Source organism: Bufo bufo, chromosome 1, assembly GCF_905171765.1.
Source record: "Bufo bufo chromosome 1, aBufBuf1.1, whole genome shotgun sequence".
Classification (NCBI taxonomy): domain Eukaryota; kingdom Metazoa; phylum Chordata; class Amphibia; order Anura; family Bufonidae; genus Bufo; species Bufo bufo.
In genome coordinates, this window is record NC_053389.1 from 646,922,690 (window position 1) to 647,066,868 (window position 144,179).

The 144,179-nt window shown below is 45.2% G+C and overlaps 2 protein-coding genes across 5 annotated transcripts; both read left to right on the top strand.

The window, feature by feature from the left end:
• The first annotated feature begins 1,877 nt into the window (after positions 1 to 1,877).
• Positions 1,878 to 88,868, top strand: RAB27A (RAB27A, member RAS oncogene family). 4 transcript variants are annotated; one of them, XM_040413928.1, is made up of 7 exons: positions 1,878 to 1,978; positions 46,568 to 46,740; positions 60,383 to 60,468; positions 62,850 to 62,953; positions 73,577 to 73,700; positions 86,185 to 86,277; positions 86,743 to 88,868. In XM_040413928.1, exons 2-7 carry the CDS (start codon positions 46,588 to 46,590, stop codon positions 86,798 to 86,800), a joined length of 618 nt encoding a protein of 205 aa, XP_040269862.1. In that variant the 5' UTR covers positions 1,878 to 1,978; positions 46,568 to 46,587; the 3' UTR covers positions 86,801 to 88,868. The 4 variants fall into 4 exon arrangements, with proteins under 4 accessions (XP_040269862.1, XP_040269858.1, XP_040269860.1 ...); XM_040413924.1 differs by having other exon boundaries at positions 86,185 to 88,868; XM_040413926.1 differs by lacking the exon at positions 1,878 to 1,978 and adding an exon at positions 23,702 to 23,812 and having other exon boundaries at positions 86,185 to 88,868.
• Positions 88,869 to 94,172: 5,304 nt separating this feature from the next.
• Positions 94,173 to 103,188, top strand: RSL24D1 (ribosomal L24 domain containing 1). The gene is made up of 6 exons (XM_040413929.1): positions 94,173 to 94,323; positions 95,664 to 95,777; positions 99,721 to 99,793; positions 100,512 to 100,575; positions 100,660 to 100,745; positions 102,944 to 103,188. The coding sequence occupies exons 1-6, from the start codon at positions 94,243 to 94,245 to the stop codon at positions 103,015 to 103,017; spliced, it is 492 nt and encodes a 163-aa protein (XP_040269863.1). The 5' UTR covers positions 94,173 to 94,242; the 3' UTR covers positions 103,018 to 103,188.
• Positions 103,189 to 144,179: the final 40,991 nt, after the last annotated feature.

The following is a 144,179-nucleotide window of genomic DNA, read 5'->3' on the forward strand; positions in this document are numbered from 1 at the left end:
CAAAAAAAACTTAACAAAATGGAACGGAAGGCATACTGGTCAGTTTTGTCCTCATTCTTTGTCAATGGGGACAATACAGAACCGTTTTGGCCCAGTTTTGAGATCCTCTGCCGGATCTGATGACCGGAATGCCAGAACGCAAGTGTGAAACAGGCCTAAGCGGCAGAAAATCTGCAAGAAATCTGCACTAAAATTGCACATAGGGCCTCTTGCACACGAACGTTGTGCATCTGTTCCATGCATTGGGGACCGCAATTTGCGGTCCCCCCCCGGGATGGATCAAGACCTATTCAACTTGAATGGGACTGTGATCCATCCACACCGCAAAAAATAGAACAAGTTCTATTTTTTTTTGCGGTGCAGAGGCACCGACAGAAACGCCACTGAAACACTCCGTAATGCTTCTGTGGGGTTCCGATCTGTGCTTTCGTTCCGCATCTCCGCGATTGCGGACCCGTTCAAGTGAATGGGTCTGCATTAGGGTGACCACGTGTCCCACCGGCTGCCAGACGCCAGTGCCTCCTCGAGTCCTGACTGGAAGAACACCGGCGCAAGACTGCCCTGCCCTGCTCCACCACCACCAGTGACCAAACGAGGAGACAGTCACTCCATCTCCATTATATGACTCCAAAAGGTGAGCAAATAGGGGCAATTGACACTGGGTGGCAGCATCTGATGGGGCACAGTAGCGACAATCTATGGGCACACTGGCATTTGATGGCGCACAGTAGCGACAATTTATGGGCACACTGGCATTTGATGGGGCACAATAGCGACAATTCATGGGCACACTGGCAGCATCTGATGGGGGCACAGTAGCGACAATTCATGGGCACACTGGCATTTGATGGGGCACAATAGCGACAATTCATGGGCACACTGGCAGCATCTGATGGGGGCACAGTAGCGACAATTCATGGGCACACTGGCATTTGATGGACTGTGCCCCATCAAATGCCAGTGTGCCCATGAATTGTCGCTACTGTGCCCCCCATCAGATGCTGCCAGTGTGCTAATGAATTGTCGCTACTGTGCCCCCATCAGATGCTGCCAGTGTTCCCATGAATTGTCGCTACTGTGCCCCATCAAATGCCAGTGTGCACGTAAATTGTCACTACTGTGCCCCATCAAATGCCAGTGTGCCCATGAATTGTTGCTACTGTGCCTAGCAACAATTTATGGGCACACTGGCATTTGATGGGTCACAGTAGCGACAATTCATGGGCACACTGGCAGCATCTGATGGGGGCACAGTAGCGACAATTCATTAGCACACTGGCAGCATTTGATGGGGCACAGTAGTGACAATTAATTGACACACTAGCAGCATCTGATCTGATGGGCACAGTAGCGGCAATTGATAGGCACACTGGCAGCATCTGATGAGGCACAGTTTGCGACAATTCATGGGCACACTGGCAGCATCTGATGGGGCACAGTAGCATCAATTGATCGGCACACTGGCAGCATCTGATGGGGCACAGTAGCATCAACTGATTGGCACACTGGCAGCATCTGATGGGGCACAGTAGCATCAACTGATCACTAAGTGACTTAATTTTTTTTAAAAAGTATCAAAAATCATATTTTTTGGGGAGTGGACATGGGTGCGGGGGGGCCGGGGCGGGTGTCCCTGAATGGCAGTTTGGAAATGTGGTCACCCTATTTGTAAGTGGTGTCCACCTTATTTGTGGCCACAGTCTCAAAAACAGTTATATTGGGCAGGACACCGGTGACATCAAACTAATGTATCTTACAGAGAAATCTATACTTATAGTACAGTGAAGTGCAGTCAGGTAGCCGCCAGGTAGGTCGCCATGCTCCTCCATACAATACCTATGGGCAGCGCCTCTGGGGGCGTGGCCTGGCGGCGGCTCGGGAAGTGATGTGCTCAATGCAAAATGCGCTCTGCAGCAGCCGGCCAAATAAGGCAAGAGCGGGGACCGGCATCTGGACGGCGCTGACCTGGGCTCTGGAGGTGAGAGGCACTACAACTCCCAGCGTGTCTGTACGGGCGGCTCTGGGGGCAGGCACCATATGCAGCTCTTCTACACAAGTCACTGTCTAGATCCCATGGCTATGCTGTAACAATGAGTGGGGGTCTGACCTCAAGGACCCCCTCTGACCCTGAGAATGGGGGTGTCCGGTCCCTGTGTCCACAGGTGTATCACCTGTGTTTCTCCAGGCTCCACTCCAGGTTTTGCCTTTGCTGGCTTTGTGGTTTATGGAATGAAAGACTATGCTATATTGGATCCATCCTGTTGCTTTTGTGTCTCTATAGGCGGTCGTGCCCATTTTGCGGATCCAAAAAACACAGACCCCAGCCGTGTGCACCCCGCATCTCGGTGCAGACCCTTTGACTTCAACAGGTCTGCGATCCACAAGATGCGGGAAAGTATAGGGCCCGGAAGCATATGGAAGCCGTTTTGTGTGCCTGCGCTAAAAATGATAAGCCACGTCTAGTGTTGAGCGAACTTGTGTTTTAAGTTCGGCGTCTAAAGTTCAGGTTTTGGGTTATTGAAGAATCGCATTATGGATTCTAAATTCCGTTATGGTCCGTGGTAGCGGAATCCATAACGAGATTCTTCGATAACCCGAACTTTAGACACAAGTTCGCTCAACACTAGACGTGTCCTATTTATTGCCGTATCTTGTGGATCATGGACCCGTTGAAGTCAATGGGTCCGCACAGCGATGCAGCTGGTGTCTGTCTTTTGTAGATCCGCAGTTTGCAGTCCGCAAAACGGACACAGTCGTGTGAATGGACCCTTATTATGTGTTACACAGGGTAGGGGGTGAGAGTCTGATTGGGGGGGGGGGGAGGGGGTCTGACCGCTGGGCCCTGCTGATCACTCTGTTTCCCCTATTTGAATGTCCAGTCCATTGGGGATGAATGGAGTGACCGCGCACAGGGGCGACCTGCCGCACCATTTATACGCGGGAACAGAATCCCCGTTCATGTGATCAGTGGGGTCCCCAGTGGTCGACCCACTGCCTGTCAGACACACATCCTGCAGATAAGGGTAACTGTGTTTTGTGAGACAGCCTCTTGGACACTATTCACACACAGCATTTTTGTGGCTTTTTCTTTCTTTTTTTACAGCCTTTTGTTTTAGCTCAGAAACTCCACAACCAGATGTTACTTTACATGCACTACATACACAGCGGCATTTCATACCCCCGTCGTGGTCAAAAGTCCATTCAAGTAAGACGTGACAAACTAGGCAGACGCCTAAAGGGTCCGGTTTTGTAATATTGATGACTTATCCTCAGGATAGGTCATCAATATCAAATCAGCGGGGGTCCGACTCATGGGATTAGGAGCTGTAGTTACAATGTAGACAGCGTGCAGATGAAGAATGAAGACTAGTGCCATGACCCCTTCACACAGCTGATCAGCACCGACCTGATATTGATGACCTATAGAGGAGAGTTCATCAATTCCATGAAACCCTTTAATAAACTTGGCCAGCTATGAGCTGACGTAGATTTCTGCTATCACATCTGCCAATGTCTTGGCGTAAATTCATATAAAGCTGTTGTGCTGAGGAGGACACGCCCCTTCTGCTAGGTGGAAAATAAAAGTAGCAAAAAAGTAGCACATTTTAGCAGAAAAATGGCTTGTGCCAAAATTTGAAAAAAATTATTATTTTTTTCAAACACAGTTTGCTCTGGGTATGTTATTTTTCATACGCCTTTTTTTTTCTCCTATAGGAGTAGGAAAAAGTAAAAAAAATTGGATGTTTAAAAGATCATAAAATAAAAACCATAAAACCATCTTAAAAAATACTATGGAAAACGGCTGAAATGTAAATTTTTTAAATTTTTTTTTAATACAAGTGCAGACAAAATAGAAAGATAGCAGATCTGCTGATTCTGTGAATGGCATAAATTTGGGTTGTTGGGACACGTACCTAATTTCTCACAGTGGCTCAGGCAAGTAGACCACGAGACTGCTATGGGGCTCATTTACAAGGGGGGGGACGTGTCAATATGTATTACTAATATGAAATCGTTATTTTCATTATGCATGATGCTATTGCATTATAATTTATGTTTGCTAATTTTGTAGTAATTTCAAAAACGAATCCTCGCAGGCTCGGACTGGCCCACAGGGGTACAGGTGAATCCCCCAGTGGGCCCCTGAGCAAGGTGAGCCCCTAAGTCCCCCCCCCCCGCACAAGTGGCACATAATACAGTAGACTTGCTGCACTACATACATAGATTTAATGTACAGCCTCTTAACCAGCCTATGTTCATATAAAAAAACTTGTTATATTATTTATCATATTTGAATGTATCCGTACGGTGGGCCCCCAAAATAAATTTTACTGGTTGCCCCTAGGCACCCCAGTCCGACACTGGATCCCCGTGTTGCAAGTTGATATCTAGTTATTTGTCTTGCATAGGGGTTGTTTCTTTAGAATGATGACGCTGATGATGAAGTGAGGTAAATGAAGCTTCAAGTTCATCGTAGTCCTTGTGATGATTGAGGATAGTGAAGAGGTTGTGTTGCCATAGATCCCTGATTCGTAAGGAACTTGTAGCATTTCATTTGAATTGTAAATTTTGTATTTGTATTCACTGTATGTACCTTTTATTCAGTGGCGTTAGCACTATCATTAAAGGGAGTCTGTCACCAAAATATGATGTTATACACCACTTACATGGCTCTCTAGAACACCCATCCATGATTCTAATGGTACCTTTGTAATTTTCTTCTGAGTTTCACCCGCAGGAAAAACGCTGTTTAATCCATATGCAAATGAGGGCTCGCAAGTGCCCGGGGTGGCGTTCTGTGTGTAGGAGCCCAGGCTGCTCTGCCTTCTTTTTACATTACTCCTCCCCAGCCTCTTCCTTGGCCTGCCCTGCAAGTCCCTTGCGTCATCCACAGGACCGGCCGATATCCCGCGCGTGCGCAGTGCACCGCCGGTGCAAGCATGCGCACTGTGATGCCAATTGTGGGCACGGCATCGCTACATGTAGTGCGCATGCGCCGGCCTCCAGTCCTCCTGTTTGCTTCTGGTCCGCCCCTAGTCACTGGTTTCATGCCTGTGCTGGCGCATGCGCACTACATGTAGCGATGCCGTGCCCACAATTGGCATCACAGTGCGCATGCTTGCACCGGCGGTGCACTGCGCACGCGCGGGATATCGGCCGGTCCTGTGGATGACGCAAGGGACTTGCAGGGCAGGCCAAGGAAGAGCCTGGGGAGGAGTAATGTAAAAAGAAGGCAGAGCAGCCTGGGCACCTACACACAGAACGCTGCCCCGGGCACTTGCGAGCCCTCATTTGCATATGGATTAAACAGCGTTTTTCCTGCGGGTGAAACTCAGAAGAAAATTACAAAGGTACCATTAGAATCATGGATAGGTGTTCTAGAGAGCCATGTAAGTGGTGTATAACATCATATTTTGGTGACAGACTCCCTTTAAAATGATTAAAGGGGTTATTTGGGAAATTATATTGATGACCTATAATAATAATAATAATAATAATTCATTATTATCCAGGAAAAGATATTGATGACCTATAATAATAATATTATTATTATAGGTCATCAATTATTATTATTAATAATTTTGTATATTATTATTATCCAGGAGAAGATATTGATTAACTATCCTGAGGATAGGTCATCAATATCAGATCTGCAGGGGTGCGACACCCGGGACAGCAGGCCAGTGACTTCACCGTACATCCGTCACCTTGCCTAGCTGCAGCTCAGCTGCTTTCAAGTCCCTGAAACAGGTGATCTTCGGGGGTCTGGGATTCAAACCCCCACCGATGTGATAATGATGACCTATCCTGAGGAGCCGTCACCTGCCACATATGGAACGGGCTCACCGAAGCAGCCCACTCTATACGTTTGCATTTAGGGGTTAATTATTTTCATTGGTGGTGCAGTGGCCATGGCCACCGGCCCCCCCCCTTCCCCCTCAGTATTTTCATTGGTGCCAGTGACCGCTTCTGATCGGAGCCCGAGCAGTGAAATCACGGGGCGACGATCGGTTACCATGGCAGCCGGGACACTACTGAAGCCATCCATGGCTGCCATAGTAAGCTCCCTGCTGCTGCAGGGCAGCAGGGACAGTAAAATCCTATTCACCCTAATAGAGCTCTATAAGGGTGAATAGGACAAGGGATCAAATGATCCCAGGTTCTAGCCTTCTAAGGGAGCTAATAGTCACTGCTCAAAAAAATAAAGGGAACACTTAAACAACACAATGTAACTCCAAGTCAATCACACTTCTGCGAAATCAAACTGTCCACTTAGGAAGCAACACTGAGTGACAATCAATTTCACATGCTGTTGTGCAAATGGGATAGACAACAGGTGGAAATTATAGGCAATTAGCAAGACACCCCCAATAAAGGAGTGGTTCTGCAGGTGGTGACCTGACCACTTCTCAGTTCCTATGCTTCCTGGCTGATGTTTTGGTCACTTTTGAATGCTGGCGGTGCTTTCACTCTAGTGGTAGCATGAGACGGAGTCTACAACCCACAAGTGGCTCAGGTAGTGCAGCTTATCCAGGATGGCACATCAATGCGAGCTGTGGCAAGAAGGTTTGCTGTGTCTGTCAGCGTAGTGTCCAGAGCATGGAGGCGCTACCAGGAGACAGGCCAGTACATCAGGAGACGTGGAGGAGGCCGTAGGAGGGCAACAACCCAGCAGCAGGACCGCTACCTCCGCCTTTGTGCAAGTAGGAACAGGAGGAGCACTGCCAGAGCCCTGCAAAATGACCTCCAGCAGGCCACAAATGTTCATGTGTCTGTTCAAATGGTCAGAAACAGACTCCATGAGGGTGATATGAGGGCCCGACGTCCACAGGTGGGGGTTGTGCTTACAGCCCAACACCGTGCAGGACGTTTGGCATTTGCCAGAGAACACCAAGATTGGCAGATTCGCCACTGGCCCCCTTTGCTCTTCACAGATGAAAGCAGGTTCACACTGAGCACATGTGACAGACGTGACAGAGTCTGGAGACGCCGTGGAGAACGTTATGCTGCCTGCAAAATCCTCCAGCATGACCGGTTTGGCATTGGGTCAGTAATGGTGTGGGGTGGCATTTCTTTGGAGGGACGCACAGCCCTCCATGTGCTCGCCAGAGGTAGCCTGACTGCCATTAGGTACCGAGATGAGATCCTCAGACCCCTTGTGAGACCATATGCTGGTGCGGTTGGCCCTGGGTTCCTCCTAATGCAAGACAATGCTAGACCTCATGTGGCTGGAATGTGTCAGCAGTTCCTGCAAGACGAAGGCATTGATGCTATGGACTGGCCCGCCCGTTCCCCAGACCTGAATCCAATTGAGCACATCTGGGACATCATGTCTCGCTCTATCCACCAACGTCACGTTGCACCACAGACTGTCCAGGAGTTGGCAGATGCTTTAGTCCAGGTCTGGGAAGAGATCCCTCAGGAGACCGTCCGCCACCTCATCAGGAGCATGCATAGGCGTTGTAGGGAGGTCATACAGGCACGTGGAGGCCACACACACTACTGAGCCTCATTTTGACTTGTTTTAAGGACATTACATCAAAGTTGGATCAGCCTGTAGTGTGTTTTTCCACTTTAATTTTGAGGGTGACTCCAAATTCAGACCTCCATGGGTTGAAAAATTTGATTTCCATTTTTTTATTTTTGTGTGATTTTGTTGTCAGCACATTCAACTATGTAAAGAACAAAGTATTTCAGAAGAATATTTAATTAATTCAGATCTAGGATGTGTTATTTTTGTGTTCCCTTTATTTTTTTGAGCAGTGGTATATCTATGTGTGTGTGTGTGTGTGTGTGTGTGTGTGTGTGTATATATATATATATATATATATATATATATATATATATATATATATATATATATACACACTGCTCAAAAAAATAAAGGGAACACTTAAACAACACAATGTAACTCCAAGTCAATCACACTTCTGTGAAATCAAACTGTCCACTTAAGAAGCAACACTGAGTGACAATCAATTTCACATGCTGTTGTGCAAATGGGATAGACAACAGGTGGAAATTATAGGCAATTAGCAAGACACCCCCAATAAAGGAGTGGTTCTGCAGGTGGTCACCACAGACCACTTCTCAGTTCCTATGCTTCCTGGCTGAGGTTTTGGTCACTTTTGAATGCTGGCGGTGCTTTCACTCTAGTGGTAGCATGAGACGGAGTCTACAACCCACACAAGTGGTTCAGGTAGTGCAGCTTATCCAGGATGGCACATCAATGCGAGCTGTGGCAAGAAGGTTTGCTGTGTCTGTCAGCGTAGTGTCCAGAGCATGGAGGCGCTACTAGGAGACAGGCCAGTACATCAGGAGACATGGAGGAGGCCGTAGGAGGGCAACAACCCAGCAGCAGGACCGCTACCTCTGCCTTTGTGCAAGGAGGAACAGGAGGAGCACTGCCAGAGCCCTGCAAAATGACCTCCAGCAGGCCACAAATGTGCATGTGTCTGCTCAAACGGTCAGAAACAGACTCCATGAGTGTGATATGAGGGCCCGACATCCACAGGTGGGGGTTGTGCTTACAGCCCAACACCGTGCAGGACGTTTGGCATTTGCCAGAGAACACCAAGATTGGCAAATTCGCCACTGGCGCCCTGTGCTCTTCACAGATGAAAGCAGGTTCACACTGAGCACATGTGACAGACGTGACAGAGTCTGGAGACGCCATGGAGAACGTTCTGCTGCCTGCAACATCCTCCAGCATGACCGGTTTGGCATTGGGTCAGTAATGGTGTGGGGTGGCATTTCTTTGGAGGGCCGCACAGCCCTCCATGTGCTTGCCAGAGGTAGCCTGACTGCCATTAGGTACCGAGATGAGATCCTCAGACCCCTTGTGAGACCATATGCTTGTGCGGTTGGCCCTGGGTTCCTTCTAATGCAAGACAATGCTAGACCTCATGTGTGTCAGCAGTTCCTGCAAGACGAAGGCATTGATGCTATGGACTGGCCCGCCCGTTCCCCAGACCTGAATCCAATTGAGCACATCTGGGCTTGACAAAGGCTCTTGTATGAGCTGAAACGTTGCCATCCACATGGGTGAATAAACACCACTAACTTTTACCTGGAGTGCTGTCCGTTTTTTCATCTTCCATTGACGGGGTAAGCTGCTACATCCCTGGACATAGCACCCTCCTTGTGTTATTCTTCTGGTGCCGCCATTATTTTCTTATATATATATATATATATATATATATATATATATATATATATATATATATATAGGTATAGGTATTGCCACGTCTGAAAGAGTCCGAACTAGTAAAATGGTGGTGAACGCCGTAACTGAAAAAAAATATTAAAAACACGCGATTCGACATTTTTTTTGTCACATTGTCCCCTAAAAAAAAGGATAGGACTGTTCTAGTATGTGCCGGACATTCTGAAAAATGTGGCTTGCACGCGGCTTTTTTGGTGTTTTTCTTTTTCTTTCGTGTGGTATCGAGTATCGCAATACTTTTTTATGGTATAAAAAATCGAATCAAGATTTTGGTATTGTGACAACCCTAGGGAATATGATGATGTGACATCCATGGCCTGTATGGGGTTTAGATTTCAGCCTAAAACTGGCCATACACCTTCAGTAGCCATCGGCCAACAGCTATTCCCCTGGTATCCCCGTACACCTGCATGCCCAGTTCAGCCAAGCGTGCATGTGTTTGCAAAATGGAAAAGGGGAGAAACCCACCACCATGCCTGCATTCCTGCCTAGTGGGTAGGTTTTAGTAGCATCCAATATAACATTGTGGCTGTGTGCTTGGGGTAGGTTAAGGTCTGCACCACAAACTCTGGCAGTCTGTACTGGCAGAGCAACAGACTCCCTGCTTTACAGTAGCTGGATACCACCGCACACCAATGGATTCTGATTCGCTATTATGGGATCCTGTGGCTTTCTGGCATAAATGTCGGCTTTTGGCCTGACAAATATTGCAGCATGAAGCGCTATTTGGCTGAAAGCTGGAATTTATGCTGGAAACTCATTGGATACTGTTAGTCAATGGGGATCTGGCGGTGCCCGGCTATTCCGTATACGTTAAACTCCGCTAGTCTGTTCCTCTGCCAGAATAGACTACCAGAGATGTGAACATAACCTTATACAAGATGGCTTCCCCTGGGGTGGCAATAGACATGACATCTGTCCACGATGACGGGAAGTTCCTAGATGTAGGAAATTTTGTATTATAATATGTTAAAAAATATATATTTACGTTGACTTTACCAAACTCAAATCTTATTTCCTATAAAATGTCATTTTGTGCATTGACAGGCAGGATTGTTCAACTAATCCTCTTCTTTTTAAAATCTTTTTTTTTTTTCCTTTAAACAGAAAAGATAAGAGTCAATTGTAATAAATTACATCAAATGGATATCTTTTATCAGTTGAGCTACTATTGAACACAGGGTAGGACCAGACGTGGCAGGCAGTCAAGACACAATTGCAACGCACCCGAAAACCAAGCAGCCACGCATGCCCAGTTGTTTTCTATAGCTCATAAAGGTAGATTGTCAGTCGTATGTCTTTAGTTAATAACCACGGCCAACAGCAATAATAAAGAGAATTACAATTAATTTTCATAGAAGACTGCTGGACTTGCGGCTTCCTCTTGACTGGCCACCCCTTCTGGTCCTACCTTCAAAGGACGTTGCATTACACAGGTAGAGCAATTCAAGTATTTGCTGTGGCAGTGATGCTTGGGGTAAGGATTTGGAACACACCAACAATTGAGTTTTGCATCAAAATGTCAAAGGTCAACAAATAAGAGCGTATAAGCCATCTATAAGGGGCTGTTCACATGGTGGCTTTTGACAGAGGAATTTGGTGTGGATTCTGCTCCAGAAAGCCACTGGTGGATGAGCAGAATTCGCCTCCCACTGTTTTCACTGCCGTGTTGTTTATGGCTGCGACTGCACCAAACCGTGGATTCCAAAGGGATATGCCACAAGATATGACATAAATGTCCCATAGGTGCAGGTCTCGCTTCCGGGACCCGGGGCTCCATGGTGTTGCTGGGAATGGAGAGGAGCCCCATTCTTGAGGTCCTAGAGGTGGGGCAACCCCTTTTGGTGGGCAATAATCTTGTATGTATGGGGAGCTCACAACGCTTCTCCCCTTCCTTCCCCAACGGATGATATCGAGGAAGAGAAGGATGCGGTGTGTTGTATTTCAATGATCTTTTTTGTTCTCCAGGAAAGTAAGTGTCTGCCAGTTGTCCTTTGATGCTAGTGTTTGTTTCCCTTGTGCCCTTATTTCAAGCTCTGTGGTCTTATGACCATGGGAAAATATACCTGTAGCTTAAGTAGCTGCTGTAAATGTGTTCTGATTTCATAATATATCATTTGTCAGGAGCAGGAAGCTAAGAGATTCTACCACAGATGTGAGGTAAGTCCTTATGGCAAAAAGCAGCACATGAAATCAGCCGAAGACATAAGTAGATCGGCAGTGATGCCCACATTCTTGCCCCTGCATATTTCTTTCTTTCTTTATTTTTTACTTAATTTTTCTTTTTACTTTGTTTATGAATATAATATTAGAAGACGTTCTGATCTAGTCACAAGCAAACAATTCGTCTACACGTCTAGTTCATACTTCTATATGCGCACGTTTCCAGAAGACCAACTGAGGCCACACAAGCGGCTATTGTGATGCTGATTATTGCAATATGGCGCCAGCTCTTTGCTAATAGGCTTATTCTGTTCTCTCATTTGCAGCAACAAAGCTTTTCACTGTCAGTTGCTCAAAAATGAACAAATCAGATGTTCCAATCAGCTCTGCGAGGTGGCGTACAGCCTCGTATTTTATCACTTCAAACCGCCTGTGGTGTAACAGGAAACTGTGACACTGAAGGGACCATCCTGTGACTGAATGTGACAAAGTGGCAGCAGCAAATGATCTGCTAAACTTGTCACTGGTGACAGACTTCCTTATGTCTACAAGAGGGAGGGTCAGGGCCCACTTGTAGAATTTCTTGAGAACTGAAAGGCATGTATTTTAGTGTATTAGTTCACATTTAGTTATGTATAATCTTTGTAAGGCAATGATTCTCATACATACACCTGATTGCAAGAGTGTGGGAAGAGTATACGACTAAGTAACTTGCTATGTTGGTGAGTGCATTGATGATGTTATGGTCTCCAAGCATAACCATTTGTCCTAACCAGAAACTGGATGACCATGGAAGTGCATGGATGATGACGTCCCGCATTCAAATCAGGTGACAAGGTAGGTTTGTGAATAGCGAGGGCTAAATTGTCCTGCACAATCAGACTCAAAGCGGGCGCCAAGTCAAAATATCCACAGCCACATTCGGAACCGGCATATGGATTTTGTGGCAGGGTATACAAGCTATCTCCAGCTACAAGACTGCACCACTTGTCTGTGACAAGAATGTCTCCCTTCCGGATGTGCTAGGCAACTATTTTGTATGGTTTAAGGTGTATACAGACCCGACAGCGGGGAAGATCACCCCCTCCTCCTTCTGTAGATCAGGTGTTTTGTGTCACCATGACTTATGTAAAAAAGACCTTATGGAGAGTCAACCCACGTAAGGCTGCTAGCCAGACAACATCCCTAACAGATTGCTTAGAGAAAGTGCAGACCAACTTCTGGAGGTTCTCACGGACATATGGAACATCTCTCTGAGCAGCACTATTGTGTCAATGTGCCTCGAGGCGACCACCATTGTGCACATTCTGAAGAAAACTCCAGTGTATCGTCTACCGTCATGAAGTCCTTCAAGAGGCTCGTCATGAGGCACATAAAGTCCCTGCTGCCACCTTGGTAGGACCCCCTGCAATTCATATACTGACCAAACTGCTCTACAGATGAAACCGTTGCCACTACTCTCACACATACAGTACAGACCAAAAGTTTGGACACACCTTCTCATTCAAAGGGTTTTCTTTATTTTCATGACTATGAAGGCATCAAAACTATGAATTAACACATGTGGAATTACAGTACAGACCAAAAGTTTGGACACACCTTCTCATTCAAAGAGTTTTCTTTATTTTCATGACTATGAAAATTGTAGATTCCCAGAGATGCTTAGCACTTGTTGGCCCTTTCACTCTCCTTCATGGTCAAATAGCCCTTACTTTCAAAGTTTTCCCAATTTTTCGGCTGACTGACGGACCTTCATTTCTTAAAGTAATGATGGCCACTCGTTTTTCTTTACTTAGCTGCTTTTTTCTTGCCATAATACAAATTCTAACAGTCTATTCAGTAGGACTATCAGCTGTGTATCCACCTGACTTCTCCTCAACGCAACTGATGGTCCCAAACCCATTTATAAGGCGAGAAATCCCACTTATTAAACCTGACAGGGCACACCTGTGAAGTGAAAACCATTTCAGGGGACTACCTCTTGAAGCACATCAAGAGAATGCCAAGAGTGTGCAAAGCAGTAATCAAAGCAAAAGGTGGCTACTTTGAAGAACCTAGAATATGACATATTTTCAGTTGTTTCACACTTGTTTGTTATGTATATAATTCCACATGTGTTAATTCATAGTTTTGATGACTTCATAGTCATGAAAAGAAAGAAAACTCTTTGAATGAGAAGGTGTGTCCAAACTTTTGGTCTGTACTGTATGTCAGAATGTTGTTCATAGACTTCAGTTTTGATGTCAATACCATTGTTCCACAAAACCTGATCGAGAAGTTGAGCTGACTGGGATTGAATACCACCCTCTGCAACTGGATCCTGAACTTTCTAACTGGGAGACTCCAGGCTGTCGGAATTGGAAAAAACATCTCCAGATCCATGACGCTGGGTAAGGGAGCTCCCAGGGCTGTGTGCTTTGCCCACTACTGTTCACTCTAACTCATGACTGCACAGTAAAACACAACTCAAACCACACTGTCAAGTTCACAGACTACATGACCGTGGTGATTCTCATCTTCAATAACGACGAGTCAGAGTACAGAGAAGAGGTGGAATGGAATGTTGCAGATCGGACAAAGGAGTGCCATGCGGCACTTTTATGGAGATCGCGAAGAGCACAAAATCCCTGGATGTCAATCTACTGGAAAATCCTACTTGGTCCCTCAATACAAACTATGCAAGAAAGCACAGCAGCGCCTAGACTTTCTGAGTAGGCTGAAGAAAGCCCATCTCCAACCCCCCATCCTTACTATCTACTACAGAGGGTCCATCGAGAACCTCCACATCACTGCCTGGTTTGGGAACGGCACCTCCTTGGACTGCAAGAATCTACAGCGGGTAGAGAAGACAGCTGAGAAGATCATTGGTGCCTCTCTTCCTTCCAGAGCAGATATCTACACCACACACTGCACCTGCAAAGCCTGTAAAAGTACCGAAGCATTTGGACCTCCACAACCAGACTACATAATTGCTTTTTCCTGCAAGCCATCAGACTGCTCAACAAACGAGTGCTAGAATTGGAATTACTGTATGGGACTGCTCAAGTCTCTATATTGAAAGTGTACCCATGTATTCCACTTTTCCCTCTAGTATGTGTATCACTTGTAGCATCACAGGTCCGGACGTTGTATTGTTTTTACTCTGTACGTAAATACTGCATATGTTTGAATTGATGATAAAATCTTGCATAGTAACATAGTTTAAAAGGCTGAAAAAAGACACCCGTCCATCCAGTTCAGCCTGTTATCCTGCAAGTTGATCCAGAGGAAGGCAAAAAAAAAAAACCTGTGAGGTAGAAGCCAATTTTCCTCATTTTAGGGAGAAAAAATTCCTTCCTGGCTCCAATTAGGCAGTCAGGATAGCTCACTGGATCAACGACCCTTCTCCAGAAATCTAGTAACTATAATCTGTAATATATATATATATATATATATATATATATATATATATAAGCTGCAGGTGGCACCGCTCTGTACTTTCTCCACTCAGACTGCGTCTTCCGATACCTTGTACAACACAGTGTGCGTGGTGCACTACCCCAAAGAAGGTACAGCTTCAACAATTGATTGTAGAGCTAGAATAAACAGGTGGCACTCGCCACTGATATCATCAATCTTCTTTATTCATCAATATAGATGGAGATAAAAACAGGGCTGGGACGGACTACTTAGCGTTCTGTGAGAAACGAGTCCGCCCCAGCCCTGTTTTTATCTCCATCTATATTGATGAATAAAGAAGATTGTTGAGTGCCGCCTGTTTATTCTGCAATCAGTAATCTGTATTATTATTACACTCCAGAAATATATCCAGGCCCCTCTTGAACTCTTTTAGTGAACTCACCATCACCACCTCCTCAGGCAGAGAGTTCCATAGTCTCACTGCTCTTACCGTAAAGAATCCTCTTCTATGTTTGTGTACAAACCTTCTTTCCTCCAGACGCAGAGGATTTTCCCTTGTCACAGTCACAATCCTGGGGATAAATAGATGATGGGAGAGATGTACTGTAGTTGCCCCATTCCAGTTATTACTTTAGTTGCCTTCCTCTGGACCCTCTCCAGGTCTGCCTTGTTCACAGGAGCCCAGAACTGTACACAGTACTCTGTGTGGTCTGACTAGTGATTTGGAAAGTGGCAGGACTATGTTCTCATCATGGGCATCTATGCCCCTTTTTGATGCAACCCATTATCTTATTGGCCTTGGCAGCAGCTGCCTGACACTGGTTTCTACAGCTTAGTTTGCTGTTCACTAAAATTCCCAGGTCCTTTTCCATGTCAGTGTTACCCAGTGTTTTACCATTTAGTATGTACTGGTGACTTGCATTATTCCTTCCCATGTGCATAACCTTACATTTGTCAGTGTTAAACCTCATCTGCCACTTCTCTGCCCAAGCCTCTAATCTATCCAGATCCCTCTGTAGTAGTATACTGTTCTCTTCCGTGTTAAAGGGAACCTGTCACCGGGATTTTGTGTATAGAGCTGAGGACATGGGTTGCTAGATGGTCGCTAGCACATCCGCAATACCCAGTCCCCATAGCTCTGTGTGCTTTTATTGTGTAAAAAAAACAAACATTTGATACATATGCAAATTAACCTGAGATGAGTCCTGTCCCTGACTCATCTGAGGGACAGGACTTATCTCTGGCTAATTTGCATATGTATCAAATCGTTTTTGTTTTTTTACAAAATAAAAGCACACAGAGCTATGGGGACTGGATATTGCGGATGTGCTAGCGGCCATCTAGCAACCCATGTCCTCAGCTCTATACACAAAATCCCGGTGACCGGTTCCCTTTAATTACTTTACACAGTTTAGTGTCATCTGCAAAAATTGATATTTTACTGTGCAAGCCTTCTACAAGATCATTAATAAATATATTGAAGAGAATAGGGCCCAATACTGACCCCTGAGGTACTCCACTAGTGACAGTGACCCAATCTGAGTATGTACCGTTAATAACCACCCTCTGTTTTCTATCACTCAGCCAGTTACTTACACACAGGCCTCTTTCACACTACCGTTTTTTTTTTTTTTCGTTTTGCAGGTCATTTTTTGCGTTCCGTAAGAGGTCCGTATACGGAACCATTCATTTCAATGGTTCCGCAAAAAAAATGGAATGTACTGCGTATGCGTTCCGTTTTCGTTTTTCCGTTCCGTTGAAAGATAGAACATGTCCTATTATTGCCCGCAAATCACGTTCTGTGGCTCCATTCAAGTCAATGGGTCCGCAAAAAAACCTGAACACATACGGAAATACATCCCTATGTCTCCCGTATCCGTTCCGTTTTTGCAGAACCATCTATTGAAAATGTTATGCCCAGCCCAATTTTTTTCTATGTAATTACTGTATACTGTATATGCCATACGGAAAAACGGAACTAAAACAGAAACACAACGGAAACAAAAAAACGGAACAACGGATCCGTGAAAAACGGACCGCAAAACACTGAAATAGCCATATGGTAGTGTGAAAGAGGCCACATACAGACGTTTTCTCCCAGTCCGAGCATTCTCATTTTATATACTAACCTTTTATGTGGTACAGTGTCAAATGCTTTGGAGAAGTCCAGATATACGACATCCATTGATTCGCCGCTGTCAAGTCTAGAACTTACCTCCTCATAGAAACTGATTAAATTAGTTTGACATGACCAATCATGAAGTCATGCTAATATGGCGTTATATGCTTATTTCCGTTGAGGTACTCCAAGATAGCATCTCTTAGAAAACCTTCAAACCCTTTACCCATGACAGATGGTAAACTTACCGGCCTATAGTTTCCAGGCTCTGTTTTTGGACCCTTTTTGAATATTGGCACTATATTTGCTACGCTCCAATCCTGTGGAACTCTCCTTGTCAGTATAGAGTTCTTAAATTTAAGAAAGAAGTGTCTGGCTATGACATTACTTAAGTCTCTTAATTCCGATGTGATTGGACAGCATCACAGCCATGGAGAAGGAGACGCTCGATGAGAAAAGCTGATGTCTCCTCCTACCTGTACCGATGCTCTGCATTAACATATATGGCGCCAAAACTTTGGTGGTTCACAACGAGGCAACTGAGGGTTGTTTAAAAAAAAAAATCTGCTGGATCAGTGGAGGGTAATCAGTTAAAAAAAAAACACAAAAAAAAAACCTGTGACAGGTCCTCTTTAATCCATCCACTACACAAATGGACAGAGCTGTGCATTTATGGTACCAGAGCTAAACAGCTGTTCTGCGTTGGTCAGGACAGGTTATCGGTATCAAAATCCTGGAGAACACCTTTAAAGGGGTATTCCAGTACAAACTGCATTAAGGCTGCAAGCTGTGACCCAACCAGAACCTGTACCCATACATATAACCAGAGCTTCAATTTACCTTGCAATCCATTTGTCTAGCTCCAGTGTGAGCCTGCAACACAGAGTATCATGGCGCCTGATCTTCCCTCACAAAACCACAATCCCTAGCTTTCCTGCTGGGAGTTTATCCTTGTTCATGAGTGCTGATGGTTATTGATATACAGTGCAGTCACGCCCCCCTCTACTCAGTAATCACCAGCACACTAAGGGTCCATTCACACGTCCGCAACATGGGTTCGGAACGGGTGCGGACCCATTCATTTTCAATGGGTCCGTTCCCGAAAAAAATAAAAATAGAACATGTCCTATTCTTGTCTGCAACTGCGGACAAGAAAAGGCATTTTCTATTCTAGTGCCAGCGATGTGCGGTCCGCGAAATGCGCAACGCACATTGCCGGTGTCTGTGTTTTGCGTATACGCAATTTACGGACCGCAAAACACCTACGGACGTCTGAATGGACCCTTACACGCCCTTTGTTTCACAAGACATTTAGTTAGAGATTGATGGTAACCCACTGAGCATGCTCGACCTAACAAAGGCTCAGAACTACAGGTCGATGCCATGGTGATTTATGAGGAAACACAGTGGGTAGCAGCGGGAAAAAAACTACTTTTAGAACTATTGAACGGTAAATATTTGGGTAATTATTGATGATGAATTAGTCTAAAACATAAGTTATATTTTTGGTACCTGGAATGCCCCTTTAAGAGATGTTAGATGGAGTGGTTCTAGTTGGAGCATTTGTATAATTGTATGATTTTGAGCAATTATTGTCACATGCGATAACATGCATTAATCGACGACAAGTGATAAATGTATTTGTTTTCTATGGATCGGACAAATCTCCCTGGCTGAAAGCTGATCAGTAGCCGTTACCACATCCCCTCATCAGAAGATGCAGTAGGGGCGAGCGAGCAATGATCACAATAACAAGCAAGCGGAAGAATATTTAGCTGTTAGCTGTTTTTCACACTATCACACCCGTCACACAGGTGTTAAAAAACAAAACATTGCAATCTATGGCTCTTCACACAGCCTTTTTTCCCTTCAATGGGCTGTGAATAACTGCTCCCAAATAATTGGACATGTCCTATTTTGTCCACTTTCACGACCTGACCAATTGAAAGGGACAATTTTTAAAGGCAGTTTTTCTGAAAGAAATTGACCTTTTGCCATTTTTTAAAGAGGTTTTGCGATTCTTATATACTGATGACCTTTCCTCTGGATAGGTCATCCGTATCTGATCAGTTGGGGTCTGACACCCAGGACGCACACGATCGGCTGTTTGTGAGGGCAGCGGCACACGCCTCTGCCTCCCTAGGCCAAGTGACGTCACATTCATTGGTCACATTACCTAGCCGAAGCTCGGCCCCATAGAAGGGCTGCAATCCCAATCACAGAGGGCATACAGTATACCATGCTGTGTCTACCCCTGATATGCCACTTTCCTCCTTGTCCAATGTTGTGAAAGCCTCACATTGAAGAGCTAGTGTGTGTCTACCTGTGATATGGAATGAAAATTGTGGTCACTGGTGGGTTATGTCCTTTTCATGACGAAAAGTTCCCCTTTTTCCCCTTATGTTATTTAAAGGAACTGTCTTATTTCCTCCAGGCAGTAGGCAGCACTGGCCTAAGGATTCTAGGGGTTTTCTCAAGATGTAAACTCATCATGTAGCGTGTTGATAAGGTATAAGTATCTGATCATTGAGGTCTGATCCTCACCAAACACAAGAATGGGGTTCCCCAGTTCCCAAATGAATGGAGTGGTGGTAGAGCATGCTGACTATGAATCCCCGTCAGTTCTCTGAAAGAGCCCTTGCAGACGAGCGTTGGTCACGCTGCGAGTCCACATCGCCGCTCCCAGCCTGAACTCCCAGCGCTGCAGAGGGTCACATAGTATCATATTTATTTTTGATGCTATGTAACCCTTAGGCTGGTTTCACACGGGCGTTATGGGAAAAGGTGGGATCGGGGTTGTGTAGATTGTATTATTTTCCCTTATAACATGGTTATAAGGGAAAATAATAGCATTCTTAATACAGAATGCATAGTACAATAGCGCTGGAGGGGTTAAAAAAATATAATTAAACACACCTTAATCCACTTGCTCGCGCAGCCCGGCTTCTCTTCTGTCTTCTTCTTTGCTGTGTACAGGAAAAGGACCTGTGGTGACGTCACTCCGGTCATCACATGGTCCATCACATGATCCATCACCATGGTAAAAGATCATGTGATGGACCGTGTGATGACCGGAGTGACGTCACTACAGGTCCTTTTCCTGTACACAGCAAAGAAGAAGACAGAAGAGAAGCCGGGCTGCGCAAGCAAATGGATTAAGGTGAGTTTTATTATTATTATTATTTTAACCCCTCCAGCACTATTGTACTATGCATTCTGTATTAAGAATACTATTATTTTCCCTTATAACCATGTTATAAGGGAAAATAATAATGATCGGGTCTCCATCCCAATCGTCTCCTAGCAACCGTCTCCTTGCGGATGCTTGCGATTTTCACGCAACCCCATTCACTTCTATGGGGCCTGCGTTGCGTGATAAACGCACAATATAGAGCATGCTGCGTTTTTTACGCAACGCATAAGTGATGCGTGAAAATCACCGCTCATGTGCACAGCCCCATAGAAATGAATGGATCCGGATTCAGTGTGGGTGCAATGCGTTCACCTCAACCATTGCACCCGCACGGAAAACTCGCCCGTGTTAAAGGGGCCTTACAGTTCTGGAATGTATTCTGCCAGTGTTATCCAATACATTCCAGAACTGTAAGGGTTACATAGCATCATAAATCAATATAATGTTATGTGACCCCTGGGTGTTCAGGCCGGGGGGCTGCGATGCGGACTCGCAGCGTGACCAACGCTCGTATGCAAGGGCCCAAAGGGCGAGTGCTGCAGCCTCCCCACTGTTTACATCGTCCCATGCTCTGCTTTTAGTAGTGGCTGCGCTTGGTATGGTACCTTTTGTTTTATTCAGGCCTCTTTCACATTACCGTATGGCTATTTCAGTGTTTTGCGGTCCATTTTTCACAGATCCATTGTTCCTGTTTTTTTGTTTCCGTTCCATTTTTCCGTTCCATTTTTCCGTATGGCATATACAGTAATTACATAGAAAAAATTGGGCTGGGCATAACATTTTCAATAGATGGTTCCGTGAAAACATACGGATGCATTTCCGTATGTGTTCCGTTTTTTTTTGCGGACCCATTGACTTGCATGGAGCCACGGAATGTGATTTGCGGGCAATAATAGGACATGTTCTATCTTTCAACGGAACGGAAAAACGGAAACGGAATGCATACGGAGTACATTCAGTTTTTTGCGGAACCATTGAAATGAATGGTTCCGTATACGGACCGCAAAAAACGGCCCGCAAAACGGAAAAAAAAAACGGTAGTGTGAAAGAGGCCTCACATGAATGGCCACCTTTTAATCGTGCTGGCTATGCAGGTGTCCATACAAATGTGCACGGAACATCTGTGCCAGTTCTAATAATGGCTGGGGGTGTATCTGCTGCTTGATCTACAGGATGATGGGAGCTTGCACTGTGGTCTTCCTCATAATCAGAGCCTGCATTTTCATACAGAAAATGCCCATCTGAAATCTCCTTAAGGTTACATTCACACGACTGTATGTATTTTTGAGGTGCGCAAAAAATACGGATGACGTCCGTGTGACATTCGTGTTGCATCAGTTTTTTGTGTTTTTTTTTGCGGATTGTAACAATACCTATCCTTGTCTGCAAAACGGACAAGAATAGGACATGCTCTATATTTTTTACGAGCCTACAGAACGGACATCCTGATGCGGATAGCACACCGCGGGCTGTCCACATTTTTTGCGGACCCATTGAAATGAATGGGTCCTCATCCAATCCGCAATAAAAACGTAACGGATGTGGAAACAAAATACGTTTGTGTGAATGTAGCCTTTACAGTAGTCCTCTTTATACTTGGAAGTATCCTTAAATAGTTTCTTCATATTCAGTTTTTACGGTCATCAATGCCTTCTCTAAATGTCACTATTGAATTAGCGTGAAGAAGTGGTTTGGCACCGGTCATCGTTTCCCACGCCTTGTCTGCTTTGTTCCGTCATATTTCCTAATCCCTTCATCATTGAATGAGAAAAACTGAATAGAACAATAACCACTTAAAATAAATAAAATGAGGGATCCCATACACCGAACACCTTGTCTTGTAAGAATGCGCTGCAGGCGTTTAAGGTGACCTGGACACTGGAGCATCTACTTGACTTGTACACACCTTGCAGCAGCGACTCTCAGCTTCTGTAGCTCTTCAGGCTGTAGCATTGTCACTTCTGGAAGGTCACTGGTTCTCACCACGTTGGTGAGACAGTGTTCACAGGTGGCTTTGTTGTGCTGGTCTACATATGGCAGAACTTAGACTAGTCCTAAACTGTCTTTCGGGAAAGCTTGACTAAGGGTATGGCCAAACTGGGCAAAATATGCACTGAATCTGTAGCACAATCTGCAGCTTGTGGGTTTCTTGCAGAATTATGCTGCAGATTTAATCCTATGCACAGAGTAATTGATAGTTGATATGCTGATGATTTAAAATCTGCACAGTAGGTCAAATTACACACTTTTTTTATTTTATTTTTTTTACAGCGCGTAGATGAGTTTTCTTAAAGTCTTAACCACTTTGCTGGCACTGTAAAACGCTGAGGATTTGCCGCACATAAATCCTTGCTGGTAAATATGCAGCTTATCCTTTCTGTGTGGATGTTTTAGAGGATTTTCCTCATCCGTTATCCTATTCGATGAGTATTTAGATTTAAAATGATAACATTCTGGTTATAGTGACATGTCATACTGTTGTTGGCAGGTGGTTTTATGGATGTTTATTTTATTTTTTTTGGAAGGGGTCCCATTCTGTGAGCTGGTGTGTCTACTGCTTTACAGCCAAGAGCGGATTGGAAACCTAAAGTGGCCCTGGAAAACCTAAAAGTGGCCCCATGTTTAGGCGGGTCCAAACTAATAGAAGGCGGACCCAACACAGGCATGCAAGAACAACACGAGTAGGCAGGGCCAGTCCGTTTTGCGGACAAAAATAGGCTTCTTTTTTTTTTAATCGTGGGTCCTACGGAAATTGTTCATGGTCTGCATTGTGAAGGACGTCTTTTTCCACAATGGGTATATAGATATAGAAAGCACACGGATTGTCCATTTGCTTTCCACATCCATATGTCTGTTCCATAAAAGATAGACTATGTCCTATTCTTGCCCACAAAGTTATGAACCAACCTTCGAAGTCAATAGATCTACAAAAAAAATAAAAGAAAAAGCATGCAACATGGTCGTCTTCTTTGCAGACCTCTACGTGAGGCCTGACTTGGTTTGGCGATTATTCTGTGATCGGTGCCCTGGTAAAAATTAACACGCTGTTCAGTACAACCTGTTCTACCTTTTCAATTGCTAATGTTTGTCTATGGAGATAGCATGGCCATGTACTGCATATCATTGTGACAGATTCTTTTTCCCCAATGGTCCTTTTGTCAGTGTAATATTGTTACTAGATGTGACCGGCTTGGATTTCCTGCGTTCAGTATTTTTAACTATAAATGTGTGACGTAACGTGGGAAACGTTTCTAGTATAATACAAGAAGCCGAAACCAAACTCCAGTCCATAAATAGATGATCTGCCGCAGTCTAATTTTTCTAACCCCTGTAGCCAGAGAGTCCAATTTGTTAGTATAGCCATCACATGGCGGAGGCTGGGAGTAGTCCCCTCCGTGGAGGAATAGAGGGCTGTGTTGCTAAGCTTGTCAAAGGCAAATCATTTGATCAGTCAGCAAGACCACATGACAACCAGCTGAGAGGAATTAGATGGTCTTTGCAGTGAGAATGCCATTGTGAGCGGCGGTGGACTTCCTGCAGACTCTTGCATCAGATGTTCTCTGTATGATGGGCTTTCCCTCCTTCCCCCCCCCCCCCAGCAGCTCAGAGTTCACATTTTTGGTTGCTGATATGTGATATGAATCAGGACTTGTGAGCAGTTGCATCAACTGGATCTTCCTGCAGAACATAGAAATAATTTCCTTCTGGCAAGGTATGGCACCATTCTGCTTCCCTTCTCTCCAGGTACCGTGCTGTCATTTTAAGCATATACCCAGAAAACCCAAGAGGCCGGCTTATTTCCTGCAGTCATAAAGTCTGGGAGGGTCATGTTAAATTTCGAAGCTCTACACCGGCCTAAGGTGACAGGTTAAACTCTTTGGTCCAATAAAATCCTCATCCCATATTGGCCTTTTTTTTTTCTTATTCATTATTATAGTTCTTAATTTAGGGATACTAGTAGAAATCCTAATGCGATGCACAGAGGCCTACTTTATAATGTGGCCTTTGTAGAGACGTTCTACAAGAGAATTTATAAAAATGTGTTTCACCGTCCTTCATTTTTCCACCATTCTTAAATGTTATTACCGTATGCAGGATTGCAATTTTAAATGACATCAAATAAAGGCTTGGTAGTAAAAACTCTCCTAGAAGAAACTTTTTTTTAAAGATTTCAATATAATTATGATTGTATCCCTCGCTGAAAATAAGTCGGTGTAATCATGCAGTTCTGTGTACTGAGGCGGCAGTGCCGCAGCATGTGGTTTCCCAATTACAGAAGGGCTTTAATATGTGTTTGTTGGCAAATTTTCGCTCATTTTGTATTTTCAGTTTATTTCTCCTGACTGTGGATGATGGTTTTATGGCACATAACTCGCTGACAATCCACAAAATACTAAACTTCTGACATGTTTTTTTCCTTATGTGATTGGTATGTTTAAGGGTACTTTCACACTTGCAGCAGAGGATTCCGGCAGGCAGTTCCGTCGCCTGAACTGCCTGCCGGATCCGTCCAAACGTATGCAAACTGATGGCATTTGTCAGACAGATCAGGGTTCTGATCCATATGACAAATGCATTGAAATGCCGGATCCGTCTCTCCAGTGTTATCCGGAAAAACGGATCCGCATTTATTTTTTTTCAAATTTTTTGCGGTCTGAGCATGCGCAGACCGAAATGCCGGATCCGTTTTGCCGGAACACTCGGGGCATTAATCCATGTCAATGGGAAAAAATGCATGATCCAGTGTTCCGGAATTTTGGCCGGAGATAAAACCGCAGCATGCCGCGGTATTATCTCCGTCCTGAAAAGTCAAAAAGACCGAACTGATGCATCCTAAACGGATTGCTCTCCATTCAGAATGCATTAGGATAAAACTGATCAGTTGTTTTTTCCGGTATAGAGCCCCTAGGACGGAACTCAATGCCGGAAAACAGGGCCGTCTTTAATATTGAATGGACCCTGGGCAAAAATTTACTTGGGCCCCCTGGATCCCGCCTTCCCACACCTTAGCAGGCAATCACGCCCTCCACCACAACACACACACAAAAAATCCACACATCTGGTAGAGTACAGTGAATGACTGTAAATACTTCCAGTTCTGAAGACTCCAGCGGCTCAGGATCAGTGCTCTGGGCAGCTGGGCTCAGGCTGGAAGTGGAAGCACCCCACAGTATACAATACCCCACAGTATACAATACCCCACAGTATACAATACCCCACAGTATACAATACCCCACAGTATACAATACCCCACAGTATACAACACCTCACAGTATACAGTAGAGCAGTATAGCACCTCACCGTATACAGCACCCCAAACTATACAGTACAGCAGTATAGAACTCCACAATATACAGCCCCCCACAGTATACAGTACAGCAGTATAGCACTCCACAATATACAGTATACAGCCCCCCACAGTATACAGTACAGCAGTATAGCATTCCACAATATACAGTATACAGCCCCCCACAGTATACAGTATAGCATTCCACAATATACAGTATACAGCCCCCCCACAGTATACAGCCCCCCCACAGTATACAGCCCCCCACAGTACAGCAGTATAGCATTCCACAATATACAGTATACAGCCCCCCCACAGTATACAGTACAGCAGTATAGCATTCCACAATATACAGTATACAGCCCCCCACTATACAGTAGTTTACAGTATATTAGCATAACAGCCCCTGTCACCTTTGTCTGATGTAATCTTCACAAAAAAAGCTCCACAGTTAAGGCAAACTTCTGTCACAACACTCCTGGGTGACCAGTAATATTGCTAGGTTACTGGTCACATGGTGATGATGTCATCTAAGGTCCTAGAGAATCACAGCTCTCACAGTACGCTGCCTGGAGTGCCGGCAGGCATGGCAGCACCCCCTGTGTAGCTGACAGCCTGACACCCGGGGCAGTGGCTAGCAGGGCTCAAGAGGCAGCTGCCTTGGGCCCCCCAGGAGCAACTGGGCCCGGGGCAGCTGCCCCTTGGTAAAGACGGCCCTGCCGGAAAAGAATAATGCTAGTGTGAAAGTACCCTTAATATGTATATTCAGCAGAGCAGACCTATGTAGACGTATACAGCAGCATTAGAAGGTTCTCCGTCATAGCACTAAAATCTGGGACCAGTGTACAGCCACATGTAATGTAAACGCAATGGACTCATCCACATGTTACAGAGACTGTTCACACCGCAATCTGCAAATAACCTGATTTTCAATCTGCAGCATGTCAGTTTATTTTGTGCAGATCTCTGTGCTTTGCAATGTGGAGGGTGGCAAACTGGCAGCATTTCAGCGCAACTGGTGTAGATGTTGCTCCTGTGGAATTCTGGCATATCCGCTGCAGAAAATCCATATTTTTCATTTCGGGAGTTTTTGCGTTGCCATTGTTGCTGGAATTGTAGCCGGTCGAAGGTTGAAAGCTGAGGTTAATGGCTGCACGGAGACACAGGATCACAGTGTATCGAAAACTAATGGGATCGCAGTGTGAGTTGCAAAAAAAATCCAGCACGGCAATCCCATACATTTCTATGGCATCACTGTTACTCTGCGATCCTGGACGGGACCAGTGACGCCGTGTAGCTGTATCCTAAATCCCACAGAGCAATGCAGTTTATAATCTTATCCTCTTTCCCAGTACTGTAACTTTTCCATATGCAATTCCACTGCGAAGAATCCACAAAATCTGTACCCTAAGGGTATACGCACACGGCAGGCTAGTATATGCAGATTTTTCTGTGGTTTTGCTGCGTTACCATACCAAAATCCGGATTTGTTACTTGCAGATTTCTTTTTTCATAAATTTTGGTGCGGATTTTCCACAGATCTTACCTTTTGCATTGCAAAAGGAGAAATCTGCACAAGCAATTGACATGTTGGAGATTTCAAAATCCTACTGCCCTTGGATTGGCCAGCACTGCTCACGTGACCAGTGCTGGCCAATCCAAGAGCAGAGCTGGACAAGTAGGAAGTGTCTCTGGCAGTCCAAGAAGCAGTGCAGCCATCTTGGTTGTCAGAAAAGGAGCCCAGGAGACCAATTTGCATCTAAAAAGATGAAAAGGAGGTCACCATGTACAAATGTTCTGTTCGTTCCTTAGCTGACTTTTTATTTTTATTTTCTCTCGAATCGGAGGGTCACTTTAAACATTCCAATCTATCCCACCTCACCTCAGTCACACATGGAGCAACAACAACTACAGTTCTGGAATGTACTGTATGACACTGACATAATGCTGTCAGTGTTATCCAATACATTCCAGAACTCGAAAGGGTTATATAGCATCATAAATCAATCTAATGCTATGCGACCCCAGCAGTGCTGGAAGTTCGGGTCGGGTGCTGCGCTGTGAGTACGGAGTGTGATGACACTCGCTCGTCTGAAAGCGGCCTAAGGCCCCTTTCACACGAGCGAGTTTTCCGTTCGGGTGCAATGCATGACGTGAACGCATAGCACCCGCACTGAATCCTGCCCCATTTAAAAAAAAATTTTTACGCATCAGTTCTGCTAAAAAATGCAGCATGTTTTGTATTCTGCGTTTTTCACGCAGCCCTGTCCCCATAGAAGTGAATTGGGCTTCAGTGAAAAACGCACTGCATCCGCAAGCAAGTGCGGATGCGATGCGTTTTTCACTGATGGCTGCTAAGAGATGTTGTTTGTAAACCTTCAGTTTATCGCGAGCGTGAAAAATGCATCAAAACACATTGCACCCGCGTGGAAAAAACTGAACGCAATCGCAGATAAAACTGACTGAACCTGCTTGCAAAATGATGCGAATTTCACTGAACGCATCCGTAGCCAATCCGTCACGCTCGTGTGAAAGAGACCTAAGGGTTTTTGGTAAAAATTTTGTGTATCTTGAAGGCCTCTTTCACACGAGCGATATGGATTGTGTCAGGATCTGTTCAGGGAAAAACTGATAGGTTTTGTCAGCGATTGAGTTCAGTGTGTGTGTGTTTTTTCCATCCAGATTTTATACAGATTTCATGTGTTTTTCACGCATGTGAAGAAAAACTGAAAAATAACCATCTACATCCCCAGCAACCATCAGTGAAAAACACATTGCATCCGGAGCCTTCTGCTTTTCACACATGTCCTATTCATTTCTTTGGAGCCAGAGCCTCGTGAAAACTGCGCAATATAGAACATAGATACTCCTTAAAGAAAAATAACACCTTGCCACAATATAAAGGAATATATCTTTAGTGGTAAATTGCTTAAAAATAAAATAGCAGTAAATATATGGCAGACATTCACCCACAAAAACATAAGAGGGCGCCATGATCAGTTGGACAATAATGTATCAAAAAGTACTATCGCTGGTATCGCATCGGAATAGCATGTCTAAGGGGTCATGCAAACGGTGCCTGTATTGCGGCCCACAAAAAGCGGGTTCACAATACACGGGCACCGGCCATTTGTGCACAGCATCACGGATGCGAACCCATTCACTTGAATGGGTCGTAATCCGGAAGGTGTGTGGAACGGAGGCACGGAACCCCTTTGTGTGCTTCCGTGGGTTTTCTGTCCGTGCCTCCGCACAGCAAGAAATGGAAAATGTTCTAATTTTTTGCGGTGTGGACAGATCACAGACCCATCCAAATTGAATGGGTCTGCATCCTTTTGCGCAAGCCACAATGCACCTGTGCATTGTATTCCGCAATATGCACAGAATGGGCAGCACACATTCACAAAAGCATGGTGATGAGAAATACCACCAAGTAATACCCCCCCCCCTTCTGTTTAAAGAACAGGGGAGGAGAAGCAGGAGGAAATTTAAAGGGGTTCTTTGGTTGGGTGATACAAATTAAATGTAAAACAAAAACAAAAGAAATCTCAGAAGGTATAAAAAAATAAAAATAATAATTACTCCCCCTCCTCCCCATTGCTGCTATTTTGACACTTCTGCAGCCCCCCACCAGTCTCTGCTTCCTGGTGCATCTCAAAGTGCAGTAAATGCTGGGTAAGCCATATCTTTTGGGGACAGGAGCACGGTTCATTAAGTTAATATAACCCGTCTACTAATTGTAGGTGATTCTGGGCGTGTTCTTGATTTGATGTCGGTACATTTTAGGCGGACACCACTTAGGCGAGTCAGTCTATGGCAATTACTGTTATCTGACAATGCAGACGCTGACAAGCGGCTCATCAGGGGACAATCTGTAACAGTAATGAAACATGTCATGCGCTGCTGCAGATCTTGTATACTTACTGTAGATGGCAAATGATTGTCACACACACTGTTTAGCACTAAATGTGTCGGCAGGATGGAAATCTTAATACATTGTTGTGCACAGTATTAGGCTACTTTTACACTGGCGTTCTGGCTTTCCGTTTGTGAGATCCGTTCAGGGCTCTCACAAGCGGTCCAAAACTGATCAGTTTTGCCCCAATGCATTCTGAATGGAAAAGGATCCGCTCAGAATGCATCAGTTTGCCTCCGTTCCGTCTCCATTCCGCTTTGGAGGCTGCTTGCAACCTTTTGCTATCCGCTTGACGAAACTGAGTTAAACGGATCCGTCCTGACACACAATGTAAGACAAAGGGGACTGATCCGTTTTCTATGACACAATCTGGCACAATAGAAAACGGATCCGTCCCCCATTGACTTTCAATGGTGTTCAAGACGGATCCGTTTTGGCTATGTTAAACATAATACAAACGGATCCGTTCTGAACGGATGCAGATTGTTGTATTATCTGAACGGATACGTTTGTGCAGATCCATGACGGATCCGCACTTATTGCGAGTGTGAAAGTAGCCTAAATAAATCCTGTTTTAACATGAATGTAAAACTGTCCAACTATTGATAAATCAGCAGCCAAGGTTTGGTAACTGTTCATTTACTGGCAGATATAATTGAATATTTCTATTCACTTGTTGGGGGCCTTTTTTTTTGTAAAAGTGATATTAGTAAGTGCAGACACGGTTGTAGATTTTTGCTTCTCAGAAACTGATGTAACAGCATTGATAGAGCACAAGCTGCTGTGTAGGTTTACAGCACTGCCAAGTAGGTTTAGGGCCTCGCTTTTGTTTTATACACCTGCTGGTTTACAGATGGGCCCTTTAAAGGGGTTTTATAGAATGTTACTATTGATGGTCTAGCCTCAGATTGGAGGTGGTCTGAAACTCCATCCCCTGGCAATTTTGCCGTATTAGGGTAACTGCGATGCCTGAACTACACAGCTTTGTCCATTGTTTATTGAGGAGCTGGTAACTGCAGCGGGCGCCATAACCACCAGGTTTCTGCTGTTTGAAACAGCAGAGGCCTGGAGCTAATGTCTGCAATCGGCTATAATGCCGATTGCACACATCTAACCCCTCAGATGCCATGGTCAGATGTGATCATGGCATCCCAGAGCGCTAAAACCAGAAGCTGTGTGCTTCACAGCCTGAGCCACCTTCCCCTGGCCGAGATCGGGTAACGCAATCCGTGCTAGTCATGGGCCTGAGCCTGAACAAGGCTTCCAGTATATTCCAATGCCGCCTTGCAGGTGACCGCACTGCATTGGAATACACGGAATCCTGTATTCTGTAATTGATATCCATTACAGAACACAAGTGGAAATCCAATGATTGCATGTTATACTCACTTAGGGCAACAACAAAAAAAGTTGAAAAATATAAAAGTTCAAGTCACCCACCTTTCCCTAGAATAAAAATATTAACAATAAAAAAATAATAATTATGGGCAACGCCGTGTCCAAAACGCCTGTGCCATTAAAATATTTATCCTATACGAATGACATACCGGTAACAGAAAGAAAAATCTAAATGGCAGATTCGCCATTTTTCATTACTTAACCTCCCCACAAAATTGAATTAAAAAAATTATCAAAAATTCATACACACTCCAAAATGGTATCAATGAAAACTACAGATTGTCCCACATAAAAATGAGCCCTCACACAGCTCAGAACATAACTATAAAAAAAGATATGGGAGTCAGAATATAGCGATGAAAATAATTTTTTTTTTTCCAAAGTGTTTTTTTCTTTTATTTATTCCCCCCCCCCAGTATTATAAATGTGGTATCGCTGTAATTGTACCGACCCAGAGAATGAAGGGCACAGGTTAGCTTTACCGCATAGTGAACACTGTAAAAACAAAAATCATAAAACTGTGGTGGATTTGCATTTTATTTTTATTTTTTCCCAATTCCACCCAATCTGTAATTTTTTGACAGCTTCCCACTACATTGTATGCAATAGTAAATGCTGCCTTTAAAAATTACAACTGCAACTTGTCCCGCAAAAAACAAAACAAAAAAAAAACAAAACCCTTGTACGGCTATGTGAACAGAAAAATTAAAGTTATGGCTATGGTAAGGCAGAGAATAAAAAACGGAAATTTGCAAGGTCCTGAAAGGGATAAAATAACCAATTTAGCTGTATTTTCACCATGTCCGTTTCTACATACAATTTTCCATTCTTATTTATTATATGTTTCACTATGACATACTTTACTTGCATTTTTTTCTTTACCGACGCTTGATCACAGGGCATTGGCTTGGGAAAGGATCTGCATAGTTTGGTGCTTTGCCAAGCCGTCTGAAATGTGGGAACAGTGGCTCTGTCTGGAGTAATTCTCAATCTATTGTAACCTAGGTCATCTGTATTTATTCTTATGTACATGCCAAGGAAAATGTCAGCTGCAACAAAGTACATTTTTCCCCTTTCCATTGTGTTCAGCATTTAGTCATGATATTTGTCCTTTGTAAATGGTGCTGTTTTTTTTGTTTTTTTGTTTGTTTTTTAAGGATGGGTGCCTTTTTTGTCAATGTTTTTCCTTCTATTTTTAATTGCCCCAATGCACCTAAAGTAAAGCAATTACTTTTGCAAATATCCTGTTTAAAGTACTCTGGGCTGATTCACTGTGATACCTAATGCGGGTGTGATTCTGCAGTCGTGGGCGCGTCCCACTGCCACTTTGTTTTGCCTGTAGGTTAGCAGTGCCACGGGGCTGCAGGATCAGACTGCAAGGAACACTTGTTTGTAGTCTGTAACCATAGAAACTCCGAAGGAGTGGTGGACACCCAAACGGTCAGAAATAGATTACCGGTATGTTTGTTTGTTTTAGACAACCCCTTGTCAAATGAGCCATTCGATGTGGTTCCAGAGCAGATGGACCCTTCTATTAGTCCATAATCAAATGCAGTTCTCTCCACTAGAGCATTCCTAGCCATTGATTTCGGGGACTACATGGTAAGGCCTCTTTCACACGACCGTATGGCTTTTTCAGTGTTTTGCGGTCCGTTTTTCACAGATACACTGTTCCGTTTTTAGTTTCTGGATATGGATACGGAAGACATACGGATGCATTTTTGTATGTGTTCCATTTTTTTTGCAGACCCATTGACTTGAATGGAGCCACGGAACATGATTTGCGGGCAATAATAGGACATGTTCTATCTTAAAACGGAAATACGGGATGCATACGGAGTACATTAAGTTTTTTTTTTGCGGAACCATTGAAATGAATGGTTCCGTATACGGACCATATATGGAACGCAAAAAACGGCCCGTAAACGAAAAAAAAAAAAGGTAGTGTGAAAGAGGCCTAAGGCTGTATTTAGGACAGGTGGACGATATTTACGTCAAGGTGCAGTCAAGGAGCACCTGGTCTGAACACTGACCACATTTAATTGGTATCTTCACGAGTGATATATTCCAAACAGACTGTTAGCTGAGAAAATCGCAGCATGTGCCAACTTTCTCCGTCTTTCCTGCAAGACTCTTTCATTCAAATGAAAGGGTCTACAGCAGGGGTTAGCAACCTTTGGCACTCCAGCTGTGGTGAAACTACAACCCTCAGCATGCTCCATTCACTTCTATGGGAGTTCGGAGATCAGTCAAGCAAGTGTGCATGCTGGGAGGTGTCGGGGGTTGCTGGTCCGAGTGCACACCTACTCCATTCATGTGCGTTCCATTTAAAAAAGTTGCATATCTGTTTTGCGGTCTGCAAATTGCGGATCTGCAAAACACTGATACCAGCCGTGTGCATTTTACATTTTTGTGGATCAGCACATCTCGCCCTTTGTTAAAAAAAAAAATCCTATCTTTGTCTGCCAAACGGGCAAGAATAGCACATATTAAATTTAATATTATTTATGTTTTGCTGGGGTGCAGAACGTACATACGGATGCAGACGGCGCACAGTTTGCGGTCTGCATCTTTTGCGGCCCCATTGAATCGAATGGGTTAGCCTCTGATCTGCAAAAAATGGGGATCAGGTGCAAACCCAAAATGCAATTGTGTGAATGCCCCCTAACACTGGTTTCTCCAGTGATAACGGGGTTGTGGAGGGGTCTCAGCAGCAGCCCCCCAGCTGTTCTAGTAGAATGTATTTCTTGTGTATTCATACACACATTTACATGGCTATTTAGACTTCCAATTTATTTTTCAGTCTTTACTAAACACTCGTTATAAGTGAACACCTACTATTTAAAATTCAGATTTTGAACAGATTTTGCTGGCAGAATTATGTTTGACCATTGTAATATATGGACGGTCATGTGCTCCAGAGCGGGAGACATCCTATGTGTCCGTTGTTCTCATAAGACAAGTAAGAAAAAGAAAGAAGCGTTTTTTTTTTGAATGTCTTAGCTATATACTGGTAAGAGGGCGATGGATTAAATCTTGTAGTTTTTATGTTTTCTTTTTATGCAGTTGGTGATATGTTTCCAAATCACAGAGGAAGGAAATGTGTCACTGAAATAATAATATTTTTCAGCTTTAGAAAGAAGTGATAAAATTAAAGCCTGTTCAAAGCTAATTCCATTATCCACTCATGTGGCGGTCACGTATGTGTTGTGGATGTGCAGCAGAGGGTCTCCCTCCAGTCATGGATACATACACTAATCTGAAATTTATTTCACAAAATAAGCTGAGCGAGCTCTGATATGACTGGTCATCACCCAGCCTTTCTGGACTCCTGAAGAGTATAATAATCTACATACTTACGCATCTCCTTCTTCCATATCGCTGCATGACGGAAGGGTAATTGGAGAACTTTTTTTCTTAGGGCTCATGCACACGACCGTGCCGTTTTTTGCTATCCGCAAAAAACGGATGCTGCCCGTGTGCCTTCCGCAATTTGCGGAACGGAACAGGAGGCCCATTATAGAGATGCCTATCCTTGTCCGCAAAATGGACAAGAATAGGACATGTCTCATAAATTTTGTGGGGTCACGGAACGGAGCAATGGATGCGGACTTGTGCGGACCCATTGAAATGAATGGTTCCGTATACGGAATCAAAATACGGTCTGTATACGGAACGCCAAAAACGTTCGTGTGCATGAGCCCTTAGGCTGAGTTCACATCAGCATTCAGCCTTTCCGTTCTCCTGCTCAATTATAGGAGCAGGAGAACGGAAAGGATGGATTCGGCACATAACTGAGCCGAACGGAGCATACAGACCCCATAGACTATAATGGGGTCCGTTAGGTTTACGCTCAGAAGATGATTTTGGAGCGGAGACTAAAGTCCTGCATGTACTACTTTCGTCTCCGCTCCAAAATCATCTTCTGAGTGTAAACCTAACGGACCCCATTATAGTCTATGGGGTCTGTATGCTCCATTCGGCTCAGGTATGTGCCAAATCCGTCCTTTCCGTTCTCCTGCTCCTATAACGGAGCAGGAGAACTGAAAGGCTGAACGCTGATGTGAACTCAGCCTTAATGAGAGATGGTGCTTGCTGTTTACGTGTAGTTAGGTTATCTCTGCAATGTCTTGATGGTTTGACACAATGTACTCTTCCTACTGTGTACGTCTTTCTGAAGTTTTCCTTCGAGCAAACTACAGAATTCCAGTGCAAATTTTGAGGGTCATATGAGTTGGGCCAGTAATAAGATGGGGGAGGATGAATGCTCACATTGTTATTCAAAATGATTGTCATTTTTGTATAATGGTTGGTAAATTATGGGAGAAGTTCTATTATGCTACAGTGGGAAGTGACAGTTACATGAAGTTCTCTGGTTTACAATATATAGCACATACTGTATGTACGGAAATAGTTTCATAAATGACTGTAGGCAGAAATACCTTAACCTAACTTTTATAGGGTTATTCAAGGTTAAGTTATCCCCTATCCACAGTATAGGGGATAACTATTATATAGGTGGTTGTCCTACCGCTTAAACCCCCACCCATCACAAGAATTGGTACCCTGTACCCAGGGCCGGCTCCAGGTTCATGTGGGCCCTTGGGCGATAAAGTCTCAGTGGGCCCCCTTATACAGTCATGGCTATCTGACTACAGAAAATGTAGTAGTGTTACCTGCAGTCTTATGTAAAACCACAGATGACACTAGTGCTGATAATGTGGTAGTGTTACCTGCAGTCTTATGTAAAACCACAGATGACACTAGTGCTGATAATGTGGTAGTGTTACCTGCTGTCCTATGTAAAACCACAGATAACACTAGGGTAGATCATGTGGTAGTGTTACCTACATCCTTAGTGTGCCTCCCTGTGTCTCTCCCACGAACTCCATGCTGGCAGCGCTGCCTCCTCTTCAATGTTCTTCTTCTTGCCCTGCACAGAACGTCCTGATGCAGCTGCGTCAAGACATAGGAACACTGTGGGCATGGTGATGGTGACACACACACACACACACACACACACTGGGACGGACACACACACAAACACAGGTACATACATATGGACAGACACCTGTGCGATCGTCAACCAACCTTTATCTAATGTGTGTGGCCACCTTTAGGGGACATTAAAAGGGAATTCCACCTTTAGTTACCTTCTAATATGACTCCCACTGATTCCCAGTACTGAAGGAACATGGACTGGGGTTTAAAAGGGAATTATCAACATGTACCAGAAGGTGAAAATATTACCAAGAAAAACAAGTGAGTAACGTGGTTATATCCCTTTTAAAAATATCACTTTATTTAAATCATCATACAATTAATCAAATACATATAGTAGGGAGTCAATAATAAGGTGCCACTTAATCCCCACCAGAAAACTGACAATGAGCTAGGTAAATAAATGTCCAGTAATATAAATGATTATAGGCATGTAACCACAAAGGCTAATCTGCCGGTATAGGTATGTCTGAGTGGCGTACAAAGGTGCTAACTGCGTCCTCTTATTGTCTAAAAGCAACCTGCAGTAGCCTATAGATAGAATGGCATTGAAATGCAGGACATAAAACACAATGAAAACCTAAACTAACATTACCCTTTAAAAATGGGAGATTTAAGTGGCGCCTTCCCCTATGTACCAGAAGGTGGTCTAAACTGTAACCCATTAGGCACTGGCTAGACTGTGGGATGGAGTCTAAGCAATGCCTTAGGCCTCATGCACACGGCCGTTGTGCGTCTGTTCCGTGCATTGGGGACCGCAATCTGTGGTCCCCAATGCACGGGCAATGTCCGTGCGGCGGCCGGAACGGACCGAGAAAAGAAAAGGGGGTTAGTCAGCACATCCCAATGCGCAGCTGCACGCTGCCATGGCTAAAAACATAGAGAAAAAAGACAATGCAACAGCACTCTGCAAACCAGATAAAGTACGATAATGTCATAGTCACAAAAAATATTATAGTGCTATGCTATGCTGATTTATAAAGTGAGATGCTTGGCATTTTGTACAAAACCATTTGAGGCCTTCTGCCAAACGTCAAGGCGATCACTGTACGACTGGAACCTAACACTAAATACTACCTGTTATGCGCCATAATGACCGCCATAAAGTTCAGGAAGTGTTGGTTCCACATGCATGCTGGGTCCACTCTGCCTTTTACCATTTTTGGTGCCATAATGGCCTCCATTATAAATTAAATGGGTCTGCATTGTTGGGGTGAGCTGCCCTAGAATTGAGAACAGGCAGGACACAGCTGCAGGAGTGAGTGGGCACAGTGGGCCCCGGCACTTGCCCGGGTGTGCCGGGTGCTGACGCCGGCCCTGCCTGTACCCCTTGGAGCCCTTCAGAGCGCCAGCTTGGGTATGCAAACTGCTGCTTCATCTCTATGGGAGTCCTGGAATAGCGTTGTACTCTGCTGTACTCTGCCCATAGAGATGAATTCGAGAGGCAGTTCCCAAGCTCGACCTGCCACTTCTTTCATTTCGGGTTGCTCCGAGGGGTACATGGGGTACCTGTTCTTGTGATCGGTGGGGGTTCCATCGATAGATAATATGTAGGCGGCCTACACTTGTTCATATGGAGGCTCCGTTTGGGACTCTGTTGCAGATTCTGTCAAAAAGACCAGACAGAATAGCCTTGCATGCAGCACTTTCTTGTCCAGTAAAAAGACAGGATCCCGAATGGATCCCATCACAGTCAATGGAGTGTGTTGTGTCCAGCTCTGTTCCTATCAGCTAGGCTGGGTTCACATCACGTTTTTGTCATACATTTTTAATGTACATAAAAAAACGGATACTTTAACGGATGCCTCAGACATATGCCATACTGTGGCATCTGTCACCATAGAGTTCCATTTTGCAAAACACATATGCAGTTTTTTGTTTTTTTGCTGGACTTTGCAGGATTGAAAAACGTGGTACACTATGCTTTCCCATCCTGCAGAGTATACATTAACTTTTTTTTTTTTTTTACAATAGAACTCTATGAAGGCGGATGCCACTGTATGGCATCTGTCTGAGGCATCCATTAACGTATGTGTTTTTTTTTTTTTGTGTACATTAAATATATGACAAAAATGTGATGTGAACCCACCCTTATGTCCTCGATCCAGGACTTCCCTTATTTTGGTTGTGCTGCTTATCTAAGAGAGCAGAACAGAAATAGTGGTGGTGTGAACGGGGCCTAAGAGCTGGGTATTTCTGCTGGGGAACCGTTACTAGTCTAGATAATATCAGGCAATTGTAGCCAAGTGATAAAGTAAAATCCACTATAGTGGATCTTCCCTGTACTTCATCACTTGGCTATAATAGCCTGTGTTCATACACTGCACTACATACATTACACACATCGATTACATTGCTGCGCTGTCACCTTGTAATACATGTCAAACTGGATGTCCGGCCTCGGCTGTAGTTGTCCACCACTCCGGAACTCCATTCCCCTTCAGCTCCACTGCCACCATGTTCGACGGTTTGCAGGCACAGCGCACTGCTCCCTCTATTCTCCTGATTAAGCAAATCCCGGGAGCCGGCCCTTCCTCCTTTCAGCTCCCGCCTGTTGCAGGACACGATACCGCTCCGGCAGCCTGCCCAAACCGACCAATAGCAAAGCTGCTTGCTGTATGGAGCTTTGTTATTGGTTATTGCAGGCACAGACGGCATCACTGAGCTGCCCGTGCCATTTACAGCGCGCCCTTGGAAAAGTCCAAGGCGTATTGGTACGCCTTAAACGTTTTTCAGGGAGTAAAATAGCCTGAATACGCATCTATGACGCTTGTACGGGTGTTATTGCGACCAGTGTAAATGAATAGAGGCCGCTGATGGATGGAAAAAAGAATCCTCATCTCCATGTTGCTTGGAGTAATTTTCTTTTAAAGTATGTACCGTTTGAAGCAGAAAATTGCTAGGGTATCTTCAGCTACTATAATGTTCCTCAAAAATGTCTACATTTTAGATAGAAATGTTCATGGATTTCCTCCCTTCATGAGTCATCCTGTCTTCTACCGTACAGCTGGGCTTTCCTGTAAGCTCAGGCATTGGGCACACCTTCTGCTCACACCAACATTAGTGCAAGCAGGTGACACGTAGGCTGCTTGATTGTGTGCTAAACAGGTGGAGCGAGAAGGCACATCTACAGGACCTCCACCTGAGGGTTACACCAGCTGGGGTTTTCCTTCCCTGCTACATAGTGGAGGTGAGTCTCATCGTTTGCCCTCTTCTAGAACTGATTCCACATACTGGGATTCTCTAGTGCACTCGCATTTATAGCCTGCCATTGATTCTTTCATTCAGATCTGTATCCATGTGCTGTGTATTTTTCCAGTCTTCTCCTGGCCATCCTGCTCAGCGCAAGGTGGAAATACTGTTTGTAGACATTAGTGTGCATCAGTGCACTCGGCAAACAGATAGATCTCCTTCTCCTTCCACCCTCCCTCAGTAACATTGGATATTACATTTTCTGTAAAGCAAACCACTTCCTTCGGATCTTAGTTATAGATTGCTAGATTCATCTTCACTTGCTGACAGCACAATGAAATTATGGTTCACATGTACCGTTCTGTCCGTGTTCTCACCCACGGAAATACAGTAAGCAGTGTATAACTAACTAATGAGACGGAACTTACTTCCACATCCTTCTGATGTCTTGGCGGGTGTCTCAAAGTGACTCGGTGGAATGGTGCATGGACTGAAATGTTCACTCAAATGGCAAAGGCTTTGAGCGGTTTGGGTGATTGGAACTGTAGTAGTACCCACTGGGGAGGTGGGTAGTGTGAAAACCGTAAAGGTTGTAGGTAGCCACCAAACGTGTGACTGATGTCGTAGTGATTCATAAAATCTGTTTCAAGTCAGATATACTGGAAGCTCGGCTTTCATATGATTAGTATGACAAATTGTTAACGCCACTGGTTAACGGCTCGTCCGCTCAGTGCTTTAGATTCACATGTGAAATACAGTGAGGTGTGGCAGGCGAGGAATTCTGCGTTCTCGCCCCCTTCACGCTGACTTTTCTTTTGAGTGTGCTTTCATGTGTACTTTTTGCCTGCCAGTTTTGTTAGCCAAAATGAACAGCCGTGTTGGAGGAGCACATCTTGCACACACAGCTGACCTGTCCGTACAGTGCAGCAGCAGATCTGTGCAAAATGGCGCTGATTTCAAGGCGGAAATGCTGCTGGCTCTCCACAGATTTCACCCATTGCCTTGCAAAGGGTGAAATCCACAGCAGATATCTGCAACATACTGTAAATTCACATGCTGCTGATTTTTAAATCCGCACCACAAGTCAAGTTGGGGTACTTTCACACTTGCGGCAGAGGATTCCGGCAGGCCGTTCCGTTGCGGGAACTAGTCCGGATGCATTTGTGAGACGGATCCGGATGCGGATCCATCTGACAAATCCATTGCAATACCGGATCAGTCTTTTTCCGGTTGTCATCTGGAAAAACGGATCCGGAATTTATTTATTTTTCTTATTTTTTAAAGGTCTGTTTTGCCGAAACATTTGGGGCCCAATCCGGCATTAATGCATTTCCGGATTTTTGGCCGGAGAGAAAACTGCAGCATGCTGCGGTATTTTCTCCGGCCAAAAAAACTGAAGAGGGACTGAACTGATGCATCCTGAACGGAATGCTCTCCATTCAGAATGCATTAGGATAAAACTTTTTCCGGTATTGAGCCCCTGTGACGGAACTCAATACCGGAAAATAAAAATGCTAGTGTGAAAGTACCCTTATGTGTGACGTTTCCTGTGGAAATACGCACACATCCGCTGTGGACGGGGCATACGCCATGTGTGACCTAACCCTGTAACTACACATGATGCGGATTGCGTTGACAGAAGAACTGCAGAGTGATACAGATCAGCAAAGTGTATGAGATTAGATAAATCTCATGTACACTTTGCATTTTCCTCTGACGCGGAAATTAACCTGAGATTTTGACATCTCAGAGTCAGTTGTAGAGTGGTTTTCCTCATAGACTTCAATGGGGTTAACATAAACAAAAAATGCACACTCCACAACAAAAACACTTAAAAACTGCACAAAAGTGCAGAATTGTGTGTATATTTAAATAGACTTTAAATAGATGCAGTTGAGACATAAATACGGCAACCGCTATAGTCTTTTCACAACATACCACTGAGGAAGAAACAAACTCTTTCGAAACGCGTCTCATTTGTGAGGGCCGACTCGAAGATATTGAGGACGGTGTCTTTTCTTTTCTTTCTTTTTGTGCACAAGAGAAATATCCACAGACTGGCATAAGGCGTTACAGCGGGACTGAGGTTTGTGGGCTTGTGTTCTAAAGCGGCAGTGAGTGTAGCCGACGAACAGCGTGAGTAACCTGCAACAACTATCTGGCTTAAGTATGAACACATTATGAACTATCAAACAACACAGCGCATTTTATACCATAGATTCAGCTTTTTTCAACTGGGATTTTTCTTAAACTAGTACCGCAAAATCGCCAGCCGCTAAATCCCATACGGTTATTATCCATGTGAATTGACATATTAACGCATGACTATATGCAGCATATGAACATCAACCTAAACGTCTAATTTTCACTTGGAATCAATTGCCGCTTAATCAATGTGAACAACAACACATGGGTATTGATGTTTGCTGAATCGTCAATTAATGTGAACAACAACATACGGACATTTAATATCCATTAAATCGCCATCCAAAAAACTGAGATTTGATATATCAGGTCAGCCAATTTTTTTATTTTACTTTAGTTTTATGCGTGAGCTCCGCATATTATAAGCCTGGATCACCAAATAATGTATTTTTTCTATATTTTAATGTATGTTTACCGTATATATAAGATGAATTAATAAAATACAGGAGATGTGCTAAGAGCCAGTCATATTAGTGAATTATAAATACGGCGACCACACTGAATCGCACAAAAAAACAGCATATTTTTTATTTATTTTTTAAACCCTTTGCATTTAAAAAAAAAAAATTTTTTAATTACTCATCTGACCTGGTATAGTTTCTAGTATAGAAACACAATGGGGGTAATTTTGCAACCATTTAAACGCCTGTACAACAAAATTTTGTCGCATTGGCATTCATGCAGTCCTCGCCGCTGGTTGCAGGTGGTGTAATGGGGGCCAGGCGATTGTCTTCGGCACGTTCATTAACATTTACACCTCTTTCCAGGCATACATGATGTTTGTCAGAGAGAGCAGCAGATTTCAAGGAGCATGGACTGTTGGAGGAGGCACATAACTTATGACTAAGACTGTCAAGCATGAGGACTATATGCAAAAAATCCCATGCCTTTTGTATGTTTTGTACAGTTCACTTGCTCCATTTATACTCCATATCTAGTAAATAAAAAATTTAAGTCGGGTTCCAGACTTCTAGATATGGCTGGATTGAAGTTAAAACCAAAGTTATATCGTTTTAAAAATTGGCTTACCGAATAGTTATGTTTTGTAATTTAAAATTAAGTAAGATGTCGCACTAAGAACACTCAAACGACACCAGGTGCTCCTGTAAATTGAGGCCACTCACTCAATTTAGAAAAGCATATACGTATATAGGTGAACAGGGCACTCAATTTTACTTTAGTTTTATGCGTGAGTGCCCTGTTCACCTATATACGTATATGTTTTGTAATTTAATGTCAACTGCTCTTACGTACTCTAAATAGTAATTTAACACCATCATAATAGCAGGGCTGTAAATGAGCAGCATGCCTATAATTTTAGGCTGAGCAGCTAATGTTGTGAAGCCATTATCATCAAAGCGGTTTAAACTCCACTTTCAGAAGTCTTGACTACTTTTATTAGTTGTTGTTTAACTTGTTTTGTGACTTTGAGTTAAACATTAACAATTTGACACAGCTTGCCTTCTCTCATGCATATATTCATGACTTTTCCATGGACAGCACACATACCCATTGATTTTAATGTCTTCACAAATCAGTAGGTTTTTACTGACCGTGGGTCAGGGAAAAAAAATCAAGGAGGGAAGGGATACAAATGAGCTCTTAACCAGCTCTGCCTCTAATGCCACCAGATGTAAGGCAGCTATCCTATAAGTTAATTTTCAGCTCTTAAAATAAGCCTTGAGACATTACTTGGATATAAAATAAGCCAGCACCTCATCTGCAGACAGCTGTTTCAGGTGATTGCCCCTCATCAGTGCAGAGCAGAGAGTACTGACTTAACTGTGTGAGAGGCCTGTGTCCGGGTAAGGGGGGAACTAACTCTCCTTAGGGCAGTGCTTCTCAATTATTTTCTGTCATGCCCCCCTAGGAAGAAGAAAACATTTTGCGCCCCCCGCGCAACTGTAAATAGTATCATTTGTCTATAAAATTGTTATAAGTACACCTCTGCATAACACTGTATCCTTATTAACGTATAAGAGAATAAAAGAAGAAAGAAATGTGGATCGGACACACACTTATGGGGGGATCTGTGGATGACGAACACTTATGGGGGGATCTGTGGATGACGGACACTTATGGGGGGATCTGTGGATGACGGACACTTATGGTGGGATCTGTGGATGACGGACACTTATGGGGGGGATCTGTGGCTGGCACTGTTACAGGGGGATCTGTGGCTGGCACTGTTATATATGTGCCATCCACAGACCCCCCCACCCCATAACAGTGCCATCCACAGTGCCCCCCCAGCCCATAACAGTGCCATCCACAGACCCCCACCCCTTAACTGTGCCATCCACAGATTCCGTGTGCCCGCCGCCGTTTAAAGTTATTAAACATGCCCCCCTCACTCCTAATAGTACCGTATATCCGAATTTCTTCTGTATAATGCCGGCAGGCGGGCCGGGCTGCCGGCGCGTCCCTCAGTGACGTCACTTGTCTGCGCCGCCTGCTTCATTCATAAAGCAGGCGGCGCAGGCATGTGACATCACTGAGGGACGCGCCGGCCGCCCGGCCTGCCTGCCGGCATTATACAGAAGAAATTCGGATATACGGTACTATTAGGAGTGAGGGGGGCATGTTTAATAACTTTTAATTCAATAATACATTTTATATTAGTATACCGGAGGGAGCGGTGGGGCGGGGCTATAGTACAGTGACCGCACCGCCCCACCGCTATTGCCGGCCCCCAGCTCCTCCTCCAAGTCCCTCCCCCGGCCCCTGCTCCGTACATCGCGTCCAGCGCCTGCGCCGGCCTCTGATCAGACGGGAGATGAGCGCTTCCACAATGGAAGCGCTCATCTCCCTGCCGCATATTACACTGCGAGCTGTCGGCCGCCCGGCACCCCTGTTGCTATGGCGCCCTGTGCGGCCGCACAGCCTGCACACCCCAAAGGCCGGCCCTGAACGAGCCCCCCTTTACGGAGCCTAGCGCCCTGGGGGGCGCGCCCCACTATTTGAGAAGCACTGCCTTAGGGAGAGAGCACCTTAATCAGTGTGAGGAGTCTTATAGGCCATACATGCTCCTCTGGAATTCTGGGAGGGAAGGGATGCAAATGAGCTCTTAACAAGCTCTGCCTCTAATGTCACCAGATGTAAGGCAGCTATCCTATAAGTCAACGTTCAGCTCTTAAAATAGGCCTTCAGACATGACTTGGATATTAAATAAGCCAGCACCTCATCTGCAGACAGAAAAATCAAGGAGACATGCACTACTTTGGGCCATGATGCGGACCGAACGCACCCATTGAAGTCTAGATCCATGAGAAATCACTGCAACAGCACGGATGGCATCAGAGTGTGGTCCGTTTTTCACTGACCACTGATGGGGGATGATCTGGAAATAATTTTTCAGCCTAGCAGTGTCCGTGGAATATGGATGACACATGAAGGGCAAAAACACAAATGCAAACGAACCAAACACAGATTCTCCACAGACATCTTTATGGATAACACATGGGCGGATGTCAAAATATACAGAAATGTGAACAAGGCCCAATTGTTATTTATGAAACTGCTTTTAGACTCCAGTATAAAAATGGGAACCTTGGTACCTCTCTGTGTTTAGTGCTGATGTCTCCTGACCTTCTGCATCGTGAGGACATCAAGCTGTCTCGGGTGTATGCTCAAGTCTGTTCTACTTGCTAGTCTAGACTCCATCTTGCTAAATAGAATATGATTTGTCCATTATACGCTTTTGTAATCTTCTATTTTAAAATATCCACTGCATGTGGGTAAGGCTGGGCTCGCATCACGTTTTTCCCATCCGTTTTTTGGATCCTGTGTGCTTTGTTTCTGGATTCTTCCCCCCCCCCCTCTAACGTATAACATCAAACGGAGGCACAAAACGTGATGTGAACCCACCCAAAGAATGACACTTTTGAAAAGTGGCACGAAGCACACGCAGTTGTATACTATACCGTGAATATGGTTTGTAACTTTTTTTGGTATAAAAGCTTTGATAATTCTGCCCCTAGATGCTTAATTTTGGTCTTTTAGTAATGTTGTACTGGATTTATAAGATGAAGAAGCAGGAGATTTCTTTTAATCAGGTTGGATCATTTGTAGAGTATGTACCTTTTCATCTTTAGACAGCTGTAATCTATATGGAACAGGCCACAATCTCATATGGTCTCTTCCCCATATATTTGTATTAGTATTGCATCAATAATCATTGCACTTCATTTTGTGCCTTTCATGTTGAGATAAAGATATATCCTAGAAATGTATATGATGTAAGTGTCTGTTTTTCCCATTTGACATCTTCAGCAATGACCAAGCACTGTCTTACCACTTCCTGATTTGTATGATGGGCAGTACCCGGTGCTGTTCAGATGGGGAGGGCGAAGGATCAGAACAATTTTGAGGAAATTGCACAGCAATAGTTTTCAGCACTTCTTGTTATAAGATTACACAAATGTGGTTATGCATGTGATGGTAGGCCGCAAAACTGCAATCTTCCTATCTATGTGCCGACATACTTCTCATGTATGCAGGGCACACAAGTTTATTATGAAAGAATCTCCGTTATCTTTTTTTTTTTTTACACGTTGCCCTGTTGTCATGATCTTTTCAGGATCTGCGTTGGTACAGTTTTAGACCCCCTGCACATGAACGTGTGCACCCCGTGGTCGTGCTGCACAGTCCGTGGGGCAGCCACAGCGGATCGCGGACCCATTCACTTGAATGGGTCCGCTATCCGGCCGTTCCGCAAAAAGATAGGACATGTTCTATCTTTTTGCGGAACGGAAGTACGGGACAAAACCCCACGGAAGCACTCCATAGTGCTTCTGTAGGGTTCCGTTCCGTGCTTCCGTTCCGTATCCGTGATGCGGAATGCCCACGGAACGGCACCCGTGTATTGCGGATCCGCAAATGAGGTCCGCAATACGGCAACGGGGTGCACGCGTTCGTGTGCAGGGGGCCTTACAAAATGACGACGTGTGAGAACAGATAATTTAACATTTTAAATGCACATTGCTATGTGAATAAATATAGTGCATTTTAAGGGGCTGTCCAGGATTTTGTTATTCATGAACTACCATCAGGATAGGCCATCAGTATCATATTAGCAGCTGTCTGACACCTTGCACCCCTGTCAATCAGCTGACCCACCCTGGCTCTGACACCAGAACTACACAGCGCCATCCATCATGTAGTGGCAGCAGCTGGTTACTGCGGCTCTGCTGCCATTGAAGTGCATAGGAGCTGCACTCTAGTTACGAGCTCCTTCTGCCTCACAATGGATGGAGCTTTGTAGCTCCCACGCCACATCTACTCAGGAACTGCTGATTTTCTAGGTGCCAGAATCAGGCCAATCTGATGTTCATGGTCCATCCTGAGGCCATCAATATCAAAATCTTGGACAACCCTTCAATGATATTCCAGACGTTTCCATTGTTAATGTCGAGGTGTCGAAAATAATCAATTTCATGCTCATAGTGTCTGTGTTTAACATTTTGCAGGTCACTAACCAAGCTTCACAATGTTTGATGGAGACTATGACTACCTCATCAAGTTTTTAGCATTGGGAGACTCCGGTGTAGGAAAAACTAGTTTTCTCTACCAATATACAGATGGGAAATTCAATTCTAAGTTCATCACAACAGTAGGCATAGACTTCCGGGAAAAGAGAGTGGTAAGAAGTTTAGATTTTCATTTTTTATTCGCTGCCAAAACATCTAGGTGTTTGTGGTCTTTATTGGTGTGCTGTAGTCCCTTAAACAATTGCCTTTATGTACGATGCCTTCACTCCAGAATTCTGGCTTCAAAAAGTCGCAAAATAGGACTTTTGCGACTTTTTGCAGTTTTATATCACTCACTCCAGTTTTGACATGTTGGTGGAAAAGTGGGCATGGTTAGCTATGTTATTGAGTTTCACTCCAGATTTATCATTGAGACTAGGGATGAGCGAATCGTATTAGAATGTATTGGCTCCGATGAGCCGACGTTATTATTCCAAGTGGTACCTTGGAACTAAACCAGAGTTCGGGAAATGTTTTTTTTTTTTTTTTTTTTTTACAGAAATTAGAAATCAATTTATGAAGTTATTACCCAAAGTCTCGTGAGACTTCGCGAAGTAATAACTTCGGCTCATCGGAGCCAATACATTCGAATACTGTACGGAGCGCTCGCTCCATACAGTATTGGAACTAAGTTTTATGCTTTTATGTTTCATCCGAAGTCGATTCGCTCATCCCTAATTGAGACTCTTTTAAAAAGTCACAAAAAAAAGTCGAAAGCTCACTCCAGTAGGAGGATGAAGCAGGAAAACTGGAGTAGCTTTTTCTAGACAAGTGTTAGGTTTAAGCATAAGATAAATTTCTCGGGCAACATGAGACATTTGATAAATGTGGCATAAAGTACTCCAAGGCAGACTCGAGCAAAATTGACTTAAAATATTCCCTTCACGATAAATTCCCCCAATTAGTCTAAACGTGCCCTACACCTCATGTAGCTGTTGGCGAATGCTCGTCTAGTTAATAGTTCTTTCTGACTTCCCCATATACATTCATGCTCAGCTCGGCCGAGCGTGCTGGCGTTCTCGGTGGACGCAATGGAGTGAGCTGCTGCCATACATCGGGTGGAGGCTTGTCTTCTCTAAGAGCAATAGTATTGTATATACTGAAATTCAACATCTGTTCCCTTTTTCCCCTTTTCATTTGGTAGTGAAGATTAGGCACAACCCCAAACATAAAAGTTGCATTAGTCGTCCGGTCACAGCCGCACTGGCAAGTTCAGCCAAATTCCTCTTTTATGTATGGGTGCCTTAATTGTATATGATGACCATAATCATTACACAGTGAAATTAGTATAACGTGTGTGTCTACATGACTACTGATATTAAAACCAATTCCAGTACACCTAGACAAGCCTTAAAGGGGAGAGCTATACTTGCCTGTTCCATTCAGGGTCCGTGGCTTCCAGGCTGTCTTTACCAGACTTCCAGTCCCCGCATGTAAACTTTTTGCACGGACAGGGTCATGTGCGCTGTGGCAGCCAATGACTGGGCTTGGTGGTGACGTGTCCGCAAGAAGCACATCCCTGAAAGGGCCAGTTTTTGGCTGTCACGGTGCAGAAAGGACACTCCCCCCGCAGAGCAATGAATGGGGAGATCTCTGGATCCATGTGAGGTACAGGGCTGGTTCTAGCTTTGTTAGGGTCCATTCACACGTCTGTAGTGTATTGCGGATCCGCAATACACCCGGCTGGCACCCCCACAGAACTGCCTATTCTTGTCCGCAATTGCAGACAAGAATAGAACATGTTCTATTTTTTTTTTTTCGGGAGCCGCGGACCGGAAGATCGGGGGCTCCATAGAGAATGAATGGGTCTGGATTCGTTCTGCAACATTGCGGAATGGATACGGACCCATTCTATGGACGTCTGAATGGACCCTTAGAAAGAGGTTGCCAAGTTCTATATATTAAGTATGATTTTCATTTTTTAACACCAATCATGGGATAACCACTTTAAGTAAAATCCCCAGAATTTCTTGTTCCTGGCTCGCATGGTAGGAGCCCGTTCATTTATTCCCTCACTGTGCAGGATGTAGCAGTTATAATATATATGGAAGCGGTTGTCAGATTGGTGAAGTAAATTCATTAGCTGCAAGTACTAGCTTCAAGTACTACATTAAGTACTAGGAAAGAGATATTGCAGGAGACAAGAAGAGATTCCAGAGATACTGCAAGAGATTGGCTTAGAGTCTCCAACTGGCTCATCTGTGTTGTTTTTGCTGATCATTGCTTGAGAAGAGGTAAAGGAATTCGGTCAGCTGTTTGCTATTGTGCGTTTGCTAATGAGCCTAGCTCACTAAGGTGTTACATTTGTTGCTGGGGGCGGAGTTTGGGAAGCAGTGTGTGTATATATAGAGACAGACTCATTAGCTGGCCTAATTCATTAGCTGCAAGTACTAGCTTCAAGTACTACATTAAGTACTAGGAAAGAGATATTGCAGGAGACAAGAAGAGATTCCAGAGATACTGCAAGAGATTGGCTTAGAGTCTCCAACTGGCTCATCTGTGTTGTTTTTGCTGATCATTGCTTGAGAAGAGGTAAAGGAATTCGGTCAGCTGTTTGCTATTGTGCGTTTGCTAATGAGCCTAGCTCACTAAGGTGTTACATTTGTTGCTGGGGGCGGAGTTTGGGAAGCAGTGTGTGTATATATAGAGACAGACTCATTAGCTGGCCTAATTCATTAGCTGCAAGTACTAGCTTCAAGTACTACATTAAGTACTAGGAAAGAGATATTGCAGGAGACAAGAAGAGATTCCAGAGATACTGCAAGAGATTGGCTTAGAGTCTCCAACTGGCTCATCTGTGTTGTTTTTGCTGATCATTGCTTGAGAAGAGGTAAAGGAATTCGGTCAGCTGTTTGCTATTGTGCGTTTGCTAATGAGCCTAGCTCACTAAGGTGTTACATTTGTTGCTGGGGGCGGAGTTTGGGAAGGAGTGTGTGTATATATAGAGACAGACTCATTAGCTGGCCTAATTCATTAGCTGCAAGTACTAGCTTCAAGTACTACATTAAGTACTAGGAAAGAGATATTGCAGGAGACAAGAAGAGATTCCAGAGATACTGCAAGAGATTGGCTTAGAGTCTCCAACTGGCTCATCTGTGTTGTTTTTGCTGATCATTGCTTGAGAAGAGGTAAAGGAATTCGGTCAGCTGTTTGCTATTGTGCGTTTGCTAATGAGCCTAGCTCACTAAGGTGTTACATTTGTTGCTGGGGGCGGAGTTTGGGAAGCAGTGTGTGTATATATATAGAGACAGACTCATTAGCTGGCCTAATTCATTAGCTGCAAGTACTAGCTTCAAGTACTACATTAAGTACTAGGAAAGAGATATTGCAGGAGACAAGAAGAGATTCCAGAGATACTGCAAGAGATTGGCTTAGAGTCTCCAACTGGCTCATCTGTGTTGTTTTTGCTGATCATTGCTTGAGAAGAGGTAAAGGAATTCGGTCAGCTGTTTGCTATTGTGCGTTTGCTAATGAGCCTAGCTCACTAAGGTGTTACATTTGTTGCTGGGGGGCGGAGTTTGGGAAGCAGTGTGTGTATATATAGAGACAGACTCATTAGCTGGCCTAATTCATTAGCTGCAAGTACTAGCTTCAAGTACTACATTAAGTACTAGGAAAGAGATATTGCAGGAGACAAGAAGAGATTCCAGAGATACTGCAAGAGATTGGCTTAGAGTCTCCAACTGGCTCATCTGTGTTGTTTTTGCTGATCATTGCTTGAGAAGAGGTAAAGGAATTCGGTCAGCTGTTTGCTATTGTGCGTTTGCTAATGAGCCTAGCTCACTAAGGTGTTACATTTGTTGCTGGGGGCGGAGTTTGGGAAGCAGTGTGTGTATATATAGAGACAGACTCATTAGCTGGCCTAATTCATTAGCTGCAAGTACTAGCTTCAAGTACTACATTAAGTACTAGGAAAGAGATATTGCAGGAGACAAGAAGAGATTCCAGAGATACTGCAAGAGATTGGCTTAGAGTCTCCAACTGGCTCATCTGTGTTGTTTTTGCTGATCATTGCTTGAGAAGAGGTAAAGGAATTCGGTCAGCTGTTTGCTATTGTGCGTTTGCTAATGAGCCTAGCTCACTAAGGTGTTACATTTGTTGCTGGGGGCGGAGTTTGGGAAGCAGTGTGTGTATATATAGAGACAGACTCATTAGCTGGCCTAATTCATTAGCTGCAAGTACTAGCTTCAAGTACTACATTAAGTACTAGGAAAGAGATATTGCAGGAGACAAGAAGAGATTCCAGAGATACTGCAAGAGATTGGCTTAGAGTCTCCAACTGGCTCATCTGTGTTGTTTTTGCTGATCATTGCTTGAGAAGAGGTAAAGGAATTCGGTCAGCTGTTTGCTATTGTGCGTTTGCTAATGAGCCTAGCTCACTAAGGTGTTACATTTGTTGCTGGGGGCGGAGTTTGGGAAGCAGTGTGTGTATATATAGAGACAGACTCATTAGCTGGCCTAATTCATTAGCTGCAAGTACTAGCTTCAAGTACTACATTAAGTACTAGGAAAGAGATATTGCAGGAGACAAGAAGAGATTCCAGAGATACTGCAAGAGATTGGCTTAGAGTCTCCAACTGGCTCATCTGTGTTGTTTTTGCTGATCATTGCTTGAGAAGAGGTAAAGGAATTCGGTCAGCTGTTTGCTATTGTGCGTTTGCTAATGAGCCTAGCTCACTAAGGTGTTACATTTGTTGCTGGGGGCGGAGTTTGGGAAGCAGTGTGTGTATATATAGAGACAGACTCATTAGCTGGCCTAATTCATTAGCTGCAAGTACTAGCTTCAAGTACTACATTAAGTACTAGGAAAGAGATATTGCAGGAGACAAGAAGAGATTCCAGAGATACTGCAAGAGATTGGCTTAGAGTCTCCAACTGGCTCATCTGTGTTGTTTTTGCTGATCATTGCTTGAGAAGAGGTAAAGGAATTCGGTCAGCTGTTTGCTATTGTGCGTTTGCTAATGAGCCTAGCTCACTAAGGTGTTACATTTGTTGCTGGGGGCGGAGTTTGGGAAGCAGTGTGTGTATATATAGAGACAGACTCATTAGCTGGCCTAATTCATTAGCTGCAAGTACTAGCTTCAAGTACTACATTAAGTACTAGGAAAGAGATATTGCAGGAGACAAGAAGAGATTCCAGAGATACTGCAAGAGATTGGCTTAGAGTCTCCAACTGGCTCATCTGTGTTGTTTTTGCTGATCATTGCTTGAGAAGAGGTAAAGGAATTCGGTCAGCTGTTTGCTATTGTGCGTTTGCTAATGAGCCTAGCTCACTAAGGTGTTACATTTGTTGCTGGGGGCGGAGTTTGGGAAGCAGTGTGTGTATATATAGAGACAGACTCATTAGCTGGCCTAATTCATTAGCTGCAAGTACTAGCTTCAAGTACTACATTAAGTACTAGGAAAGAGATATTGCAGGAGACAAGAAGAGATTCCAGAGATACTGCAAGAGATTGGCTTAGAGTCTCCAACTGGCTCATCTGTGTTGTTTTTGCTGATCATTGCTTGAGAAGAGGTAAAGGAATTCGGTCAGCTGTTTGCTATTGTGCGTTTGCTAATGAGCCTAGCTCACTAAGGTGTTACATTTGTTGCTGGGGGCGGAGTTTGGGAAGCAGTGTGTGTATATATAGAGACAGACTCATTAGCTGGCCTAATTCATTAGCTGCAAGTACTAGCTTCAAGTACTACATTAAGTACTAGGAAAGAGATATTGCAGGAGACAAGAAGAGATTCCAGAGATACTGCAAGAGATTGGCTTAGAGTCTCCAACTGGCTCATCTGTGTTGTTTTTGCTGATCATTGCTTGAGAAGAGGTAAAGGAATTCGGTCAGCTGTTTGCTATTGTGCGTTTGCTAATGAGCCTAGCTCACTAAGGTGTTACATTTGTTGCTGGGGGCGGAGTTTGGGAAGCAGTGTGTGTATATATAGAGACAGACTCATTAGCTGGCCTAATTCATTAGCTGCAAGTACTAGCTTCAAGTACTACATTAAGTACTAGGAAAGAGATATTGCAGGAGATAGTCAGGAGGTAGGCTGGAAGGTGGAAACAATACAAAAAGGTAAGATTTGTTTGATTTAAAGTTACAAATTTATTTTTATTTTTTTATTTTTTTCTCCTCTTTAAAATGGCAGACTTGGTTCAGTGCAGGAATTGTTGTGCATTTATTTCATGTTCCACTCTTTGGAGATTCGGATGCTGTCAGATCTGTAGACAGTTCTCCTTACTGCAGCAGGAAATTGCATTTTTGAAAGCTGAAATATTTAAATTATCTGTTAAACAAACTCCAGCTAGGACCGCTGCAATGCCACTGCCACAGAGGACCCCCAGAAATGGCAGATGGGTTACTGTAGGTTCTGGAAGACTTAGAGTGGTGGATAGAAGACATGTCCCACAGTCGGTGGTTCTCCATAATTCATTTGCAGCACTCTCAGAATGTAAGGACAACATGGATATGGACTCAAGCACAGAGGGTGAGAAACCATCGACTCCTATGTCTAATGTATGCAACAAAAAAGATAAAGTGAAGTCTCAAAGGAAGCAGCTGTTGCTGGGTGATTCAATCATAAGAAGTGTGGAGCTTAAAGAAAATGGTTTTGTGAGATGTCTCCCTGGGGCTACTGCTAGAAGAGATAGAAGACGTATTATTAATATTGTTAAGCAAGCAAAGCAGGAAGAGGACGTGGATGTTCTTGTCCATCTAGGGACAAATGACCTGGCTTGCAATGAAGTGTCAGAGGTGAAAAAATCTTTTATCACACTTGGTAATGACGTACAGGATTTTGCATCCACCATTTCATTTTCTGAAGTTCTGCCTGTGCATAATGTTCAGAATGATAGGCAGAGGCGCATAAAGGAGTTCAACATATGGCTTGGTAAATGGTGTCAAGAGCAAGGATTTGGCTTTGTTTCTCATGATAGCTCTACTTGGAATAGAAAGGAATTGTACAAAAAAGATGGCTTGCATCTTTCTCTCAAAGGAACAAATGTACTTAGTGAACAACTCCAAGAATTTGCGAAAGAGTATTTAAACTAGTAAGGGGGGGCAAAAGAGTGAAAATAAAAGAGTCCAATTGCCCCCCGAAACAATGCCAGAACAGGTCAGAAGCACAGAGGTTAAGAAATGATAAGCTCAGAGTCCTGTCTACAAATGCTCGCAGTTTAGGTAAAAAAATCAATGAACTTGGGTCAATAATGGCATCTGAGAATGTAGATTTAGTGGCTGTTACGGAGACATGGTTTAATGAAAGAAATGACTGGGACATAACCATACCAGGGTACTCTTTATACAGAAGAGACAGAGAAGGCAAGAAAGGAGGAGGAGTGGCCCTGTATGTGAAAGATAGCATTAAATCTAACCTAATACAAGTTGGTGAGGCCAACATAGAGTCAGTTTGGGTTACGTTGCAGTTTGCTAACCATGCAGTAACTCGTGTAGGTGTGATATATAGACCACCTGGTCAAGTTAAAGAACTAGATGATCTACTAGTTGAAGAAATAGCTAAAATGACAATAAAAGGAGAAGTTATCATTATGGGAGATTTCAATCTTCCAGATATAAACTGGAAAACCAAAATAGCAAGTTCTACCAGGAGTACAGATATTCTAAATTCCCTACTGGGGTTATCTCTACAACAAGTGGTTGAGGAGCCAACCCGGAGGGAGGCCATTTTGGATTTGGTATTCACAAACGGGGATTCGGTATATGATGTCATTGTAGGCGAAACCTTGGGATCTAGTGATCACCAGTCAGTGTGGTTTAATATAAGAACTGTGAAAGAGTCCCACCACACAAAAACAAAAGTTTTAGATTTTAGAAAAACAGACTTTTCAAAAATGAAATTAGTCATAAATGAGTCCTTATCAGACTGGAACGGATTACATGGAGTCCAGGAGAAATGGGACTACTTAAAAGGTGCATTATTGAAGGCAACAGAAAATTGCATTAGACTTGTCAGTAAAAGCAAAAAAAGGAGGAGACCACTGTGGTACTCAGCAGAAGTGGCCCAAATCATTAAAAATAAAAAGCTAGCATTTTGTAATTATAAAAAAACCCAGAGCAATGAAGATAAGGAAATCTACAAGATTAGGCAGAGAGAGGCCAAGCAAGTTATAAGAACTTCTAAAGCGCAGGCAGAAGAAAAACTAGCTCAGTCTATGAAAAAAGGGGATAAGACATTCTTCAGATATATAAATGAAAAAAGGAAATTAAAACAAGGAATAACTAAATTAAAAACAAAGGACGGAAGGTATGTAGAAGAGAATAAAGGGCTAGCCGACTGCCTTAATGAATACTTCTGTTCAGTTTTTACAAAAGAAAAAGGAGAAGGAGAAGGACCTCCACTAGAAAGGATGACTAATAAATCGTTTGATGCATGTATCTTTACAGAGGAAGATGTTCTAAGTTTGCTGTCTAAGGTGAAGACAAATAAGTCACAGGGGCCTGATGAGATACACCCAAAATTATTAAAAGAGCTTAGTGGTGAGCTGGCAAAACCGTTAACAGATTTATTTAACCAATCATTAGTAACAGGAGTCGTCCCGGAAGATTGGAAATTGGCAAATGTCGTGCCCATTGACAAGAAAGGTAGTAGGGAGGAATCGAGCAACTATAGACCAGTGAGTCTGACATCAATAGTAGGCAAATTAATGGAAACCCTATTAAAGGATAGGATTGTGGAACATCTAAAATCCCATGGATTGCAAGATGAAAAACAACATGGGTTTACTTCAGGGAGATCATGTCAAACAAATCTTATAGATTTTTTTGACTGGGTGAATAAAATAATAGACGGTGGAGGTGCAGTAGACATCGCATATCTAGATTTTAGTAAGGCTTTTGACACTGTCCCACATAGAAGACTTAGCAATAAACTGCAGTCATTGAGCATGGACTCCCATATTGTTGAGTGGATTAGGCAGTGGCTGAGTGACAGACAGCAGAGGGTTGTAGTCAATGGAGAACATTCAAAACAAGGTCATGTTACCAGTGGGGTTCCACAGGGATCTGTACTGGGACCGATTTTGTTTAATATCTTCATAAGTGATATTGCAAAAGGCCTCGCTGGGAAGGTTTGTCTTTTTGCTGATGACACAAAGATATGTAACAGGGTTGATGTTCCTGGAGGGAAATGCCAAATGGAAAAGGATTTAGGAAAACTAGAAGAATGGTCAGAACTCTGGAAACTGAAATTTAATGTAGATAAGTGCAAGATAATGCACCTGGGGCGTAAAAACCCAAGGGCAGAATATAGAATATTTGACACAGTCCTGACCTCAGTATCTGAGGAAAGGGATTTAGGAGTAATTATTTCAGAAGACTTAAAGGTGGGAAGACAATGTAATAGAGCAGCACGAAATGCCAGCAGAATGCTTGGATGTATAGGGAGAGGTATAAGCAGTAGAAAGAGTGAAGTGCTTATGCCGCTGTACAGAACACTGGTGAGACCTCACTTGGAGTATTGTGCGCAGTACTGGAGGCCATATCTCCAGAAGGATATAGATACTCTAGAGAGAGTTCAGAGAAGAGCTACTAGACTAGTACATGGATTGCAGGATAAAACTTACCAGGAAAGATTAAAGGACCTTAATATGTATAGCTTGGAAGAAAGAAGAGACAGAGGGGATATGATAGAAACTTTTAAATACATAAAGGGAATCAACTCGGTAAAGGAGGAGAGCATATTTAAAAGAAGAAAAACTACCACAAGAGGACACAGTTTTAAATTAGAGGGGCAAAGGTTTAAAAGTAATATAAGGAAGTATTACTTTACTGAGAGAGTAGTGGATGCATGGAATAGCCTTCCTGCAGAAGTGGTAGCTGCAAATACAGTGAAGGGGTTTAAGCATGCATGGGATAGGCATAAGGCCATCCTTCATATAAGATAGGGCCGGGGGCTATCCATAGTATTCAGTATATTGGGCAGACTAGATGGGCCAAATGGTTCTTATCTGCCGACACATTCTAGGTTTCTAGGTTTCTAAAACATCCAGTAACCTCGTATGCAGATTGGTCTGTAATGTCACCACCGCGCTGCAGGTTTTTCCTGATCTGTAACATTCTGCCCTGTAAGCCCAGCATCTGCTAGTGCCCCTTCTATTTTTAACCATTTCCTCTTTAACAAAATCACAGAAATATAGTGACAAATATGGGGGAACTGCTCAAACCCCAAACACTGTAGCGTGTTTCTCATTGGGGGAGCAGTCCCACCGCATGTGGACCGCAGCAAACGACCATCCCCAGCAAAAAATGTGTACAATGGAGGATGCCGGCGCGGTCCACATGCACCACAAAGGCATCCTACACAAAACGGAGCATTGTGCGGATGAAAATATAATTATATAAATCACAGAAAAAAAATGCACCAAACGGATATGCCACTGACTATACTGGCTAGTCATACAAGCAGATATTAAAAGCTGAGACTTTTGCCAATATATTCCTGTCAGGAAAATATCGGAGCCCATCATGCACCACGTCACGGTCTCTCAGCATGGCAGAGGGTCCTACCACTGCTCTAACTATGGTGTGAACACAGTCTGAAGGTGATGAAATCCAGCTCACAGCCAAGCTTCCACACAACCGCCTAGCAGGACAACTAGTGCAATGTGAACAAAGCAAGACTGTAAGCCACACCCATATCAGACCATGTGATGGAGGTTACCAGGTGCAAAAGAGTGTTTAAATGCCAGGTAAAGGCACATACACTACATATAAAACAAGACACAAACACAGAAATATAGTGGCAAATCTGGGGGAGCTGCTCAACCCCTAACACTGTAGCGTGTTTTTCATTGGGGGAGCAGTCCCACCGCATGTGGACCGCAGCAAACGACTATGCCCAGCAAAAAATGCATACGGTGGAGGATGTCGGCGCGGTCCACATGCACCACAAAGACATCCTACACAAAACGGAGCATTGTGCGGATGAAAATATAATCATAGAAATTACAGAAAAAATGCACCAAACACATATGCCACTGACTATACTGGCTAGTCATAAATGCAGATATTAAAAGCTAAGACTTTTGCCAATATATTCCTGTCAGGAAAATATCGGAGCCCATCATGCACCACGTCACGGTCACTCAGCATGGCAAGGGGTCTTACCACTACGCTAACTATGGTGTGAACAAGGTCTGAAGGTGATGTAATCCAGCTCACAGCCAGGCTTCCACACAACCGCCTAGCAGGACAACTAGTGCAATGTGAACAAAGCCAGACTGCAAGCCACACCCATATCAGACCATGTGATGGAGGTCACCAGGTGCAAAAGAATGTTTAATGCCAGGTAAAGGCACATACACTACATATAAATCAAAATCACAGAAATATAGTGGCAAATATGTGGGAACTGCTCAAACCCCAAACACTGTAGCGTGTTTCTCATTGGGGGAGCAGTCCCACCGCATGTGGACCACCTGGTGGCCTCCATCACACGGTCTGATATGGGTGTGGCTTACAGTCTGGCTTTGTTCACATTGCACTAGTTGTCCTGCTGGGCGGTTGTGTGGAAGCTTGGCTGTGAGCTGGATTTCATCACCTTCAGACCGTGTTCACACCATAGTTAGCGTAGTGGTAGGACCCCTTGCCATGCTGAGAGACCGTGACGTGGTGCATGATAGGCTCCGATGTGTTCCTGACAGGAATATATTGGCAAAAGTCTCAGCTTTTAATATCTGCTTGTATGACTTCCCAGTATAGTCAGTAGCATATCTGTTTGGATTTTTATTTTCTGTGATTCATTTCCTCTTTAGCCTGCAGATATCCCTTTTTTTTTTCAAAGAAAGAAACCAGATCTTTCTCACAGCAGAAAGTTACAGCTCCTTTTAAAGAGGCTGTGCGAAAAGCAGCAGTGACGAGGCTGTGCGAAAAGCAGCAGTGACGAGGCTGCTCTGCACTTATATTCCCAGTCCTCCCTGTATTCATTCCCGACTTTTCCAAGAGAGCCCCGTGTCGCATAGCCGCTTTTTTGCACCTTGCAATCCAGCAGATGGAGTGGTCTAAAATGACACATATATCATGGCTCCCTAAGGGTAGGTTCACACGGACTTTCTAAAGGCTGGAATACCCCTTTAACTTGGGACATCTAACAAAAATAAACCAGTTGATGAATTAACTTAGACGTCAAGTTAAAGGAGCATTCCAGCTTTTAGATATTCAGATCAACAGATAAAAAGCTGTAATACCCCTTTAAGGAGTCTTCCTGGTTTCAGACTGCTGTTTAAAGGTGGTCCTTAGAAGGGCAGGCCACTAGTATGTATGTAACGACATCCTTACGGTATGTTCACATCATGTTTATGCCCGCTGTTAAACATACATGTGCCATGATGTATAGGTTAAAGGGATGCCCCTCACACACCGTACAGCAGCATCCATCACCCATAGCGTTCCATTGGAAAAAATGCATGTGTTAAATGTGTACATCTTTCAGTGGGTGCTGTTGTATGGTGTACCGCGGTCTGCTACACTATTATATGCAGTTGTGTATGACAGGGGCCTAATGGACAGTCTTTTGGCCTCCTCCAGGCTAATATATCCATATGGAGACATGTAGCATGTATATTAGGAGTTTTCCAGTGTACACGCAACAGACATCATGAATGTGATGTGCACATAGCTTTACAGTAAAGCATGGACTGGGGACTCCTACCTTTCTAATAGCTGATGGATCTGAAGTTATGCTGATTAGTGTTGTCATAATTACAATATAATTGCAGCAGAATTTGGCCATGTGACACCCTGTCACTATATGATCCTGCCTTCTGTTCAGAACTTGCCTTTATTCCAGGCACATTTAAGAGACATCCATTTGTAGCTTGCTTATGCATTTCCGAACATAGCAATGACCAAGCTATGACTAAGGACCATATGGTCAGAAATATGTAAGGAAGTTCCTTTTGAAGGATTTTAAAGGGAACCGGTCACCTGCAAAACACATATTAAACCGACCACAGTACCTTAAAGTATCCCCCAGTGTGTTGCTAATCATGATTTTCTTTCCTCATTCTGTCTCCTCATATTTGTTAAAATCGCAGTTTTAATGTCTGTTGGCGCCTTCTCCAAGTCAGGCTTGAAGTCAAGGGGGCAGCGGCCTCCTTGCTTCAAGGCACGATAAGCCCGCCCCTTACCCCTCCTCTCTACATTGTGATGGACATCTTGCCGTGATGCCGGGACCGCGCTCTTCTCGCGCATGCGCCGTGCGCTACCTGTTACAGCACGAACCTGGCTCCCTCACTCACCACCTTCATTTTGCAGACTGCGCATTCGGCGTTCAGTTCCATCGCACTCTCGCCCGGCCGTCTCTTCTGGTCTTTAGCGTGAGCGTGATCACTGGCTTCAGGCGCTGGAGAATGCAAGCCAGTGATCACGCTCACGCTAAAGACTAGAAGCGACGGCCGGGCGCAGTGGAACTGAACGGCGCATGCGCAGTCTGCAAAATGAAGGTGGTGAGTGAGGGAGCCGGGATCGCTCTGTAACGGGCAGCGCATGGCGCATGAGCGAGAAGAGCGCGGTCCGACTCCCGGCATCGCGGCAAGAGGTCCATCACAATGTAGAAAGGAGGGGTAAGGGGCGGGCTTAATATGTGTTTTCCAGGTGACAGGCTTTAAATGCTCCTGGATCCCTGGTCTGTGGTGGTATACATTATAGGTCCTGGTTACCGCAGTGTAATTGGTGCATACTGTCTGCTGCACATCTGTATTATCCCAGTCTTTCTTGATTTCTGTTATCTTTTTTATTGCTTGTCTTTTCTCAGGTATATCGTTCAAACGGTCCGGATGGAATTGCTGGCAGAGGTCAGAGGGTTCACCTGCAGTTATGGGACACAGCAGGTCAGGAAAGGTGGGTTTATAGCACAATTCTGGATTCACATCATAAATGTTATATAGCTGCACCACATTTCTATTATATTCCAGTTATGGATTAATTGATATTTAGATTATGGGGTACTAGAGCATGTAAATGAGATCCAGATTATACACCAATGGTCTCTATCGCCATCCATTGCAAAGCTACAGCTGCCAGGGTGCTACATGCTGTAGACCACTGCTGTAGACTGTTGTGAATGAATGACTCCATGGTTGTGGGCATATAATGTGCCAGTCTAGTGCTGACAGCAACTGCTGTCAAAGACCCCAGTTTCTAGCTCTGCTTATCTGCTGTCAGCCATGATTTGATGACCCAGCTAATGGTGGGTTTACACGGCTCAATTGTCGGGCAGATTATCGGGAACAAATGTCACTGCAAATGCCTGTTCCCGATAATAGGCCCATGTAAACACTTGTTCATCGGGTGAAATGATCTTTCATGCAGCACACTAAATCATTTCTGGGCATCAGATTAAGAGCAATAGCCATCTCTGATCCCCATACAGTGGAGGTGATTGCTGCATGTAAATGCAGCTCTTCTCCGCCACTGATGAGCAGGCAATTATCTGGAAGTAACAATCCCTTCCCCATAATTACCCACTTCACTAATGGTTCATTTAGACTGCCCGATGAATAGTGCACCAGTTATGTTAATAAAAAGATCTTGGTCACAAATGTAATCTTAGACCTAGGGCCTTAAAGGGGTTTTACAGTATTAGTAAAACATGGCTGCTCTGTTCCTGATATATAAATCCAAGAGACACAACACGTTGCACAGGTATATGGATGTCACATTGCGGACATAAAAGAATATCAGTGGTTTAAACACGTGTCTCCTTGTTTGGTATGCTCTCTTCCTGGCCCACGCCTGTGCATGGGTTGTGTCTGATGAAGTGGAAGGCCAGAGCTGCAATACCACACAAATTTTGTACAGGTATGGCCTTGTTTTAGGAAGAAAGCTGCCATGATTCTGCAATCCTGTAAAACCCCTTTAAGGGGGATTTCAAACGCAAGGGCACTGATGGTCCGTAAAAGACCCCTTTTAGATGAGGGGGTCAGCACCCTTCGGCTCTCCAGCTGCTGTAAAACTTTCAGCTTTCATTTTAGCTCCGAAAGAAGTAAATGAAGCATTCTGGGAATTGTAGTTTCAGAACAGCTGGAGGGCCACAGGTTGCTGATCCCTGCTTTAGATATTGCCGATCTATCTTCCAGGTCCAGAAACAGAATAGTGGATTCAGAAGCATTGGCTCTGTCCATGGTGTAGTGGTTGTGATTGGTTACTACAGCCCCCTCCACCCATTCTCTAAAGCAGGAATCGGCAATCTCCAGACTCTTAGCATGCTCCATTTAATTTATGTGGGAGTTCCGAGGACAGCCAAGCAAATATGCATGCTGGGAGTCGTAGTTATACTACAGCGGGAGTGACGAAGTTTGCGGATTCCTTCTCCGAGTGAAAAACTCCTAAGGAAAGTACATAAAAACGAGAACTACACGCAAGAATTGTCCACAGTACATCTATATGGTAGATTGAAATATAGGGTGATGCGTGTGGCATCCAGATAGTTAAGGACATTGCACCACCCACAACTGACGTCACTGTGCGTCATGAGCAGTCAGTCCGTGGGACATTAAATAGACCTGTCATGATGTCTGTGTGCTGTATTGGTAATTGTGAAGTAAACCATTAAGAACCCGGAAAACATTTCACGTGGTGACAAGTCATGCATTTATTGTAGACAAAGATGCTCTATGTAATATATTGTCTGTATTTACACGACCATGTGCCGGCCAGGCCTGTATTGCTGTCCACAAACAGCTAGTCTGCCATATACGGGCACCGGCTGTTTGTGCACCACTTGAATGGGTCAGCAATCCGGAAAGTGCGGTGCAGAACGGAAGCACTTCGGAGTGCTTCCATGGGTTTTCTGTCCGTGGCTCCACACAGCAAAAAAGTTGTGCCTGCACTACTACTGTTTTGCAGTGCGGATTGCGGACCCCATTCAAGTGAATGGGTCTGTATCCGCATAAGGCGGGCACATGGTCGGTGCCCGTGCATTGTGGTCCGCAGCAACAATGGCCGTGTGCATGAGGCCTCATAGGGATGACTGTCTTATCAATGAAAAGCCCTTTATGTCATCTAAAATAATAGAAACACTCAAAAGGATAAAGTGCTGCCATTCCTGATACGTGCTAGGTACTGGTGGTTGTATCCATTGACATTCTGGTCATTTTACATACTGTAGGACATAACAGATAGAGGTAGGTGAGAGAGAGAAATTGGCACAGCAGGAAACTTGCCTCCAAGGGCTGCAGCCGCTTTACGTGACTTTTTTTTTCTTCTTCTTTCCCCCCTAGGTTTCGCAGTCTCACAACCGCCTTCTTCAGGGATGCAATGGGATTCCTTTTACTTTTCGACCTGTCAAATGAACAGAGCTTCCTGAATGTCAGGAACTGGATAAGTAAGTGCACCTTGCACTGGTACCAGCAATATGCATTACCTTCTTTCTTTTTTTCTCCGTGGTATCCGCGTAGGGCTTTTGTCAAAATAGTTTTTCATAGGTTGCGGCAGCATTGTGTTCGCCCTCTGTGACACCTGTCACTGGGGTGTTCCTACAGCATACAATATTATTACATGCTAACAAAAGTGGGCATAGAGTCGGTGTGTACTATATGGTATAATTAGAGGTGCAAACTCAGAAATGCAACTTTGCATAAAATTTTTAAATACAATGCACATTCAAAGTTAAATGTTGAGCGTTTCCACTAGAAGACAAACCAGGGCCGATCAGTTGAGTTAGCATTTATCTACTCACTCCTTTTCTGGAAAATACTACCATATGTGACAATAAGAGAGCAGGTAAGCCCTCTGTGGGGAAGGGGGATTGATAACATGCACAGTTTTATATAGAGAGAGGATCTAATTCTCTCCTCTCTGCAGCCTGTTAGCACCTACCTTACTGGCCCCCCTCTCGGCTGAGATCCTAGCTGTCTGACGAAGGAAGGTTTTAACCTTAATTATATCTCGGGCTGCTTTCCCAGCAAGGAATAGTTTTAAAGCTGACAATCTAAGCTATAAAACAAGACTGCGATTGAGGCACTAGGTGCCTAGGAACCAGAGATACAGCCTTTAGAAATCAGGTTGGAAGTGAGAATTGACGGTATATGCAGCTCTCACTGGGATCTATTTCTAACAGCTGTTTCTTGGGTTGTTGCTAGCACTTGTCAGCTTTAAAACAAGACCTGGCTCACATCTATAGCTGATACATAGCCTGAGATTCAACAGTCAGTACATCCTTGGCTACTGAAGAGATATGTCCTTTGCAGGGAAAGGGTTAAAGGGAATCTGTCCTATCTTTTGCTGTATCTTGCCGATCACAAAACCATTCAAGTCAATGAGTCCACTTCCACAATGCAGAATTCAGACAGCCATTGGCAGTCTTTTGCAGACCGCTATATGCAGTCTGCGATATGGGCACGGCAACCATGCGATCGGCCATACGGGCCCTTAGTGTGTTTGTACATAGATAGCAGTCAGTCGCTGATAGCTGTACATGGGGGAGGTGTTATCAGTGATTTACAGCATTCTTTGTGTAAGTGTGTATACAGAGATGGCTGTCAGTCACTGGTAACACCTCCCCCATGTACTGTGAGTTGCTCACAGAGGTGGTCTTAAAGGGATTGGGCACTTTTTGGCTACTGGTGACCAATGTGTATGTATGATGATTATATGGCAATAATAATAATTACTAATATAGCCTTTGTTGATGTTCTGTGTCGTTTTGCTATATTTCATAAGGCATGTCACTTTGTTGGGCAAATCTTCTGTGCTGTCCATAAGATGGCCGCTGATGGAGGGTCATGTGACCAGAAAGATCACTCATTCTCCTCCAGTCAAACACACTGTACCTGTACTAAACTTCCAGCAGTGAAGTGCAGATAGCAGGTGCAATGTATCTGAATGAAGGAGACTGAGTGATCTGCCTGGTCACATAACCCTCCGTTAGCAGCCATTTTCTGGACAGGACCTCAGCGTGGACAGCACAAAAGACTTGACCAACAAGGGGACATACTTTATGAAAGACTATATTAGTAAATGCCCTATAATCCATTTTACAAACACATTGGACAGCAGTAGCCAGAAAGTGGCCAACCCCTTAGAAAAAGCAGAGATTACAAGTTTTACTGAATCTTTTTCCACAAAAAATACATATTATACTTCTCAGCTTCTCCTACTCTTTTAACGGTGCAGTGGGGTTCATAGAAGCCCCTTGCTTCATAGGGGACAGTCCCTGAGGCTAACACTTCTTTGCACCCTTCCCCCCCCCCCCCCCCCAACAGCTACAGAGTACAAATATTTAAAGGGGTAAATGCTTTTAATGAGTATGTATGGGTATTAGGTATTGGATAATTACCTTAGGGTACTTTCACACTAGCGTTATTCTTTTCCGGTATTGAAATCCGATAAAGGGTCTCAATGCCGGAAAAAAACGCATCAGTTTTGTCCTAATGCATTCTGATTGGAAAGCAATCCGTTCAGTATGCATCAGGATGTCTTCCATTCTGTCCCTTGTACGGTATTTGACCGGACCAAATCCCGGAACAATACCGCACTTGCCAGATCCGGCATTAATTTCCATAGAGATGTATTAATGCTGGATCCGGTACCAAGTGTTGCGGTCTGCAAATGCGCCAGGACATAGGAGGAGCGGGTTTCGCTTTTCATCTTGGGGGGAAAAAAATGAAATACCGGATCCGTTATTCCGGATGAGACGGATGCGGTATTTCACCGGATCAGTCTAACAGATCGAGAAAAAAGGATATCAGTTTGCATCCTGTTTACCGGATTCTAACAACGCTAGTGTGAAAGTACCCTTAGAGGAACCATAAACCTAGGAGTGAACTATAAAAGTAAATAGGAGATATGTTTGCCCACCATGTTCAGTCAGTAGGGTTTCTACACGATTGTGAACAAGGTAGACATCCTGCAGGGTTAATTTACTGGGCTCTGCTGGTGAACAACTGAATGTGAGAATTATTCTTATAGGGGTATTCCAGAAACAACAAGTTATCCCCAAACCACTAGATAAGGGATAACTGTTTGACTGGTGGGTGTCTGACTGCAGGGACCCCATACCAATCATGAGAACGGGACTGGTCCCCCCCCCAGTATGAATGGATTGTTGACTGAGCTCCAAACAAACTACAGACAGCTCTAGGTAGGAGTTGTGTATAGCTGTTTAGACATATATTTGCTGATGCTTTATGACCCGCAGCATTGTAGCAAAGAATTTTTGGGGGTGTGCTGCTCCTGCAAGAGCCCTGAAGGCAATCCCATGCTCTGAAGTGGTCTCGGCTGTATACTGAGTAATGGTCTCCTGGTTGGATGCCACAGCAGTAACTCAGAGGCATGAGGCTTGTGGAGGAACTCGCTGCATATAGCCAAGAGCACTTCAGCATATGGGACTGCTTTGCACAAAATAAGTTCTCTTTCACAGTGCCCCGGAGCGCTGTCAGTAGTTTTTCAGGGTCAGGACTGCTGACAGACTCTTTTCAATTGCAGCCTATGAAATATAGGATCAAAAGAAAGTAGAAGAAATTACTTGATGATATATATTTTACAAAATTTGATATATATTTATATTTTTTTTGTTTTGTATTTGCTAAAGGTGTCCCTGTCAGCCATTTACTTGTCCATATGAAACTTTGTGCTGTTTGGTTTACAGGCTATCTGCATATCTTATTTGTTAAGGGAAGCTTAACCAGACCTGTGGCATTTCTTCTTGCAAATGCCTATGAACACCCTCCTCTTGTGCAAACACGGAGCTGTCTAGAGGGAGTTTTGATTCCCACCCAAGATCAAGAGCAGAAGATTAGTTATGGAAACAGCAGCACAAACAGAGTAGAACTTTCACCCCATTTGTGTGTGTTCAAGTCAGAGCCCTGACATGGGTTGTGGTGCTTCTGTGCATGGAATACGTCTTATAAAACATGGCATTCCTCCCACGCTAGTTTATCATTATGTCACATACTTGACATTGCAGCATTTTATGTTTATTTTGTACGTTGGGTAAGGTACTGAGATACATAGCCTGTGGTTTCCAACACCTGTTCCTGGCAGATGATTCGCCACAGGCTTGGCCATCAGTCTCTAGTGATATCCATGTCCAAGTGTTGTTTGAAAGCCCCTTTAATAGTCACTGGTGATAAATAGACCAGAATAGCTTGACTGCTTTAATGCTTTGGCTTTGTGGCCAGACACGGTGCGACAGGACAGTGCAGAGCACCAAGGTAGGTTTTTTGTGTCTTACCTTTCTCCATGCTTTATGTGCTCCCTTCTCCTTAACAGTGTCAGGTATAGAGGGCAGCTAATATGTCAACCACACTTCCTAATAAAGTGATGTTGACCGCATTGCCCCATCATTGAGGCTGTGAGGATGAGTTACGCTCCCCACTTCTGACAGCACTTATTAGGTCTTCTCTAAAACTCAAAAAATATCAATAGTACAACTTTTCAGGAACTGTGGAGAGGAGCCATGAAACCCGGACTGACAGTCGGTTGTTGCGGTCAGTTTCCTCAGTGGCCCCTCTAAGCATGCCCTTACACATTAGATGAAAGTCTGCTGAACCCACCAGTTTTGTCAAGACTTGCAAACTTTGTAAGAAAAGGAGGATTCATGAAATGGTGGTAAAGAAAGCCCAGTAAGGGACTGGCCATAGACCCTAAAGGGAATTTCCTAAGTGGGCTGATGCCCATAGCCCACCTCTAGCCTGGTAGATACTATAGGGGAATTATAGAGGTCATTATTATAGGAAGTACAGGCAGCATGGTAAAGATGGGGCAGCTTGGTGTTGTGGCCCACATCTCACCTCCTAAGCCTCCTTCTCCATATCCATATTAAAGACAATTGGAAGAAGACAGAACTTGGCAACTATTGATGACCACCACAGAGGGACAGCTTCTGGGGAGGTATTTTGTGCTGCACTGTGGTATTTGGTTACGTGGGATGGTATTCTGTGCTGTTCTATTACTAAAAATGACAACTTTATATTGGTCCCATCTACTTGTGTTGCCTTACCTTCTGTCAATTTGGACCCACCTACAACTTTGGGGCCACTTTTTTTTATTTTTTTTTTTCCAGTGCCAATTTAAGTTCCCAGTCTTCCCCTGTTTTATGCGGTGTGCACAATCTCTGTATGCACTCACCTCAAGAAAGAGCAATTTCTACACCTATAACCAATTTCTCCCTTCATTTCAATGTTCTCCAGACCGGAAGATATAGGACAAGATTTGCAATAGTCAAAGATCATATAGAAATCCTTCAAAATGTCATATGTGTAGAATAAGTAGTGTGAAGAGTAAGCTAATGACACAGGGATAAACACTGAAACCAGGGGGGTCTCCTGTGCAAGAACATTATGTAGACTCCTTGATGTCCAACTGCTAATTTGATGTTTCATATGGTATGGCCACCCCTGAGGTTTCCTGTCTGACAGTTGTGATGTCACAGAAGATTTCAGCCCACTGATCTCACTTGTGACTTGTAGCAGCTTACAGTACCTGCCTGAAACTCACTTGAGATGTCACAGCAGTGTACAGTACCTGCTTAGAACTCACTTGTGATGTCACAGCAGCATACTTGACTGGAACTCACTTGTGATGTCAGATCAGTATGCCTTATGAGACCTGTCTTGTCCAGTCACAGCAGCTCTCCTGACAGGAACTCCCTTGTGATGTCACAGAAACTCTCCTAACTGGAAATCATTTGTGATTTCACAGCAGCCTAGCTGCCAGGAGCTCGCTTGTCATGTCACAGCAGCCTAGCTGCCAGGAACTCGCTTGTGATGTCACACCAGCCTAGCTGCCAGGAACTCGCTTGTGATGTCACACCAGCCTAGCTGCCAGGAACTCGCTTGTGATGTCACACCAGCCTAGCTGCCAGGAACTCGCTTGTGATGCCACACCAGTCTAGCTGCCAGGAACTCGCTTGTGATGTCACAGCATCCTAGCTGCCAGGAACTCGCTTGTGATGTCACACCAGCCTAGCTGCCAGGAACTCCCTTGTGATGTCACAGGAACACCTCCTAACTGGAACTCATTTGTGATGTCACAGCAGCCTAGCTGCCAGGAACTCACTTGTGATGTCACAGCAGCTTAGCGGCCTGGAACTCGCTTGTGATGTCACAGCAGCCTAGCTGCTTGGAACTCGCTTGTGATGTCACAGCAGCCTAGCTGCCTGGAACTCGCTTGTGATGTCACAGCAGCCTAGCTGCCTGGAACTCGCTTGTGATGTCACAGCAGCCTAGCTGCCTGGAACTCGCTTGTGATGTCACAGCAGCCTAGCTGCCTGGAACTCGCTTGTGATGTCACAGCAGCCTAGCTGCCTGGAACTCGCTTGTGATGTCACAGCAGCCTAGCTGCCTGGAACTCGCTTGTGATGTCACAGCAGCCTAGCTGCCTGGAACTCGCTTGTGATGTCACAGCAGCCTAGCTGCCTGGAACTCGCTTGTGATGTCACAGCAGCCTAGCTGCCTGGAACTCGCTTGTGATGTCACAGCAGCCTAGCTGCCTGGAACTCGCTTGTGATGTCACAGCAGCCTAGCTGCCTGGAACTCGCTTGTGATGTCACAGCAGCCTAGCTGCCTGGAACTCGCTTGTGATGTCACAGCAGCCTAGCTGCCTGGAACTCGCTTGTGATGTCACAGCAGCCTAGCTGCCTGGAACTCGCTTGTGATGTCACAGCAGCCTAGCTGCCTGGAACTCGCTTGTGATGTCACAGCAGCCTAGCTGCCTGGAACTCGCTTGTGATGTCACAGCAGCCTAGCTGCCTGGAACTCGCTTGTGATGTCACAGCAGCCTAGCTGCCTGGAACTCGCTTGTGATGTCACAGCAGCCTAGCTGCCTGGAACTCGCTTGTGATGTCACAGCAGCCTAGCTGCCTGGAACTCGCTTGTGATGTCACAGCAGCCTAGCTGCCTGGAACTCGCTTGTGATGTCACAGCAGCCTAGCTGCCTGGAACTCGCTTGTGATGTCACAGCAGCCTAGCTGCCTGGAACTCGCTTGTGATGTCACAGCAGCCTAGCTGCCTGGAACTCGCTTGTGATGTCACAGCAGCCTAGCTGCCTGGAACTCGCTTGTGATGTCACAGCAGCCTAGCTGCCTGGAACTCGCTTGTGATGTCACAGCAGCCTAGCTGCCTGGAACTCGCTTGTGATGTCACAGCAGCCTACCTGCCTGGATTTCGCTTGTGATGGCACAACAGCAGGTCACCTGCCTGGAACTCACTTGTGATGGCACAGTATCCTACCTGCCTGGATCTCACTTGTGATGGCACAGTATCCTACCTGCCTGGATCTCACTTGTGATGTCACAGCAGCTCTCCTGAATGGAAATTACTTGTGATGTCACAGGAGCTTTTCTGTCCAGAACTCACTTGTGATGTTACAGCAGGTCACCTGCCTGAAACTCGCTTGTGATGTCACAGCAGCTTGACTGCCTGGAACTCACTGATGGTCTCATAGCTTTTCTGACCGGATCTCACTGGTGATGTGATCACAGTTGCTTACCCAGGGGAAGACACATTGATGGAATCCTTTGTATTAACCCCTTAAGGACCCGCGCCGTACATGTATGGCGCTGGTGGACAGGACTTAAGGACCAGCACCGTACATGTACAGCGGGCTGATCGGGCAGGTGCAGGAGATGCCCCCTCCCAATCAGCGTCACGGACCCGGCAGTCACTGACAGCCGGGCCCTTACTGCATACGACTGCATCGGTGAAAACACAGATGCCGGCGTGTTAACCCCTTGTATGACCGCAGTATGCAGAGGGTACAGGTGCCCTCCGCTTCCCCATCGGGTCCCCCCCACAGCAGTGGCGGGGACCCGATGACAGAGAAGACAAGCCCGATGCCTTCCATAGGCATCGGAGATTGCCTTCTATAGAAGCCTGTGAGATCCAGCCCTTAGGCTAGGTCTCACAGGCAGGCTGTCAGCATAAAAGCTGACAGCCAGTGCAATACAAAACATACATATTAGGTATCGCCGCGTCCGTTAGAACCTGCTGTATAAAAATATCACATGAACTAACCTCTCAGGTGAACACCGTAAAAAAAAAAAAGCCTTTTTTGTCACCTTACATCACAAAAAGTGTAATACCAAGTGATCAAAAAGTCATATGCACCCTAAAATAGTACCAATCAAACTGTCATCTCATACTGAAAAAAAATGAGCCCCTACATAAGACAGTCGCCCTAAAAAGTTAAAAAAAACTATGGCTTTCAGAATATGGAGACACTAAAAAAGATTTTTTTTAAAAATGCTTTATTATGTAAAACTGAAACAAACAACCCAAAAAAGTAGTCATATTTGGTATTGTCGATTCTGTAACAACCTGCTCTACAAAAATAGCAAATAATATAACCTGTCAGATGAACATTGTAAAAAACAAAAAATAAAAACCGTGCCAAAACTGCTATTTTTTTGTTACCTTGCCTCATAAAAAGTGTAATATAGAGCAGCCAAAAATCATATGTACCCTAAAATAGTACCAACAAAACTGCCACCTTATCTCATAGTTTCCAAAATGGGGTCAATTTTTGGGAGTTTGTACTCTAGGGGTGCATCACGGGGTCTTAAAATGTGACATGGCAGCTTAAAATTATCCCAGTGAAATCTGCCTTCCAGAAACCATATGGCGTTCCTTTCCTTCTGCGCCCTGCCGTGTGCCCGTACAGCAGTTTACAACTACATATGGGGTGTTTCTGTAAACTATAGAATCAGGGCAATAAATATTGAGTTTTGTTTGGCTGTTAACCCTTGCTTTTGTTGGCAGAAAAAAATGGATTAAAATGGAAAGTCTGCCAAAAAAGTGAAATTCAGAAATTTCATCTACATTTTCCTTTAATTCTTGTGGAACACCCAAAGGGTTAACAAAGTTAGTAAAATCGGTTTTGAATACCTTGAGGGGTGTAGTTTCTAAAATGGGGCTATTTATGGGTGGTTTCTATTATGTAAGCTCACAAAGTGACTTCAGACCTGAACTGGTCCTTAAAAATTGGGTTTTGGAAATTTTCTTAAATATTTTAAGATTTGCTTCTAAGCCTTCTAACTTCCCAAAAAAGAAAATGTAATTTACAAAATGATCCAAACATGAAGTAGACATATGGGAAATGTAAAGTAATAACTATTTTAGGAGGTATCACTATCTGTTTTAAAAGCAGAGAAATTGAAATTTTAAAAATTGTGAATTTTTAAAAAAAATGAAATATTTTTACTCAAATTTACCACTGTCATGAAGTACAATAGGTGACGAGAAAACAATCTCAGAATGACCTGGATAAGTAAAAGTGTTTTAAAGTTATTAACACATAATGCTGTTCCTCAGACTTCAAAACACAGTGGTTTATTTGTTAATAGCATATACATTAAAATCTTTTGTAACATGTTTCAAAGGGGGTCCCCTTTCTTTAGACACGTCTAAGGAAGAAGGGGGACCCATTTTAAAACCTGTTACAAAAGATTTTTAATGTATATGCTATTACCAAATAAACCACAGTTTTTTAACTCCGCAGGACCAACGCTCCAATCTAGTTTGCTTTTTTCTTCTGGAATATAAGCGGCTATTTGTCCTGTTCCAGGGTCCTTTTACAAATGGTTTTACACATGAAACGACTTGTGGTTTTCTTCTCACATACGTTTTTAAGTGAGGGCTGTACTTTAAGTATTACTATTTAATGGGGTTGTCTGTTATAATAAACATTTTTGTAGCAGGCAGTAGAGTGTTCTCTTTTAGAACTCCTTCCTTTCAGCGATCCTCACCAAACCAGAAATCACCTAAACATACACAAAGAGGAAAACAAACAGGTTTTTTTAATGACAGATAATTTAAGTGCAAACAAGTACAATCATACCCAGTGACACTTGATACTGGCACATGATGGGGGGGCATCTATGGGGACACTTACTGGCACATTATTGGTGGGCATTATGGGGGACTGGGGACTGGCTCTGGGTGACACTAGGTATGATTAAGGTGGGCAGGGGACTGGGCAAAGGTGACAGGGTATGATTAAGAAGGCAGGAGACTGGCTATGGGTGACACTGGGTATGATTAAGGGCCTTATAATGTGCCAGTAAAAAGGGACCCCCATAATGCCCCCCAATAATGTGCCAGTAAGTGTCCCCATAGATGCCACCCATCATGTGCCAGTATCAAGTGCCTCTCTCCCCCCCCCACATGTCCCAGTATCAGTGCCATCTCGCCCCCCCAATGTGCCAGTATCATAGTGCCATCTCTCCCCCCAATGTGCCCGTATCATAGTGCCATCTCCCCCCCCCAAATGTGTCAATATCAAGTGCGCCTCTCCTTCTTACCCCCCATGTGCCAGTATCAGTGCCAAACCCCCCCATGTGCCAGTATCAAGTGCCAAACCCCCCCCATGTGCCAGTATCAAGTGCCTCTCTCCTCCCCCCCATGTCCCAGTATCATAGTACCATCTTGCCCCCCCAAAAGTGCCAGTATCAAGTGCCTCTCTCCTTCCCACCCCCCATGTGCCAGTATCATAGTGCCAACCCCCCATGTGCCAGTATCAAGTGCCTCATTTATGACCAGATATATGCCACTTTTGTGACGTATATCTGGTGCAGATTCTGTCGCACGCGATGGTGTGCCAGACTGTGACTTTTCCCTGCTCTTTCCAGGTCTAAAAAAGTGGGTGGGGAAGGGGATGGGCCGGCAGGCCCATCTCATTTTTATCACTTTCCATGCCTGGTTTAGGTGTAGAATATGGTGTAAATTTAAGACCGCAAGGAAGCTGTCTTACACTTAGAATCGCGCTGGATGCACGGAAGTTATGTAGAGGCCAGCACCTCTACATAATTTCAGCGATCCACCACCAGCTATAGGGCTTATTAAGACTGGCGTCTATAACAACGGGCTTAATAAATGTGTAAAATTATTTTATAAATGCCAACTACAAAACATTATTCAAATGTGATCTTATGATTTTGTTTTGTGAAATATAAGACATTAAATTTGACTGCATGCAACATACTTTACAATTTTGTCTCTTTATTTCTTAGGTCAGTTGCAAATCCATGCATATTGTGAAAACCCAGACATTGTGATGTGTGGAAATAAAAGTGATCTTGAGGATCAACGAGCTGTTAAGGAAGAAGAGGCAAAGGAATTTGCTGAGAAATACGGGTGAGCAGTTTCCTTCCTGCCATTGTTCCTGCTAACATTCAGTGATGGCAAAGAAAATGCTTCAGTTTTGTAAAACTGTGGCAACACACTTGTTTTTTATCTATTTTTTTACGTTTTCACAGGATTGCTTTGTGGCCAGAGGGTTTTAAGACTTTTGCTAGGAGTGACATTCATACACCGCACCACCTGTTCCCAACTCCCCACCAGCAATTGATCCATTAAATAACCAATATCCATTTCTTGAGTGAAAAGACCATTAACATTTAATATTTTTCAAATAGCCTTTGAATTTTTTGCCTTTTGAGAGGGTCTCTGGAGGAATCTCAACACCTTACAAATTTACACTCCACCATATTAAGAGCACCTAACACCTTCTTTTTCCCATGGCCGCTTCCACCTGACCCCACACCTAAAAGTCCATTTCAATATCGTCCTGTAATACAAAACAGAACATATCTAAGGCTACTTTCACACTACCGTTCAGAGCGGATCCGTCTGGGGTCTGCCCAGACGGATCCGCTCATATAATGCAGACTTGGGATCCGTTCAGAACGGATCCGTCTGCATTATATTGTAGAAAAAATTCTAAGTGTGAAAGTAGCTTCAGACGGATCCGTCCAGACTTTACATTGAAAGTCAATGGGGGACGGATCCGTTTGAAAATTGAGCCATATAGTGTCAAATTCAAACGGATCCGTCCCCATTGACTTAAATTGTAAGTCTGGACGGATCCGTTTGCCTCCGCACGGCCAAGCGGACACCCGAACGCTGCAAGCAGCGTTCAGGTGTCCGCTTACTGAGCGGAGCGGAGGCTGAACGCTGCCAGACTGATGCATTCTGAGCGGATCCGCGTCCACTCAGAATGCATTAGGGCAGTACGGATGCGTTCGGGGCTGCTTGTGAGCCCCTTCAAACGGAGCTCACAAGCGGAGCCCCGAACGCTAGTGTGAAAGTAGCCTAATCAAGTGACGTTGTATGGCATCTCTCCTTCAAAATTCTCCAGACCCCTTTTGTCTGACCACAACACCACTATTCCAATGAACAAAACGACCAATCTCCTTGTAAATTTTAATTCTGGCCTTATTCAACTTCCTCACTGAACTGGTGTTTCTCACCACCCGCCAGGCCACAATGTTCAACCACACCTACCAGAGTACCTTGGGAAAGAATCCCAAAAACGCAGCGGATCTAACTTGACATCTCTGAAAAGCTTTCTTATTCCTAGATCGTTGCCCCCAAGTGTAACACCAAAATGTCCGAAAGCCTGTCTAAAGAAGCATGAAATTGAACCTCTGGCAACAATCTGTTCCACAACATGCCCCTCATGCCTATCCATCTCACCAAAACTTGTTCCATTTCAAAATTCAACTGGCTACCCTCCCATCTTACTGTACATCCACTCTAATTGCCCCAAGTCGACAAAAGTATGTCCGACAATCCAAATCAGGCAAGAGCCGTGACCTGCAAAATAGCAGGCACACAGTGTATACTAACTAAACCCAGTCCAAAGAGAAGTCCCACCCACCCAGTCTACCCTCGAATGGAAGGCCTACACACCCTTATAACCATTGAGGTCTAACATATAACTGGGTTCGATCCAACTCCCAGAGGCTTATTTTCTTAATCTTATCCACACCCAGACCCCACTGTGCCTCCTCTGTGGCCATCACTATGTGAAAAGAATGTGCACTGTAATCACTAGTCACCAGACCTTATCCACCAAACATTTTCGAAAAACTGCTATGAACTGGAACTGAGAGAGCTAAACCATCTGTATGAACCGATAAAGGGGTAGGCCCTACTAGCCACACTGCGAAAAATTCACACAAACATCGAGACCCCGGCAATTAATGCAACTCAATCCATGTTTTCTTACCCACTTGATCAGTTTTCGATCTCCATATATAACATCAAACTGACAGCAGTTCCAACTGTACAGGCCACCAAACTGTGCAAAAGGCCATCTGTCGACTGCCTAGAAGTCAAGCAAGAAAGAAGCTTCTCATACCATGGCATGCATTTCTCGCTCATATCATTGGGGGACACAGGACCGTGGTATAGCTTGCTGCTGCCACTAGGAGGCGACACTAGGCTGAAAGCTGTTAGCTCCTCCCCTGCAGGCTATACCCCCTCCAGCCTGAAGAGAGCATATCAGTTTTTAGCTTAGTGTCGTAGGAGGCAGACCTCCCTGCTTTGCAGGGTGGCGTTTTTCTTTTTTCTTTTGATTTTATTATTTTTATCTTTAATTCACAGACTACTGGAAGGGGGCACAGGGTCGCCTGCGTCCCTGTATCCCCGGGAGGCTGGCCGGTGTATCTAAGTCACCGCCTTGCCTCCCCCAAGAAGGCAAAGTGGACCAGGGCAGCCTCGCTCCCCTGCTTCCCCCCCAGCAAGAGGGCCACCCTCTCTTCAGCCCTTCTCTGCCCGGACCCCTGTCGCATGGTGCCAGCGGTCATAGGGTGGCCCTGCTGGTGTTGCATCATAGGGTGAAGAACACAGATGAAGACGGGTAAGTAATCTGCTTCATCCCCCTGGCTGCAGGAGAACCTCCTCCATCTTCCACGAACCCGTCAGCCCGATCTCCGGCCTCACTGCTCTCGCCGCACGGCCGCTCTGCGGCATATCGGGTCTATTTATTAGAGGCGGCGGCATAGCACACATTACCTTTCAGCCGCAGCGGTTCCAGTACCGCTGCGGTCAGGGCCGGACATGGGGAACATAGGCATTCTGACCTCACTTCAGCATTAGGCTGCCGTTCCCGTGCTGGAAGGGGGCGTGGCTTGCCATTCCCGGGCTGGAAGGGGCGTGGCTTATTCTCCCGCCCTGATTCAGCTTCCTGATTCTTCCTCGGCGCTGCGTGGGTGGGACACAGGACCTGGGACCTCCATACTGGTAGGCAATCGATACCCCCATCCAGCAGGAGATTTGACCATGTCTGACCCGACCACTGACCCCCACCAGGCACCCTGTAGGACCACTTACTATGCCTGCTCCTTATGTTCGGAGAAATTCCCTCGTGGTCAGTCACTATCACTGTGCTCTGCATGTCAGAAACCTGCACAGAGCCATCCCCCTAGGGCACAACAGCCCACAGAAGCCCTGGAGCGGCCTGTCCAGGGGGAACCAGACTGGGCAAGGTCCCTGTCACGGGCAGTGGAAGACCTCTCAAAAATCTCCCATTCCACCCTTTCATTGCTGGGTCGTTTGGTAGAGAAATCACCACCGGCGCAACCCGCACAGTCGCATAGCGCACAAACCAGAGGCAGACTTCCTAGTAAGCGCCCCAGAGCAGGCACCCGTTCCTCCTCTGACGCCTCAGCATCCCCCCCTGCTCCTGGATCCCATTCACAGGCGTCCTCCCTTTTAGGCGACGCACTGTCAGAAGGAGAGCTTGGGGATTCGGATGCAGATATGGATCCGGAGCACTCTTCTCAGATTGCATCCATGGTGGATAGCCTGATATCGGCAATAAGGGACACCTTCCAGGTTCAGGAGGACCTTCCCTCCACTAGCCAACAAGGGGTGTCATTTCTGCGTACGAAGCAGAACCCCAAATCGTTCCCATTACACAACGATTTTTCTATCGTTGTCACGAAGGCTTGGGACCAGCCAGGTTTGCGTTTCATTATTCCGAAACGCCTAGACCTACTCTACCCTTTTCCACGCGAGTCCGTGGACAAATGGTCCTCCCCACCGAAGGTGGACCCACCGGTTGCTCGCTTGGCAAAATTCACTACCATCCCGGTGGCGGATGGCTCGTCCCTCCAGGATCCAGTGGACCGCCGCATAGAGTCACTCTCTAAGTCAATCTTTACGGCGAGCGGTTCGGCATTGCGGCCGATTTTCGCCTCTGCCTGGGTAGCCAAAGCAGTTTCGGAGTGGTCCCTCCGTTTGAACCAGGACATAGCGTCCGACCTCCCTCCCGCTGAACTTCAATCGTCAGCGCTCCAAATTTCTCAGGCAGGGAAATATCTCTGTGAAGCGGCTCTGGATGCTGGGACTATGATCGCCCGTTCCTCAGCTCTCGCCGCTTCCATCCGCCGGGAGTTGTGGCTCAAGGCCTGGAAAGCCGATTCCTCATCTAAGCGCTCCCTGTTGAGGCTTCCGTTCTCGGGGTCTCGGCTATTTGGGTCCAAATTAGATGAGATTATTTCGGAGGCTACGGGTGGAAAAAGCACCCATCTGCCCCAACCCAGGGCAAAGCGGCCTTTTCAGTCCAGAACTTCATCTTCTCGCTTTCAGTCCTTTCACCGCTTTTCGGGCACCCGTTCAGCACCCACCTCAGCGGCGGGGCTGCCCAATCAGGATCGGCGGAAAGGACCGTCCTTTAAGCCCCAGCAGGCCTGGCGTCCGCAGCCTCAGCAGCCTCGCACAGCCCCAGGTAAGCAGCCTTCAGCATGAAGGTTTGTCCCCACCCTCACAGGTGGGGGGGCGTCTTCTCCTGTTTCAGGAGATTTGGCACGCCCATATTCCGGACGCATGGGCGCTCGAGGTTCAGAATAGAAAATAGAGTTCAGGTCTCTTCCCCCCCAACCGCTTCTTCCTCTCCCAGCCCTCCAGGGATCCCATCCGGGCCGCGGCTCTTTTGCACACAGTCCAGTCACTTCTCTCACGGGGGGTGATTTCCCCTGTTCCCTTGGAGGAGCGGTTTACGGGTTTTTATTCCAACCTGTTTGTGGTCCCCAAAAAGGAGGGCGATGTGAGGCCAGTGCTGGACCTAAAACTGTTGAACCGTTATCTGCGGGTTCAAAGGTTCAGGATGGAGTCCCTCCGTTCCGTGGTTGCTTCACTGGTGAAAGGGGAGCACATGGTGTCCTTAGACATCCAGGATGCATATCTCCACATCCCCATTGCCACAGCCCACCAACGGTTCCTTCGATTTGCCATCCAGGCAGCTCATTACCAGTTCGTCGCTCTGCCGTTCGGTCTGGCGACGGCTCCACGAGTATTTACAAAAGTTCTTGCCCCTCTTCTGGGGATTCTGTGGTCCAGAGGCATTACTCTTCTCCCGTATCTGGACGACATCTTAATCAAGGCACCTACAGCGGCTCAATGCGAAGAGAGTCATCAGATTACGATGAGCACCCTCACTCGCTTCGGGTGGATAATCAACCTGAGGAAGTCATGCCTGTCTCCCACCACTCAGATCAGATTCTTGGGCATGACACTGGACAAGAGGCTGCCGTGGTGCGTCTACCACTGGACAAGAGATCGGACATTCAGAGGACGGTGCGTCTGCTCATTCAGCGCCGCAGGGTGTCGATTCGCAGCTGCATGCGAGTACTGGGCCTGATGGTGGCCTCCTTCGAGGCGATTCCATTCGCCCAGTTCCACACCAGGGATTTTCAGAGGCTTATTTTGTCCTCCTGGGACAAGTCCCGGGATTCTCTGGACCTCAGGATCTCTCTGTCCCACCCAGTGCGCACGGCTCTTGGCTGGTGGATGGTACCGGACCACCTGTCCTCGGGGAAGTCCTTCCTTCCAGTGTCATGGACGGTGGTCACGACCGACGCCAGCCTCCGCGGCTGGGGAGGGGTCTTCGGTACCCGGACAGCCCAAGGCGTTTGGTCTCCGTCGGAGTCCAAACTACCTATCAATATACTGGAGCTCCGGGCCATCTACCTCTCCCTCTGCCATTGGACCCCCTACTTGCAGGGCCGTCCGGTCAGGATACAGTCGGACAACGCTACAGCGGTTGCCTATATCAACCACCAAGGGGGGACTCGCAGCGGGACGGTGATGAACGAGGCTGCAAGGATTCTGCAGTGGGCGGAAGGCCATGTTCCGGTGATCTCGGCTATATTCATCCCGGGTGTGGACAATTGGACAGCGGACTTCCTCAGCCGAACGACGGTGGACTCGGGGGAGTGGTCTCTCCATCCGGAGGTGTTCGAGGACCTTTGTCTCCAGTGGGGACGCCCGGAAGTGGATCTGATGGCGTCCAGGCTAAATCACAAACTCCCGTGCTTTCTGTCTCGCGCAAGAGATCCGATGGCGTACGACGTGGACGCCCTCGTGGCTCCGTGGGACAACTTTTACGTTTCTGTACGTGTTCCCTCCGTTACCGCTCCTACCTCGGATCCTACGCAGAATCAGGATGGAGGGCATTCAGACGCTTCTGATCGCCCCAGACTGGCCTCGTCGAGCTTGGTACTCAGAGCTCATTCTTCTTCTGGGAGACGTGCCGTGGCCCCTTCCACTCAGGCCCGACCTGCTCTCACAGGGCCCAGTCTTCCACCAGGGTTTAAATACGCTACGTTTAACGGCGTGGCTATTGAAACCTTCCTGTTGAAGCAAAGAGGTTTCTCCGATGCGGTTGTTCGCACGATGATTAGGGCTAGGAAGCCCTCCTCCGCCAAGATCTATTATCGGACGTGGAAATGTTTCCTCAAATTCTGTGAGGACAAGGATCTTCCTCCCAGGCAGTTTTCCCTCCCTACGGTGCTGGCTTTCCTTCAGGCGGGTTTAGAGCTGGGACTAGCTCTGAGTTCGCTGAAAGGTCAGGTTTCTGCTCTTTCCATTTTTTTCCAGCGTACACTGGCGGTGTTGGGTCCGGTCAAGACTTTCATACAGGGAGTGGCTCACACCGCAGTCCCTTATCGGCCACCGTTGCATTCCTGGGACCTGAATCTGGTGCTGGTAGCGCTCCTGTCTGAGCCATTTGAACCTCTGCGATCAGTCTCCCTTCGCATGCTTTCATGGAAGGTTGTGTTTCTGGTTGCAATTACCTCCATCCGGCGGGTGTTGGAACTGGCGGCTCTCTCGTCCAAAGAGCCCTTCTTTGTGTTTCATCAAGACAAGGTAGTACTCCGGACAGTGCCGTCCTTCCTGCCGAAGGTGGTGTCGGCGTTTCATGTTAATGCGGACATTGTTCTGCCCTCTTTTTGCCCTGAGCCTTCTCATCCTAGGGAGGTGGCTCTCCACCGTCTGGATGTGGTACGGGCCTTGCGGATCTACCTGGCAGTGGTGGCCCCTTTTAGACGTACGGAATCCCTGTTCGTAATCTCGGAAGGTCCTCGTAAAGGTTTGGCAGCCTCGAAGGTAACGATTGCTCGGTGGATTAGATCGGCCATTGCAGAGGCCTACCGCTCTAAGGGCAAGGTTCCTCCTCCCGGTATCACGGCTTACTCTACCATGGCGGTCGGGGCTTCTTGGGCTCACCTTCACCACGCTTCGGCGTCTCAATTGTGTAAGGCAGTGACTTGGTCCTCTTTACACACCTTCACAAAATTTTACCGAGTGCATTCTTTCGCCTCGGCGAATGCTGCTCTTGGCCGCAGAGTTTTGCAGGCCTCAGTGTAGTGTCTTACCGGAGGGAGTTGGTTTTGTTCTGGGCCAGTGGTTGTTTCCCGCCCCGGGGACTGCTTTAGGACGTCCCACGGTCCTGTGTCCCCCAATGATATGAGCGAGAAAACAAGATTTTTGTGAACTCACCTGTAAAATCTCTTTCTCGCTTTATTCATTGGGGGACACAGCACCCACCCATTTTTTCTTTTATTATGAGGCCAGTGGGTCCGAGTTGCCGGTTGGGGCTGGTGTCCGGTTTGGTTTTTTTGTTGGGCAGTGGTCCTTACTGGTTGTGTTTTGTTTCGGTACTGTTTCTCCTACTGCTGAAGCACAAACTGATATGCTCTCTCCAGGCTGGAGGGGGTATAGCCTGCAGGGGAGGAGCTAACAGCTTTCAGCCTAGTGTCGCCTCCTAGTGGCAGCAGCAAGCTATACCACGGTCCTGTGTCCCCCAATGAATAAAGCGAGAAAGAGATTTTACAGGTGAGTTCACAAAAATCTAGTTTTCATCTCCACTCCGTGGCCCAAATAACCTAATAGCTTAAAGAAGACTGGCCGCCATGAATTTTTCCTCGCCTGGCTTCGACGATATTCTTTCCATCAAAAAAGCCTTAGTGACATCCTCAATGCCAGCCATCCTAAACCAGAAAACCAGAGCTGCCATGCAACTAGTCAGTTTGGTTACTAACGTACCCCTCTTGTAAAACATGCCAATACAATATAACAACGTCAGCCATTCATCCGTAGAAACACCAGGGGCCACACAATGCAACACAGTGGTCCAATCACGCCAAGTGTTAGAGTAGACTGACCCTGTACCCAAATTCAAAGATCACCTGATGAACGCTGCTGCTCTCCTCACCACATCGCTCTGCACCTGGCGCCTGTGTGCAAAACCTTTCCCACTGCAAAGAGCCTGCCATCCTACCCAATTCAATTTCTTTGTGTTATTTTACTGTTATCTCTGGATGAGCATAAGCTAACGCCAAACATATGTGAAATCATATGATACTGCTGTTTCTTCTCCTCTTTTCTACTGTTGTCTGGCTTCCGCCTATCTGGGTTAAACTTCTCTAACGGTAAAAAAGAAAAAATCTCTATATACTCGTCCCTCCAAATTTTTTCTTTAAACTGCTTCAAATGAGCCCACAAACACCCCGCAAAACAAGTGTAAACCTTGCCATACGAATGTTATCTGGCGCCTCCGCCTCTGCACCATGATCCCTGATGTACCGTTATCGACCACTGTCGACACAGGCCCCAATGTGACCCCCCCCCCCCCCCCCCCACAGGTCTCCTCATCTTCAACCTACCATCAGAGACAGGCCACACTACCTGACTTCCAAACTGTGATTGGAGAAATAGCCCCCTTCCCTCCTCCTGTACTACCCTTCTGCAACATCACCTCTAACAACAGATCTTGCACTGACACACCACGCTCCCTGCACCATCTTAGATTTCCAATAACTGAAAGACTTGCAAATATTTCTCCAAGGCGCACTCACCAGACTGATCCTGGGGGGTTATTCCATTAGCTGCATAGTCAAACATCCACTCCCTGGATTCGCTGACAGACCACCTCTGGGCTGACAACTCACTTGCACTGGAAACCGTCCTTTCTCCTGCATGGCTCCCATAGTAGATCTTCCATATAACTTCCCAATGTTGGAATCTTTCTCTAGATCTGAATGGTGTCACTGGATGCCAAGATGGCAGGGCTTGTACTCCGTCTGCCAGACATAGATGTGAACTGCCCATTCCAACCGGCAGGTGGTGCTGACTTGAGGCCCACTAATAGCCTCGTACCTGCTGCTGGACTCGCCCCCTGCTGTAAGGTTCTGCTGAAACTTACTGGTGAGGGCCAGCTAGTTGCTCTGAACAGGCTGCATGTTGGACTCGCCTCCTCACATTTGGAGATGAGGCCGCCTGAGATACCGTGTTGTTCTGTTGTCTGGAGGAGCTAGTGTGTACCGTGCTACTCCCCTGCTCCATCTGGCTGCCATGGGGCCTTTTCTCTCATGGATGCAGGAAGGTAGGCCTGTGATACTTCAGCCTGCTGCCGAACAACCTGATCAGAGCTCTCCAATCATCGCTGAATCTGAGGAGATGCCTCAGTACTTAGCTGCTCTGGTGGCCTGGAGCCCAGCACACTAGCTTGCTCCTGAGCTGGGGAACATTCAGTTTGCATGCCCAGGTCACCCAGTATAGGCTGCAGCTGAGCCTGAAGCCAGGTCTCTCCTCGCTGGGTAGCCGCAGCAAGTTTTCCAGAATCCCCTTCATATTGCCTCCACAACCCCCGTGATAACTTCTCTGTGTTCATTCTTGGCCTGATTCCAGTGATGGCAAATAAAATGCTTCAGTTTGGTAAAACTCTGGCAACACACCAATTTTTTTATTTTTTTTAATGTTTTTGCAGAATTGTTGTGTTCTTTCTTTGCTGCAATTTTGCTCAAAATGGCAGAAAGCCACAAAAACTACATGTGAACGCACCTTTTATGTAATTTGGCTTCTTTAATTTGATACACAACTGTAGACATTGTAATTATTTGCCGTTATCACCCCCTTGTGGAACAATAACGCAGTGACTTCACATCAAGAAACTGTGTTCATATTTTTACACCTAATACTTTCTGTACATGGGAAATGTTATGTAGGTCAGTGGTGCAAAGCGTACCCTGTTAATCTGTCTTTTCTGTACAGCAAATATTTGAAGTGACCAAAGTACAATTATAGATATAGTGAAACGCCTGTCTGCTAGCCTTATTTATTGTGTGTTTATAAAGGAGGGCAATTCGAGTATGGTATTTATCATGTAGACAGAAACTGGAATTGATCATCACTTATCAGGAAGACTTAAAGGGTAACTGTCATGTTTTCATAAAAAAATCTATTTTAGCATATGTTACTGCTGCAGCAGCATTATGCATAAAGCAATCTTTAGTTTCTTCACATACCACTCTTTTCCTTGAGTTTTTCCCTTACTTACGGCTGTTTAAACATTTGAAATATGAGGCCCTTCTCAAGATGGCTCCTCTGCCAGTTCTCTGAGGCCAAAACTGCTTTCCCAAACTTCCCATACACACTTGCTGTAGCCAGCAGCTCCCTGCCAGCCAATCGGATTGGATTACTGAGACACGCCTCCTCACTCTGAAGTCTAATGCAGGCATGCAGTGTGAAGGACCGCCCCTCTGTCCTCCTAGCCAGAGACAGACAAGCCATAGCAACTATCTTTTAAGTGAGTAGTGGAAAGGGACAGAGGACATTAATGAAAGCTGTTATTATAAGGTAATTACAGATCTTTTGACAATCATTGACAGACTAACTCAGATGTACATGCCTAGCTCTAATAAACTAGCAAATAAAAACAATATGACAGTTACCCTTTAATAAAAAGATTGGCAATAGGCATTAGAATTTTGTCAATTTAACATCTGGTACATGGCAGACAGATGGGAACTGGTTTCCAACAGCTTGAATTTAACATATTTTGGTTCCTTTATTTCTCCTTGAAATAGGTAAGAACAGAGAGGTCTAAAGCGGATTATCCCAATATTATGGGGATTGATTGGCTGGATATCTGACTCTGTCCAGCTTTGCCGTTTATTTTCGTGACATGCTGCGATTCAAGCTTCAGTGTCATTTTTTTTTCATATTTTTTGCATTAAAGTTGATCATACAATATCTTTTCGAGGACATTAGTTTAGTTTGTATTTGTTTTTTTACTTTGCATTCCTGTAAAAAAAAAAGTCTTGGTGGAATTGAAATACAGTGTAAGGCTTCATGAGCACGACCGTATTTTGCATCTGTGTCTGATCTACTTTTTTTGTGGATAGCACACAGACACTTTAATTTCTATGGGTCTGCACAGCAAACGGACTGCACATGGATGTCCGATCTGCAAATTGTAGAACATGTCCTATTCTTGTCCTTATTAGCGAGGAGAATAGTAATTTCTAGTGATGGGAGTGAGAAAAATGCGGATTGCATACAGAATGCAAAATATGGACATGGCCATAAAACACTTACTGTTATAGTACCGCTTGTGTTAGGGTACTTTCACACTGGCGTTTTGAATTAAGTTTGTGAGATCCGTTTCAGGGCTCTCAAACTGTTCAAAACGGATCAGTTCAGCCCCAATGCATTCTGAATGGATAAGGATCCGTTCAGAATGCATCAGTTTGGCTCCGTTCCGCCTCCATTTCGCTCTGGCGATGCGGAGCCAAACGGACCCGTCCTAACTTACAATGTAAGTCAATGGGAGCGGATCCGTTTTCACTGACACAATATGGTGCAATTGAAAAACTGATCCGTCCCCCATTGACTTTCAATGTAAGTCAGGACGGATCCGTTTTGACTTTGTTCTTCATAATGCAAACAGATCTGTTCTGAACGGATACAATCGTTTGCATTATAGGTGCGGATCCGTCTGTGCAGATACCAGACGGATCCGCACCTAACGCAGGTGTGAAAGTAGCCTTAAAGCGAACCTGTCACCATGATTTTGCGCATAGAGCTGGGGACATGGGCTGCTAGATGGCCACTAGCACATCTGCAGTACCCAGGTCCCATAGCTCTCTGCGCTTTTATTGTGTTAAAAAAACGTTTTGAGTGATATGCAAATTACCTGATATGAGTCCTGTAGCCGGAGATGAGTCAAGCGTCAAGGAGCCCAGCACCGCCCCGCGTCCTCCGAATCTCCTCCTTGCCGGCTGACGTCACAGAGGTGGAGCGCCGAAATCTCGCGATGCGCGAGCTAGCGCATGCGTAGTTCGTTCCCTGTGCTGATGCCAGCACAGGGAATGAACATGATGCCGACACTGCGCATGCGCTAGCTCGCGCATCGCGAGATTTCGGCGCTCCAGCTCTGTGACGTCAGCCGGCAAGGAGGAGATTCGGAGGACGCGGGGCGGTGCTGGGCTCCTTGACGCTTGACTCATCTCCGGCTACAGGACTCATATCAGGTAATTTGCATATGGATCAAAAAGGTTTTTTAACACAATAAAAGCGCAGAGAGCTATGGGACCTGGGTACTGCAGATGTACTAGCGGCCATCTAGCAGCCCATGTCCCCAGTTCTATGCGCAAAATCATGGTGACAGGTTCGCTTTAAGTGAGTCTTGGCCTATGAATTGAGGCTATGAGATTAAGAAGATTCTGGCTAGTCCTACGCGCAGTGATATGGTTTTCTTTCTTTGCAGAATCCCCTATTTTGAGACTAGCGCTGTAGATGGAACAAACGTGAACAAGGCGGTGGAGACTTTGCTGGATCTGATCATGAAGCGGATGGAACGGTGTGTGGACAAGTCTTGGATACCTCAGGGGGTGGTCCGGTCCAATGGCCATAGCTCTACTGAGCAGTTAAATGAGGACAAAGACAAAGGCAAATGTGGATGCTGAGACCACCCCTTAAAATACACCCATAATGCCACCCCTTAGTGCTGTTGGAGTTCTGTGGTCATGATTTCTGAATATACTTTTTAACGTTATTACTTCAGAACTTAGTGCGACATTCCAAAAATCCAGAAGCATTACTGCTTTATTTTCATGTAAAATGTGCTATTCATAATTGGTTTTACATAAGCATACGGCCATGTATTCACCGTAGTGTTGCCGTCCAGCATTTCCTTTTTAAGCAGTATTTCTGACCCCTTCCAGTATGTTTAGGCTTCCCAGCAATACCTATACAGTCCCTGTTATGCATGTGTGCACAGCTAATAATACACAAATTATATATACGATTTCTTATGTTTCAACAGGAAATTAGTGCAGAATAAAAACCAGCAAAAGTTCTCCAGGGCTGTTTCTAAGCGATGACATTGTATGTGCCATATTTGCATTTTGGGACCCTTTAGGACAGAGACAGTTCCACACTGGTCCTGGTGAGATGCTGCCACAATGTTCTAAGAGGCCAAAATAATACAAAGACTCGGTTAAAAATGGTGCACTCAGAGGATAACAGCGACAGCTATTTTACTTTTTCTTCACTACTTCTGTGGTGCTCTTGGCTGGGGGCTGTTCTCTCTTCCTAATATTATTAATTGGTGACAAGATAATATAGATATACATTGAATTTCCATTATTGTCTATCATTGTAAACTTAAATAGAGGCTAAGGATTACTTTATCTTTCAACTTACCAAAAGAACAATATTTGCCCCGATATTTTGTAACGTGGTTTTGATTAGTAACGCCACTTTGCCTTTGTACTACTTTTTATAGCTACAGCTTTATTTATTAATAGGGGCAGTTAACAATGCTGAATAATGAGTCGGTAATCCTGTGCTCAGATGTAATGTGGCATTATAATAAGAAATTCATATTTGTAATATCTTCCTACATCTGCAATTCAACAGAACATCCTGTACATTTTGTATACCAAACTCACTATAATGGTAAGAAATCTTACTTCCTATATATCAGGCTGGAAGGACTGATTATAGGTGTTGTCCCGCTGATTCAAATATTTGAAAATGGGCTTAGAATGGTATAAAATAATTCACACTCGCCTTACCGATCCCCCACTACTGCCGTTCTGATGCTTCCTGGTTTCTCTTGTCTCCTTACTTCCTGGTCTGGACGCACAGGAAATAAAATGTTCAGCCAGTCAGTGATTTAGCGAAGCACTGATTTCCTGTGTGTTGAAAGAGACCAGGAATAAGAGTCCATCGGGGACCGGGAAACATCGGAACATGAGCGGTAGGTGATCAGTGATTGGAGTATCACTACTTTTGGGGGGGGGGGTTTATGTCATTCCGACCCTTTAAAAAATAAAATAAAAAAATGACTGACTGTACAACCCTTTAAAAAAATAAAATAAAATGGTTTCATAGGAAACATCCTTACATTAACATATAGTTGTAAAATACATTCCAATGAAGTGAAGCTGTGACCTAATTTAGGGCCAAATCATTAACAATTAAACCATTCCCTGCCATAACACACTCCTACAATGAGACTGATTTGAAGCCCCTTTTTTCATACTTTTGTTGGATTTGAGAAGGTTAGCAGCCACGCAAGTTCCCAGCATTGAAATACGCTCCTTTTTGTATAACTTTAAATCTCTTATTCCACTGTTTAGAAGCAGATGTGAATTGTAAAAAAAATAGGACTAATAATGGCATGAGTTTTTTTTTTTTTTTTTAAGTATCTAAAGCTTCTAAATACACCCATTATGTTTCTGCAAAGGGTGCAAGAAGGTGAGAGGATTTGCACTGTACATATACAGACATTATACATACACATAACACTAGTTTCCTCACTTATTTATTCATCTGTAGATTGTAAGGCTTCGTATTTGGGTAGAATTCCCTCTCCAGAAGTGGTGACTGCACCATGCCGCTTTTTACCTGTCACTTACATTGATGCAGTGTAGCACTGTACATTAGCGGTATACCTCAATATCGGAAAGTAACTGCTAAACCCATGATATTTTCTTCCCAGCAGACAGCATACTTCGTGTTAGTGATCCCTTACCAGTAAACAGACTAGATCTTCTCCCTCTGAGCTTCCTGCTAAATGTAGTCCGTCCACTGCAGACATACAGGATAACATTGAGTGCCTTCTCAGAGCAGTCATGCAAAGTAGTGTGAGTGTTCCCGGGTACTGCCGTGCCAAATACACTTTACTCTTCGTCTTCAGCTACTTTTTCAAGTGTTGTCTTTGTACTTATATCGCATGTCCTATTGGGCCAGGCCATTTGCTGTCTTGGTTACAAAATGAAGAATATTTTTCTTTTTTTTTTATATTGGTCTGAAATAAGATTTAAAGTGAGATTTAATACATATACTTAAATGGCATAGTGTTGACGAGGTGATGATGTATATTGTTTGTATCCAGATGTTTTACAAAACAATGAAATATATTAAAATCTATTATCAAATAAAGATGTCTCATGAATTTTTTTATGGTATCATTGATCTGGCGAATGATCTTCTCCAGAAAATATATTGTGTGGTAGATGGATGGACAGAAATCAAGGCGACATAGTTGCCAACATTTGAAAATATATTTGATGGACACTTTGGCAGTGTCAGGGTGAGGCTTTTCCTGCACATTCCCTGTGTACTCCCCTTAGTATAACTACCTTTAGGTGAGGGCAATATAGAGGGATGGGATTGCCCATAATGGTGCTTTAAGATGCCATTTTTAGTCAGTTACAATTTTACAATCCAGACCCCAATGAACAACCCAGAATTTAGACAAGAAACTTAGAATTTTTCTTTCCTGTCCCTGCTTCTCTTCTGCAGCTCTAAGGCCCCCTTCACACGAGCAAGTTTTCCGCGCGGGTGCAATGCGTGACGTGAACGCATAGCACCCGCACTGGATCCTGACCCATTCATTTCAATGGGTTTGTGTACATGAGCCTTGTTTTTCACGCATCAGTTCTGCGTTGCGTGAAAATCGCAGCATGTTCTGTATTCTGCGTTTTTCAAGCAGCCCTGGCTCCATGGAAATGAATGGGGCTTCGTGAATAACACATTGCATCTGCAAGCAAGTGCGGGTGCGGGTGCGATGCGTTTTTCACTGATGGTTGCTAAGAGATGTTTGTAAACATTCCGTTTTTTATCACGTGCATGAAAAACGCATCAAAAAGCATTGCACCCGCGTGGAAAAAACTGAACGCAATCGCAGACAAAACTGACTGAACTTGCTTGCAAAATGGTGCGAGTTTCACTGAATGCACCCTGAACGCATCCGGACCTAATCCGTCACGCTCGTGTGAAAGAGGCCTAATTCTTCTTTGGCTCTGGGTGCTGTCCCTTACCAGCATCAAGATGTTGTGTCCAACAGCACCAGGGGCCAAGGTAGAGAAAGAACAGACGAGAGGGGAGAACAAGTAGCAGTTATCCATGTTTTTAGTTTTGTAGCATCCAGACCTGGGTGCACAGAGATTTCCTGAACCAGAGACGGGCACTGACATGGAATTTCATGCAGACAAGATAGCAACACATATGCTTTTTTCTAATCTGTTCTTATTTTCTGATTGCAGATATCTTTATACTATTTTCTGAACATCATTATGGGGGCGGCCATCTTCCCTGATCTGCTCTTAACAGCATTTAGAAAGTATTAAAAAATTGCTTTACAGCCACATGGAGGGGACCTCATTGACTTTTATGGGAGAGTCGTCTAGTCATGCTCTGTGACCTGTGCAGAGGTGATTGTCATAGCTTATCTATTCTCCCCTAGTACAATCACCTTCCATGAATGATGGATCCTCTTATCTATACACAGAAGTGTCATCATTACATGCAGAATTAGAATGACAGATAAGTAACTGCAGTAAAGGGATCTGTACAGACCAAGAAGTGGCGCCTATTATTAGGCTTAGTGGCCAGTGTGAAAACTGTAGGATTTTATGTTTTTTGTTGAAATATATTGACATGGAAAATTCTAATGACACACTCCTTTCTTTTAATAAAAGTTAATCAGTAAGCTATGTGAACCCCAAAATGGCACCATTAAAATCTACACCTTGTCCCGCAAAAGACATTGATAGAAAAATTTAAAAAATTATAGTTCTTGGAAGAGGATGATGAAAAACAAAATTACTTGGTCATTAAGGCCCAAAACAAGCTGATCACTAACGGTTTAAATGACAGTTGACAATTCTTAGGGCTCATTGCTGTCCGCAAAAATGCGGATCCGTTTTTTTGCGGATTAGATGCTGTCCCATTCATTTCTATGGGGCCCTTTTCTTCCATTACACGGCTCGGCAAAAAAATCTTGAAGGCATCCTATACTTGTCAGTGAAAATCAGAACATGGCCCTATTGAAGTCAAATCTGTGAAGTGCAATCTGTTTTTTGCGGACATGCTGAACTGTCCGAAAAAAAACAGATCCGCATTTTTGTGGACAGCATACGGCCGTCTGAATGAGCCCTTAGTGTGAGAGTCTCTCTCTAGTAGCCACTGCACAAGGACGTTCAAGTGGATGGGGTAAGTTAAATTTGTTTATTATTTTTAACCCCTCAATGGACATTTTACTATGCATTCTGTATTAAGAATGTTATTATCTTCCCTTATAACCATGTTATAAGAGAAAATAATAATGATCGGGTCCCCATCCCGATCGTCTCCTAGCAACTGTGCGTGAAAATTGCTTCGCATCCGCACTTGCTTGCGGATGCTTGCGATTTTTACGCAGCCCCATTCACTTCTATGGGGCCTGCGTTGCGTGAAAAACGTACAATATGGAGCTTGCTGTGATTTTCAGGCAATGCACAAGTGATGCGTGAAAATCACTGCTCATGTGCACAGCCCCATAGAAATGAATGGGTCCGGATTCACCTCACGCATTGCATCCGCTTGGAATTCTTGCCCGTATGAAAGGGGCCTAAGACATTTGATGATCTTTCCCTTATACCTTATGTCTGTGGAGGCTCCAATCCTGGTTTTGGCTCACAATCACTGATGGAAATCACTGACCAAACACTGACGTGTGAATGAGGCTTTAGTGTATAGAGCTCCTCGTCAGGAGTTGCAGCTACCATTGTAATCTAGATGTGCTTGTGCAGTGTGTTCTCTGTCTCTGGTGTCCGGGATCGCAAGAGCAAGCATGTGCGGCAGGGCTCTTTAGGGCTCAAACGTATTTTTTTTCTGTGTTCGTTCTGTTTTTTTTTTGCGGCCCGTAGTCTGAACCGTTCACTTCAATGGGTCCTCAAAAAACAAAACAGAAAAGACTCAATGTGCATTCTGTTTCCATATGTCCGCATGGCCATTCTGCATGTCCAACATGTCCTATTCTTGTCCATTTTGGACATGGATAGGCGTTGTTACAATGGATCTGCAAAAAAACGGATTCAATACAGATGTCACACGGACGTCATCTGTATTTTTTGTGGATCTGTGTTTTGCAGACCGCAAAATACATATGGTCGTGTGCATGAACCTCTTGCACATGAATGTGCCGCGTTTTGCGGTTCGCAAATTGCGGATTCGCAAAACACTGATGCCGCCCGTGTGCCTTCCGCAATTTACGGAACAGACGGCCCATTATAGAAATGCCTATTCTTGTCTGCATAATGGACAAGAATAGGACATGATCTATAATTTTTGTGGGGCCACGGAACAGAGCAACTGATGCGGACAGCACACGAAGTGCTGTCCGCATCTTTTGCGGCCCCATTGAAGTGAATGGGTTCGCACCCGAGCCGCAAAAAATGTGGCTCGGATGCGGAACCAAACCACGGTCGTGTGCAAGAGGCCTAATACTGAAAGGGAGCACTCCAGGGCATACTCAGTGGAGTTTCCAAATTTAGTTTCGTAGTATGACACCTGTTAGCGCCGGTGCCGAGTGCACTCTATCTGCTATCAGTATACACCACATCTGTGCACTGAAGTGCAGTACACATATATCAGTTGTGTCCGCCTCCCGGTCTAAAATAGCTGGCCAGGTACGACTATTATATGTGAAGGTAGCTATAGACCAGAGAGTGTCCTCAGCATAGATGTGCTTCTGGAAGCCATGGGACTTGGAGCTGGCCCAGTCTGAAAGTATAGATGGAGAACAGAAGGAGTTCGAAGAGCCTTGAGGGACGTTGGCACAGAGAGGCGAGGAGGTGCTATGTGAGTGGGAGACACTGAGTGTTCAGTTGGTGAGGTATGAACTCTGTTTAGCTGTATATTCTAAGGGTCCATTCACACGTCCGTAAGTGTTTTGCGGATCCGCAAAACACGGACACCTGCAATGTGCGATCCGCAATTTGCGGACCGCACATCACAGACACTATAATAGAAAAGGCCTTTTTTGGTCCGCAATTGCGGACAAGAATAGGACATGTTCTATTTTTTTCAGTAACGGAATTGCGGATCCTGAAAAAACGGATCCCGAAAAAAACTGATGCGGATCCGCATCTGTTCCAGACCCATTGAAAGTGAATGGGTCCGCAAATTGCGGAACGAATGCGGACCCAAATTACAGTCGTGTGAATGGACTCTTATGGTTATGTAGTCCATTCCTGCAGCTAGCAGCCACTGCGCAATATTCAGCGAGTCACAGTCTGTATGGCCGGCAGTCACATTCTACGGAGCATCTTCTGTTATCAAATTCACTATTTATTGTGACCGCACTGTGAATGGAGTGAGTTCCTATAAATCATGCATCACTGCTTTTCAAGCAATCTTCACCTCATAACCCAGCAGTTCAGAGGTCTCAGGAAGACATTTGGACCCCTACAGCAGACTGTAATCAGGGTTTGTATCTGAAGGATCCAGAATATCATTGGCAGCCATGTATTTCAAAGGGTTTGTGCATGGTACCCTATTAAGAGGGTGTTGTCTGTATGTGGTGCATACTCATAGTTACACGGTTTGTTAGGCTGAAAAAAAAAGACATTTGTCCGTCCAGTTCAGCCTGTTATCCTGCAAGCTGATCCAGAGGAAGGCAAAAACCGCTGTGAGGTAGAAGCCAATTATACTCCTTTTAGGGAAAACGTTCCTTCCCGACTCCAATCAGGCAACCACTATAAGGGCTCCAACACACCGCCGTGTTTTGCTGTCTTTAAATCGAAGAACGACAAAACACGGATCCCGGCCGAGTGCTTGCCGCTTTGTTTTGTTTTTTTTGTCTCCTGGAGAAATGTCCTATCCTTGTCCACAAAACGGATCTGAATAAGACGTTCTATTGATGCGGACAGCACATGGGTGTGCTGTCTGCATCTGTTGCGGCCCCCGCAAAAAACCCAGATCGGATGGGGACCAAAACTACGGCCGTGTGTATAAGCCAACCCTAGCAGGCTCCATTGGATAACATATATTGGACCATATTGTATATATTTTGAGATAAAGTACCCAGCATGGACTAGTGCTGATCACAATGCAGCATGCACTACAGTACTGGGAACAGAAATGCACTGCTATGTTTTCCCCTAACAAATACTGGGTAAAGCAGGACTATATAGCTTTTCATACAGGTTCCCCCTGTAATCTATTTTGATTGCACATTTTGCAAAGTATTTCTAACTCCATGAATGCTCCTACCATCACTACTTGTAATACTAATAACACAATATATCCTGACGTAATTACACGTTTTCATCGCAGTAAACTGGCATATTTCATAACCTGCACAGTGGCTTCAGTAATGAGATTTGACACTTTTCATTAGCGCCGCCAGGTGTCGCTGTAGTGGAAGGCTGCCTGCTAGCTTCCTACTAGACGCTCTGGCCTTAGAGGAAAGCGGCGTCTCTTTGACGTCACTTCCTTTCGCATTTCGTGCTGCTTCCAGGGCGCACGGCCTCTGGATTGAGCAGTCAATATGCGTATCGAGAAGTGTTATTTCTGCTCGGCGCCCATCTACCCGGGGCACGGGATGATGTTTGTGAGGAACGACTGCAAGGTGAGCGGTGCTGGTTCCGCCCGGTCCAGTGACCATGAGTTACGGGCACCTCGGTGTATGTGATGCTGTAGTAGCGCATGTGTCTGGCACTGGCCACTTGTCTCAGGGCAATGTGCCTGGCATGTACATATTATGTATGTGTTTATATATATATATATATATATATATATATATATATATATATATATATATATATATATATAATATTATTTTTTTTGTAATGTATGACCTTTTCAGGAAGACAGCCCTGTATAAACTATTATCCTGAAACCTGCTACTATAACTTTAATTGATTAGAGGAATAAATGCCGGTGTTCTAACAAAAATCCTTACTTTGTGAAAATACCTTACCCCTTGTGACTTCCAGGGGTGTGCGCCTCAGCTTCTGGGGATGTGCGCCTCAGCTTCTGGGGGGGTGTGCCTCAGCGTAAGCGCACTACCAAGGCACGGGTAAGGTAAAATTACAGGGAGCGCTGACTCACGGACACCGCGTGTGCGCCCTCAGGGGTAAGGAGATCTGATGGTCTTTTCTCCTTACCCTCACACTGCGCAGGCCCGGATTGTGAAATCTCCTTTTGTTCCCAGAACTATCAGCCATCAGGGTCGTGGGTGCAGAATATTGGTGGGGGGGGGGGGCATAACCCTAACCCTCACCCTCACCCTCATGAGGGTAAGGAGATTTTACAATCCGGGTGTGCGCAGTGTGAGGGTAAGGAGAAAAGACCGTCAGATCTCCTTACCCCTGAGGGTGCACGCGCGATGTCCGCTAGTCAGCGCTCCCTGTAATTTTTTCCTTACCCGTGGTAGTGTGCTTACACTGAGGCGCACACCCCTGGAAGTAACGAGGGGTAAGGTATTTTCACGATTAAGGATTTTTGTTAGAACACCGGATTATGAGTTTATAGAAAGTTTTGTGTTGAAAGCGGGATGGCGGTTTGCCTCAGGCAGGAGAGATACTTGTCTGCGGTGAATCATGAATGTCTAATATATATATATATATATATATATATAATATATATATAATGAAAAAACGGACAGCACTCCAGGTAAAAGTAAGTGGTGTTTTATTCACCCATGTGGATGGCAACGTTTCAGCTCATACAAGAGCCTTTGTCAAGCTTGACAAAGGCTCTTGTATGAGCTGAAACGTTGCCATCCACATGGGTGAATAAAACACCACTTACTTTTACCTGGAGTGCTGTCCGTTTTTTCATCTTCCATTGACGGGGTAAGCTGCTACATCCCTGGACATAGCACCCTCCTTGTGTTATTCTTCCGGTGCCGCCATTATTTTCCTTTTTTTATATATATAAAATATTTTTTTTTTTTTTTTTTTAAAGTATTTCAGGTTCTGCCGCTCAAAATGTCACAAGAACTTCAAGAAGAAGCGTAATCCCAGAAAGATCAGGTGGACCAAAGCCTTCAGGAAGGGGGCTGGTAAAGAGCTGACTGTGGTAAGGACTGGATGTCTTGTGACTTGTAATGGCAGAGTTGCAGCAACTTGTTGGTTGCAGTATGAGCCCATTCACTCGTCCTTGGCTGTAAGATAAATAGCCCCAGCCTTGTAGTGCGTGTATTTCACACACTACCTGTGTTAGGCTACTTTCACACTGGCAGCAGGGTCCGGCAGGCTTTTCCGGCGGGAGAAACAGCCTGCTGGATCAGTGCTAATGCTAGCCCACCTTGCTGCTGGAGGTCCGCCCCGGTCCTATTCACTATAATGGGGGCGGGCCGGAGGTCTGGCCTCGGCAAGCATGCTGAGAAGCGGCTGGCAGAGAACTACAGCATGCTGTGTTTTTTGTCTGGCCGCCTCTCTGCTTGTTTGCCGTGCTGTGGCCAGATTTCCAGCTCACCCCAGTTATAGTGAATGGGGCCAGAGCGGACCTCCTGCGGCACGGTGGGCTAGCGTTAGCAGTGATCAGGCAGGCTGTTCCCCCACCGGAAAAGCCTGCCGTACCCTGCTGCTGCCAGTGTGAAAGTAGCCTTTTTCACTGCTTGAGCCCTTTTGCCATATGCCATAAATGTCTGAAATGGGGGTCCCACCAGAATGGGGTTCTCAGGTCCCCAGTGAATGGAGAGGTGGTCATGTGTGCCATTATATAAAGATAATCTGCAATAATTCACTATATGGAGATAAAGCCACACTGATTTTCTGCTGAGAAAAGTCACAGCATTAGGGCTCATGCACACGAACGTGTGCTGCCCATATCATGCATTGGGGACTGCAAATTGCTGTCCCCAATGCATGGGCACTGTCTGTGTGACTGGCGTAGACAGATGCAGTCCTATTGACATATTACTTATCACATGAGATCATGTTGTGCAGGGTAGGTATATAATGTATACGGCATATTACTCATCACATGATATCATGTTGTGCAGGGTAGGTATATAATGTATACAGCAGATTACTCATCACATGATATCATGTTGTGCAGGGTAGGTATATAATGTATACATGAAAAAGAGAGAGATAAGGCGGCTCAACTGCTCAATAGAATGGCTGAGGTGCTGAACTGCTGGTTTGACTCACCCAGTCAAAGAAAGAGAGTTTAAAATAAGGAGATAGCAGGCACACTCATAAGTGGGATAAATAATGGTAGTTTTAATTTAAAATACTAGTTTAAAAATAAGATAGGGATTTTTATAGCATAGGTGAGTGAGTGCGGGAATCTAGGCACTTGTGGTGGGTGCCAGATAAGGGGTGGCTGGTACCAGTTTTTTAGGATAGATCCGTGTGGGAAAATTAGTGGTATCTAGTCCATTAGGATAATTAGTATATAAAGTGGTGGAAAAAAGGTGGTAAAACAGGTGGGAAAAAAATGATAAAAAGTAAAAATATTAGGACATAAAAATAAAAAATAGAAAATCTGTGAAAAATAATGTACTTTTCAAGATGAAAAAAGTTGGAAAGGTCAATAAGATGTACTACTGGTACTATTGACCATGAGTTGGATCTTCTCTGGTGGGCTTCTATGGATATAATATCCTTTCCCAGCAGTTGGTGATCAGTCTATGTCCCTTTATAAGTAAATAGATATATAGGTTGCGAAAAAAAGAAGTTGTCAAGTCTTGTAAAATATAATCATACACAGTGTGGTCCCATGTGGGACTAGAGCTTATATAAGGTAGCGCTAAAAGGAAAAATGGATAAAAAAGCACTATCCTGTATAGTATACAATGTGAAGCTTTTGCTTGTGGAGGAAAGAAACAACAACCTGTGGGGGAATTGGTGTTCTGGACCTCGGTACGGCGTCCCGTACTGTCTTGGGTTCAGAGATCACTTACCCACCACGCGGTGATGTCTTTCGTCGGTGCTCCAAATGTTGCTTGCAGCTCTGTTCTCCGGCTGACGGCGTCCCACGTGGTATCCAAGCGCGCGCGTCTGTTGTTAGGTATGCACGTGACCTAGTGTTGGTCACGTGATCGGGATCTGCCGGGCCGGTTTGAGAGTGCAAATGATGTTAGGGGAGCGCTTCTGCTTCCAGGTCCCTCTTTGTATGTTGCTATTGCTCTAATGGCAATAATCCTCCGTACCCAAACGCGTTTCGGGACTTCACTTGGTCCCTTCATCAGTAAGTGGAGGACTTGCAGCGTCTGCCTGGAATTTATAGGCTGACTCATTAGGAGTTAATCAATCAATTTAGGGTGCAGCCCATCATTTGGGGTTGATTGAAAAGTGGGTTGGTCTTTGGCTAATTGAAGCAAATGTTTCATTATAGAACGTCAAAATCTGGCAATGTGGAACCAGGAGTGGGATCCAGTGAGGAAAAATACAGTTGCTGTTGGGGGTAGAACTTGGGAATGGAGATTAGATATGAATAAAATGTTAAGGGGTGAAGGTTGAAATTGGGGACAGACTGTGGACAGTCTTGGGGTGTGATTGTATAGGGTGTATGGTTGAGTATAGGGACTGGATGGAGATGTAGCTTGTATAAATCTATGGAGTGAGAGATTTGGTCTATTATGAGTGTATGTATCTATGTTTCTGTATACACATATGTATAGCGAGTGGTGTTGCGCATGGTGATGTGTCTGGGTGGGTCCATGAGTCTCGACTTTCGTCTATACACCGTGAAACTCTTATTGAATTGCGGATGATGGGTGTTGTGTTTGTTAGACTTCCAGGGTCTTGTGAATGTCCCATATCTTTGTGGGCCACAATACATAATTAATTAGTTATGTTTGGACATTTTATATATTATCCTTATTTTGGGGCTTGGTATTGTGGATGTTGGTTCATGTAGTGTGGGGTCTGGTATAGATGGACTAGGATGTAGCTATCTTGAATTGGACAGGAGATATGGACTCACAGATGGCCCCACGTCCGTGTGGCATCACTGATAACCAACACTGGTCCGTAGGGTATATAATGTATACAGCAGATTACTCATCACATGAGATCATGTTGTGCAGGGTAGGTGTATAATGTATACGGCATATTACTCAACACATGAGATCATGTTGTGCAGGGTAGGTATGTAACGTATATGGCATATTACTCATCACATGAGATCATGTTGTGCAGGGTAGGTATGTAACGTATATGGCATATTACTCATCACATGAGATCATGTTGTGCAGGGTAGGTATGTAACGTATATGGCATATTACTCATCACATGAGATCATGTTGTGCAGGGTAGGTGTTAGGCCTGCACAATATATCGTAATAAATCGCAATTGCCAATTGGCCGACCCAAAAATGCTGCAATTGTATTACCATATTTTTCGCTTTATAAGACAAACTTTTCCCCCCCAAAAAGCGACGGTTGACTTTTTACATGGCTGACACAGATGTATCGCCGGCCGCTATGCTGCACAGCGCGGCCGGCGATACATCAGTTACAGTGCGGGGAGGGAGGAGGGGCTGGAGGCAAGTCGTTATTTTAATGAACAAATGTTCTTCTATTTATTCTGTTTATCTGTTCTGTGCAGTGCTATTAAGAAAATGGCAAGTTTTGTATTTTGTACTTTTGCAGTAATGCAAATATGTTATTTAATTTAGTAAAAGATGTTTTATTTTGAAAAACACTGTGCATTTCAGTTCTGGAGTTAAACATAACTACATTTCAGCATTATCAGTAATTTCTGTGTGCTTTTGCCTTGAAAATCCAAGCAAATAGACCTCTAGCACAATTCCCTTAAAATATCGTATTGCATATCGTTATCACAATTTTTAGGGCCCTAATCGCAATCACACAAAATTCCCATATTGTGCAGCCCTAGTAGGTGTATAACGTCTATGGCATATTACTCATCACATGAGATCATGTTGTGCAGGGTAGGTATATAACGTCTATGGCATATTACTCATCACATGAGATCATGTTGTGAAGGGTAGATATGTAGAGTTTGCCACATATTATTACTAATCACTTCATATCATTTTGTGCAGGACAATTCATTTGAATTTGAAAAGAGAAGAAATGAACCAGTTAAATACCAGAGGGAGTTGTGGAGCAAGACTGGTAACCTTTTTTTTTTTTCAAAATACTTATTAATGTACACTTTACTTATGGGCTATTTTATTGTTTTATGGAATAGGGAAGATACATTTCCTCTATTCTGCTAAAACAGTATTGATACATATGTTAGTGCCATCTACCTTCTGCTGGTGAAATTACATGAGCAAAGCAAGGGCGCATTAACTTGGTTGGATGCACAAGGCAATGATCGGGAAGAAACCGTTCCCAGTCATTGCCCCGCTGATACAGCTGCTTTCACCTGCAGCAATCACCTCCTCTGTATGGGGAATAAGCATTCGCATTTTTCGACTGCTCGCCCACATACAGATTGTCGGTAGCACATTCCTGTTTACACAGGACGGTGTGCTGCTGAGAGACCAGGATTTTGGTGCCTCATGAAATGTGATCACCTGATGAAGGCGCGTTTGCTTGTTTGGCAGTTTATCAGCAGCACATCTACACAGGGCCAGTCATCGGGAACAAATGCTTGTACAAACTTTCATCCCTGATTATTGTCCCGATGCTTGTCCTGTTTAATGGTTATCACTTAGCTTTTTTGTTTTCCTAAGTCTGATCTTCCCTCCACCCAGTCGCATTCTTGTCAATATAGTATAGTGTGAACATCACTGTGCATCAGTGCTTAGAGTCAAGTTTAGTCCCGTTAGTTTGAGTATTGCATTTTGTTAGCACTTTAAAATATTTATGAAACTCCTTCTTTCAGTTGAGGCTATGAAGAGAGTAGAAGAGATCAAGCGGAAGCGACAGGCTCGATTCATCATGAACAGGTAAGACAGTAGCCGCTGACGGTTGGCTTCTCAGTCTGTAAGGATCTCTGCTAAGTAAGGTTTAACACACGGTCTCTCTTGTAGACTAAAGAAAGGCAAAGAGCTGGAGAAAGCTCAGGATATCAAAGAAGTCAAACAGAACATACATCTTATCCGGGCTCCACATGCTGGTAAGTCATTTAGTCTATAGGAGGATTTTCACTCTTCTTAATTTGTCATTTTTGCTGTTTTAATTATCTGAGTACCTTAAAGATAGCCTGTCCCAAATCACTATTTTTGGGGCAACTGTTATGTAATATTTGACTTTATGTATTAGCTGTTGCCAGGTGTACCTTTCCTGGTTTTATTGGGTTGTGTTCAGATCACATTTGTTGTCTCAGCTTAGCGGGTACACCTGGAAAAGCTCCTGGCGTACACACTAAGCGTGCCATTGGGTTCCATCAGCCTTTTCATTTAGATCTGCATTGGGCCAGTTCCAGGGTACCTGCGCATTTTGTGGATTACATGCGTTTTTTCCTGCAGAAATAGCTCCGCATAATACAGAACAAGCAAAGTGAATGAGATTTTCTAAAGCTCATGTACACTGCTTATTTCCGTGTGGAAATTGACCTGCCTGTATGGATTTAGAAATCCACAGCATGTCAGTTGTTTGTGCAGTTTTTTAAAATGTATTTATCATTTTTGTGCATGGCAAAGGGTGAAATCTGCTGCAAATGTATTACGTGTGTTTTTTGCTGCATAAATGCACAAAAATCCATGCAGAATTTGTCAACCTGCACTCGAGTGCAGGTACCTTAAGTCTGCATACCACCAAATAAGAAAAGGCAGGCATGTACAAATCGAAATGGCGACCGGACGTTTCGGCCTGTCAGGGCCTTCAGCGGAAACGTCCGGTCGCTATTTCGATTTGTACATGCCTGCCTTATATACCCTGTAATTGCACTGGATCATGATGATCATATGATGATATAAGATTAAAATATAACGGCAAAGAAAAATACTGTGTGCTGCAATTTTCTACTACAACATTTTGTATATGTCATATGTAGAGACCTGTAACGTGTTGTGAACACTGTTTTCGCTGTGGTGACTGTCTTTTGACAGTTGTTGCACAGCCAAAGATCACTGTATGGCATCGCAGCCTCAAAACACTGTGAAACTGAACGGGGTCACAGCACGGTTTGCAATCCCAGAATCGACAAAAATCCAACAGTGTTGCAGGGCACTTTGCAGAACTTTTAGGGTTCCCTCACACACTTATTATGCGCTGGAAATCAAATAACTTTGCTGCTGCCACTCTTCGTATTTAATTGGGCCGAAGAGACCCTGGCTAGCTATTCCTAAAGGGAAGGAACGGTTATTCGCCACCTAGCTAATAAATGTATAAAAATAAGACAATGCGGTAGTATATCTCTTCTGAGGACAGAGTTCTTAGCATAGACCAAATAATCAGGTAACAAGGGCAAAACTGGAACGATTAAATCGTTAGCGTTATTATAAAAGCTATACACAGATGCATTAAAACTGACAGATAAATATACCTGCCAGTCGAACAGATTGGTTGGATAGAAATAAGTGAGATTGAAATGAATAGAATGTCTGTAAGTTCAGAATTACCGTGGTAGAGTCCAGTGAACGATAGTCTTTGCAAGAAATAATCCAAGATGGCGGGCGGTCGTGATGTTATTCGGCTTCAGATGGTAGATGAAGGACCCCCAGACCTGAGTGGGTCCCTGTTTTTTTACCCACTCTATAGCTGGGAGTGGCTATGACACGCACAAGTCCAGCCTTGGGTAATTGGAACGGGGCAGTTCTTGCCCCAGAGAGAGAAAATCTGTCACTCTTTCTTGAAGTTTCTGACCAGGCTTAGGGGTGTTAAGACCCCTGCTGTCCTGGGGCCGCTCAGACTAGCGAGAGGGCACTTTTTTACGGGGTTTTGTCAAGATAATATCAGATTGATGGATACTTAACCTAGTAGGGGGTGCTCCTAGGACCAGGAAGAATCTTTTGGCAAGGACTTGCTAATTTTACCTCTGCTCTGTGAGCTATAGCTGGAAAGGTGAATTAACTTCTGGGTTGAGAAAGTTTTAACTCTTTGTGTGAATGTGAGGGCTGTTGTAATTCTGTAATTTTAAAACGGAATGCATTCGCGATTTCTTCGGTAATCTGTATTGTCGAGATCGCGAAGCATCTCAGAAGGGCTCTCCCTGCTTGTGTGTAACAAGAGAATGGTCAGTCAATGTGGGCTGAGGAAAGCTAGCTCAGAACCCTCCCCCAGGACTCCTCCTGTTCCTTTCTTGTAATTTGTTCCTTGATCTTTTTTTGTAGCCTATTATGTATTTTTAATTTTTAATATTTTATTTTCCAGGAAAAGCAAAAAAGTTGGAAGACAAAATGGTTCAGAAGTTACAAGAGGATGTGGATATGGAAGAGGTCTCATAGAATTGTATACACTCATCATCTTGACCTTGTTTCAGTGTATGCTTCAATATAGAAACCTTTTATACAGCACTTTGGACTGTAGCACAAGTTTCACATCTGAAGCCAGAGATCAAGGAGCAAGACCGTTTTAGTACAGTCAGTCTGAAAAATAAATTTTTAGTTCCTCGTGAAGTCTTTTGTTTTTTTCATGTGATCTAATTAGAAACATTTTTCTTAATGGAAAATTTTCTTTGACAGTGTTTGTCAGATGTTATTAAGCTTTTAGTTGGAGGTTTTATGTTGGTTAGGTTGCATGTGTTTTGGCAATTGCAAATCGCATAGAACATACATACAGTGCAATTTTCAGGCCGAACAGGGTCTGAGGGGGTAATACATGACACAGATGTGAAGAATGCCAAAGAAAGATTCTCTGGGTCCTCCCTTCATTACCTTTTGCATAGGCTGTACATCAGGGCAGTTACTGGGAATAAACATTTGCAAGAACTCGTTCCTGTAATTGCCCCCTGTAAATAGTGCTCCGACCACCCCACGAAAGAGCAAACACTCTTTCTTTGGCCTCTTGCACACGAATGTGCCGTGTTTTGCGGTCTGAAAATTGCGGATCCGCAAAACACGGATGCCGCCTGTGTGCCTTCCGCAATTTGTGGAACGGAACAGACGGCTCATTGTAGAAATGCCTATTCTTGTCCGCAAAACGGACAAGAATGGGACATGATCTATCATTTTTGCGGAGCAACGGATGCGGACGGCACACGGAGTGTTGTCCACATTTTTCGCGGCCCCGTTAAAGTGAAAAATGCAGCTCGGTTGCGGAACCAAACCATGGTCGTGTGCAAGAGGCCTTAATTTGATCAAATTTTTTGTGCAGCCCATAAAATAGTTTGCAGCAGCACCTCAAGGTAGTGATTGTTTCTCCTTATACAGAGGGGATGATAGATGCTAATCAGGTATTGATGACCATTGCCAAGTCTAGTCCATCACTAGTAAAATGCTTGATGGACTTTCCTTCCCTGCAAAAATGTCTTATTAACCTGTGTAAGTTGTCACTTGATCTGGCCAATGCTATCCCTGAAAAGGGCATCTTTCATTGGATTGTCAACAGCCACACCTGAGAATTTGACTGCTCTAATGTTTTTTGGTTTAGTCCTTCTCTCCGTTCCCCATCATCACAGTTGCTCGTTTGTAGAAAAGGCTGCTGTCATTTTGCTGTTTGAAACCATTACGTCTGGTACAACACCTCAGATCAATTGTGTTGAGAGTGCACAGACTCGAGGAATCGTGAGATGATTCTGGTTAAGAACAAAGTGTGCCTCCATGTAAAATCAGTGGCACAAGGAGCAACAGTATGGGCCTGTAAGCAGGCTATAGCTACCATATGGGAACAATTCAACACTCATCTGTAATACGACCATGTACGAGGCCAACTCTCACAGCTGACATAGTGGAGGCCCTTTTATTACGAGCCCTTTATGCGACTTGTGTAAAAACTAACATTGGCACAGACTGCATTTATACACTGCCCTTGCCACTGTGGAGGCAGTGCCATTAGCCACGACAAATTCATGATTTATGCTAGTTTCCTGGCAGTTAAAATCTATATGTAGGGGCTTGAGTAGGTTTGAATCTGGGTACACAAGCTGCCAGAGGATGTGCCTATCGTATCACAAGGACCGCATCTAAATGAAGTGCATCCTCCATCAGTGCAGGGGTTTTCAGTTTTTGCAGGTCTTTGATAAATGACTCCCACTGTCTTTTTAGAAATATTCGTAAGCAATTAGAGAATGGCAAAGGGTATTCTAGTAAGTTATCTTCCCTACACACTGTATAAGGGATAACTTCACAAGAACGAGACTCGTGTCCCTAGCATGAATTGAATATCCTATTCAGTCACCGACATTTTCTGTATATGTGGTTTTTGCATGCCCACCTGAGGGTTTTTTGTGCTTATTTTCTGTGTATGAATATTTAGTTATGTTTTATAAAGAAGCTAATCAAAATAGTAAGTAATATTCACCATGTACAAGTACTGGTCCATATGTAATCAGTCCAGGACTCAAAGCGGATCCTAAGTAGTGCTAAAAGGATCATATGGAGGCATGCTCAGTCTTTTCATGTGATCCTTGTAGTACTGCTCAGGATTAATGTTGAGCAAACTTGTGTTTTCAAGTTTCGGTATACAAGGTTCGGGTTAGCTAAGAATTCCGTTATGAATGCAGCTACCACAGACCATAACTTATCGTCCGTGGTAGCGGAATCCATAGCTAACGTGAACCTTGTATACCGAAACTTGAAAACATAAGTTTGCTTAACACTACTCAGGATCCACTTTTATTCCTGGACTGATCGTATATGGACCATGACTTGTAACTAGTGAGTAATATTTATTTGGATTGCCTTGTACAGTATATGAAACATAATAGTATCTATTGTATTAGGAAAATTAAGCAAACGGGAAAAAGACATTTTATCATGTGATTGATTTCTTCACATGGTGTTACTAATGTGGGCTGTGGGCCCCATAATCAAAACACAATGATCAGCTACAACTAGTGGTATGTATTATAGGAACTGGCAGCCACTAGTGGTATGTATTATAGGAACTGGCAGCCACTAGTGGTATGTATTATAGGAACTGGCAGCCACTATCAAAGGGAGCATATCTCATGACCAGGCTGAACAGACTGGATTTTCTTCTTTATTCTAATCTTAGTAAAAACCCTTTATAAAACAATGTATTTCTAGATTCTGTGACACATTTTTCACGTTTAAAAGGAAATATTGCATTGACACATGTCTGTTATTTAACGGGTTTCTACCACCAGAAATACTGTTATGTAGCTGACTGACATTAGTGATGCGCTAATGTCAGCACTACATAACAGTATGTTTTTTACATTTGTCCCTGCAGCCGTTTTGCTAAAATACACACTTTTATAATATGCTAATCAGCCTCTAGCTGCTATGTGGGCATAGATTCAGCACCTAGAGGCTCAGTCTACTCACCCTTTATCCCGCCCAGGTCCTCCGTTCTGCCCGCCCCGCTCCTCTTGATGTCCAAGTTCCATGGACCGTTGAGGAAATCCAGCGCCTGCGCCGTTCACTTCTGTATTCAGCACAGTGAGTGAAGGCCGCGATCCTGGTGCCGGCTTACTCACTGTGACGTAGTCGGCGCAGTGAGCAATCCGGCACCAGGAGCGCGGCCTTCACTCACTGCGCCAAATACAGAAGTGAACGGCGCAGGCGCGGGATTTCATCAATGGTGCATGGAACTTGGACATCAATCAAGAGGAGCGGGGCTGGCAGAACGGAGGATCTGGGCGGGATAAAGGGTGAGTGTATGGAGCCTCTAGGTGCTGAATCTATGCCCACATAGCACCTGGAGGCTCATTAGCATATTATAAAAGTGTGTATTTTAGCAAAACGGCTGCAGGGACAAATGTAAAAAACATACTGTTATGTAGTGCTGACATTAGCGCATCGCTAATGTCAGCTACAGAACAGTAATTCTGATGGTAGAAACCCTTTAAGCATGAAAATTGGTGCCAAAGGCACTGAGCAGATACCCACCCTCATGGAGGTGAAGCCAATCAATTCTTAAAAACATATATAAGTTGTCAAAGTATCCAATCCCTTGTAAATATGCATAAATTAATTCATAAAAATACCTCTAAATGCATGATTATATAAATAGGTGGATAAAAGCACGAACCACTGGTGTATTTAGTGACCCCAATTGGAGCGTGCTAACCTGAATATCTGGGTATACAACATGCAGGAAATATAATTTTTGATGAATGGGGTTACCTTAAAAGATTACTTTTAATAGTCAATGATTAAAATAGTAGGCCCAATAGTTTGATTAGAGACTATATGCATTAGTAGTCATACACCCACCAAATGATGGGAAATGATAGAGGATAGAGGCAAGTGTGAGATGTAAACACTTGCTGAGAGGGTGAGTTTACGAAACAGGGATACAAATAAAGAGGGAGACAGATACTGGGTCTCTTCCCCTGATATATCCCTAGGTTCTAACTCAAAGTGAAGCCCTCTCTGTATGTCCCTTGCAAGCAATAACAGTGACTGCCCAGCTTTGTCGGAATACAAAGGTGTCACTCATCAGAGAACATACAGATCGTATAACAATTGAAACAGTCCTGACGCGTTTCACTGGCAGTCAGCCAGGTCATCAGGGGACCAGTATACACAAATGTGCACAATGGAAAAACACCCCATCCACAGTGCTTCCAAGTATGCTGGAGCCAGCCAGGAAAAAACAGTATTGTAAGTAAAACTAATACTTAGCTTTATGGATATGTAGAGAGAATCTCTAAATCGCACATCCTCATACCTATGCTTCTGATATACAACTGTTTTCAATTATCAGCATTTCTTATGATAAAACATGGCTATACAGCGATGCTATCAATCATTTGCTGTGCACTATAAAGAGACAATTAGTATACAGTTTGATCAAAGCGCATAGGCCCACTTACCGCGACAAGGTTGCCTCTTGTTTAAGTGGGAACCTACTCTAACCATGGCGCAGAGCCGTGCGGCGACCACCACGCCTCCACACCGCTCCAGCAGGCAATGGGATCCAGCAGCCGCACTGTACAGTGAGGCCACATGGGCCCCAGGTCCCATCACTCCACCAGCACGGCACAGAAGCAGAGACGGCCGCCGTCCAGCGCCGCATGTGAACTGGTGCAAATGGCTCACCTGTTCACAGCCTCTTAGGAACTCCAACCACAGCTCAGTTGGAGTTCCTGAGAGGCTGTGAACAGGTGAGCCATTTGCACCAGTTCACATGCGGCGCTGGACGGCGGCCGTCTCTGCTTCTGTGCCGTGATGGGACCCGGGGCCCATGTGGCCTCACTGTACAGTGGGGCTGCCGTGCGGCTGCTGGATCCCATTGCCTGCTGGAGCGGTGTAGAGGCGTGGTGGTCGCCGCACGGCTCTGCGCCATGGTTAGAGTAGGTTCCCACTTAAACAAGAGGCAACCTTGTTGCGGTAAGTGGGCCTATGCGCTTTGATCAAACTGTATACTAATTGTCTCTTTATAGTGCACAGCAAATGATTGATAGCATCGCTGTATAGCCATGTTTTATCATAAGAAATGCTGATAATTGAAAACAGTTGTATATCAGAAGCATAGGTATGAGGATGTGCGATTTAGAGATTCTCTCTACATATCCATACAATTAATACTTAGCTTTTCCATGTGCACCAGTTCATGGTCCGCTCCTCCTGCATATGGCATCGAGTGCCCGTGCTGGCGTTCTTTTAAACCAGCGTGGGCCTGAATAACTCCGCCCCCAAGATCACATTCTCCGGTCACACGGGTCGTGACATCACTGGTCACGAGTACCCCTCATCACAGAGAGGAGCCATATGATTGGGACTCACACTGAAGGTGTAGCACAATGTCCTTCCCCTTCATTAGGGGGCGGTATATCGGACATCATAGAGGGGTGGGGTTATAGAAGTAAGGGGTTAGACAGATGGGCTAGCTCAACTACACCAATCGACCATACACAATGGCATAAATAGCCAAGCAAGGTGCGTAGCTCCAATAGAATCATAGAAGGCGTTACCAAGGTATTTAAATAGCAGGTTCAATGGACAGGTTAAATTAAGAGATTAGATGAACAGATATACAATTCTATATTGAAAATGGTACCTGGTGCGGCAGGTCAAGACTATCAACAGGAGATCCAGTAAAGACCAAAGGGGTCATAATTTTACCCCATTACAAAAGCAAGGCACACAGATAAGTCCCTATATGGTGTGGACATACAATACGAATCGGGCGTCCAAACCCAGCGGGGAGGAAGAATGGCCCCTCTGCGTGTATGAACACAGTAGAAGCCCTTATGTACATCATAAACACCTCAATTGGTGATCAGAAAATATATATTTCCATATCATCACCACGACGGCCATACAAGGAGATTGACCCCTGACCTCTGTAGGGGCAGGAAGCAGAGAAAGGTTTAAATGTTCCCCTCCCACCACCAAACACCAGTGTTTCCTGTCCCTACAGAGGACAGGGGCGGAGAAGGTCTCCGCAGGCAGCTGCCGTGGAGATGAAGGTCCAGAAGTGGAATGGAGTCGCGTACCTGCTTTTGCGGGCCCCCCCTGTCTGCCCGCGGTCTCGTACTAACGCCGGACAGGGGTGGGTGGGGAGAAACTCGCCTCCGGTTGATCTGGGGCCTGCTCCCGGAGCACGGTAATGCCCGCTGGTTCATTGAAACCATGCCGGCTTGTGCACCCAGCGCCGTGCGGCGCTATACAAATTTGTCACTTCCGGGTAGCCGGACGTTTCCGGAAGTGACGCGGACGGAGGGGGCCGGCTTCAGGAGGCGGGAAGATTCAAATGGATTCTCCTGCCTGTAGCGTCCTGCGGTGAGTACCTACCTGATTTCGGCTGTACTTCAGGATGTCTGCTTCTGAACACACCGAGGCCTCTACTCTACCGTCCGTAAGTTCCCCATGGGGGAGAGTTTTTCTTCCTCTCTCACCGGGGCACATTTTAATGGGGTTTTTTCTCTTGGTTTTTCCAGACTGCAAATGAACCTCTGAGAAAACCCAAGAAGTCATTGAAGTGTATCTCATGCCTCAAACGACTTCCTGATGACTACCCTAAGAAACTGTGCAGGGTTTGCATTACTAAAATTGTCCGGGAGGAACAACCGTCCCTCATGGACGAGATTAAGTCCATGATGCAGGAAGAAATTAAATCCTCTTTTGCGGCTTTTTCCTCTCTTCAAACAGTGAAGCCTGTTTCGGAGCCCCCCGCTAAACGCCACAAATCGGACGATGATGTTTCATCCGACTCTGAGGTTTATGGGGGTTCAGCTTCCTCCTCTAAACATATGGAGGATGAAGATAAGCTCTCTGAACGGGATTTTTCAGAAAACAGAAGGAAATTTTATTTCTCCTCTGAGGATATGCCCGAGCTTTTAAAGGCCGTCAGAGCTACTATGGGAGTAGAGGAGGTTCCCTCTACGCCGTCAGTACAAGATGAGATGTTTGGAGGTCTCAGGGTAAAAAAATCCAGAGTCTTCCCTATTAACGAGAACATCAAGGGGATGATTTTGGATGAATGGGCAGATCCGGAGAAACGGCTAGGCGTCGCCAGATCTTTCCAAAACCGGCTTCTTTTTGATCAGGAAGAAGCTAGGACATTTAATACCATCCCTAAGATTGACGCCCAGGTAGCTAGGGTCAATAAGAAAACTAGCCTACCATTTGAGGATGCTTCTCAGCTCAGAGATCCGCTGGATAGAAAGGCTGACGGCCTGCTGAGAAGATCCTGGGAAGCGGCCATGCTCACGCTTAAATCAAACATAGCAGCCACTTCGGTGGCCAGATCTATGTTCATCTGGCTCTCTGAGTTAGAGAATAGGGCCTCCGATGATTCCTCTACAAATGAAATCATGAGCGCCATTCCCCTGTTAAAATCCGCTACAGCCTTTTTGGCAGACGCTTCCGCGGAGTCAGTGCGTTTTTCAGCAAAGGATGCGGGTCTGTCCAATGCAGCTCGCCGTGCCTTGTGGGTGAAGTGCTGGTCAGGGGACAAAGTATCTAAATCCAGATTATGTGGCATCCCTTTCTCTGGAGAATATGTTTTCGGACCTGAACTAGAGAAAATCCTAGAGAGGGCCTCCGATAAAAAGAAGGGTTTTCCGGAGGAGAAGGTCTATAAAAGGAAGTATCCCTTTCGTGCCCCTTCCAACCAAGGTAGTCAATACACGGGGAAGGGCAAGTCGGGCCGTTTCAGTTACCCCAAAGGGGGGAGAGGTAGGGCTCCCGCTTCTGCTCCCCAGAGAGGTAATGGAAACCAGTGACATCCGGGTGGGGGGGAGATTGAGGATGTTTTTTCCCCGCTGGGAGGAGATATCCTCAAACTCCTGGGCTCTGAGGATTGTAGGGTCGGGTTACAGAATACAATTCTCGGACCCTCCCCCAAAGAGATTTTTAGTCACCAAGGTTGCGGTCCCAGACTCCAATCATCCCATTTACGTGGGCATCCGGGAATTACTCGCAAAGGGGGTAGTGGTGAAAGTTCTTCTATCCGAACAGGGAGGGGGTTTCTATTCCAACCTCTTCCTAGTGAAGAAGAAGGAGGGATCCTACCGCACAATTATAAACTTAAAGCGCCTGAACAGATACATTACTTATCAAAAATTCAGGATGGAGACCCTAAGATCTATAGTCCCTTTGCTCCAGAGCAATTCAGTAATGTGCTCGGTCGATCTGACCGACGCCTATTATCATGTACCAATACATTCCAGCTCTCAGCGGTTCTTAAGGTTCGCGGTCAGAGACCATCACGGCAGAATCCTTCATTACCAATTCACCTCTCTCCCCTTCGGCATATCATCAGCCCCTCGAGTTTTTACAAAGCTAATGATCGAGGTAGTGGCTTATCTAAGAAAGAAAGGTCTGACAGTCTTTCCGTACTTGGACGACTTTCTGATTTCAAACAGTTCCGCTCCTCTCCTGCTGAGAGATCTAAGTTTCTTCCGTCAAACTCTAGAAAGTCTGGGCTGGTTGATCAACATAAAAAAATCTCAGCTAGATCCGACAACAAAAATCCAGTTTCTGGGGGTTATTCTGGATTCCCAGGAACAGATAACCTGCTTACCTCAGAGCAAGATACAGGACATCCAAAGGAAGATCTCCATCTTCAACTCAAAGAATCTCTGTTCCATCAGAGACTCAATGAGTCTACTGGGGATCCTTACATCCTGCATACCATCCGTTCAGTGGTGTCAGATCCATTTTCGAACCCTACAGATGTGGATCCTCAGGGTTTGGGACAGAAGAGAATCTTCCTTAGACCAAAGGGTGATCATCCCTCAGAGGATAAAGACCTCCCTTCTTTGGTGGAAGGACAGGCTAAAGATCTCCAAGGGGGTGCAGTGGTCAAGAAACCCCTATGCCCAGATCACCACAGATGCAAGCCAGTACGGTTGGGGAGCAAAGGTCGGAGAAGTTTATTACCAGGGAGTCTGGCCCAGATCTGTCAGCCTCCAGTCATCAAACCTTCGAGAATTAAGGGCAGTCTGGAAGACTCTAAGACAAGCAAAAGTTCATCTTCAGGGCCATCATGTAAGAGTCCTGTCAGACAACACGACAGTGATAAGGTATTTAAACCATCAGGGAGGCACAGGTTCATGCAGCCTGCTGGAATTGTCGGCAAAAATATTCGCCTGGGCCGAAGCGAACGTCCGGTCAGTATCTGCAGTCCACCTGAAGGGGTCCCTAAATGTGGAAGCAGACTACCTAAGCCGGGCAAGAATAGATCACTCGGAATGGTCCTTAAACGAGGAGGTCTTCCTGATGATAGTGGACAGGTGGGGGAGACCTACAATAGATCTCTTTGCCACTCGAGCAAACTCAAAATTACCAGTTTTTTGTTCCCTACATCCCAGAGACAGCCCGAGTTTCCTGGACGCTTTCTCTCTCAGATGGAACCGGGGTCTCCATTACGCTTTCCCTCCTCTTCCATTAATACCGAGGGTGGTACAGAAGATCATACAGGACGGTACTTCAGTCATTCTGGTGACACCCTACTGGCCAAAGAGGAGCTGGTTCCCAATCCTGTGGAACCTTGCCAGCGAAGGTCCTTGGATTCTACCAAAAAGACGAGACATCCTTCATCAGGGTCCGATCCTACACCCGGATCCGGACTTCCTCAACCCAGCAGCCTGGATCCTGAGACCCAGATCCTAAAGCGTCAGGGTCTATCAGATGCAGTATTTTCAACTCTAAAGGCTTCCAAAAAGAAGGTGACCTTTTCAATTTACCTAAAGATCTGGAAGCGTTTCTGCTCATGGTCAGGTTTGCCTTCACCGAATACCTCATCCCCAAACATCCAGATGATTCTGGATTTTTTACAAAGAGGTTTCGAGATGGGATTAAGACCATCCACACTCAGGGTACAAGTATCAGCCCTTAGTTGCTTTTACGACACCGAGCTGGCAAGCCATAGGTGAATAAAACGCTTCATGAAGGCAACAACAAGGCTACGTCCGACCCTAAAGTCTCATGTACCTTCCTGGGATCTAGATATCGTCCTTAGGGGGCTATCGCATCCTCCATTTGAACCTCTGAGTGACTGCTCTTTGAAGCACAAATCCTACAAGACTGCATTCCTGGTTGCCATCACCTCAGCCAGGAGAATAAGTGAACTACAGGCTTTTTCAGTTAGAGAGCCTTAGCTACAGGTCCTAGATGACAGGATAGTCCTAAAACTAGACCCGTGTTTTCTACCAAAGGTGGTCTCGAAATTTCATAGGGACCAGGAGATCACCCTCCCTTCCTTGTTTAATAACCCATCTAATGATTGGGAATCTACCCTTCATTTACTTGATGTCAGACGGGCAGTACTGGATTATTTAGAGACCACTAAGGACTTTAGGAAGTCAGATTGCCTCTTTGTCCAGTTTGGAGGAAGAAACAAGGGTCAGAAAGTTTCCAAGTACTCCATTGCTAGATGGATCAAAGCTACCATCACCTCCTGTTATTCCCTACAGAATCTTTCTTGCCCTGGCGATATCAAAGCCCACTCTACCAGGGCAATGTCTTCTTCTCAGGCAGAAAGAGCGGGTGTCTCCCTAGAGGAGATCTGTAGGGCAGCCACTTGGTCCAGTATCCATACTTTTGCCAAACATTATAGGTTGGATCTTTTTAAAAAGACTGACATGGCCTTCGGACAAGGGGTTCTTCAGTCTGTGTCCCACCCATAGATTCATATTTGATATACCTCCTTGTATGGCCGTCGTGGTGATGATATGGAAAGCCGGAATTAGTACTTACCGGTAATTCATTTTCCATGAGATCACCACGACGGCCCGTATTTCCCTCCCTATTGTTACCCGGGGGTTGATATGATGAAATATCTTCTCCTGTTTATTTATTTTTTCACGTGTGTAGCCACCACCCTTTACTCTGATATTTTGGAAGCACTGGTGTTTGGTGGTGGGAGGGGAACATTTAAACCTTTCTCTGCTTCCTGCCCCTACAGAGGTCAGGGGTCAATCTCCTTGTATGGCCGTCGTGGTGATCTCATGGAAAATGAATTACCGGTAAGTACTAATTCCGGCTTTTTTGTTTTATTTTATTTTATTTTGATACAATGCACTCATTTTTCTCATTACTCTTATACAACATGCAGGCGCATATGTCTGTAAGAAGGCCAAAGCTGGAGATCGAAAGGCAAACCTTTGTTGAAGCTATGCTTACACCATGCACACCGAGACTATGCACTAAACTATATCTGAAGTTGGGTTTGGTACAAACAGACTTTGGATTCCAAATTTAATATGGTTTAAAGATGTAGAAGTGAATACCAAAGTTTTGCTCGGCTTCGGGTCAAGCAAATTTTGCCTCTATGGAGGCAATACATTTTAAAGCTGAACGGAGACAGGTACAGTATTAAAATTAATTGTTTGAACGAATAGACTTTGGATCTATGTTCCGAAGCTCAATTCACTTAAAGGGGTTGTCTGGGTTCAGAGCTGAACCCGGACATACCTTCATTTTCACCCAGGCAACCCCCCTGACTTGAGCATCGGAGCAGTTCATGCTCCGATGCTCTCCTTTGTCCTGCACTAAATCATGCAGGGCAAAGGCATTTTCAGGAGTTCCAGTAACGAACCGGGCTGTCCATGGGGCTGCCAGGAAGCCCAGTGATGTCACCGGCACTGATGGGTTGGCTTTAGCGCTGCCCTAGCCAGTAAAACAGCCAGGGCAGCGCTAAAGCACGCCCATCAGAGCCGGTGACGTCACCGAACACACTGCCGGGCGGAGGCTTCCCTCCGACAGTGTGTTATTGTAAATAAAAGAGCATGAGATGCTCCGATGCTAACATCAGGGGGGCTGCCTGGGTGAAAATATGGGTATGTCCGGTTTTAGCGCCAAACCCGGACAACCCCTTTAAGCCTATATGTGAACCAATACAATGTATCTATTACACATGCGAGGTGGAGAAAGGTGTTGCTAGGTGTGCTGTCGCAGCTATGGCAACTAGAATTCATATTAATTGTATTCAGTGTTCTATTTGTTATCTAATTTACTTAGTGTAATTTGCTGCTATCTAGTCATTGTTATATTTGATTTTATAAAGCTATCTATGGTTATAATTCATTATGTTTATCCTCTTTAATTTCTCCTCCTCTTTCTTGAGCTCCCATACTGTGTCCTACAGTCGTTTTCTGTTTGTCAGAGCATCTGAGAGCATCATTTAAGCCATAAGGTTGCAGGGTTTGAAGTTTATAAATCCAGAACATTCCTTGTTTCCATAGGATCATCACGACGGCATACAAGGAGATTGACCCCTGACCTCTGTAGGGGCAGGAACAGAGAAAGGATTAAATTCCCACCACTAACACCAGTGTTTCCTGTCTCTACAGAGGACAGGGCAGAGAAAGGTTTCCCTGTATGCAGGGAGATGAAGCTTCTACCATGTGGTGTGGTTACCTTTTTTTCTTTTCAGCGTACACCTTCCGAGATCATGGTGTTCACCTGCCCTCCCGCGGTCCTGGTACTAATGCTGGGCAGGGAATGGATCGGGAGGACTCGCTCTGGTCCTATCTGGAGTCTGCTACCCGGGCGACGTCTCCCGCCTTACCTCTAGCAGCTAAAGCTGGGTTTGCGCACCCAGCGCTTCGGGCGAATCTTCATGACGTCACTTCCGTCGGACGGAGTGACATGGGCAGGCGTGCGGCGTACTCCCGACTAACAGCCCGCTCACCCAGCAGCAGTACTCGGCATCGTGATGTCCGGAACGGAGACGCCAAAGGAGTCAGACCAGCCATTGCCTCCATCCGTGAGTTCCCCTTGGTGGAAAAAAGTTCTTATGTTATGATGGTCAGGGAGTCTTTTTGATCCCCGTCTCCTCTTGCTGGGGGATTATATGGGCAGTATTTTAGCTCTCATGAGCCCCCCCCCCCCCCAATCTCATGGATACATTTTTTCTTTTAGGTCTCCAAGGAGGCACTAAAGAAAATGAAAAGATCCCTTAAGTGCATTTCCTGTAATGCCCGACTTCCTGATAATTATCCCAAGAAGTTATGTAAAGTCTGCATTTCCAACATTGTCTGTGATTAGGCTCCTTCTCTGAAAGACTAACTGAGGACAATGATTCAGGAAGAGATACGGTCATCTTTATCTCACTTATCTTCAAATCCTGTGGATACACCCCACCCCAAAAAAAAGAGGCTGAGATGCCCCTCATCCGCTGATTCCGTCGGTCAAATCGCAGGAAGAGGGGGAGTGGGACTCGGACGCAGGATCATCTGACAGTAACCGTAGGTTTTATTTTTGCATGGAGGACATGTCGGACCTCCTAAAAGCTGTTAGATCAACTATGGGGGTGGAGGAAGCACAGAGCTACCCCAAAGGGGGTAAAGGAAGAGGTTTCCCTACCTCCCACTCTAAACCAAACGATAAACAATGACGCCGCAGTGGGGAAAAGGCTCTCAAACTTCCTGACATCCTGGGAATTAATCTCCCAGAATGCTTGGACAAGAGAGATCATAGGCTTAGGATACAGGATAGAGCTGTCTTCAAAAAACCCAAACAGATTTTCAATAACGCGCTTCCAGACGAATCTATGGCAGGAAATTCAAGACCTTCTAAAAAAGAACGTGATTACTCAAGTTCCCCTCCTACATCAGGGGAAGGGATTCTACTCGAACCTTTTTCTGATAAAGAAAAAGGAGGGTTCGTTCCGTATGATAATAAATTTGAAACCCTTAACAAGTTCATCTTGTATCAAAAGTTCAGGATGGAATCCCTGATGTCGACAGTACCCTTGTTACCCCAAATGTCCTGATGTGTACGATAGATCTACGAGATGCCTACTATCACATCCCAATCCATACCAACTCCCAAAAATTCCACCGGTTTGCCATCAGACGGCAGAGGCCGAATCCATCACTATCAGTTCAGAGCACTCCCGTTTGGAATTTCCTCGGCACTGAGGATCTTTACAAAGTTAGTAGTGGAAATAGTGGCGTTCTTAAGGAAAGCGGGCCTGACGCTAGTTCCGTACCTAGACGATTTCCTTCTAATCAGCGACAGTCCACGTCATACTCAATAAGAGAAGCAATGAGCCTGTTGGGTCTATTAACCTCATGTATTCCAGCAGTACCCTGGATTCAGAATCATTTCAGACCCTTACAAAACTGGATCCTCGGGATCTGGGACAAACAACAATCCTCGCTAGACCGCAAGGTATCTATCCTGCCGCCAGTAAAGAAGTCCCTAGATTGGTGGAAGCTTTCCTCAAATCTGTCCAAGGGGACACCGTGGCAGAAGATTCCCTACATTTAAGTCGTTACAGACGCAAGTCTCTCAGGCTGGGGTGCGAAGGTAGGAGACCATCTGTTTCAGGGGACCTGACCCCAATCAATCAGGTCGCAGTCATCAAATTACAGGGAGCTGATGGCGGTCTGGGAGACCCTAAAAGTGACGGAGAGGATTCTTCAGGGTCACCATGTGAAGATCCTCTCAGACAACACGACATCCATCGCTTATCTCTCACACCCAGGTGGAACACGGTCAGCGGCTCTTCAGTCACTATTATCCAAGGTCTTCACCAGGGCAGAGCGAACAAGTGAGCTCCATCTCAGCGGTTCACCTCAAGGGTGTATTAAACCAAGAAGCAGACTTCCTCAGTCGCCACAGGCTAGACCAGACAGAATGGTCCCTGAACGAAGACGTGTTCTAGATGGTGGTGGACAAATGGGGAAATTCCGAAATGGATCTCTTCGCCTCAAGGGCAAACTCGAAGGTGGGAGTATTTTGCTCCCTAAACCCCAGGGACAACCCATGGGCCATGGATGCATTCGCCACAAGATGGCATTGGAGACTCTGTTATGCCTTCCCTCCACTACGATTGATCCCAAAAATAATTCAGAAATTTCATCAAGACAGAACCACATTAATCTTAATAGCCCCGTTCTGGCCAAAAAGAGGCTGTTTTTCTTCTCTCATGAAGCTCTACATCTGGGAACCTTGGCCTCTTCCTATCAGGAAGGACCTTCTACATCAAGGTCCAGTCCTATACCCCAATCCACAGTTTCTCAAACTGTTTGCCTGGATCCTGAGGCCCAGCTCCTGAAAAGACAGGGATTGTCGGACAAGGTAATAAATACACTGAAAGCCTCTAGGAAGAAGGTGACCTCAGCAATTTAAAAATATGGAAGATGTTCTGTTCCTGGTCGGGAGACATTGCTCCAAATTTAAAAAGACTCAACATTCTGAAAATTCTGGACTTTTTACAGCAGGGGCTTGACTTAGGATTGAGACCTTCCACTCTCAAAGTCCAAGTATCTGCTGACTGCTCGATTAAACATTTATCACTAAAAACGTCCTTCCTGATTGCGATAACATCCGCCCGTAGACATGGGGAAATACAAGCACTATCCCTCAGAGAACCTTATCTACGTATCTTAGACAACAGGATAATTCTCAGATTAGACCCAGGTTTCCTCCCCAAAGTTGTATCCAACTTCCATCGCAGCCAAGAGATCATCCTACCTTCTTTCTGTCAAAACCCCTCAAATAACAAAAAGTTAATCTTCCACTCCTTAGATGTCAGACGCTCCGTGTTAAAGCGAGTCTGTCATCAAAGTTTCACTTTTTTAACCCTTACCATAGCTTTCTAGCAGCCTTACAGTTAATAAAAACGTTACCTTTATGAGTAATCCTGGACATATAAAACCGGCAAAAAACAACTTAGTAGCATATGCAAATGAGGGCTCGCAAGTGCCCAGGGGCGGCGTTATCCTCGTAGGTGCCCAGCTAGCTCAGCCTTATCATCGCTTCCCCCCGCCCATTCTTTCCCTCTGCCCGCCCATCCTTTCCCTCTGACCGCCCATCTACTTACTTCTTGTTTCGCCGAGATCCCACGCCTGCGCACTCAGTCAGTGGGCCGGCGCATGCACTCTGCGATGCCCATTCCTTGTACGGCATCACAGTAATTAATGCGCATGCGCCGGCTAACGGCGCAAAGCCGGACGACGGACTGAGTGCGCAGGCGCGGGATCTCGGCGAAACAAGAAGTAAGTAGATGGGCGGTCAGAGGGAAAGAATGGGCGGCGGGAAGCGACAATAAGGCTGAGCTAGCTGGGCACCTACGAGGGTAACGCCGCCCCTGGGCACTTGCGAGCCCTCATTTGCATATGCTACTAAGTTGTTTTTTGCCGGTTTTATATGTCCAGGATTGCTCATAAAGGTAACGTTTTTATTAACTGTAAGGCTGCTAGAAAGCTATGTGAAGGGTTAAAAAGGTGAAACTTTGATGACAGACTCCCTTTAACCACCTCAGCCCCCAGTGCTTAAACACCCTGAAAGACCAGGCCACTTTTTACACTTCTGACCTACACTACTTTCACCGTTTATTACTCGGTCATGCAACTTACCACCCAAATGAATTTTACCTCCTTTTCTTCTCACTAATAGAGCTTTCATTTGGTGGTATTTCATTGCTGCTGACATTTTTACTTTTTTTGTTATTAATCGAAATTTAACGATTTTTTTGCAAAAAAATGACATTTTTCACTTTCAGTTGTAAAATTTTGCAAAAAAAACGAGATCCATATATAAATTTTGCTCTAAATTTATTGTTCTACATGTCTTTGATAAAAAAAAAATGTTTGGGTAAAAAAAAATGGTTTGGGTAAAAGTTATAGCGTTTACAAACTATGGTACAAAAATGTGAATTTCCGCTTTTTGAAGCAGCTCTGACTTTCTGAGCACCTGTCATGTTTCATTTTACATATACCCATGCTGGGTGAGAGAAATATCTTGGCAAAAGACAACTTTTCCCATTTTTTTATACAAAGTTGGCATTTGGCCAAGATATTTCTCTCACCCAGCATGGGTATATGTAAAATGACACCCCAAAACACATTCCCCAACTTCTCCTGAATACGGAGATACCAGATGTGTGACACTTTTTTGCAGCCTAGGTGGGCAAAGGGGCCCATATTCCAAAGAGCACCTTTCGGATTTCACTGGTCATTTTTTACAGAATTTGATTTCAAACTCCTTACCACACATTTGGGCCCCTAGAATGCCAGGGCAGTATAACTACCCCACAAGTGACCCCATTTTGGAAAGAAGAGACCCCAAGGTATTCGCTGATGGGCATAGTGAGTTCATGGAAGTTTTTATTTTTTGTCACAAGTTAGTGGAATATGAGACTTTGTAAGAAAAAATAAATAAAAAAAAATCATAATTTTCCACTAACTTGTGACAAAAAATAAAAAATTCTAGGAACTCGCCATGCCCCTCATGGAATACCTTGGGGTGTCTTCTTTCCAAAATGGGGTCACTTGTGGGGTAGTTATACTGCCCTGGCATTCTAGGGGCCCAAATGTGTGGTAAGTAGGTAAATGACCGGTGAAATCCGAAAGGTGCTCTTTGGAATATGGGCCCCTTTGCCCACCTAGGCTGCAAAAAAGTGTCACACATCTGGTATCTCCGTATTCAGGAAAAGTTGGGGAATGTGTTTTGGGGTGTCATTTTACATATACCCATGCTGGGTGAGAGAAATATCTTGGCAAAAGATAACTTTTCCCATTTTTTTATACAAAGTTGGCATTTGACCAAGATATTTATCTCGCCCAGCATGGGTATATGTAAAATGACACCCCAAAAAACATTCCCCAACTTCTCCTGAATACGGAGATACCACATGTGTGACACTTTTTTGCAGCCTAGGTGGGCAAAGGGGCCCAAATTCCTTTTAGGAGGGCATTTTTAGACATTTGGATACCAGACTTCTTCTCACGCTTTGGGGCCCCTAAAATGCCAGGGCAGTATAAATACCCCACAAGTGACCCCATTTTGGAAAGAAGACACCCCAAGGTATTCAATGAGGGGCATGGCGAGTTCATAGAAAAAAAAATTTTTTGGCACAAGTTAGCGGAAATTGATTAATTTTTTTTCTCACAAAGTCTCCCTTTCCGCTAACTTGGGACAAAAATTTCAATCTTTCATGGACTCTATAAGCCCCTCAGCAAATACCTTGGGGTGTCTTCTTTCCAAATTGAGGTAATTTGTGGGGTGTTTGTACTGCCCTGGCATTTGAGGGTCTCCGCAATCATTACATGTATGCCCAGCATTAGGAGTTTCTGCTATTCTCCTTATATTGAGCATACGGGTAATGAGATTTTTTTTTTCCGTTGAGCCTCTGGGCTGAAAGAAAAAAATGAACGGCACAGATTTTTTCATTCGCATCGATCAATGTGGATGAAAAAATCTCTGCCAAAAAAAGAAAAAGGAGGGGAAAGGCGTCTGCCAGGACATAGGAGCTCCTCCCAACATCCATACCCACTTAGCTCGTATGCCCTGGCAAACCCGATTTCTCCATTCACATCAATCGATGTGGATGAATAAATCATTGCCGGGATTTTTTTTTTATATATATACAAAGTGTTTGCCAAAGTATATGAACACCGCCACCTCCTCAGCTCATATGCCTCGGCAAACGTATCTTTTACTGCAGAGGAGAAATCTCGTCTTGCAGCGCCGCATACACCGACTTGCGTGTAATCTGACAGCAGCGCAATGCTTCTGTCAGAATGCACATCAGTGCTGCAGCTAGTCGATCGGTTGTTCCACCTGGAAGGTAAAAAAAACAAAACAAAAAAGAAAAAACCAGGCCGCAACGCAATAAATTTATTAACTTCAGAACAGAACATATTAACTTTTTTTTAACTTTTTTACTTACCGGTAATTTTTTTTTTGTTTCTTTTTTTTACCTTTATAGAACAAACCTCTCCTTCCCCATGGGACAATGTGCAAAGCGCAAATCGCCCAAAGATGTGGCGAAGTACGTTATGCACTTTATCCCAGGTGAAAGGAGAGGTTTGCAGCAGCTGTGAGTAAAAGGGCCCTAATAGCCCTGTGTGCCTGTCCTGTGAGATGCAATCTCTATGCTAGGTGTACCTGTGTGTGGTACTTCCGGAAACACTCTCCTAAGCATAGGGCAGGGTGGTCAGGGCAGTCAGGACAGAAATAGCGGGTGTCACGCCTTATTCCACTCCTGCTACAGACACGACATTTTTTTCGGGGTGGCGGTTGGGTTGAGGTACCAGCAACGACACTGGGGAAATGTCGCTCGTGTAGACGGCTAACTACACTGGTGGATGGGGCCACGGAACCTTCTGGATACAGGAGGTTCTCGATGATCTCTTCCTGGAATTTGAGGAAGGATCGTGTTCTCCCAGCCTTACTGTAGAGAACAAAACTATTATACAGCGCCAATTGAATTAAATATACAGACACCTTCTTATACCAGCGTCTGGTTCTGCGTGAAACTAAATAGGGAGCCAACATCTGGTCATTGAAGTCCACCCCTCCCATGAGCGCATTATAGTCGTGGACTGAGAGGGGCTTTTCAATGACACGGGTTGCCCTTTCAATTTGGATTGTCGTGTCTGCGTGAATGGAGGAGAGCATGTAAACGTCACGCTTGTCTCTCCATTTCACCGCGAGCAGTTCTTCGTTACACAAGGCAGCCCTCTCCCCCCTTGCAAGACGGGTGGTTACAAGCCGTTGGGGGAAGCCCACGCGACTAGTTCGCGCGGTGCCACAGGCGCAAATCCGTTCTAGAAACAAATGCCTAAAGAGGGCCACACTTGTGTAAAAATTGTCCACATAAAGATGGTACCCCTTGCCGAATAAGGGTGACCCCAAGTCCCAGACTGTCTTCCCACTGCTCCCCAGGTAGTCAGGGCAACCGACCGGCTCCAGGGTCTGATCTTTTCCCTCATAGATCCGAAATTTGTGGGTATAGCCTGTGGCCCTTTCACAGAGCTTATACAATTTGACCCCATACCGGGCACGCTTGCTTGGGATGTATTGTTTGAAGCCAAGGCGCCCGGTAAAATGTATTAGGGACTCGTCTACGCAGATGTTTTGCTCAGGGGTATACAAATCTGCAAATTTCTGGTTGAAATGGTCTAATGAGGGGCCGAATTTTGTGGAGCCGGTCAAAAGCTGGGTGGCCTCTGGGACGGGAGGTGGTGTTGTCGCTAAAATGCAGAAAACGCAGGATGGTCTCAAATCGTGTCCTGGACATAGCAGCAGAGAACATGGGCATGTGATGAATTGGGTTCGTGGACCAATATGACCGCAATTCATGCTTTTTTGTCAGGCCCATGTTGAGGAGAAGGCCCAGAAAAATTTTAAGTTCGGAAACTTGGACTGGTTTCCACCGGAAAGGCTGGGAATAATAGCTTCCCGGGTTTGCGGTTATAAATTGTGTGGCATACCGGTTTGTCTCTGCCACGACTAAGTCCAAGAGCTCCGCAGTCAAGAACAGCTCAAAAAATCCCAGGGCCGAACCGATTTGAGCCGTCTCAACCCGAACTCCAGACTGGGCGGTGAAAGGGGGAACTACAGGTGCGGCTGAAGTTGGTGACTGCCAATCAGGGTTTGCCAGCACCTCAGGGACTCTAGGGGCTCTACGGGCCTGTCTGTGGGGTGGCTGCGTCGGGGTAACTACTGCACGTGCCACCGTACCATCTTCAACTGCCCTTCTGGTGCTCGCTACTTCACCAGGTTGTACGGCAGTGCTGGTACTAGGTCCAGGAAGGGCTGCGCTGCTGGTGTATGCCTCACCACGTGATCCGGCAGCGACAGCCCCACTCTGCTGCTCTTGAAGCGGATCCTGCATAACCTGTGGTCTAGCGACACGGGGCCTGGTACGCCTGGTGCTATCAGGGACCTCCACCTCCTCGTCCGAACTTTGGGTCAGAGAGCCACTGCTTTCCACAGGTTCATATTCTGACCCGCTAGATTCGTCAGATGAGGGTTCCCATTCCTCATCCGACTGGGTCAGAATCCTGTAGGCCTCTTCAGAAGAATACCCCCTGTTTGACATTTTGGACTACTAAATTTAGGGGTATTCCCTGAGACTACCCAAGAAAAAAAGCAAACCTGTCTTACAAAGGGGAGGCTAGCGAAGTACCGGAGGCCGCTGCGGTTGATAAAAAATATCAAAACTGATTTTTTTATCGCCGCAGTGCGTGTAAAGTGAATGTGCAGTGATCAAAAAATAATAATTTTTTGTCACTGCGGTGGGGCGGGCGTGGGTGAACGCACGTGTGGGCGACCGATCAGGCCTGATCGGGCAAACACTGCGTTTTGGGTGGAGGGCGAGCTAAGGTGACACTAATACAATTATAGATCTGACCGTGATCAGTTTTGATCACTTACAGATACTATAAAAGTACAAATGCTGATTAGCGATACGCTAATCAGCGAATAAAAGTGACTGCGGGGCGGTGGGGTGGGCGCTAACTGACGCTAACTACCTAACCAAGGGGCCTAAACTATCCCTAAAACCTAACAGCCAATACTAGTGAAAAAAAAATGTGACAGTTTACACTGATCACTTTTTGTCTTTCACTAGTGATTGACAGGGGCGATCAAAGGGGTGATCAAAGGGTTAATTGGGGTGCAGGGGGGTGATCTGGGGCTAAGGTGTGCTGTTTGGTGTACTCACTGTGAAGTCTGCTCCTCTGCTGGATCCAACCGACGAAAACCAGCAGAGGAGCAGAGAAGCCATATAACAGATCATATTTACTAATATGATCTGTTATATGGCTTGTGATTCGATTTTTTTAAAATCAGCAACCTGCCAGCGACGATCATTGGCTGGCAGGTTGCTGATGCAATTGTCCTCGAACTTTTGCCGGCCCGCGATGCGCATGCGCGGGCCGGCTGTGACCGAAATCTCGCGTCTCGCGAGAGGACGCGCCGGCGCGTCCACTCGGAATGAAACAACCACCTCCAGGACGCGTCTGTGCGTACAGCGGTCCGGAGGTGGTTAAATTACATCGAGGCTACCAAAGATTTCAGGAAGTCCGACACTCTTAGTCCTGTTTTCAGGGAAAAACAAAGGCCAGAAAACTTCCAGATCCTCTCTGAGATGGATCAAAGACACTATCTCTCTATGCTATGAGATTCAGAATCTCCCATGTCCTGTTAACCTGAGGGCCCATTCAACCAGAGCCATGTCATCCTCTCAAGCTGAGAAGGCTAGCGCTTCCCTTGATGACATTTGTAAAGCTGCCACATGGGCCAGTGTCCATACTTTTGTAAAACATTACAGACTCAACCTTTCCGGGGCTTCTGATCTGTCTTTTGGACGTAAGGTCCTTCAGGCGGTTGCCCCCCTCTTGATATATATTTTGTTTATCTCCTTGTATGCCGTCGTGATGATGCTATGGAAAAACCAGAATTGGTACTTACTGATAATTCAGTTTCCATGAGATCATCATGACGGCACGTTATTCCCTCCCATTTTTTTGTTCTGTGCTCTTGGGAGGCCCCGGAAGGTATGAGAAAATATCTTCCTTCACTAATCTTTTTCTTACTCAGCACCTTTTTTACTCTGTATAATTTTGGAAACACTGGTGTTGGTGGTGGGAGGGGGAATTTAATCCTTTCTCTGTTCCTGCCCCTACAGAGGTCAGGGGTCAATCTCCTTGTATGCCGTCGTGATGATCTCATGGAAACTGAATTACCGGTAAGTACTAATTCCGTTTTTTTTCTCAACATCTGGAACCGATCTGGACAACTCTCTTGTATCTTGTATTTTCTCTATAGGTGTCATTCTGAGCTTTGTGTAATCACTCTTGTGTATTTGCAAAAAATGTGTTGACACTGGGAGAGATTTATCAAAACTGGTGAAAAGGAAAACTGGCTTAGTTGCTCATAGCAGTCAATCAGATTCCACCTTTCATTTTTAAGATCTCTTTCACACGGGCTTTGGGCCGGATAAGATGCGGGTGCGTCGAGGGAAAATGCGCGATTTTTCTGCGCGAGTGCAAAACATTTTAATGCGTTTTGCACGTGCATGAGAAAAATCGGAATGTTTGGTACCCAAACCCGAACTTCTTCACAGAAGTTCGGGTTTGAGTTAGGTGTTGTGTAGATTGTATTATTTCCCCTTATAACATGGGTTATAAGGGGAAATAATAGCATTCTTAATACAGAATGCTTAGTAAAATAGGGCTGGAGGGGTTAAAAAAAAAAATTGAAAATAATTTAACTCACCTCGTCCACTTGTTCGCACAACTCGGCTTCTCTTCTTCTTTGATGAAAAGAACCTGTGGTGACGTCAAAGTGCTCATCACATGATCCATCACCATGGTGATGGATCATGTGACGGATCATGTGATGAGCGCAGTGACGTCACCACAGGTCCTTTTCCTCAAAGAAGAAGAAAGAAGAGAAGGCGGTCTGTGCGAACAAGTGGACGAGGTGAGTTAAATTTATTTATTTATTTTAATCCCTCCAGCCCTATTTTACTAAGCATTCTGTATTAAGAATGCTATTATTTCCCCTTATAACCATGTTATAAGGGAAAATAATAATGATCAGTTCCCCATCCCGATCGTCTCCTAGCAACCGTGCGTGAAAATCGCACCGCATCCGCACTTGCTTGCAGATGCTTGCGATTTTCACGCAACCCCATTCATTTCTATGGGGCCTGCGTTACGTGAAAAACACACAAAATCTTTGCGCACTTCAATAAGGTAACAGAGAGTTTCCTTGCTGCTTTTTCGATTAATAGGCAGCTCACCTCATTTGAAATTCTCCTGAAAGCAAATCAAGCTTCATCGAGGAAAGTGGGAAACTTATACGCTCAAATTAGCTCCCCGCAATCAGCTATAAAGCCAGCCTTTCTATCTGAGTGGGAAAAAGAATTAAATATCACACTTTCAGACATTGAAGCAAAAACCATTCTAGCCACATCACAAGGTTTCTCCCAATGTGTTAGGTTGCAAGAAAACCATTACAAGATATTGACCAGATGGTACAGGACACCGGAGTTCCTTTTTAAACATAATCTTTCCCAAACTAACACCTGTTGGAGATGTGAGACTGGTGAAGGCTCGCTCACTCACATTTGGTATACATGCCCAGCGATCACCACCTACTGGTCCCAAATAGAACAAACAATCAACAAAGTCAGTACAACACCTTTAACACTGAAGATAGAACACATAGTGTTAGCAAATGCATCAACCTCATATAGACCGTCTAAACTTAACCTTGCCACTCATTTAATTGCAGCAGCTAAAGCATTAGTCCCAGTCCATTGGCTTAGCAGAGACCCACCAACCCATCATGAATGGACCCAGAAAGTTGATCAAATCTGCAAATTTGAGGAGATCTCTAGCTATAACAATAGAACTAGAGACAAGTTTCTTAAGATTTGGAGCCCATGGCGAGACTTCCAAGCATCAAGATAGGCCGCGTTTTTTAGCCACTGTGACCAAACGACCTTCCGAAAAAGACCCTTTGCATTGAGAAAAGTTGAGAAATGTTGCTGCTGTTTTTTAACAATGTTGCATAAATGAAAGATGCATCAATGAAATGATGCACTAATGATAAATAGATAAAGGATAAGCAGTATGTGTGTCAGAGAAGCTGGTACCACCCATCCCTCCCCCCCCTCTCCCCCCCCAAACCCTCCCCCCCCCTCTCCTCCCTCTCCCCTTCGAAATGTTTTTTAGGGTTGATACATCTCAAGAGACACAGTAAGATGGGCTTGACGCTATTGTAAACATAATGCCCAGTATGTCCTCTTTTTCGCAGGTATTATTCCAATTACTGTACTGTAATTTCCGGCACCTTGTACCTATGCAATATCTCTGTGATGTATCTGTTATGATATTTTATTGTACGTTGATAAATATGAAAATAAAGAATTATAAAAAAATAAGAAAACGCACAAAATAGAGCATGCTGCGATTTTCACGCAACGCACAAGTGATGCGTGAAAATCACCGCTCATTTGAGCAGCCCCATAGAAATGAATGGGTCCGGCTTCAGTGCGGGTGCAATGCGTTCACCTCATGCATTGCACCCGCGTGGAAATCTCGCCCGTGTGAAAGAGGCCTAAGAGTTTGGAAAATGAAACGATCAGTCTGGTTGCTATGGGCAACTAAGCTAGTTTCCCTTTGCACCGGTTTTGATAAATCTCCCCCTCTGTGTTTGGTAAAGTTGTGAATGATATTCCGAAGATGTTTGTTCCTCCTTTCCCTGAGATATAGCATTCCAAGGGTCTTCTCCTCCTGATGGTTGGTACCATATTGCTGACGATTTATAACATCGATAGCACTGCCAGGGCTTTATATTCACACGCAACCTACTAATGTTATGCCTAATTTAAGCAATATGAGAAGGTGAGCATATTTTTCTCTCATTTTGAGACATCCATATTAAACTTTTTACCCTATGAGCTCCCTTTTCTGTCTGCCTGTATACAATGTATTTGGAAGCTGTAAAAAAATATTGTGTGGTATTGGAAAAACTACATTTACTTTTTTCTGCAGGTCAGTATGATTACAGTGATACCAAATTTCTAGCTTTTGTTATGTTTAACTACTTTTATCATCTATAAAACTGACAAAAAATGTCTTTGCCTTATCATATTCACACTCCCACACTTCTATATTCACATAACCTTATTATAATTCCATCTACAGCGCTGAGTACGGGCTTTTCTTTTTTTGCTGTTCAAGCTGTATTTTTAATGATACAATTTTGGGGTATGTCTGACTTTGATTATCTTTTATTAAAAAAAATTTTTTTAAAGGTGAAGCGACCAAAAAATGTTGTTTAGACATTTGATTTTATTATTTTTTCCATTACAGCATTCACTGTACAGGATAAATACTTTTACATTTTATTAGTTTTGAGATGCAGCTATGCCACTGATGCTTATTTTTCTTGTTTGTTTTTATTTGTAAAATGGGGAGGGGGGTTATTCTAGTTTTTAATATCTAAAAAGGTCGACAGGCACTCTCTCACTCGGGAACATGTGGATGCAAATATATTGATTGTGCTAAAACAATATAGTGCAATAGATAAAAATGAATAAAATAGAATAAAATATATAATAAAAACAGTTAATGTCCCAATGAATGGAAAAATGTGATACTATTTCAAATATCAAATAGGTAAATTACTCCACCTTCCTGGTATTTAATATATTCTGGAAGGGATCGCTTTTTATTCGGGGGTCATTCTCACAATGATCTTCATCGACCACAGGGTTAGGGGCCAAACATTGCTTTTATTTGGCACCTCAGCAAAACCAAAACAAACAATACAAATAAAACACCTACCCGGCTGGGCTCTAACTAAACATGAGGACTCCCTACCTCACTGAAAGCCCCGTTCACACACGGGAAAAACATGCGGCTTTTCCCAGCCTAACAATCCAGCACTTCCAGGCTGTAACAAAGTCCAGTACCTTTTGGGGGATTGTGGCCCAGAAGTCCTCCTGACTCTGGCCTAGCGACCGTCGATTCCAAGACCTTGCGGAGTCCCCCAAAGTTCAGGCTAACACCTAGCCCCGTGGCCACTTGTACAGAGCCTTCCCAGGCCTCTGCTGCACACAGACTCTTCCCCCTCCTAACAGTCTGGACTGGGCTCTTATCCTAGACTGATTGTTCCACCTGGTGCGGCCTCTGACCTGCTGATTGACAGCGAAAAAATGGAAACTCCTGCCATATCTCTCCCCTAGAAGCCGTGAGGCCTGTCACTGCCTCACAATTCCTAGATGCATAGGCTAGCATTCATATGGAAGTTAGGGAACCGCATAGTAGCTCATCAATCCATATATCAATAAGTCCATCTGGAGACCAATGTTAGTAAATCTCCCCCTATTGATTGACACTGTTATAGTTCCATGGCCAATATGTATTTGAATTAATTCCAGTATTCAGAGTATTACTCACAGTTCAGTAGTTGATTATGAGGAGCGGGGTGCTGTGCCTCGGCATGGCGTCCCACGTGGTCACCGGCACAGATATCACTTGCCTCCGCTTCTTCACATATCACTTGCCTCCGCCTCACACATCCCCCCCTTTGTTCAAGCCCGTAGGGGTGAACACTAGCACCAAACCCAGATGCTTGGGAGAGGACATCTACCTGGCCTACAGTCTTCTCTTTATTCTGCCAGACCCAGGACAACAGCGCTTGGTTTGTCACGAACACGAGTTTATTATGGAGTAGATCATATCTATCGGACTTTCTTCCCCATCTCATGAGCAGATACTCTCTTTCACGAGCGAGGATGTTACGCCTTTGCACCCGTGGCCTCTCTCTTTTCTTTCTTTTTCTCTCCACATTTGGCCTTTGGCCTCTGGAACTTCTCTCAGAAGATGTTTTTATATGATCAGCAAGCTCTCTTTTTTGATTCTCAGGCTTCTGTACATGCTCCTCATGTCCTTTCTTGGACTGCTGCAACTCTTGACTGAACTGTTCCAGTTCATGGTTGTGTCTCGACCCTTTCTCCTTCAGCAGAGCAGGCTTGTCCCCGCACGCTTTATTAAAGTGCCTCCGGTGCACATCTTCCATCTTCCCAGCTGTGGTTTCCCCCACTTTGGCAGCAGTTTCAGAGACCTCTGCCTCTTTAGTGGCTTTTTCCACATCAGTAGCCACTCGTTCGGTCTCTGCAGCACCTGAGGACTTCACGTCCCCCAACACCTCGGCCTTAACTTCTTCAGCCTTTGTTTCCTTGGACCCGGCATCATATACTTGCCCTTTTAAGTCCTTTTCCTCTTTCTCCAGAGGCTCACCCAGGACACTGTTTTCCTTTTGGGAGGATTTTGGGAGAGCCAGCCCACAGTAGTAGACAGGAGCTGCATACTGGTCGTCCATCTCCTCATATTTCTTCCCCAGCAGGCTGCTGGCTACTTGGAAGATTTTGTAGGTGGAGGGGACGTCTTTTGCGACCTGGTCCTGGTCACACACTGTCATGAGACTCTTGGCCTCTGCATCCACATCAGCCCCATCAACTGGTTCAGCAGAAAGACCTTCCATCTTCTCTGCCTCGGGCGGTACTACAGCGCCATTATCTCCAGACCGCCTCCTAACAGGCTCTGGCTTAGACCTCTTGACATCCTTCAGAGGACTCTCCTCTTCAGGTTTCTCATTTTCCACCTGCTGCTCAAGAGCACGCTTAGACTTCTCCAACTCATAGATGTTCTTCCCGACGTCATCTTTTGAGCTCATGAGATCTTCCATCTCTGCTCTGAGTTGCCTGTTCAGCCTCTCAAATTCATCTCGCTCCTCAAGTACTTCTTCAAGAGCTCTGGCCAAGGAGAGGGCCTTGGTCTCCTTCTATCGAGCATCAGTCTCCGCTTGGTCACGTTCTTCGGCATATCTGGCCGAGGTGGTTTTCTTTTCAGCCAGGAGCTTGTCCAACATCTTCTGTTTCTTCTCCAATTTAGACACAATTTGTTTCTGGTGGTCAAGGTCTACCATCCGATCACGCAACTCTTGATCAAGTTGAGCCATTCTGGCTTCCAAATGTCTTTTCTCCTCCAAGAGAGCAGATTTTTCTGAGGCTCTGTTTAGAACCTCATCAGCCAGCTCATCTCTTTCCTGCTCTGCATGAAGTCTGGATCGCTCAGAAGCTGCAAGTTCCTCTTGAAGTTGGAGAATTTCCGCTTCTATTAGTGACTCTAGTTCCTTCAGTTCATTCATCCCTTTCTGTGACTCCTCTGGAGATTCCTGCAGTTGCTCTGCGAGAACCGCTAGCCCCATCTCTAGTGTATCTAGGGACTGTGCAGAGCGAGCGAAAACATCTTCAGGTTTGTAGCTGTACTGTCCTGTCAGGTCATCTACAACTATCTGGATATGAGCTTCAGACACTAGACTGTCACCTGACTGAACTCTCGTCTCGTCAGATATAACTGTCATCTGGTCGCTACTAGTAACCACTTTAGTTTTGCTGGGTCTTGACATGGTAGCCTCACTCTCGGAGTTTATAAAAAATAAATAAATAAGCCTCAAAAAGTACGTTGCTTGGTGGTGTCGCAGGTCCCGACGGTGAAGTGGGTACAGTTCACACAGGTGAAAGCGTTTCTTTTGATTGGACCGCGCTACCTCGGAAATCACAGAGAATCCACAATCGAAGCCAGCAAGATAATCACAAGCATGGGGAAGCAAACAGGCCAGTCAAAACCTCTCCTCCTCTCCTTTCCAGGCTTCTATGGAACACCAAAATTGCATCCAATAGTGAAGTACCGTTATGCAAATTGGAGTAAAAATGGTTTTATTATACTCACAATGCACAAGTATATACAGGCAGTATACAATGGATCAATCACCCGACCCGGGTTTCGCTCGGTTGAGCTTCGTCAGGGGTATTCATCCCACCCACTCCAGGGCGGTCTTATAGCGGGTCAGGTTGGTTTGCACCCGCCTACCCACACACACATGATCCAATCAATTGTAAATTTAAACATCAAGTCATGCACATACATGCCCAATAAAACAATATAAAATACAAATACATAAAATAAGGACATTTCAAAAAAGATCTATCATATATCAGTATATAACCTCTTGTGGCGATCTATGACTGCTCCTATACTGTCAGTTTCGTTCATACTCCCTCTTTACTCTACTCTAATAAGTCTCCTAACCAATCGCAGACCACATTATCCTTTGCCCTCCCTCCTCCATTCATAAAGATGGCAACACCCCCATATCACATGATATCTCTTGGCCAATCACAGATCAGATATGCCTTGGCCGGCCCTACTTCATTCATAAAAACAGCAACTCCCCCATATCACATGGTGCTGTCCAGCCAATTCAATTCTACAACCTCGGAATGTCCTTACTCGATACAACACCACACTCACAGGTCCTAGATCAACCGAGAACACTTCGTTGCTTCAGGTAAGACAAGGTTTTAAGTCAAATTCGCCAAAAGCCTTTAAAAGGGGAGTCCTAAAGGAAATTGAGGGAATTGGCACTAAACCAAGGAGACAGAACTTAACACCAGAACAGAGACTTGCTTTGAAACAACTTGAGAATAATATGAAAATAGTGATAAAACCGGCAGATAGGGGGGGGGGGGGGGGTTGTTATTATGGATGTGGATATGTATGGGAGGGAAATGTCCAGACTTTTGGCAGATGTGGAAACATACCAGACACTCAAGAAAAATCCCTCTTTGGAGTTTCAGGCTAAACTTGATTTGTTGTTGACCAGGGGCTTCAAAGAAGGGATCATCAACAAAAAGGAATTGGATTATTTAAATAATAAACACCCAGTTACCCCTGTTATATATTTTTTGCCTAAAATCCACAAGAGTAAGACCAACCCGCCGGGCAGGCCGATTGCTTCCGGCATAAATTCACTGACCAACCGACTGGGGGAATATGTGGATTTTTTCCTCCAGAAATATGTCCCTTTGATGCCGTCCTTCTTAAAGGACACTGGCAGTGTCCTGCAGCTTGTCAAAGAATTTGGCAATTGTCCTGCCAATATGTGGTTGGCCACTATTGATGTGGCCTCATTATATACAGTGATCCCTAAAGAACTGGGACTCAAGGCGATCGAGCACGCTCTGAATAATGATCCCCTGATGACCCAACAACAGGGCTTATTTATTTTGGAGTGTGTTGATTTCTGTTTGAGTCATAATTATTTTTGGTACAAGGAGCAGTATTACCTGCAGCGGACCGGTACAGCGATGGGGGCGAAATTTGCCCCCAGTTTCGCTAATATTTTTATGGGGTCCTGAGAAAGTGTCACTATTACACCCGTGCTGAATAAGACCATGGAAGCTGGAGAATTGATAACATGGAGGAGATTTATCGATGATTGTCTGGTCCTGTGGAAGGGGGAGAAACAGGGCCTTCTAAATTTTATCGAGGGGTTAAATGACAATCAATGGAATTTATCCTTCACTAGTACAGTCAGCGATACCTCCGTTGATTTTTTGGATTTGACACTTTTTGTTGAGGGCAACCAGCTTAAAACTAAAACGTTCTTCAAAGAGACGGATGTTAATGGCTACATAGACACCTCCAGCTGCCATTATACACCGTGGCTGAAAAATATCCCTAAGGGACAAATTAAGAGGGTCTTTAGAAATTGTACCAAAGTGGAGGATTTTAGAATGCAAAGCGAGGTCATTAAGGAACGGTTCAGGGAGAAAGGGTATCAGGCAGATGAATTAGCCAAATGTAGCAGGATGATAGAGGAAGAAGATGAAGGAAAGAAGAAAAAGGTGGAGACTGAGAAAGATTTTCGTTTTTCCTTTTTAACTCAATATAACACGCAGGCTGGTTTGATAAAGGATGCCTTTAGAAAAAATTGGTCCACCTTAAAAAATTACCCTGTGCTAGGGAAGGATATTCCACAAAAACCGGTAGTTATTTTCAAAAAGGCTCCATGTTTGCGTACTAAATTAGTACATAGTTCTAACCATCAAGAGAAGACAACAAAAGGGAATAAGTTTAGCTGGTGTGGGTTTTGCTTGCCATGTAAAAATCGGAAAAGGGAAGATAAAAAAATGCATACTCTATCTGTGCACTCTAATGGAAAAAGTGTGGATATAAAGGTTAAGGGGCAAATTACTTGTGAGAGTGCAGGGGTGGTTTACATGTTGGAGTGCCCATGTGGACTCCAATATGTGGAATGTACACTTAGGAAGCTCAAAATTAGAATTCAGGAGCATGTGAGGAACATCAAGAAGGGGTTGGAAACCCATAGTGTTTCGATGCACTTTAAATTGGTGCACCAAAAAAATCCAAGTGGTTTGTTCTTTGTGGGGTTGGAACAAGTCAAGCCCCACTGGTGTGGAGGGGATGGAGTAAAACAGATTAACAAACAAGAGGTGGAATGGATATACAAAATGGGAACGTTACAACCAAAAGGCCTTAATGGCGAATTTGACTTAAAACCTTGTCTTACCTGAAGCAACGAAGTGTTCTCGGTTGATCTAGGACCTGTGAGTGTGGTGTTGTATCGAGTAAGGACCTTCCGAGGTTGTAGAATTGAATTGGCTGGACAGCACCATGTGATATGGGGGAGTTGCTGTTTTTATGAATGAAGTAGGGCCGGCCAAGGCATATCTGATCTGTGATTGGCCAAGAGATATCATGTGATATGGGGGTGTTGCCATCTTTATGAATGGAGGAGGGAGGGCGAAGGATAATGTGGTCTGCGATTGGTTAGGAGACTTATTAGAGTAGAGTAAAGAGGGAGTATTATGAACGAAACTGACTGTATAGGAGCAGTCATAGATCGCCACAAGAGGTTATATACTGATATAGGATAGATCTATTTTTAAATGTCCTTGTTTTATGTATTTTATGTATTTGTATTTTATGTATTTTATATTGTTTTATTGGGCATGTATGTGCATGACTTGGTGTTGAAAATTTACAATTGATTGGATCATGTGTGTGTGGGTAGGCGGGTGCAAACCAACCTGACCCGTTATAAGACCGCCCTGGAGTGGGTGGGATGAATACCCCTGACGAAGCTCAACCGAGCGAAACCCGGGTCGGGTGATTGATCCATTGATCCATTGTATACTGCCTGTATATACTTGTGCATTGTGAGTATAATAAAACCATTTTTACTCCAATTTGCATGACGGTACTTCACTATTGGATGCAATTTTGGTGTTCCATAGAAGCCTGGAAAGGAGAGGAGGTGAGGTTTTGACTGGCCTGTTTGCTTCCCCATGCTTGTGATTATCTCACTCTCGGAGTTGCTAACTGTCACGGCACATACGCCACTTATACTGCTCGTGTCATTATTAACCCTGACCACTAGGGGCACCCATGAGTCAATCCCCACCTGGGACATTTTATTAATCATAGAAACCTGTGGAGACTGCACATCCACCTCTGGTACGTGTGGTACACCCTCTAGCCCCGCCACATTGTCTACAATGGGGTCTCCTAGCGGTGTTTCTTCAACATTTATCAACACTTTTATATCAGACACATGTTTACCAACAGGGGGAGCTTTTTCTCTAATCAAAGCCTGCAAAGGAAAAGGCATGTCATTATTATCACATAATTCACATGACATCACATTTCCATTATGCATTTCGGCAAACATGGTACCATCACTTTGCACCTTATCTGCACCCTTGTTCTCAATGTGCAGCTCCTTCACATTATCATTTACAGGGACAGGTACAGGTTCTGCAGGAGTTTTGTCACTCTCTGCAGAAGTGTCTCAATTACTTAAAACCTCCAAGCATAAGGGGAAATTACGGCCCACCATTCCCTCATGTATGAGGGTATTTGTAACATCAGGTTCACAAGTCCCAGTTCTCACCGGAGACTGGTGGACACCTGACCATATTGGGAGGGTGTACAGGGACTGTGGGTCCCCCTTACCCTTTTCCTAGGTCCCCTATCCTTGTTATAGGGCCCCATTCGTTTGGGTTAAGGTTCTGGTGCATTGGGGGTTAATGGTTGCATCCTGCCGGCAGGAAGGGGCGTGCTGCTGAGTGCCCCTTTATAAGGCTCTGCGTCCCCTCCCTCTTCCTCTTTGCAGAAGCGCTGTGTGTCTGGTAAGATCAGCGTTCCGTCTGACAAGAGGCATGGATCCCCTGAGGGATATGTTTATGGCCCGTATGGCGGAGGGGGGTGAGGACTGGCTGCGTTCATTTCTTGGCAGCCTCGGATCCCCCCTGCCATCTGCCCCTGGCCTTGCTGTGACCGCCGGTGACAGTTCTGAGACGCCCCCTAATTCTGGAGCTCAATCGGGGGGTCGGCGGTCTTCTCGCAATAGCCGCCTCCCTGTTAGACTGGGGCATAGCCCCCCCCTTCCTCGCTGCGTACCTTAAGCACTGTGTGTGCAGCTGCGATCCCGGCTGGCCAGCGCTTCTCTGCTGTGCCGGCCGTAGCTCCGCCCCTTCCGGTTTCGGCGCCTGCACTTCCGGTTTCGGCGTATGTGCCGGCAGTGCGGCGCGAATTACATGATCGTAGTATGGGGGCGAATGTTAGCAGTCCTCCCTCTGGGGATTCTCCACCTAACCCTCCTAGTGCTCAGCCCCCACCTCTCCCAACCCCCCCCTGCTGTTGCTGAGCAAAGGGTGGACGTACCCACTGTGTCATCTGCCCTGGTGGGGGGCATTATGAACTTGCCTGATGCTGTGGGTGCTAATATGAATGATCCTCAAGTAGCTGCTGCAGGGGCTCCTGTCCAGCAGCCTCAGGCCACCCCTTCTGTCACTAGGCGGTCACACAGGCGCAGAGTGGGATCTGAATCATCATCCTCCTCTGTTGAGAGCCGGAGGCGGAGTCGGCGGGGATCGCGTAGGCGTCAGTCCCGTCGCCGGTCTGGCGATTTGCGGTGGAGTAGACGCTCCAGATCTTCTAGGTGGCGGTCCCCATCCTCCTCTGAGGGGTCCTCCGCTGCTTCAGGAGAGTCTGGTCGGGTTTTGCACAGGACACGCAAGAGGCGGATGCCTAGCCATTCTTCCAGGGTTGATAGCCTGGTTCCAGTGACCTTTCCACAACCTGAAGTTGCTGCGCCGAATCCTGTGGCGGAGCAGATTCCTTCTACGTCTGGTGAGTACCAGTTCATGGAGGCGTGGGGATCGGGCAGTGGGGGTTCTGATACAGCAGCATTGTTAAAAGCGCTGTTGGAGAAGTTTAGTCAGCCCCCGCTAAGCGAGCCTACCCCCCCACCTCCTCCCCCGGTCAAGCCGGTGCCAGCATTAGCTAGTGTTTATAAGGATTCTTGTTTCTGTGGAGTTAGCTCGCTAGGAGCCCATTTAGAGGAGGCGGTTAGGGAGAAGGTTTGGGCCAATCAGTATATAGATATCTGGTCCCTCGTATCTGTGGACCAACACACGGTGGATAAGGAGAGGCGCTTCCCGGAGAAGCCGTATGAGCGAAGGCCGAAAGTGGCAAAGACAATGAATAATTGGTTGCAAGCCTTTTCGGTTTTGGGTTGTGTCATGGGTCAGCGCCACCCCGAACGCTGTTCGGAATTGTTTATATACCAGGACGTCATTTACAGCGCTTATAAAAGCCACGGTGGCTCCGCATGGTGGCGTTATGATGAGGAGTTTAGGCGCCGCTTAGCATTGCAGCCGAATTTGGGTTGGGGTGTTAAGGCCACGGATGTCTGGCTTAGGTTGATGGTGGTAGAGAAGAAGGTTTCTGGTCAGGCGCAAAACACATAGGATCCAATCCGTCTCTTATAGGTGAATCTTTTTTAATTCCATAAATAAAATAAACTAGAACAACGCGTTTCGGGGCTCAAAGTGTCCCCTTCATCAGGTTAACAATAGTCACAATGAATAATCTCAGTACAGGTACCTGTACTGAGATTATTCATTGTGACTATTGTTAACCTGATGAAGGGGACACTTTGAGCCCCGAAACGCGTTGTTCTAGTTTATTTTATTTATGGAATTAAAAAAGATTCACCTATAAGAGACGGATTGGATCCTATGTGTTTTGCGCCTGACCAGAAACCTTCTTCTCTACAAGCATCCTTTGGGGGATTGGGCCTCCGATCCCAAAGATACCTCTTCTGCGGCTGCATCCACGGATCCGAAAAATCTCTCTGTTTTACTTATATACCTACAATAGAGTTGTGTCTATTTTTGCACAACCTAAAAAGGTGAGCACCTTTAACTTGTTTTACAATTAAGTTTGTATTGAACGTACTACCCTATTGTGCGCCCCCCATACCCCTTCTTTTGTCTCCATGTTCCCCTCCTGACCGAGGGGGACTCTAGACTCGCCTGTGGTTTCCAAGACTTAGGTTGATGGTGGGGCAGAAACCTCCCCCCTTTTCGGGGGTGGCCGCTGGACCAGGGGGGTCTTCTTCCCCGGGCCCAGTGGCCGTCCGCCGACCAGGGTCATGTTGGCTGTTCAATGAAGGTAATTGCAGGTTTGCGGGGTTGTGTAGATTTAAGCATGAGTGCTCCGCATGTGGTGGCCCCCATTCAGCCAATGTGTTCCCGCCCTCCCATTAGACCCCCCAAACCGGGCGAGCAGGGTTTGCTTAAGAACTTCGGTGAGCGTAGCAGAGATGTCCCACTGGCTAGACAGTTACCCCAATAGGCAGGCGGCCGAGCAGCTGAGGGCGGGGTTTTCAGAGGGGTTCTTTATTCCGTTTATCTTGAGTCGTTGTCCGGTCTTGTCAAATAATCTGAGGTCTGCTCGTGATTTTCCGGATGTTCTCAGGGAGAAAGTTGTGAAAGAGGTGGAATTGGGGCGTATGAGGGGCCCGTTTATTGAGTTACCTTTCCCCAACCTGAGGGTTTCTCCGCTGGGGGTGGTCCCTAAAAAGGAGGCGGGTAAGTTTCGGTTGATACACCATCTGTCTTATCCCAAGGGCTCGTCTGTGAATGATGCCATTACCCCGGAGGATGCGTCAGTGTCATATGTGTCATTTGACAGGGCAGTAGAGTTGGTTAGGGAAGCCGGTAGGGGGGCTCTCTTGGCAAAATCAGACATAGAGTCGGCGTTCCACCTCCTTCCGGTTCACCCTGATTGTTTTCATTTGCTAGGTTGCCGTGTAGATGGTTTGTTTTACTACGACACGTGTCTCCCAATGGGATGTTCTATATCGTGTCATTATTTTGAGATGTTCGGATCCTTTTTAGAATGGGTTGTTCGTTACGACACTGGGTCTACATCTATTTTACATTACCTAGATGACTTTCTGTTTGTTTCCCCCGGTTCGGAGGGCGGTTGTCGATTCCTGTTAGACAACTTTCTGACGAGGATGTCTCAGTTTGGGGTTCCCATTTCGGTTGAGAAAACGGAGGGTCCTGTGACGCGTTTGTCTTTCCTGGGGATTGAGATTGACACGATGGAGATGGTCTTTAGACTTCCCGCCGAGAAGCTTCAGAAGCTTCTTGGCTTGATTGATGGTTTCCTAGCCGTTAGGAAGGTTACTCTGCTTCAGCTTCAGTCCTTGTTAGGTCTTCTGTGCTTTGCGCGCAGAGTGATACCCATGGGGCGTGTTTTTGCACGGCGTTTGTCGTTGGCTTCGTGTGGTGTCAAAGCCCCTAGTCATCATATCAGGCTTACTAGGTCCCTGAAAGAGGATTTAAAGGTTTGGAGATCTTTTTTTTTTGGCTGGCTTTTAATGGGCATACGTGTTATATGTCTAAAGTGGTTCCTAATTCGGAATTGTGTCTGTTTTCCGATGCCGCGGGATCCTGCGGTTTCGGCCCCATTTTTGGGAACGAGTGGTGTGCTGCCTCATGGCCAGTGTCGTGGTCTTCCTCTGGGTTGTGCCGGAACCTCACGTTGCTGGAAGTGTTCCCTATTATTGTGGCGGTAGAGCTTTGGGGTAGGAGTTTATCCAATAGACATGTTTCGTTTTGGACGGATAATCTGTCGGTGGTTTATGGTATTAACAGTCTTTCTTCCTCTTCCCTCCCGGTTTTGTCATTGCTACGGCATTTGGTGCTTAGGTGTCTCGAGTTTAACATCTATTTCAGGGCTCGTCATGTTCCGGGGGTAGAAAATAAGATTGCTGATGCTCTTTCCCGTTTTCATTGGCAGGAGTTTCGGTCCCTTCACCCGGAGGCAGATCTGGAAGGCAAGGAGTGCCCGCAGCACCTATGGCTCTTGGTGGACGACAATTAATGCCGCGGATTCAGGCTTCGGTTTCCCCTGCAACTTGGCAGGCGCATGGTAAGGCGTGGGGGGACTGGGAGAGCATGGTGGGAGGGAGAGATGTGGCGTCCAGTGATGATCTCCGCCTTGAGGTAACGGTTGAATGGTTGTTGCAATTGCGCGCTAGCGGGGTGTCAGCTTCGGTGGCACAGCGTAGATTGTCAGGGGTTGCCTTCCATTTTAAGTTGCGCGATTGGCCGGATGTTACTAAGAGATTCATTATACGCCAGGCTCTTCGGGGGTGGAGGAAGGAACTTGTATACCGTGAATGTAGGCGTCCGGTATCATTTAACCTGTTAGGCAGACTCATTGCTAAGCTTTCTGACGTCTGTCGGTCCCCGTTCGAGGTTGCGTTGTTTCCTGCTAGTTTCAGTATAGCATTCTTTGCAGCGTTACGGATCGGCGAGCTGGTTGCTCCGTCTGGTAGCAGACCAGGTGGCCTTTCTTGTGCTGACGTGGTCCTGGGTAATGGCGCATTGAGGATCAGGGTGAGTCGCTCCAAGACGGACCAGTTTGGTAGTGGGTCATGGATCCCCCTTCACCCGGTTCCCGGTGTGTCATGCCCGGTTCGGCTGACGTCTAGTTATAGCTCCATGCGAGGTCCGGGCCATACCTTTTTGGCGCATGCTGATGGCTCCCCTTTGACTAAGTTCCAGTTCACTTCGGTTTTTAAGTCATGTCTGGAGTTGTCTGGTATGAATCCCAGGGAATTTGGCACTCATTCTTTTCGAATTGGGGCGGCGACGGAGGCCGCTAGGGCGGGTTTGCCTGAGGCTGAGGTCATGAGGATCGGTAGGTGGAAGTCTGCTTGTTTCGCGAGATATATTAGACCGGACCTGTTATAGAACAGTAAGAATGGAAAGAGACTAGGTATATGTAAAAAAAAAAAAAAAAAAAAAAGAATAATACATGCTTCGCGGTTTTAATGGTTGTTTCTTCACAGGCGCAGTAGGTCCGACGGTGTGGATGGTGGGTCATTCCTACATTTTCTGGGCAGCGCAGAGAGCCGAATGTCGACCCGGCGGGAGATCACTGGGCTTCAGCGATGTGAGAGTGTCGTGGAGGGGTATCCGGGGCCTCAGATGGTCCCAGCTGTTGTCACAGGTGGTGGAAATTGGCACGCAGGCTTGTGGTCCTGTTATGTTGGTGGTCCACGCGGGGGGCAACGACATCGGGTCAGTGCCGTTGCTGGAGCTCTTGACGCTCATGCGGGCTGATTTGGAGCGTTTTCCATCTTTTTTCCGGGAGGTCATTTTAGTTTGGTCAGAGATTGTGCAGCGGGCGGTATGGCAAAGTGGTAGGGATGGTGAGGCCATCGAGAAGTGCAGGCGGACGGTGAATGCTCGCATGTCCCGTTTTGTTAGCTCACGCGGGGGAGTAGTTGTTCGTCATCGGCAGTTGGAGGGGGACAATCGATCATTGATGAGGCCGGATGGTGTCCACTTGTCCGATATCGGCCTGGACATTTTTCTCTCTGGTATCCAGGACGGGATTGAACAGGCCATGTTCTTGTTGGGTGGTGGTCGGAGCCCCGTGTGAGGTTAGGTCTCCTCCGTGGCGGCTGGTAAAGAGAATTTGGTTACTGAGCAGGTGAACTGGCGTAATCCGCCCGCTGGGAGTCCAGCGGCTGGCGGATCGTACGGGCTCAGCTATGGTTATGCCGTTTAAAGAATTAGCTGTGGCCGACTACCACCCAACAAAATTGTTAAATAAAAGTTATAAACGTGACAAGGTTGTCTGTGTCATTTGTGGTGGGAGGGCATGTCGGGGCCAAGGGTTAGATGGTTCCCTCACCCCTTCTCCTTTCCTGAAAGTGACTACCAACAGTCTGGTGGACACCTGACCATATTGGGAGGGTGTACAGGGACTGTGGGTCCCCCTTCCCCTTTTCCTAGGTCCCCTATCCTTGTTATAGGGCCCCATTCGTTTGGGTTAAGGTTCTGGTGCATTGGGGGTTAATGGTTGCATCCTGCTGGCAGGAAGGGGCGTGCTGCTGAGTGCCCCTTTATAAGGCTCTGCGTCCCCTCCCTCTTCCTCTTTGCAGAAGCGCTGTGTCCCTCCCTCCCTATTGTTTGGATACAAGGTTTATTTTGCTGTGGGTTTTTGGTCATGTAGGTCTTGTTAATTGGGGCATCCTATTAAGTCACAGCTGGCGGCTGGTAAAGAGAAGTTGGTTACTGAGCAGGTGAACTGGCGTAATCCGCCCGCTGGGAGTCAAGCGGCTGGCGGATCGCACAGGCTCAGCTATGGTTATGCCGTTTAAAGAATTAGCTGTGGCCGACTACCACCCAACAAAATTGTTAAATAAAAGTTATAAACGTGACAAGGTTGTCTGTGTCATTTGTGGTGGGAGGGCATGTCGGGGTCAAGGGTTAGATGGTTCCCTCACCCCTTCTCCTTTCCTGAAAGTGACTACCAACAGTCTCTCCCTCAGTGAGAACCACCTGATAGTCCGTATTATACACATAATTGTCCTGAACATGTAACACTCTATCAGTCTCTGGGGCGGCCATCATGCTACCTCTTACCTGGGCTAGCATGGGATCTCTGACTTTCACCACCCCAAATCTAGCTTTGATCACAGGCTCTTTGGCCGACCCAGAAACCTTCTCCCCTGCAGGTTCCTGCGAGGGAGTAACCGCAACAGGCTTACCCGCCTGTTCAGACACTGTGTTTTTCCCAATGTCATACATTTCCGAGACGGTTTTTCGCCTCAGTGATTTTTTCGTCAGTGACCCAGCCGGTTTCCACTTCGGCCGGCTCACGGTCACTGGATCTGCCACACAACTATTAACAGGAACAGTCTTACCGCCTGACGTCGTGGATTCGGGAGACGACGATATTCCCAGGACATCTCTACCAAGATCACCAGCCTTCTCTTGGTTCCTGGTATTCCGAACACCCGCAGACTCCTTACTGCAAACGTTGCCACAGGAAACAGCAGGGCCCGGAGTCCCGACTTTTCCTGGACAGTAACTCCAGCCGCACTCTTTAGGACTTTGCGCACACGTGCAGGAAACATAGGATCTCCTGAGAGCCGCACCGCTCTCCACCTCCTTTTCTTCCTGACGGTTGCCCTTGGCAACGGCACACATGTTTTCCTCTGGAACTCCAGCCCAACTCGAAGCCTTTTTTCCATGCCATAGCTGCCAGAAGAACGGAAAGTCTTTGCCAAGCACAAGCTCCTCTTCCAGGGTTTCACATTTTAAGAGCTTCCATTGCACAGGGCCATAGTCTTTGATAAAAGTCAGAGACACGGTGACATCTGTCTCTGGCCCCCTCTTTAGAAAGTCCAGTACTTCGGGCTTAACCCAGGACACGCGTTGGCGGGAATCTAAAGTGACCCACAGCGGGATTCCCCCAATCACCAACTCGCAGGATCTTTCTGTATCAGATCTTCTGACCTTACAATCATCCATTGCATAGTCCTGCTGCAGGTGGGTCTGCACAGACCTCATAGTGACAACATTTTATTATTTTTTAATTTTTTTTTAGTCAGTCTCTTCTCTGGGCTTCTGGCCCTATAAATCTCTGCACCACAGCAAAAATAGTCCACAATAGCACGAGCAGCACCTGCTCCACCGAACAAACAGGCTTCCGGCCCTTTAACTCCACACACTGCAAAACAGCTTTCAGCAGCACCTGCTGTCTTGTCGTTGCCCCTAGCAACCGATCGTTGCCCTTCTC

Excerpts from the sequence above, each read along its gene's own strand:
- RAB27A (XM_040413924.1), top strand. The coding sequence starts at position 46,588 with ATGTTTGATGGAGACTATGACTACCTCATCAAGTTTTTAGCATTGGGA. Across the intron at positions 46,741-60,382 it reads ACTTCCGGGAAAAGAGAGTG|GTATATCGTTCAAACGGTCC; the intron begins GTAAGAAGTTTA and ends GTCTTTTCTCAG. Across the intron at positions 62,954-73,576 it reads GAATGTCAGGAACTGGATAA|GTCAGTTGCAAATCCATGCA; the intron begins GTAAGTGCACCT and ends TTTATTTCTTAG.
- RSL24D1 (XM_040413929.1), top strand. The coding sequence starts at position 94,243 with ATGCGTATCGAGAAGTGTTATTTCTGCTCGGCGCCCATCTACCCGGGG. Across the intron at positions 95,778-99,720 it reads CTGGTAAAGAGCTGACTGTG|GACAATTCATTTGAATTTGA; the intron begins GTAAGGACTGGA and ends CATTTTGTGCAG. Across the intron at positions 99,794-100,511 it reads GGAGTTGTGGAGCAAGACTG|TTGAGGCTATGAAGAGAGTA; the intron begins GTAACCTTTTTT and ends TCCTTCTTTCAG.